Raw genomic sequence first — 144,179 nt, 5'->3', positions numbered from 1 at the left:
GAGGCTGAAAGTGGCTCTGGCTGAGGAAATGAATGAATCACCATTTGGTTTTTTAAATTAGTCTCTAGCTATTTGGAGCAGCACCACTTCACGTAATTAAAGAAATTTGAAGGGAAAATAAAAGTAGTGATTTCCTTCTTTGCTGATCTACCCAGAAGGCATCAGTTTTAGCTAGCCAAAAAAGAGATTAGAAACTTTCAGATGAGGGCTGGAGAGATGGCTTAGCAGTGAAGATGCTTGCCTGTGAAGCCAAAGGACTCAGGTTCAATCCCCCAGGACCCACATAAGCCAGATGCACAAAATGGCGCATGTGTCTGGAGTTCGTTTGCAGTGGGTGAAGGTGCTGGTGCACTCATTCTCTCTCTCTCTCTCTCTCTCAAACAAACAAAAAAATAAATAAATATTTTAAAACACTTTCAGATGAGCCAAGAGTGGTGGTATGTGCCTTTAGTCCCAGCACTCAGGAGGCAGAGGTAGGAGGATCACCATGAGTTCAAGGCCACCCTGAGGCTACACAGTGAATTCCAGGTCACCCTGGACTAGAGTGAGACCCTACCTAGAAAAAAACTTTCAGATGATCCTCCAGTTCTGCTTAATTAAGTGCCCAGCTATTAGGAAATCTGATAGAAAGTTGGAATGAGAGCAGGCTAGGAGAAAATTTTCAGTGTTATTTTGTCCTCTCATCTGCTTTCCATCAAACACAGACAATATACATAAGTACCATTCGTCTACAAATGATTTAACTTTAAATCTCCATCAGCTTTTCTCCTCTACTTAGTTTCCTAAAATGTTATCAGTGCTATTAGTTTTGAGAACATCATCTATGATGACACTGAGTTTCAATTTGTGTCTTATATTTTTTATCACTTCTTAGAAATATCTGCTTGCTTATCCTGTCTCCAGACAAATCAATTATACTTAAAAAAAAACCACAATTTTATTTCCACTGAGGATACAGAAAGCTAGCAAGAATATTACTACTGTCCTACAACAAAGATACAGTAAGAAAGGGGAATGTCTTCTCTGTGCTATGGTCATTGGAAGTATGTAATTAAAAAACAAATTTGTTTTTACAGGGGGTCTCAACTAAGAGATTGCCTTGACCTAATGGGAAGGCTGAGGCAGTTGCTGCATGGTTATAAGTGACTATCTTGAGTGCTGAGTGTAGTGTCTGACGCCTTTAACATCAGCATTCTAGGAAAGAGGAGGATCACCATGAATTCTAGGCCAGCCTGACTACAGATTGAGTTCCAGGTCAACCTATGCTAGAGTGAGACCCTACCTCAAACAAGTAAATAGGCAAGCAAACAGAAGAGACTACCTTGATCGTCAGAAGAGACTGAACTTTGGAACAGCACTCAGACTACTAAAGACTATTGGGACTTTTGATGTTGGAGTGGAAAATACAAAATCCTGTCCACACTATCAGTACCACATGTATATTTATGAAATTAAACTGTAGACGTGGGCTGGGGAGATGGTTCAGTAGTCAAGGTGCTTACCTGCAAAGCCTAACAACCTGAGTTCAATTCCCTGATGCCCACATAAAGCCAGATGAATAAAGTGGCACATGCATCTGGCATTTGTTTGCAGTGGCAGGAGGCCCTGGTATGCCCATGATCTTTCATTCTCTCCCTCTCTCTTTCTCTCTTTCTGCCTTTTTCTCTCTCCCTCCCTCCCTCCTTGAAAAAAAAAAATCTAAATGTTTTACCTAAAATACAGATCATCTGTGTCTTCCCTTGTCTGACTGCTCCATGACCTTTTTTTTTTTTTTTTTTAACCCATTACAGTGATTGGGGACAGGGCACTAAAAAGAGTCCAGAAGAGAATTCCCAGGTGGGCCTTATCTGGCTCATGGCTGTTTCTGAGGATGCTCTTCCTGACACCTGACTCAGGTCTTCCATTTCTGAGATACCAGGTTACATGTGCTACATTCATTCACTTAGAAATCTTATTCCACCACCCAATGCACTTCATTTGAATGAACTTCCAAATCTCTCTCACATGCCAGAATCAATTTTTCGCACCATGCTGGGTAAATTGGCAGCTTTGTTTTTAAAATAAGAAAGCAAACGAGAAATTCCTACCAGATCAAAAACAAAGTAAAACAAACCTCATTTTACAACAGAATGGTTTCTTGAGGTGGGGGTGGGAGAGAGGCTTTCACGAAAATATTTGAAGTTTTATCAAAATCCAAACAAAACATGTTAAAAAACTAACTTCAATCATAAGCTGTCAAAAACACTAATCGCCAAATCTCAACTGTGACATGAGCCTTTCCCTGCAGAGAAGAGTGAAGCAATTGTGTTGGAAGCAGAAAGTATAGAATTTAGCTGTGTGTTTTGTTGATTAAACTCCTCATATAGGAGAAATCTGTTTTGAAGAAAAATGCATTATAAAAGGATATTACTTACGTTTCAGTTATATATTGGTTTTCTGTGTGCAGTTAAAAAAAATCCCTGCCATCAGTTTATTCTCAAGCCCAGACACAGAATGATTTAAAGAGTGATTAAAATTATCCAAAGTCCCCCAAATAATTTCTTACACCTTGGGACAAAAGCTATTAGAATAATCCCCAGAGTCTTCCTTGACTTCCATGACTAGGAATTTTTATTTATTTACTTATTTATTTATTTGACAGATAAAGAGGGAGAGAGAGAGAGAATAAATCGGCGTGCCAGGGCCTCCAGCCACTACAAATGAACTCCAGATGTGGCCTTGTGCATCTGGCTAACGTGGGTCCTGGGGAACTGAACCTGGTCCCTTGGCTTTGCAGGTAAGCGCCTTAGCAGCTCAGCCATCCCTCCAGGCCCATGACTAGGAATTTTGCCACTACTTACCATGTGAATGTTTTTCCTTTTTTTCCTCTTTCTTTTTGCTCTAGTTTCCCTTCCATGTGGTTGGTGTTTTCTCAGCCCCTCATCACTTAGATCGCAGTGCAGCATTGTTCTTCAGGGAGGATATTTCAAGATACACATGGTCAATAGTGACAGGAATACAGTCTTGGCACTTTGCTTCTCCTTATTTCATTAAACTCAGTTTTAACAGATTGTTACTCAAAATTCACTGCCAAGTCATCTGGTAATTAAGCTAGGTACTGTCTGAGGTCCCAACTGAAGAAAGCTTTCCTTCTCCAAAAACTACTTGAGCCATCGTGTTTGTTTTCCATCCCAAGTCTGTGTCACATATGTCATCTCAAAATCCCTCTGGTCCATAGAGAGGCAGTGACTTAATGCCCTGCTGCTTACTCATAACTGACCTGTGAGCAAGCAGGTATCCTCTTCTCACTGGACGCTCCCAACAGTCTTCCCGTGGTGTCTTCTACTCATTTCTCATAGTTATGAGTTCTCCCTGAGTGTTTCTTTAGGTTGCTTCTATGTTTAATTTTATATATCTTTTTCTCTCACAGACATACCTTGGTATTCTCCTTCCAAATTTTCAGAAACTTCATCCTACCTATTCCTTTGAGTACAAGTTAGAAACAATTTGTGTCCAGTTATTTTCCCTTCCAGAGAGAGAACATTTCTATGCTCTTAAGTCTGCCCAGTCACTGGAAAAAGATTATTTTAATGATATGTGGACACATTTATTAGCAAATTTTGTTACATCTTTTTTTTTTTTTTCTTTTTGTTTTTCCGAGGTAGGGTTTCACTCTAGTCCAGGCTGATCTGGAATTCACTATGTAGTCTCAGGGTGGCCTTGAACTCACAGTGATCCTCCCACCTCTGCCTCCCGAGTGCTGGGATTAAAGGTGTGCGCTACCACACCCAGCTTGTTACATCTTATTTAACAAAAGGTATGATCCTGGTGTCACCTTAAAGATGCAGGTCACCCCAGCTTTATGTATCCTTTGGCATGATGAGTGATGTAAAAATTGTGATCAAAATACAGGTATAGCAATAAAGCAAGAAAAATGAAATTTACATAAGGAAAATTATACCATTAGTTGTAGTAAATCCATGATGATAATGACTCTCCACATCAGATTTACAGTTATGGCAGTGTGTGATCCTGATGTAATCATGACTGTGATGGGAGATTGCAGATACCTTCTCAGTAAATGCAAACAAACAAACAAACAAAAAAAAACAAAAAAAAATGTGTTCACATGCAAGTTGGCTGAAACAGTTAAATCTTTCTTCAAAAAGCACAGAAATGTGCCAGGTCTGGTGGTGCATGCCTTTAATCCCAGTACTTGGGAGGCAGAGGTAGGAGGATCACTGTGAGTTTGAGGCCACCCTGAGACTACAGAGTAAATTCTAGGTCAGCACGGGCTAGAATGAGACCCTACCTCAAAAAAAATAAAAATAAAAAAGCATAAATTGACCCAGGTGTAGTGGTGCACACCTTTGATCCCAGCACTCTGGAGGCAGAGGTAGGAGGATCCCAGTGCATTCGAGGCCACCCTGAAACTACATAGTGAATTCCAAGGCAGCCTGGGCTAGAGAAAGATCCTACCTCAAAAAAAAAAAAAAAAAAAAAAAAAAAAAGGTAGAAAAAGTACAGAAATCTTGTTTTGAAGAAAATATACATTAAAAAGTAAAAAAAAAAAAAAAAGCTCAACCATGTTTATTACCACTCTATTCTACTCACAATAGCTAGGAAATTATGGAAACAGCCTAGATGTCTCCTCAACTGATGATGAGTGGGTAATGAAGATGTGGCACATTTACACAATGGGGTTTTACTCAGTGGTAAAGAAAAATGAAGTTATGAAATTTGCAGGAAAATAGATGGATCTGGAAAGGATTATACTAAGTGAGGTAACCCAGGCCCAGAAAGCCAAACATCACATGTTCTTTCTCATATGTGGATGCTAGCTACAGATGACTGGACTTTTGTGTGAGTAGGAAGAAAACTCAGTAGCAGAGGCCAGTAAGCGAGAAAGGAGATATAAAGGGAAGATAAAGGAAGGGCGGGGGGGACTTAAGAGGATGGTATTGTATATATGTAAGTAGAACATTAGATTAATGGGAGTTAAAAGGCCTAAGTGAGGTCAGGGGAAGAGATTGAGTGAAGGAAAGGTGGAGGGAGGGCTAATCAAAATCTAAGAGGATATAAATAAGTCATATGGAAGCCTACTTTTTTGGACAGTGGAACACACAGGAGCCATAGATCATTACTAGAAAATTTTCAGTGTCAGGAATGGGATACCTTCCAGTGAGTTGTTGGCCAGGGATGCCTCCAAAACATTACAGGACATTGCTGAGGCCCTTGGTTTTCCACCAGGAATAGGTGGTAAGACCCTATTGCTGAAGACTCCACATACTTGGGCTGCAAGGCCACTGAGAAACCCTGCTGGAGCTGAGCTGGAAGCTTCCTCCATGTAGACCAGCTGAGAGAAAGCTGGAAAAAGCCACGTTGCATGCAGTTCAATGGGAAAGAGAGAAATCACCAATGTAGATACCCAACAGTGGACACTGCAAGCCTTATATTTGGCCAGCCAGGCCAAATGAGCCAACAGGTGCAATAGTGACATGACTGTTATGGGGGAAACTAATGGCCCTCTAATTGGACTGGAGGCCTGCTCCATGGGAAGGAATACATCCCTGATACTGAAAACCTACAACAGGGGTAGTCATGAGCCCTAGGGGTGTGTAACATCTGCTGCTGTCTGGCTAAATGTGTATACCGTGCTCACCAAAATGCCCAGTAAGCACTTCTCTTAATGTTCATACTCATATATTAATGCTACTCTCACTTTTGGTTAGAGAACCTTCTCTTTTCACATGGCAGTGACCTTGGGGTGACTCAGAAGGCACCATGGTGTTGAGAAGAAGTGACAGAGGAGTGCTCAGCACTGAAATATCTCAATCACACTTTCCATGGCTCAGGGTCCATTGTGGAAGAGGTGGCGGAAAGCATGTAAGAGGAAAAGGAAGGGTAGGACTCCTTACAACATGCTCCTCCATACACAAAATGGCCTGGATATCCATGACTTCACAGTGCCTGACACTACCTACACAAGACATCATAATAGGAAGAAACGATCATGACATCAAAATAAAAGAGAGACTGATTGAGGGGGGAGAGGATATGATGAAGAGTGGAGTTTCAAATGGGAAAGTAAGGGGAGGGAGGGAATTACTATGGGATATTGTTTACAATTATGGAAGTTGTCAATAAAAAAAAAAAAAACTGGGTGTGGTGGCACATGCCTTTAAACCCAGCACTTGGGAGACAGAGGTAGGAGGATCACCATGAGTTCGAGGCCACCCTGACACTACATAATGAATTCCAGGTCAGCCTGGGCTAGTGAGACCCTGCCTCAAAAACAAACAAAAAAAAAAAAAGTAAAAAAATATAGTCAGGTATTGTGGAATACATCTTTAATCCCAACAATCTGGGGACCAAAGTAGGAGGACTGCTGTGAGTTTGAGGCTAGCCTGGAACTAAAAGTGAGTTCTAGGTCAGCCTATGCTAGAGTGAGACCCTACCTTGAAAAACAAAAAAACAACAAAAAAAAAAATAGTGAAATCTACCTCAAGAATGTCATGTTCCACAAAAAGAACCCGATGTAAGAATCCAGTAACAAAATCTCGGCAATTGACAAAATTCATTTTCCAGGGCCCTTCTAACCATAATTGAATTAAAAATATATAACAACAAAGCCAAATGGCACATTCAAAATACACTGTGATTCACTCATGGGTCCAACATGGTTCAAAATGAGAAAGAAATAAAAGCATTAATTGACTTGGTTTATAAGGACTTTACCTAGTAAACTATACTTGCTGGATGTGGTATCATGCCTGTAGACCCAAAGTATAAAGCCTGAGGTAGGAGGATGGTAGTGAGTTTGAGGCTAGCTTGGGCTACAGAGCAAGTTCTAGGTCAGCCCTCAGTCAAAGTGAGACCCTACTTAAAAAAGCAATAAAAATTTTAAAAAAGACTACCATGCACAACAAAACTTATAGAAATTCTGTTTATCTTAACACTTATTTCCAAAAGGGAAAATTAATAATTCAAAGGCCTACTATAATAATGATAAATACATAACACTCATAACTTTTAAATTTCTTTAGGCTATGGGGTGTTTTGTTGTTTTTTGATTTTCTTTTTTTATTATTTAATTGAGAGAAAGAAAGAGCCAGAGCGAGAGCGAGAGAGAGAGAGAGAGAGAGAGAGAGAGAGAGAGAATGGGTGTGCCTGGGCATCCAGCCACTGCAAACAATCTCCAGAAGCATGAACCCCCTTGTGCATCTGGCTTAGGTGGTCCTGGGTAATTGAACCTGGGCTCTTTGGCTTTGAAGTCAAATGCCTTAACCACTAAGCCAACTCTCCAGCCTGTTTACTTGTTTTTGAAGTAGTCTCAGAGTCTCAGGGTGGTCTTGAATTTACTGAGATCGCTGCTATCCTCTTACCTCTGCCTCCCAAGTGCTGAGATTAAAGGCTGCCCCACCAGGTGGGCTCTGCCTACTTTTCATTCCTGCATATAGTTCTGTTTTGTACCTTGGCAAAGGCAGATCAAGACTATCCAGGTGCATGTGTCTCTTAGGAGAACTATTGTACTACCCATACCTGAGCAGATCTTGCTCTTCTGAGACAGGACGGCCCCTGGTGGAAATATGGATCTTAACTGCGTCCACGGAGTAGAGATAAAACATCTCACATTCCCCCGGACCCTGCTGTCTGCAGCATCTGCAGGGTTGGAATGACTCAGATGCTCAGGGTCAGGCAGGCCCCTTCTGACACTGCACCCAGCTGTGTGACCTCTTCTGGATTCAGCCCATACAGAGCCTGGCCATCCGGGAGGCTTTTGGAGGATTTTTTTTTTTTTTCTCTCTCACTCTCTCTCTCTTTGTTCCAGCTCCTGGGCTACTCATTTTTCAGCACTCAGGTTTTCAACACCAGGTTCTATCCTTCCCACGGTGGCGGTTGGCTGCTGCCAGGTGCAAAAGGGTGATGTGTTTTCAACTTATTTTTTTATTCACAAGAGATAAAGAGAAAGAGAAAGAATAGGTGCGCCAGAGCCTCCAACCACTGTGAATGGACTCCAGACACATGTGCCACCTTGTGCGTAAAAGCCTCTCTTTAATATTCTTTTTCACTTTTGTTTTCTAGGCCCATAGACATTTACATGGGCCCTTAGACCACGTGGATGTAACCACTCCTCACCCTTTGTTTTCTGGATTTTATGAAATAAAAATAATAATTCACTAAAATAATCCTTCTCAGTCTCGCTTTATTTCAATTCTTTGGTAAAGTGGACACATTCTTGGGTTTGAGGCTTGTGTTTGAACCCCCAAAAGTAAGTCTTGTCTCCCTTCTGTCACTCTAACCCCCTCTTACCAAATGGCTACTCTTTGGACTTCCACTTCCACACCGTTGTCCACACCGTCATTTCACTGTCTTACAATAGAACCTTGGGCCACCCTAAGTGAGATGATAATGGTGCTTTATTTTCTCTTGCTTCTTTCTCTTAAAAAGCAAGGAGGGAGGGGGGTATGAGCTGGGGGCTGGAGAGATGGCTTAGCGATTAAGCTCTTGCCTGTGAAGCCTAAGGACCCTGGTTTGAGGCTCGATTCCCCAGGACCCACGTTAGCCAGATGCATAACGTGGTACACGCGTCTGGAGTTCCTATGCAGGGGCTGGGGGCCCTGGTGCATCCATTCTCCTTCTCCCTCTCCCTCTCTCTCTCTCTCCCTCTTTCTCTGTCTGTCTGTCTGTCACTCTCAAACAAATAAACAAAAACAATTAAAAAAAAAAAAAAGCAAGAAGGGGGCTGGAGAAATGGCTGAGTGGTTAAGCTACTTGTCTTCTAAGCCTAAGGACCCAGGTTCAATTCCCCAGAACCTATGTAAGGTAGATGCACATTGTGGCGCATGCTTCTGGAGTTTGTTTGCAGTGAATAGAGGCCCTGGCGCACCCATTCTCTCGCCCTCTTTCTCTCCTCTCTCTAATAAATAAATTAATTTTTTTTTTTAAGTATAAAGAAAGCCAGAAGGAATCCAAAGTGAGGCCCAGGTACTTTTAACATGCCCCTTCTTGCACTCCACAACACTGCTGTTATACATATAGATTTCCCCAAAATGAAATCTATACATTAGCAGAAGTATACAAATTGGTTTCAACTGTTCCACAGATGAATTTTTTTTAATTTTGAAAATTATGTATTTCAGTTAATGAATGTTAACAAAAGATGAAATAATCAAATTCATGATGTCATATTACTATTGCTCAAGATAAACATTTTGTGAAGATTTTTAAAACACAATTGTTTGAAAAGTCATATAATAGTATGAGTATTTGGCAAAGATGATGAAAATAGTGCCCAGAGACTAAAATTTGGGAAATAATGAATTTGTCACTCAAATAATGGAGGTTTTAGCAGCACTTTTATAATGTGATACATATTGAATATGAATTTGATGCATTCAACAAGCCATATTCAGTTTCCTCTCTCCTACTCTGTTTATGACTGGTTATCAATGATTGCCCCTCAATGGCCTGACATTACAAACTTCATTTGGAAAATTGCTTAGAGTAGCAGCCTCTACCCAGATATCTTCTCCCAGTCTCCCTCTTCATTCAAGCATTTAGATTCAGCACTTATTTAGAAATGTCCCTCCTTGTGACTGTGCCTCGTCCTAACTTTCTCTTATCAGGAGGTCAGCCTTGCTTCTCCTAGCATTTCTTTCCATTCATCTACTCCTGAACTGCATCTCTCTTGATGCTTCCATTTAGCAATTTATTTTTCCTATCTGGCAGTAAATGTACATTATTTTCCTCATCCATGACATTCCTATCCACACCTCTTCCTACTTCTTTCTGCCTCCTGCAACACTTGATAAAAATAATCACAACAGAAATAGTTAGATGTAATTACTGGCTGTATTTGTAAAATTAAGCGTAGCTTGCTCCAGCTCTATTCTAGGCGTATTCTAAATACACAAATGGCAGTGGTCTTCTAAAGTGGAAGTGTCCTTCCATCGGGGGAGGCTGGATAACACTAACAACAGTTCACTCTCTTGCCTACTTTTGTGTGACAGTAGCTGAAATCTGGCATTCGACGACACCAGTGAGTTTGCTGCCATCTTTTGAGAATCCCAGTGGCAATTTCAGTTGGACTCAGAGGCAATGGCTCCGTTCTAAACTGATTTATAAAGGATTTCATGTGAATTATTTCTGCAGGTTCCATCTTATTCCCTTTCCATTAGTTTCAGTTTCTGAAGGTAACCTTTTGTTGACTTTATCCCCAAATTTTAGAACTATACCCTATTTGGAGCATTATTGAATCATTGATCTCTTGTATACATCTCCTTGGCATCTCAGCATCCAGGCTTATAGTCCATGTCCTATAAGACCTTCCTATCTTTATACCCATTTGTAAATGGGTTTTTGCTAACCAGGGTCTGATATCTTAAAATTTGTGATTAAAACAGAATATAGGAATGAGGCTGCTCAGGTCCCAAATGGTGTCGAACACCAGGGAAACTCTAGATGCATCAAAATGCCAAGAAGTGGCAGCTGAGTGCCTGGCTCAGGATAAGTCATCTCTATCACACCCACCAGGCCCTCAGAAACATTACAGAGGAAGAGGTGAATTAAACATGATGCTACTCTCACTGATGGCCAGAAAACCTTCTCCAGAGAGATGGCAGTAGATGCTGAGGAGACTCAAAACTCATTAAAGCAGAAAATGAGAGACTATGGAGAGCTCAGTACTAAAGGAAACTTCTAACACACCCTCCAAAGCGCCAGGAGCATTGCAGAAGTGGGGAGAGGTGGAAAAATGTAAGAGACACAAAGTAGGAAGGCACACCCTGAGGCACTGTCCTCCTGGAGGAACTGACTGGTGCATTCATGTCCCGCTGTGACTACTAATATCCTCACTGAAGAGGACCCTGAGAGGAGTTGATGTAGGGGAGAGACGACAAAAGAAGATAACCTGATGATGGGAAGACAACCAATTTGCAGTATGTTCTTTTTTTTCTATAGTATATGGACCCATTATAAACACTTCTGAATTTCTCTCTTTTTCTCTATCTCTCTCTCATTCTCTCCCTCTGTGAGTGTGTGTGTGCCATGCATGCATGTTGTTGAAGATTGATCCAAGGGCCTCACACATGCTAGGAAAGTACTCTACCACTGAGCTACACCCCAGCCCATCTATTCAATTCATGTCATTTTGCGGCAACAATGTCTTTTACCACAGAGTGTGACTACTAAGAGATTAAGTGAAAGGGAATAGCCTTCTGGGCAGGTATAAATATAATCTTTTTTCCACATAGGGTTTCACTGTAGTCCAGGCTGACCTAGAATTCACTATGTAGTCTCCAGGTGGCCTCAAACTCACAGCGATCCTCCTACCTCAGCCTCCCGAGTGCTGGGATTAAAGGCTTGCGCCACCACCCCCAACTGGCAGCTGTAGATTCTAAGTGTGACCTTCTGACTTATAAAGTAGCCACTGTGGTGGATAAATCTCCTTTGAACAATTTTGAAAGAAGGGGAAAAAAAAGTTTTGTTAATTTGCAAAGCTAAAACCCTATAGATATTCTACCAAGAAAAGTACTCCTGTTTGGGGCTCAGCTTGGTCAGAAGGTAGTCCTTTCTTTGAGACTGCAACAGGTACAAGTGACACCAAAGCTAAGTTAATTTCTATTTGCTCTTCAGATGCTAGCTTCATTTGCTGTATGGAATTTTGAGAGAATCCTACTGCTTGTTTCAAGGTTTGGTCTTAACGTTTTACTAGTGAGGTTCTGCCTTTGTAGTCACTTGGAGTGTTTAAGATCCCTGAAACTAGTCTATGCAATCATCTGTTGGCTTAGTGTTGCTACAAAACTACCTTAGGTCATCAACTTATGAAAAGATGTATCTTGGTTTACAGTTCTGGAGGTCCAGTCGTAATTGATTGGTCCCGTTGTTTTAGGGCCTGTAGTGAAATGGCACATCACAATGGGTAATATAGCAGAAAAAAAAAATTCACATCATATCCAGGAAGTAAAACAAAAGGAACTAGTGGATGCCAGGGTCCCACAATCACTGATGAGGGAACACTCATTAATGACCAAAAGACCTCCCATTAGATCCTATTTCTTCAAGGTTCCAGAGCATCTCAATAGTGTTACCCCGGGATCCAAGCCTTTAACACACAGGCTTGTGGGGCAATTTCAAGATTCAAACTATAATGGGTACAAAGAATATTTCCCGGGAGGCAGAGGTGGGAAGATCACTGTGAGTTCAAGGCCACCCTGGAGCTACAGAGTGAGTTCCAGGTCAGCCTGGACCTGAGTGAGACCCTTCCTCGAAAAACAAACAAACAACAACAACAACAATAATATTTCCAATCAGAGCAAAGACTGGTATGTCCTGCAAACCTTCATCCATAAAGAAGCTTGGCGTCTTGTCACCAAACCACCTGCTTGTCCTCCAAAGACTATGCTGACCTCATTAAATTGTCTCTTTCACACTTAGCTCATCTGTTAGTAATCTCTGCTAATTAGATGTTAAGAGGACAAGAAGGTGTCTAGGAAGTACAAGGGAAGACCAGCTTCTAATTATACAGTACTTTAAAAAAAGGTTTTGGTATTAGGTAAGATAGGCCTGGAGAATATTAGTACACCAATTTTATTTATTTTTCCTTTTCTTTTAAATTAGTCATGCTGTGCTAACTTCATAAAAATCTAAGCTATTAGAATGAAACAGTGATAAGTCTTCATAACCTTGAAATTGGCTATGAAGTCTTAAATATGACACCAAATGTATGAACAAGAGAAAAAATAGGAAAACTGGATTTTATCCAAATGTAAAGCTTATATGCATCAAAAACATTATCTAGAAAGTAAAGGCCTGGAAGACAGTGAACCCATTCTCTTTCTCTCCTCTCTCTCTCTCTCTCTCTCATAAATAAAAATAAAATTTTTTTAAAGAAACTGAAAAGAAAATAAACAGAATGAAGCTTAACCTTAAAACATTTGGCTTTGGCCTGTAACTCCCAGTACCAGAAATAGATTGCTACCCACACTGAGCTGTTGATCAGAGAGACTTGTGAGGTTCCCAAAACAAGACAGGTTTCTGTCAAAGCTCTCGGTTACCCACCTGAGGTAAAAGGTAAAGCCTTTTGCTGAAGAAACCGCATGTGCTGACACAGAACACCTAGTGACCCGGATGGGATGCGGAAGGGAGATGGTTAGCCCAAATACTGCTAGAAAGCACCACATGAGCTACTAGAAGAAAAGTGACCAACAAAATTGTGAGCAAGCAAGGGACACTGCTATTCAAAAGCAACCAGCCTGACACCCTTGACACACCTGTGCAGCGGTGACACCCAGCCTTGGTGAGTAACCAATGGCTCTCTAACTGGCTAAGAGATCCACTCACTGGAAAGGAACCCACAGCTGGAAATGGAAACCAGGACAGAATCCTATGCAGACCAAGATCGTGGACTCCAAGGAGAAGCTCCCATTAGTCTTTGGCCAAAAGAGGGGACTACATCCATCAAAAGCTCTCTAAATTAACAATACTTATCCGTTTAACCTCTGCTGAACTTACTCTCCATTGGTGAATCTGTTCTTCTTTTTCAAAAGGTAGTGAACCGTCATCCCTTGCACATCATCCAGGGCCCAGGTGAAGCCACAGAAAAATTGGTGAGATGAGCAAGAGCGCTGCTTCTGTGGCCTGACAACCTGCGCCAGGGTGAAGGAGACAGACGCTGAGGGTAGTCAACACCTATCAAAACAGAAATTCAGAAGCTCCTGAGAGCTCAACATTGAAGGAGACTTAAAACACAGCCACCAAGGCTCGGGGAATATTGCAGAAGAGGGGGCGGAAAGATGGAAAGAGCCACAGGTTGTCAGGGCATATACTGAAGCACTGCCCTCCCCCTCCACACACACACACACACACACACACACAATGACTGCTGCTCTCACAACTCATAACCCACAACCCCATGGGAACACCAGCATTCCCACTGAAGAGGGCCCTCAGTGGAATGGGGCCAGAGAGAAAGGAAATGATGGAACTAACATATGATGGGTCCAGACAAAATATATTCTTAATTTAAAAGAAAAAGAAGGAGGAGGAGGAGAAGAAGAAGGAGAAGAAGAAGAAGAAGAAGAAGAAGGAGAAGGAGAAGGAGAAGGAGAAGGAGAAGGAGAAGGAGAAGGAGAAGGAGAAGGAGAAGGAGAAGGAGAAGAAGAAGAAGAAACTGAAGTCAGGGGCCAGGTGTGATGGCACATGCCTTTAATCTCAGCACCTGGGAGGCAGAGGTAGGAGGATCACCATGAGTTCAAGGCCATCCTGAGACTACACAGTGAATTGCAGGTCAGCCTGAGCTAGAATGAGACCCTCTCTCGAAAAAACAGACACAAACAAACAAAAAAAGCAACTTAAAAGACAATAAACATGGAAGGAAAATATTTGCAAAGCATGTATCTAAGAAGGGACTTGTACCGAAATATATATATAAAGAATTGAACAACAGAAAGATAAACAGCTCAACTTAATAAATAAGCAGAAAAGTGGTGTAGACATTTCTCCAAGGCAGATAGGCAAGTGACCAACAAACATGTGACAAGATGCTTATTTCACTTGCCACTAGGAAAGTGAACATAAGAGCTCGCTGATATACCGCTTCATGCCCATCGTGATGGCATCCACGGGTACATCTTCCCTGGATGGTGGATTGTGTACCTTGCAGGATCCACTGCTTGTTAAGACTATCGATGACTTTTCTCCCTTAGTATGCTTTCCAGCACTATGCTTTCCAGCACTATGACAACTAGGTGTCATCCCATTTCTAGCTTGATTTCTCAATATTCCGTAACCTCAGCCTAGAGTCTACGAAGTCCACTGTTGGGTAGATTGCCAAGAGAACTTAAAATATGTGCTTAAGTAAATACGGCTGCATAAATACCCACAGTGGCACTGTTCACAATTGTCATCAAAGGGAGAAACCCTATCAATATGGTGGAATATTATTCAGCCATAAAAAGAAATGAAGCACTAATCCATGCTAGGAAGAAGGGAACCTCAAAAAATTATTACACTTGGCTCCTTGTAAGAAAACAACACACAAACAAACTGGGGGCTGAGATACAGTTCAGCAGTTAAAGTGCTTGCCTGCAAAGTCTAATGACCTAAGTTCCATTCCCCTATGCCCACATAATAAGGCTAGATGCACAAAAGTGGCTCATGTGTCTGGAGTTTGTTTGCAGTGGCTGGAAGCCCTGGCACCCTCATTCTCTCCTTCTCTCCCTCCCTCCCCCCCCCCTCCTTGCAAATAAATAAATAAAATATTTAAAAAGAAACTGATGTAAAAGTTCATACATTGTAGGACTCCATTTATAAGAGACATCAGAATGGGTAAACCATACAGATCAAAAGCAGGTTAGGGGGTTCCCCAGGTTGGGGAGAGAGAGAGGGAGAGAGAGGAGAATGGCAAGTGATTACTTAATAGGCACAGAGCTTTCTTCTCAGGTGATGAAAATGTGATGGTTACTGAACAGTGTGGATAGACTAAATGCCATTGGAATGAATACATGAAAATAGTTGGGCCAGAGAGATGGCTTGGCAGTTAAGGCGTTTGCCTGCAAAGCCAAAGGATCCCAGTTCGACATTCCAGGACCCACATAAGCCAGATACACGAGGGGGGCGCATGCATCTGGAGTTAGGCATGCCCATTCTCCCCCCACCCCACCTCTTTCTCTCTCTCTCCTTCTTTCCCTCTCTCAAATAAATAAATAAAATATATTTTTAAAAAAGAAAAAGAAAATAGTTAATTATATGTTATGTGAATTTAACCCTGATTTAAACAAAATTCAGTAGATATTGGTTAGTGAATTACCTGACAAATTTCAAGTTAGAATCAATGGACAATTGATAAATAGTAGATTCAGACTGGCTCTCCAAAGGGATTGCAAGATCATGAGTAACTTGATAGTGTTAGATGTTGAAGCTGATAGATACTCTGCATTGCAGCTGACAGCTTAGAAACTATCAAAAGAGCTGCTACTAATCAGAGGGAGTCCAGGAGAGGTGCATTAGAAAAATTGGACATCATTTCACTAAAAGCTGGCATCTGCCAAAACAGCAAGTTCTATTCCCACAGGTATAGAAATGGGGGTTGAAGAGCCAGGAATCCTTACCAGAAAGTTAACTTTCCATATTATGCAAGTCAATCATTAACTTCTAAAGAAAATGCTTGGATATGTTAAGTGGGTGGACTACTTGAACCCCTAATTAAAAGGGATTGAATTTAAATTTGCTTTCCCTCCCCCCCCGACCCCCCGTCTGAGACTGGCCTTATTTCTAAGCTGGTTAAAAGTTATTATTACCCTAGGGATGGTTTTTTAGCTGTGTCCCATGTGTCCCTGGATATACTGCTAATATTCACACAACAAACTATTGCTTCTCTTCTCTTCCACCCCCGCATGTTGAATCAGAAAAACAAAGGATTTTGTTGTTGTTATTGTTGCTATTTTTTTTTTCTTCGCTTTTTGGAGGTTGGGTCTCACTTTAGCCCAGAATGACCTGGAATTCACTATGTGGTCTCAGGGTGGCCTAGAACATAGTGATCCTCCTATCTCTACCTCCCAAGTGCTAGGATTAAAAGCATGCACCACCACGCCCAGCAAAAAACAAAATGTTTAATGATTATAACATATGGGACTCTTCCACCTAAAATAAGTAAGAAATAAAATGGGAAGTACTCTTATAGTCTGAGGGGTGGGAAAAGGGTTCTCAGATTTAAACTCAAACTAAGTCATATATCCACTAGGATTTTTCTTGCCTCGAAGTATTTGAAACAAAATCTAACAGTAGATTAAACTAATAGGGATTTATTTGTCTCATATAATTTGAAGAGAGCAGACAGGAAGTTAGATCACCTGATGAATAATGCCATAAATGCCCTGACATCTTCTTTTTCTGTTCTTCCATCCTTAGCCTCATGTTTTGGGACCCATGATTACAACACGCCTCCAGAGTGGCCAACATCGGGTTCACATTAAGGCAAAAGAAGGGTTGGCAGTGGCATGGGTACATAGCCATCTTACCTATCAGACATGAAAGTTCTCCAAGAGACGTTACCTTAGATGTTTGTTTATGCCTTATTGACAACACCAAGGTCACATGCCCATACCCAGTTACAGAAGAGGTAGAAACTATTTACCATTTTATTTTATTTTTATTTACTTATTTGTTGCTTCTTTTTTTTTCCGAGGTAGGGTCTCAATCTAGCCCAGGCTGACCTATTATTCACTATGTACCCTCAGGGTGACCTCAAACTCACAGCGATCCTGCTACCTCTGCCTCCCAAGTGCTGGGATTAAAGGTGTGTGCCACCAAGCCCGGCTCTGTTTACCATTTTATACTCTGAGAATAGAGAAAAGGATTATGACTGGACTTATGTTTATTTATGTATACATTTGCAGGGAGAAAGAAAGAGAAAAAAAGTGTATGGGAACATCAGGGTCTCTTGCCTATGAGCACTAGATGCATGCACCACTTTGCATATCTGGCTTTATGTGGGCATTTGAACCTAGGCTGACAGGCTTTGCAAACGAGCACCTTTAACAGCTGAGCCATTTCCCTAGCCCTGTGAATGGGTTTTAAATTAGCCAACTTTAGTTGTACTTTGGCTGTTTACCACTTTTCCTTGTACAAGTATTAAACATATCCTTTTTTCACCTCAGATGAGAGCACAAAGAAAGTCCCCCACTACTGCAAATTATGCAGTCAAGGTTCCTACATTTGGGGAAATCACAGGGGTCAGCACATCCGGAGAGCAATGGATAAGCCTCACCCTGGGAAAACCAACTTCGTGATCATGGCATCCCCCCTGCTGGGGTAAATGTATTAAATATACTCCTAGATGAGCTATTCCTGGCTATTAAGCAGAACTGAGTTTATGCTCACAAACAAGATCATTATCAATAAACGACTTCTATATCAACTCTCCTTCATTTTTCACATCATCTCAGGAAGAAAGAAGCTGATGTTTTGTCCTTAATGATTTATGACCTGTTTAGATCCTATACGAACTTCATGCATATTGACTCATTTTGTCTTGATTAACTTAAAAGAAAAACTTTGAGGGTGAGGGCTGTAGGAGAGATGTGAAATTAACTACAAGATCATTTCCTCACCAAATTTAGAACTGTAAGGGGACTGGTTTGGAGCTCAGAATTTTCAATAATAACCTTTTTTCCATATTTTTGTCCATTTATTTATTTATTTGAGAGTGACAGACAGAGAGGGAAATGCAGATATAGAGAAAGAATGGGTGTGCCAGGGCCCCAGCCACTGCCAACGAACTCCAGATGAATGCGCCCCTTGTGCATCTGGCTAATGTGGGTCCTGGGGAATAGAGCCTCGAACCAGGCTCCTTAGGCTTCACAGGCAAGCACTTAACTGCTAAATTATCTCTCCAGCCCTCTTTTTGTTTGTTGAGGTAGGGTTTCACTAGCTCAGGCTGACCTGGCATTCACTCTGTAGTCTCAGGGTGGCCTCGAACTCACAGCGATCCTCCTACCTCAGCCTCCCAAGTGCTAGGATTAAGGGCATGCACCACCACACTCGGCAATAATATATTTTTTTTATTTTAAATGTTTTCTAAGTAATTTACCTTCCCCTCCCTCCCTCCCTCTCTCTCTCTCTCTCTCTCTCTCTCTCTCTCTCTCTCTCTCTCTCTCTCTGTGTGTGTGTGTGTGTGTGTGTGTGTGTGTGTGTGTGTGTGTGCACACCAGAGCCTCTTGCCACTGCAAAGGAACACGACTTGTACTGCTTTTTGCATCCGGTTTATATAGGCAGCTTGGGAATTGAACCCAGGAGAGCAGACTTTGCAAGCAAACACCTTTAACTGCTGAACTGTCTTCCCAGGCCCCCAAAATAACTTTTTTTTTTTTTTGAGGTAGGGTGTCACTGTAGCCCAGGCTGACCTGGAACTCACTCTGGGGTTCCAGGTCAGCCTCAAATTCACAGTGACCCTCCTACTTCTGTCTCCCTAGAGCTGGGATTAAAGGCATAAGCCATCATGCCTGGCCTGACAATAACTTTTAAATTTAATTACAAGTTTTTTCTACTATTCTTTTCTTTACACACTCAATTAAACAGGTACACTTACACACATATACATACATAAAGTGGCGTAAATATACTCAGCCTGAGAATAGGGACCTGGAGAGGGTAACATAACGATCAACTCTTGAAAGAAACTGATTACACGGAAAGATTGGAGACCTTCCCAATGCTGGCTGTATATAACAATACAGCATGTGTAAGAAAAGCCCACAAGGGTGCTATTTATACATGACTTATAAAAGGGCGTCAGATTTACAGTCCAGCACTTTTCCCAGCTCATTCTTGGGATTGCCTTTCCTCAATCTCTCTCTCTCTGTTTGTCAAGGTAGGATCTTGCTCTAGTCCAGGCTAACGTGGAAATCAGTATGTAGTCTCAGGTCTTAGGGTGGCCTCAAACTCAGAGTGATCCTCTCACCTCTTCCTCCGGAGTGCTGGGATTAAAGGTGTGTGCCACCGTGCCCAGTGCCTTTCTCTTTCTGTCTCTATTCCAATTATGTTACTATATGTCTAATGAAATTCCTTGTTCTGGGACACAAGAACCTGTAAAACCAGTCCCCCAGGACTCAAGCCTGTGTTTACAACACCATCATAGCAGAAGTAAGAAAATATTTAAACTTTGGCCTGGGCAAAGAAAGGTCATAACTAGATTCTCAAAAGCTGGGGAAAAAGAACAAATTATTATTTTCCTAGGAAATACAAAGCACAAAGTTGTTATACCTTAAAATAGATTTATGCAGCAATATTTTAGGGAAGAGTGATCAGATTTACAAATGACATAAATTTAATTCAATTTACATATATATATATCCAGCTTCCTCTGTTATCAACAGAACCTTTCTTACCCAACCAGAAAAAAAGAAGCTTAACCTTGACAAATTTTCTTCCTGTAGCAAATGCTTGCATTGACTGGCCAATTTTCCCAGCTGTGGATTTGTAATTACTTTCTGAATTTTGAAGAACAGACTAAATGACTACATAAGGATCTGATCATTACCATCTACAAATCTTTCTGCTAACTGATTACTATGAATTATTATTAAATGAATTTTGCATGTTTCATAGCATTTCCTGTGTTGGCACATCTTTTGTAACACTATATGTTGCCTCTGCCAAATTATTCAAAAAGTAAAATGTGAGCTCCAATGAACATGAAGCCAAGTGTGTGGCCGAGTAGATTTGAAGAAAGGTTTTTATAATATCTTCTGGGGAGGAGCTTTAAAAAGTATATTTTCCAAGGCAAAAAACACAGTTTTTAAGGTTCATATATAAATATTAAAGTTCATTTTATCAAAGGAACAAAAGTCTCCATAAAGTACAATGTCTATAGGTTTAACATTGAGCTTTAATAACTTGGGTGACCACTGTGATAGAAGGAATCAGTAAATACCACTTACTGGCAAAATACATTCTCTTTTATTAGGTTGAAATGGACTGCTAATCTGCTAAACCAAAGGGCAGAGTTTAACTATCTCTATGGCAACCATCTTTTTCATTTATTGCAGCATCTGGAGAAGGGACATGCTGTGTACTACAGGATAAAGCAGTTGTCCTAGACTTTAATAACTTTTTTTATGTGCTATTTACAGATTGCCATCCTATCTACAATCATATTCATTAAGAGGACAAGATACACTGGGTCTTCATAAAGTCCTTCCACAGATGTCTGGTTATATTAATCCCCTTTGGAAGACTCCTAGAATACAATATTTTGTTTGAAAAGTGTATTCTAATCATTTCCTTTCATCTTCTCAATATCCGTAAGGGTGGAGTAACCTCTGGACAGGGAAAGTGCTAGCTGATGGGAAAGGCAGAGGATTCTGCAAGCCTGTCATAGAGACTTACAACAACAATCTGGGCTTAAAAAGACAGATCATTTTGTAGCAAATGCCTTAATGAACAGGGCAAGAGGGAGAACTGAGAACCTAGTATTCAGAACCCAAGAAATGAGATACATTAATGCTTCTGAATTTGGAGAGTAATAATAGCCTGCAACTTGGTAAGCTGGGTGTCTGGGGACTGAGATAGTCTTTCACATACTTTATTGTGACTGAACTCTTACAGTCATCCTATTCTTCAATTATCCCCATTTTCAGATTATGACAAGAGATATTCTTATAGAAATTTCTCAATAAATCTATAAGAACCATCTGTACTATTTTTCACTAGAGGATTGTTCAACAAAGTATGACTAGTCACTGGGTAATTCTTGTATTCACTGTTAAGAAACATTTAATGTACAACTACTTAATGCTAGGCACTGGGTAAACTTAAGTAAACAACACTAATATAATCCCTACTCTCACAGGTTACCTTCACTACTCATTGTGGACTATGGTTTCAATCTGGAAAATCCCGCACGGGCAAGTGGTGCTATTTTGAGAGATTCTAGAAACTCTGGGAGGCACAGGCCTTGATGCAGCAGGTGTTTAGCTACATCCAGTCCCTGGCTTCTGCTCTGCCCTCTGCTTTTTGGTCTGTAGTGATGTGAAGAACTTTCCTCTGCCCTTTGCTCCCACTGCCATGGGGTTCTGCTCATGGGCACCAGACTGACAACTATGGGTTGAATTTTTCAAAATCATGAGACAAAAATATTTCTGGCAGGACGTGGTGGCACACACCTTTAATTCCAGCACTCAGGAGGCAGAGGTAGGATGACCGCCATGAGTTTGATGCCACCCTCCCTGAGACTACAGAGTGAATTCCAGGTCAGCCTGAGCTAGAGTGAGACCTAAATTTGAAAAACCAAAATAAATAAATAAAAATTAAAAAAAAAAAAACATTTCTTAAGTCAGGTTATTTTGGTCAACACAAATGTAGCTAGTATAATGTGGCATAGAGTCTATGTTCAAGGAATCATAATATCAAATACTTGCCTCATATGGGTTTAATGAGCACTATTCTAAGTGGTTGTCACATAATAATTCATTTAACTTGCCTAACAATCCTAGAAGGAAGGTGATGCTACCTTGATACAAATGAGAAAACTCAGCCATAAGTAGAGGTTGAGAATTTATTCAAGGTTACAGTTCTAATGATTAACAAAGCCAGGATTTGAACCCAAGCAGTCTAAATTGTGGGACTAGCCAGCCATGGTGGTGCACACCTCTAATCCCAGCACTTGGGAGGCAGAGGTATGAGGATCACCCAGAGTTCAAGACCATCCTGAGACTACATAGTGAATTCCAGATCAGCCTGGACTAGAGTGAGACCCTACCTTGAAAAACCAAAATAATAATAAAAAAATAAATTAATTAATTAATAAAATAAATTGGACTAATTTTAACTCATACCATTCTATCTCTAAAATGATCTGTTGACATAGGTTGAAACTAGACTAGTCCTGTGGCACCCTGTTTTTAGGATGTTAAATATGAGGAACATTTCCCTAAGATAGAATGTGAAATGAGAAAAGAATAATATAGATACAAGGAAAAGGGAAGTTTTTGGCTCATAACCTGTTAGAATTTGCATCTATCATAGAAATGCTGTGAGAAGGGACCTTCCTGCTTGGAAGGTCAGTTTCCTTTGCGGAAATGATATTTAAATAAAAATGAAAAATGTGGGACAAGCCCTGAACACAGAGAAGACAGTTTATGGTAGTTCTCAAGAAGAAAATGCAACATGATCAAAGAACTGAGAAATGTGCCATTAGCTCTTTAGAAATAGAGGAGTGAAGCAATAGGTGGAACGCGTGGTGTGGAAAAGGCAGAGCAAGGTAAGACATGCTCATTCGCATGTCCACAGCAAGCCACTAAAAAGTTTGTAAGCACAGAAAAATTATGGTGAAATATGCTTTTTGATTTTTTTATTTATTACAGACAGAGAAAGGGAGAGAGAGAGAGAGAGAGAATGGGCATGCCAGGGCCCACCATCTGTAGCTTGCTTACGTGGGATCTGGAGAATCAAACCTGAGTCCTTAGGCTTCGCAGGTATGCACCTTAGCCGCTAAGGCATCTCTCCAGCCCAAAATATGCTTTTTGAAAAGATATCATTTGAAGGCTGGGGATATGATCCAGTGGTTAAATGCACTTGCTTGCAAAGCATGCTGGCCCGGACTCAATTCCCTAGTACCGACATAAAGCCAGACGTACAAAGTGGTGCAAGTGTTTGGTGTTCCTTCACAGTGGAAAGAGCCATGGTATATTCTCCCCTCTCTTTCTTTCTCCCCCATTTCTTGCAAATAAATCAATAAATAATTTTTTTAAATCATTTGATTCTGAGGCATTCTTTCCCTCACCCTGCCCTGCTCCACAGAAACTGACTGGTACATTCATGATCCCACAATGAATATCAATAACCCCACTGAGGAGGGCCTTCAATAGTAAGGGGAAGAGAGAGAAAAAATATAAAAGGGCATAACCTGATGGAAATATGACCAAGGCAATAGGTTCATACAATAAAGTTCTCAATTAAATATCATTTGAAGGGGCTGGAGAGATGGCTTAGCGGTTAAGGCACTTGCCGGCAAAGCCAAAGGATCCTAGTTTGATTCTCCAAGGCCCACATAAGCCAGATGCACAAGGTGGTGCATGTAACTGGAATTCATTTGCAGTGGCTGGAGGCCCTGGTTCATCCAGTCTCTCTCTCTCCCTCAAATAAATAAATAAATAGGCAAAATAAATCATTTCAGGTAAAGGGTGAAAAACACATTAAAAGCAGGGACATTTACATGAGGAATAAAAAAAGAAACATTTGGAGGCCACTGCTGTAGTCTGAGAGATGATGATGGGCTGGATTGGGTCTTGAGAGAAGACAGCATAGTAAAAGAAGGTAAGTGCATAGCCCTAATGGAAGAAAAAATATCCCATCCAAACCAGAGAGAAGGCAGTTCATATACAAAGTATTCAGGCCAATAGATTTTAGAGTTTACCTTTCTTGTAGGGTTCCCTACCGATTATTTTTTAAAAGAAAAATATTGGCAATAGCAATGAAGAGAGAAAAAATATTGAAAGATAATTAGGAAAGATATCTAGGACTTTACAACTGATGAAAAGACAGGAGGACCCAGTGACATTCAAAGGTAGAAATTCAGTGCTGGGTCATTATCAGACTAATTAGTGAAGCAATGCCATTCTGTTGCAGGAGCTGAACAGGAGAAAGGATACCGGGTGATGGGAGAGGAAGGCAGGGATGGCTGTCAGGGGATGACAGTGGAGGAGAAATTTGCAGGGCAGAGTCTGCAAGTCTCCTGAAGCTTCCAAAAATACTTCTTATGCATTTACCAAGTTTCAAGTAGCTACCTTGTGGCTTACTGTTCCAAACAGAAATTGAGAAAATAGTTGGCTTTCCACGCCCATGGTTTCTCCATCTGTGAGCTCAACCAAATGTGGATTGAAAACATTTATTTTCAAACACACACACATACACACACACACACACCTGCGGGCTGGAGATATTGCTCAGTGGTTAAGGTGTTTGCCTGAAAAGCCTAATGACCTAGGTTCAATTCCCTAGTACCCATGTAAAGCCAGATGCACAAGGAATCTGGAGTCTGTTTGCAGTAGATAGAGGCCCTGGCGTGCCCATTCTCTTCTACTCTCTCTCTCTCTCTGCTTGCAAATAAATAAATAAAAAGATTTTTTTAAAAAGCATCTGTGGCCAGGCGTGGTGGCACACGCCTTTAATCCCAGCACTTGGGAGGCAGAGGTAGTAGGATCACAGTGAGTTCGAGGCCACCCTGAGATTACACAGTGAGTTCCAGGTCAGCCTGAGCTAGAGTAAAACCCTACCTCGAAAAACAAAAACGAAAACAAACAAACAAAAAAAAAGCATCTGTGCAGAATGTGTACAAATTTTTCTCGCCATTTCCTAAACAACATAGTATTATAGTAACTGTTCTACAGTACTTACATTTTATTTCAAGTACACAGGAAGATGTGCACAGATTAGATGCAAATCCTATGCTCTTTAAAATAGAGGACAAGAATATCCATGGATTTTGGTATCTATAGGGAACCAATCCTTTGTAAATACTGAGGGATGATTGCATTTTTAAAAAATTTTTTATTTATTTATTTGAGAGCGACAGACACAGGGAGAAAGACAGATAGAGGGAGAGAGAGAGAATGGGTGCACCAGGGCTTCCAGCCTCTGCAAACAAACTCCAGACGTGTGCGCCCCCTTGTGCATCTGGCTAATGTGGGACCTGGGGAACCGAGCCTCGAACCAGGGTCCTTAGGCTTCACAGGCAAGCGCTTAACCGCTAAGCCATCTCTCCAGCCCATGTGGAGAGATGGCTTAGCAGTTAAGGTGCTTGCCTGCAAAGCCAAAGGATCCCAGTTCAATTCTCCAGGACCCACGTAAGCCAGCTGCACAAGGTGGAGCATGCATCTGGAGTTTGTTTGGCATGCCCATTCTCTCTCTCTCTGCCTTCTCTCTCTCAAATAAATAAATAAAAAAATATATATTTTAAAAATATAAGAACAGTAATTGGTAAACTTATATGTGAAAGACATACAAGCCAGATGTGATGGGGCATGCCTTTAATCCCAGCACTCAGGATGCAGAGGTAGGAAGACTGCCATAAGTTCAAGGCCGTCTTGAGACTACATAGTGAATTCCAGGTCAGCCGGGGCTAGATTGAGACCCTACCTCGAGAAAACAAATGAGAGACATATAATTAATATTTCCCTCATTAACTCAATTCACCTTTGAGCTGAACCCTCTTACTTCAGTCATCATTGATGACATGAGTGCTCACTTGACTTCCTCTGGCAGAGCAGCCCCCAGCCCGCCTGAGGCTGCATGAGAGAAGTTTGTTTGTAAGACCACTATTTGACTTCTGGAGCCTATGTTCTAATGGAACAAGTTATACATTTTGGATGGCACTCCCAAAGCAGCTCATGAGAACTTATTTTAGATCTTAATGTTGCTAGGATAGGAATCCGTGCAAGTCACATTGAAGAGACCCATCATAATTCTTCCACAAACTCAACTGACAACCTACAATAAGGCAGGTGCTGTTTGTACGCTGAGAAACCAGCGATAAGAACATGAAGTCCTTTGCAGTCTATTTAGAAATAAGGACTGGGGCCAGGAAATTGTGTCAAGAAGGTCTTCTGTGCTTGTCTGCTGTTCCTCCCCTTATTTCTTGGTCCCAAAGAGTGGGGAGCAGAAGCTGGGCAGGGAATGAAAGAGAGTGAAAGTTACTACAATAGAAATACATGAGGGACAGGGGGAGGGCAGGCATCATGTATGAGGCCCTGGATTCCATCCCCCACACTGCAAATATTAGCTGAAATAAAATACAAATGTGACAGACTTACCTTCTCCCCCTTCTTTGCTTCTCAGATGTTGCCGAAGTGTTCCACGTTCTTTTTAAAAATTTTTCCAACCCCTAATTTTTATTTATTTATTTGAGAGAGAGAAAGAAACAGAGAGATAATGGGCATGCCAGGGCCTCCAGCCACTGCAAACGATCTCCAGACACATGTGCCACCTTGTGCATCTGGCTTTATGTGGGCACTGGACAATCATACCTTGGCCCTTTGGCTTTGCAGGCAAGCGCCTTAACCACTGAGCCATCTCTCCAGCCTTATTCCATCTTTCTGTGCTCCTTTTCCCTACTGACGCCCATCTTTGATCAGCTGAGTATTAATAAGTGCATCAGTGACAAGAATATGGAGTGGGGGTTGGGAAATGAGAAAAAAAAATGGTCTGACCAGAAGTTAGCCAACTGCCCACTATGAGACGTGCCATCTCCACCACGCATGCCAGGGCCCAGGGGAAATTGCAGGGTAAAGTGGTGAGATGAATACTGCTCATACTGCTGGCCTGGCAACCAGACCCATGTTGATAATGACAAAAACATGGAGATCAATCAAAACCTATCAAAACAGAAATTCAGAGTCTACAGAGAATACAACACTAAATGAGACTCCCCATGCATCTGCCATGGCTCAGGGAACATTGCAGAGGAGGCAGAAGAAAGTTTGTAGGAGCCACAGGAGTAGGTATGAGTATCCTGAGGCATGGTTCCCCCATTACCCCACAGGGACTGACTAAGGGCCTCATGACTCTTCAGTGAATACCATAACCCAACTGAGGAGGGCCTCCAGGGTAATGGGAGCTGGGACAAGAGGATAAAAGAGAATTATTTGTTACAATTTATATAAAATTAAAAAAAATTCAAATGGTCTTAGGGCTGGGCATGCTTTTAATCTTACCAGCACTGGGGAGGCAGAGGTAGGAGGTTCGCTGTGAGTTCAAGGCCACCCTGAAACTACATAGTGAATTCCAGGTCAGCCTGGGCTACAGTGAGAGCCTACCTCAGGAAAAAAAATAACTCTTGAGAAGAGCAACACAGGGTTGTAAAAGAAGGGATGTGCATAACCTTAACAGAAGGAAACAAAATCTCATGCAAACCAGAGAGGAGGTAGTTCATATATGATACTCACATCAGTAGATTTTAGTTTCCCTTTCTTGTAGGGTTCCCTCTCAGTTATTTTTAATTTTTTTTTGTTCATTTTTTATTTATTTATTTGAGAGCGACAGACACAGGGAGAAAGACAGATAGAGGGAGAGAGATAGGATGGGCGCGCCAGGGCTTCCAGCCACTGCAAACGAACTCCAGACGCGTGCGCCCCCTTGTGCATCTGGCTAACGTGGGACCTGGGGAACCGAGCCTCGAACCGGGGTCCTTAGGCTTCACAGGCAAGCCATCTCTCCAGCCCCCTCTCAGTTATTTTTAAAGAAAAATGTTACTCTGGAAGGCATCCTTTACTTAAGAAAAGCTAGTAAGGGCTAGGGATATACCTCAATGTTAGAGTGCTTACCTATGAATATGCACAACGCCTCGGATTGGACCCTCAACACAGAAAAAAGAACAAAAGGTGAAAAACTAATAAAATAGAATCCTTTCTTGTGTAATTAACTAATAAATTGGCCACAGGCCATTTAGAGCAACAGAATTTAACCTTTTGTAACTTCAGCAGAAAAATTATTTTGCTGGAAAGGTATAGAAAAGCTCACAAATTGAATAGAAGGACTGGATTCCAAGGCTAAAACTGGATAAGAGACAGATAGGTAAGGGAACAAGAACTAAGCCAAAGTCCCACTGTATAAATGGTGTGTTTGGGATATCTTGATGGACACAACTGCCCACATGTCTACTAGGAGAGGCTCTTCTATGTGTTGCTTTGAAACTGTCCCTACACAATCACTTCACTAACCCAAATTCATGTTCCTGGGTAGGAATATACATTTGTTTTGGCCCAGAGGAGTCTCTTGCTCCACCTCTCCCAAGAATCACACAGTATGGATTCCATCAAAATAGATGTTAATGGCTGGAAAGATTGCTTAGTGGTTAAGGTGCTTGCCTGTGAAGCCTAAGGACCCAGGTTTGATTCCCCAGTACCCACATAAGCCAGATGCACAAGGTAGCGCATGCTTCTGGAGTTTCTTTGCAATGGCTAGACATCCTGACATGCCCATTCTCTCCCTCTCTCTCTCTCTCTCTGTATCTGTCTGTCTATCTATCTATCTATCTATCTATCTATCTATCTATCTATCTATCACCTATCTATCCATCATCTAATCTGCCTATTTCTTTCTCAAATAAATAAATAAAATATTAAAGAAAAGAACAAATGTCCACTGCACACTGCTTATGACAATTAAAAAAATTAAATATTTATTTATTTGCAAGCAGAGTGGAGATAGAAGAGAGCCAGACAGAATGGGTGCACCAGGGTCTCCAGCCACTGTAAACAAACTCTGGATACATGCATCACGTTATGCATCTGGCTTTACATGGGCACTGAGGAATCAAACTCAGGTTATCAGGCTTTGCAGGCAAGCGCCTTAACCACTAAGCCATCTCTCCAGCCCTGCTTATAACAATTTATTGAGTATTAGTATAATGAAGAGATAGGATCTCAGCCAAAGATTTCAGAAATGTTTGCAAGGGCAAAAAAGAAACTACTTGAATTACCTCCAGTGACTAACTCCAACACCACCCTGGCTTAGATCTTGAAGCAAACATCTTCATTGGATTGTTGCTTGCCTAGAGTGTGGCATTGTCTCATTAGAACCTTTGTCTCTGTGTGAAGTAGATAGATGTGTGGATATAACCATATTGTAGCTATCACCACACTGATACACCCATTTCAGATACGATATGACTGAATCATGGAGAAGGAATGCTGCATACTGCTGGCATAACTAGTTGTTACAGACTATCAATAGATTTGGAATAATTAATTTCTTTTACATTAGTTACTCCAATTTAAACAAAACATAATTGGTAAAATTATTTTAAAATATAATTTCCTGAAGGAAATACTTGACATTTCTTCCATATAAAAAGAATGATAGTGACTTGAAAGACCCAGATGGACAAATAGGAATTTATTACAATTGAAATTGAATTCATTTGTTATAAATCAGATTGGATAATGCTATTCAAAGCTTCATATTTCACCTGGAAAGAAAACTAATTAACAAGATGGCTTTTTACAAATTAATCTTCTGGTCTATTTCCTTATAGAATTGAATCTAGTCTTGAAGATATTTGTTCTAACTTAGTTATATTTGAGCTAGAAACTTTTATATTTGGAATTCTACATACTTTCATAATATATGTAAATCCAAATGAATTTTTAAATTAAAATTACATGAGGCTGGGGAGATGGCTCAGAGGCTAAAGGCATTTGTTTTCAAAGCCTGCCAGTCAGGGTTCAATTCCCCAGCCACCCACATAAGGTTGGATGAACATTCATTTGAAGCAGCAAGAGACCTTAGTGTGCACCCCCACATACAAATAAAATTTAAAAATAAATTAAAAGTATAATTAAAAATTTTTTTTGTTTATCCACTAAGCCATCTCTCCAGCCCTAAAAGTATAATTTTTGAGAACAACTATCATCATTCCAGACTCAGTGCTTAAGCTTATATTCCCTGTCTTTTTTTTTTTAAACTTTTATTTATTTATTTGAGAACAACAGACACAGAGAGAAAGACAGAGGGAGAGAGAGAGAGAGAATGGGCGCGCCAGGGCTTCCAGCCTCTGCAAACGAACTCCAGACGCGTGCGCCCCTTGTGCATCTGGCTAACGTGGGACCTGGGGAACCGAGCCTCGAACCGGGGTCCTTAGGCTTCACAGGCAAGCGCTTAACCACTAAGCCATGTCTCCAGCCCATTCCCTGTCAATTCTAATGGTTTAAGGGAACTTTTTACATACCTAATGTTTTGATTAAAGAATCCTTGGGAAGAGAGGGTTTTTGTGTGCTGCACTCACAAAAATATTCATAAAATGTGCAAAGTGAGGCTTCCTGAATGTGCTAGCTGGACAACACGACTACAGAGCTTGTTTTATCCTTGCTAAGGTGAAGATGGCCTTCACCTTGAGGAATTCTGAAGTCTGGGTGCACGCTAAGACCTCAGCTTTGGTCTGGCACCACAGGGACTGCAGGGGTCAGCAGTGTAGAGCTTTAGCAAGTTTGGTCAGAATTCAAGGGGCTCATTAGTGAAAGGGTAGATGGCACAAGAAAGGGTTTCTGTGTGGTGGTTCAGTCTGGTAGTCAGGCAGGTACCAGAGTCCACTATGCCATGGAGCAAGGCACGGTAAGGAAGACTTAGCAAGGAGGTAATTGGGTGCCATGATCTACTCAGTTTGGGGAAAAGGGATGGAACCAAGGTCTACGTGCAGGCCTGGAAGACACTGAGGGTCTGGAGGATTTAATTCCACGCCTTTACTATTTTGCCCAACTGTCAGGAGGAAGAGGCCAGACAGCCTCACAGTATCCCATCAGGTAACAGGACAAAGAGCTATGAAACCAGATAGTCAAAATGAGTGAAAATTTGACAACTGGGCTGGAGGGATGGCTTAGCGGTTAAGATGCTTGTCTGCCAAGCCAAAGGATCCAAATTCAATTCCCCAGAACCCACATAAGCCAGTGCACAAGGTGGCACGTGCATCTGGAGTTCGTTTGTGGTCACTAAAGGCCCTGGTGCGCCCATTCTATCTGTCTGTCTTTCTCAAATAAAATAAAATAATTTAAAACGTTGACAAGTAATCTTTTTGCAATGTCCTTTCATCAATTCTGTGATGATCTATCCCAAGTTCTTCTTGGTATCTTTTCCTTCTTCATTTATATGACAGGATTGCAAACAGGTCTACAGGGCCCAGCTCCACAGCCCAATGACTGTCTTAGCTGTACTGAGATCCTGTCTCGGGGTTTCTATCACTGCTTCCCACAAATTTCTTGAACTGCCTTGAGGAAAATATTGTTCACTGTAACAAAACAATCACAAACATAGTGTTTTTAAACCCAGCCATTAATCAACTATTGTTTTTAATCTGTGTCTAACTACATAAAGCGATGTCTTATTTAATGGGGCCAGAAGACAAAGCTAATAATACACATTTTTGTTTTGTTTGCTGTTTGTTTTTGAGATAGGGTATGTATCCCAAACTGTCCCAATCCTTTTGCATCATGCTCCTTCCAGCTGAGTGAGCTGAGATGTAAGGTGTACACCACACACCCTTCAAACTTTCTTTTTGTAGTATTTTTGAGGCACTGTAGGAATAACAGGCCTTCTCCCTCCCTCAAAGTGAAAGTGAGAAATGTCCCTGTGCCTGTAAGGGAAAAATCTGTTTTTTTCTCTCTTCTTCCCTAAAGGAGTTGCCCCTTTCCTAGAAGAGATAATCACCCCTTCAGAGGATACACCCTTCCTTAGGACTGATTCCTGGGAAGATTGTCCTTTCCCAGAAAACCTGACCCCAGACACTCAAGAGTCAAGACTGAGCTTGTCACTCCCATAGAAAACCTCAACCTGGGTCGTAGGTGGGCCTTCCCATTTTCCAGTCACCTTGCTCCTGCCCAGTTTTGCAGGAATTGTACTCTTTCTTTCTCCTTGGCCCTAAGTTCTCCCTATAATAAAAATCTTTCTAAACCTCATCCTCTTGTCTGTGGGGCTTATTCATTGAAATTCATAAGATGAGCATTCAGAGGCTACTGACTCAGTCAGAGCTTTGTGTGACCACTGAGCTTCAGCAGCTCTAGCTCCCGAGTTATTGCCCATCCAAGAACTGGGATGAAGAAAGCTCTGATGCTCCCAAAGACACTCCAAATTCCCTCATCACTTACTTTTTGAGTCAGGTTCTCATGTAGTCTAGGTTGGCCTTGAACTTTTTATATAGCTGAGGATGACTTTGAACTTCTTTTTAAAAAATTATTTATTTGAGAGAGGCAGGTAGAGAGAGAAAGGGGGACAGATAGGGAGAGAGAATGGGCACGCCCGTGGCCTATAGCTGCTGCTAACAAACTCCAAACACGTGCGCCACCTTGTGCATCTGCCTTTTACATGAGTCCTGAGGAATCAAACTTGGGTACTTTGGCTTTGAAGGCAAAAGCCTTAACTTCTAAGCCAACTCTCCAGCCTGACTTTTAATTTCTGATCCTTCTGCCTCTACTTCTTGAGTACTGGGACTACAGGCTTCTTCCTTTCCCAGCAGACAAGGTTTGCTTCTGTAGTCTGTTACTAAGACACCATAATGTTTTGAAATTACTTGCTTCCATTTTTTATCTCACTTTGAGACTGAGCTCCTTTCAGAATTTTGTAAATTAAATACAAAGCATGGATTATAATATGGCCTTCCTTTTGGGGGATACTTATGAGAATTCAAGGTAATTTCAATTAAGGGCGTGCAAAACATTTAAACTGTTGTGTGTGGAGCTGGAGAGATGGCTTAGTGATTAGGTACTTGCCTGTGAAGTCTTAGGACCCAAGTTCGATTCCTCAGGACCCATGTAAGCGACATAAACAAGGTAGCTCATGCATTTGGAGTTGCTTGCATTGGCTGGAGGCCCTGACACACCCAATCTCTCTTTCTCTCTCACAAATAAGTAAACAAATAAATAAAAGCTTAAAAAATGAACCTGTAATCTTTTAAAAAAAATCTATAAACTGTTATGTGTTTAATAAATAGTAAGTCCAACTGTTGCTAGTATTAACAAACTGTGTTCTTATGAAGACATGTATCTGGTAGTGAAGGAGAAATAGGAGAAAGCTAGCTTCTTTCCGGCAGTTAGTTAGGTACCATTCTGTCATCTCGGCAAAACTGAAACTTGGGTCGTGTTTCTCCAAGATGGCTGCCAGTGACATGCCCATCAGGAACTTCCTGCTTCTTCAGCTCCGCCTCTCAGGGGCAGCGCTAGTCCACAAACCAATTAGATTTTAGCTCCTCTTCCTGAGCCTGATGACAAGGCTCACCCTCATTGGATGATCCATACCAGGAGGTTGACCACATAGCCCAGTCTATTCTTTCCCAGCTCTACCACCCGCCCTTCACTTCCTTTGGCCCTGTGACCAAACAAACTTGTGGAAGGGGAGGCACAAAGGATGCTGAGCTGAAGGATGGGGAGGGGTGCTGTAAAATGCTGACTTCTGCATGTGATAAGGCTACAAAGCTTACACATTCCCAGATGGGGTGGCCTGTTGGCACTGTGTCATGGTCAGGGGAGAGGCTCATGAGACCCCAGCCCTAAGGAGCTACTAGCAATTAATGACTGCTGAGAAGAGTACCATTCTTCAATGAACAGCCGTGGGTTAAATTGCCCATGCTTTAGTAAATATAAATAACCCATCTCTCCAGCTCATGGAAAAAAAAAAAAAAAAAGCATGAATGTAGGAGGGAAACTCAGGAAGAAGGGGTTCAGCAGGAGTGAGAATGGAATTAAGAGAATGTAATGGGAGTGAATATGATCAAAATAAATGAAATCCAAAACATTAAAACACAGAGCTGGGACTCAAAAAATATTGACTAAATCAAAGAATACTTTGATAATCATTCATTTATCCATTCACTCAAGAGTTCCTGGTCCTCGTTTGATCCTAGCTGTTGAATAACTTCAAGGAATGAAAACAATGTTCTTACTTTAATGTACAGGCACCATAAATACTATTAAGATTGCTATCATATACCAAGTTACTAGGAAACTCAGACTTACTAGGCTTCAAAATCCCTACCATCAAATACTTGGTACTTTAAAAAAATTTTTCATTTTTATTTATATATTTGAGAAAGAGGTAGAGAGAAAGGCAGATAGAAAGAGATAATGGGTGTGCCAGGGCCTCCAGCCATTTGCAAATGAACTCCAGATGCATGTGCCAACATGGGCATCTGGCTTATGTGAGTACTGGGGAATTGAACCTGGGCCCTTAGGCTTTGTACGTAAGCACCTTAACCATTAAGCCATCTCCCCAGCACCTGAATACTTAGTACTTTCTTCCTGGGCTTTAGGCTTTGTGAAAAGCATCTTGTTCACTGGGTTGCAACCAATTTTGAATTCACAACTCAAATACCCAAGCTAACCACAGATGTTGTTCACTTGACTATTCTCTATTGTCTATGAGGCAGTCATTTCCCAAGATTTTGTTTTCCCTTTTCTTTCTGAAAACTCTAGATTAAAAGAATGGGCTGAAAAGTAGTTTTTTTTTTTTTTCCCCATCAAAGAAGAGGTACAGTGGTAAGCCTTCCCCCACCCCCCGCAAGACTTAGAAACAAGGCACTTGATCTAACTTTGCCTCCTTGAGGGGCTATATGCCTTTTCCATTATTTATCATTCTCTCTCCTTATGTAGTCTTTTTGCAGTGCTGCCATCCTTCATTCTCACTCTAACAACCTCATTTGTGAAGAGATATCTATGCACTTTATTCCAAGATTGTGATCTTGTAAAGTGACATTTCAAAATGGTCAGAATCAAGCTCTCTTATCTAGATTAGTAAAAAGGCTAAAATTACAGGAAATTGCTCATGTCTTTAAGCAGTCAGGTTCTGTTATGTGCAAGACACTGAATCATCACTATGGAAACCACAGGTTGCATTGGGAGGTACTGCTAGTGACTCAGCAGGTGGCACCTCTCTTTGTAGCAGCAACAAAAATGCTCTGGCAAGACATGAGGCAAACACATTATGATTGTTTCATTGGTTATGCAGCATATAAATTGACAGTTGTCTTTGCTATGGTGTAACTACATTTCAGATCTGCCAAAACATGGGCAAGAGAAGCAGAAAGAGAGTCAAGTGGTAGACAGGAAAGAAAAAACACACGAGTGACATGTTTACTATTAAACTAGAGCTGGTACTTTTATTTATAGAATTCCCAAATCAAAAGTAATAAATAATTACATATCAGGTAAGAATACTAAGTATTACTTCACAACTGCCAGTACGTGTTTCTTCCTCTCTGACACAATTGGCACAGATCCAGGCTTGCTATGTTTACGGCGATTCATTTCCCTAGAAATAAACAAGATATATAAAATATAAGCAAACTGATGAGAAACCATTTTAATTAAAGAAAACTTTTTCAAAAGATATCATAAAACATGTTCCTTCACTAGAAAAACCTCTGAAAGGGCTGGAGAGATGGCTCAGTGGTTAAGGCTCTTGCTACAGGCCTAAGGTCTCAGTCTCAATTCCCCAGTACCCATGTAAGCCAGATGTACAAGGTGTAACATGCATCTGGAGTTCATTTGCAGTGGCTGGAGGCACTCATCTTCCTCTTTGTCTCTCTCTCTCAATTGAAAAAGAAAAGCCACTGAAAATTTCCCAATGAGAAAAAGTAAAAGGTAACTAATAGTTACACTAACTACAAATGCAACTTTTGGTTGCTTATGACTGACCAGTATCCTTTCTTTAAAAAAAGAAAACCAACAAAATATGTGTGTATAGATGAGTACCCGTGTATGCAATATGAAGAGTGTGCGCAAATGAAGGCAAAGGACAACCTTGGGTGTCATTCCTCAGGAATGCCATCCCGCCCTTTTTAAGACAGGGTTTCTCATTGGTCTGAAGCTCACCAATTAGATCACACTCACAAAGAAATGAGTTAAACATTATCATTTACAATAGTCTGTCCCTTCTCCATCCTCATGCTCCCTTTCTCCCCATGATCCTTCTATCTACACTAGCGATGGATCCAGGGTCTTGTGTCCCAGGCACACAATCTAGCACGAGCTGTCCCTTTTATTAAGGTATTTTTATTTTGATAATTTATTTTCCTCACCCGTATTTTAAACATATTCTCGAAAATAACTAATGGATATACTCTTACGTCTAGGTAAGTTCCCCCCCTTAACTGACACAAGGCCCACAGAACCCTTTACAGGTAGGTCAAATATACACTAGCACTGTGGTGGTTTGAGTCAGGAGTCCCCCATAAGCTGAGCTGACCTGAATGCTAGGTCTCAAGTTGACAGTAATTTGGGAATTGAAGCCTCCTAGTGGTAGTGTATTGTTGGGGGTGGGCTTATGGGTGTTTTATAGCCAGCTTCCTCTTGCCAGTGCTTGGCACACTCTCCTGTTGCTGTTGTCCACCTGATGTTGGCCAGGGGGTGATGTCCACCCTCTGCTCATGCCATCATTTTCCCTGCCATCATGGAGCTTCCCCTTGAGTCTGTAAGCCAAAATATCTACCCCCCCCCCCCTTTCTTCACAAGCTGCTCTGGGTATTTTCTGCTGGCAATGAGAACCTGACTACAAGCAGCACATAACTATTCCTTTGAAAGACAGTTTTTGTCCGATTCCGGTGAGGTTAGCGGGGGAAGACATTAAAGGGTACTGAGATAGAGTGGGATGCCTCAGCACATACTTTCGGCGGCGGGCTTCTTTCATGATGCGCTGCTCCTGAATCTGGCTGTAGATAGATTTTGGTAGATGTCGATGACGAGCAATACGTTTTACATGAGGATGATGCTGAAACTTCTCCTTTAACTTCTGGTTATAGTCATTGGCTGCTTTTTCTCTTGAAGTAAGCTAAAAACAAAACACATTTTGATACCTTCTATGTTGTTTTATTTCAATAAAACAAAGGTAGAAGGTGCCCTACTCCCATTACCACCCCTAAATAAAACTTATTTTAAATATGATGTAATCACATGTACACACCCTGTGGTCCTCCATAGCTCTTCTGCCTGACCTTTTTTCCAGCTGATGTCTTTTTAGTAATTCCAGAGCTTGCGGCTGGCCCAACAATTCCCTGGAGTCTGAGGTTACAGGAGGGCATGGCCATGCCCAGCTATTTTATGTGGGATCTGGAGATCTGAACTCAAGCAATCTCTACATCCTCAGGCCCCTATGCTTGTACAGGAAGCACATTTAACTGCTGAACCATCTCTTCAGCCCAACATTTAAAAAAAAATTTTCATTGAATAGAGTTTTAGGTATCACTATGGCATTTTCATACACAACTTCTTTTTTTTTTTTGAGGTAGAGTCTTGCTCTAGCGCAGGCTGACCTGGAATTTCACTATGTAGTCTCAGGGTGGCCTCAAACTTGTGGCGATCCTCTCATCTCTGCCTCCCAAGTGCTGAGACTAAAGGGATGTACCACCTCCACACTTGGCTTACAACCTGTTCTAGTTGAATCTCCTCCCATAACAAACAACCCAAATTCCCAAAGAGCAATTTGGGCAGCCTTTGCAAGCAAGCATCTTTAACTACTGAGTCATCTTCCCAGCTGACCAGGAACTCAGTCCATAGTCCCAGGCTGTCTTTGAACTCAAGAGTGATCCTCCTATCTCAGCCTCCTGAGTGCTGGCATTAAAGGCAAGCACCACCACACTCAGCTCAGTCAGTTTTTGAAAATAAATAATTATAGAAAAGTAAAAGATTTTGTCCCATAATAACTTCTATTTAACAAATGTCAACAATGGGTCTAGGGAGATGGCTCAGCAGTTAAAGGCACTTGCTTACAAAGCCTGCAGACACAGGTTTGATTCCCTGGTACCCACATAAAGCCAAATGCACAAAGTGGAGTATGCATTTGTTTGCTGTGGCAAGAGGTCCTGGCATGCCTATGCTCTCACGTTCAAACAAATAAAAGTATTTTAAAAAATGTTAAAGGACTAAAAGAGATGGCTTAGAGGTTAAGGCACTTGCCTGCAAAGCCTAAGAACTCATGCTCTAATCTCCAGGTCCCACATAGCCAGACGACAGTGACACAAAATCATGCAATGTTGTACATGTGCACAAGAGGGCACACACATCTGGAGTTTGTTCACAGTGGATGAAGGCTCTGGTATGCCCATTCTCTCTCTCTCTCTCTCAAAATAAATTTTAAAAAAAGTTAAGGAGGCTGGGAAGATGGCTCCGTGGTTAAGGCACTTGCCGTAAGGCCTAACAACCAGAGTTAAATTCCCCAGTACCTGTGTAAAACCATATACACAAAGTGGTGTATGCATCTGAAGTTTTGTTTGCAGTGGTTAAAGATCCTGGTGGTGGATGCCTTTAATCTCAGCACGGGGGAGGCTGAGGAAGGAGGATTGCTGTGAGCTTGAGGCCTGCCTGAGACTACACAGTGAATTCTAGGTCAGCCTGGGCTAGAGTGAGACCCTACCTTGAAAAATAAAATAATAAATAAAAATAAAAGTTAAAGAAACAATTAATGATCTATGCTCCATGCATAATACAATACTTAACCAATCATTAAAATAGAATTGTTATTCACTACCACTTAGTATACCTTGATTTTCCTACCAAGGTTAAGTATAAAAAGTCCCCACTTTTCCTTTCCTTTTGATATAAACATTTTGTATATTCCTTATATAAAAGTGGAACATTAAGAAAGACAATGAAACAAAAACTGATCACTATTTCTATCACTCAGGGTAGCAAGCCAATAGCAATTATTTGTTGCATTTCTCACTCAATCTGTTTGAAAATCTAAGCTGTATTTATTGTGTATTGGTATTTCAGAGTCTTTAATACTAAAAGATCTTTCAGGAACTTGTAGCCTTTGATTTACCCAATTATTATTCCTGTAGTAAAAGAGAGCAGTATTCTTCTAAATCCCAAGTTTCTAGTTCCTACATCTCTCCCTGCTCAAAGGAAAACAAAGAACCAAGACAGCTCAAATATTATCAAATACTTGAACTAATGAAAGGCACTCTGAAGGTGTCCCTAACATGAAAAAGTATCAATAAAATGCTGTTTGTTTTATGGCTAATTGATATATTTTGTCAGTGTGGTCACTCTGATCAAAATGTGCTTCAAACACAGTGCTTCACAGTAATAGCCATAAGACCAGATGCTAATTCTATGGAAATGAAACAAATAGTCTCTTACCACACCCAGTTTTTCAGAAGCATTAGCTTTCCACAGACGAATGTTCATTTCATCAGATCCACACATAATATACTTGCTGTCAGAAGTCCACTTTACACAAATAACGTGCTGCATTCGTTTTGTGTGATAGACTTCCCTACAAGGGAAAAAAAAAAAAATTAAGTTAAAGCCCTTAGGACTTCTGGTAAAGATTTCCTTGACCATTGTCTATCAAGTAATAGGATACCAGTTTTGAGCCTTAAGAGAATCTAAAAGGAAAATTCAAATTCATTTCAATGTATTTTACTGAGCTCAATTAACAAATAAGGTTCTGTGCTAAGTGCTGTAGGAATTTAAAAAATAATGTTTTCCCTAAGAGAATTTATAATTCAGTAAGAGAAATAAATATAAGCCTATTAAGCAAAACTAGATGTGCAAACATTTTCACAAAATACTTCAAAGAATAATTGCATCTGCTTGGGAAAAAAAAAAAAAAACCAGGGGAGAAGGGAGGGAGGAAGATTGTATCTGCTTGAGAGAGAAAGAGAGAGAGACAGAGAAAGAAAGAGAGAGAGAGAGAGAAAGAGAAAGAGAGGGAGGCTCTTGCCACTGCAAAGGAACTCCAGACACTTGAGCCACTTGGTGCATCTGGCTTTATGTGGAAGGTATTTTGCTTCTCAAGCAAAATATAATTTTAATGCAGGGCTAATTTTGTAGCCTTAAGAAATAGCTGGAGAAATGGCTCAGTGGTTAAGGTCACATGTTTGCAAGGTCTGGTAACTTGGGTTCAATTTCTCAACACCCATGTAAAGCCAGATACACTGAGTGCATATGGAGTTTGATTGCAGTTGCAGGAGGCCTTGTTATGCCCATTTTTCTCCCTCTCCTTGTAAATAATTTTTTTTTTTGAAGAAAACAATAGTTTGTTCTTAATAGGTCCTTAACCTATTTTCCAGTTCAATTCAGACCGACAATCACCTTTATTACCCCATTTTACTGGAAAATAATGAATGTAATGGTCTCCAGAAAGCACATTCTAGCATGATAAACTGGATATCTGACTTTTTGCTTTGGGCACATTGTTTTTAAAAAGCATAATTTAAGTGAGAGTTGATTTACATGTGTGAAAACAAAGGGAGGGTTCAAAAGTGTCTAAGTTGAGGTAAGAATCACTTTAATAAATGAAGATGTCAATTATCATACCTATTTGGAAAGGCTGTGAAATATGCTAAGTGAATTCACAGACAGTACTATATTGGGAGGTGTTAAGAAGAGCATTAAAATCTGAGTAAAAGCTCAGAGAAATTAGAGGAAGCTTCTGGAGAAATTTCCAAATAGAAAAATGATTCAAAATGCAGACTACATGAGAAAAAGGAACTAAGTCAACAAATTATGCACAGTATGAAATACCTACAAAGCACATTCACAAACTAGCCATAACTTCTAAAGAAATGTTTGGTCTCAATAGACAGCTCAGTGGTTAGACACTTGCTTGCAAAATCTGCTATTACATGTTCAACTCTCCAGTACCCACATAAAACCAGATGCACAAGGTGGCGCAAACATCTGGGGTTTGTTTGTGAGCAATGACCTTTAGCTCTCTCTGTCTCTTCCCTCAAATAAAGATTAAATAAAAATATTTTAAAAAGAATTACAACACAAATATGATATGGTATATAACATGAATGGATAAAAAGATACTATATTTAATTCCAAAAAGAGTCAACCTGTACAAAACAATACAAAATGTAACCACTGAACTCACACTCTATGTGCTTTACAACATGAGACAAACAAATGTGACTATGGGACAGCTGAGTATTTAAATCTCCCACCTTTCAATACTTTCAGAGAAAGCAAGCAAGAATGAGTAAAAAGTATCTATTAAACTGAAAAGGAAAGAGATTGGTCTAGGCAATTTAAACTACTTTTTCTTCTTTTTAATTGTTTTTAATTTTATTTTTATTTATTTATTTGAGAGCGACAGAGAGAAAGAGGCAGAGAGAGAGAGAGATGAATGGGCACGCCAGGGCTTCTAGCCACTGCTAATGAACTCCAGACGCATGCGTCCTCTTGTGCATCTGGCTAACGTGGATCCTGAGGAATCGAGCCTCGAACCGGGGTCCTTAGGCTTCACAGGCAAGCGCTTAACCACTAAGCCATCTCTCCAGCCCTTCTTTTTAATTTTTACGTTAGCCGACTGAATTGAATGCACCCAAGAACATAAGGCAGTATTAGTAACTGCTCTTAAATTCTGAATTCTTCACTAGCAAAATAAAAATTTCAGAAGGCTTCCCAATCATATAAAGATAATATCCTCTTCAATGAAAGAAATCCCTTAGTTTGCCCACAGATACAGAGCAAGTCTGTACTCCAAGTCACAATGCCTGAGAGTGAGTCCCATCCTCGGGTCACCTTCTCAGAAAAGATAAATGATTATCAGGACTTGATAAACAAACACCACACTAAAATAAGTAGCTTACTGGTAGTCAACATACCTGCTTTGACTTTTGTCCACAGGAAAGATTCGGACAGACTTATCAAAACTAGCAGACACAAACTCTTTCCCAGTAGGAGAGTAGTCCACATCCAGCACTGCAGACACATGGTCCAAGTGCACCATGACAGGAGTGTCCAGTGCACGCATATCAAAAGTATATAAGCTGTAAAATATTGTTAAATATTTAATTCATATTACTAGCAGAAGCTATATGCAGTAAATAAAAGATGTATTAGCAAAAAATGTACCTTTAAACAGCATAAGCAGCTGAAGCAGAGAAAAATAGCATAGCAACAATTTTTATTATTACTTCTTAAGATTACACTTATACACAGGCATACTTTCCCTCTTAAAAATCTAATTGGAGAAAATTTTAAAACAAGTACATAGAAGACAAAATTAATTACCAACCAAAAAAGTTAGTAAAATGAATTTTTAAAAGTATTTTTCAACTGTGCTATTTAAATACAAATTTTTTCTCTGTGAGTGTGAGTGTGTGTGTGTGTGTGCATGTGTGATGGCCAAAAGTTGATGTCAATGTCAAGTGTCTTTTTTGTTCACCCTCCACTTTATGTATTGAGACAGACTCTCACTTGAACCCATAGCTTGCTAATTCAGTGAGGCTAGCTAGTCACCTTGCCAAGCGATCTTTTGTGTCTGCCTCCTAAGCACTGGGTTAACAGGGGAACTGCCATGCCCACCCAGCATTTATGTGGGTGTTGGGGATTTAAACTCTGGTCTTCATGTTTATGTGGCAAGCACTTTATTCAGTGTTCTCTCTCTAGTCCCTAAATATACACTTCTAATAAAATGGAAATAAAAGTGTATAAAACTTTGTATTCTGGTATCTCATGTAGCATTTACTTGCGTTTACTTGTATCACTAAATAATTTTTGAAACAGTTTTAATGGTTATATATATGTAAATGAGTTAAAATAACATTTCATTGTAAGTAATACATAAGTGATATTTGAATTTTTGGCAATTAGTTTTTAATTGAATAGGGCATCTTCAATGAAATCTAGAGACAAGCAGGACTACTACATACAAATACATGACTATTTATTTATTATTTATTTGAGAGAGTCAGAGAGGGACAGAGAGAGCATGAGCATGCCAGATCTTCTAGCCACTGCAAATGAACTCCACATGCATGTGCCACCTTGTGCATCTGACTTACATGGGCACTGAGGTATCAAACCTAGGTCCTTAGACTTCACAGGCAAGCATCTTAACCACTAAGCCATCTCTCCAGGCCTGCATGACTACTTTTAAAGCCTGACTTGATCTGGCAAGTGGCTTCCAGCAAAGTTGCATTAATTTATACTCCTACCCATGACATACAAAAGTTCAGGGCTAAAAGGATGGCTCAGCAGTTAAAGGTGCTTGCTTGCAAAGTCTGCTGGCCCAGATTCAACTCCCCAGTATCCACATAAAGCCAGATGTACAACATAGCACATGCATCTGGAATTCCTTTGCAGTGACAAGAGGCCATGGTGTGCCCATTCTTTCTTTCTTTTTCCCTTCCTCCTCTCTCTCTAATGAATAAAATATTTTTTAAGTGAGTACAACTTCTGAAAAGAGTACCAAAATGAGAAAGCCATACTTTATGAAGTGGTAAACAACTGCAAGACTTTATAGTTTAAAAGTAAAAGTAACAGGGCTCCCAATAAGCCAGAAAATGTTAAGAGCAATATAACATTATTTTATGACCAAGCTCCTGACATCAACCTATTTCAAAACGCTAAGATTACCCACTTAAAGTTTTAAGGAGAAAGAAGGGACCAACATAGTTTTGAAGTACCTTCTTCTCAAAGTGACACAATAATTACAAAAGGAAAACATAGTTAACTATTCACTAGAAAAACCTGGGAGACACTTCCTTAATCAAGGATAATATTCAGTAATAAGCATATCAGCATCAAGTAACATACCATGACCACATATGATACACTAGTAACACATCCTTTACAAAACCCATATAATCTCAATCCAATAATAAGAAAACATTAGTTAAAACCAAATTAAGGAACTCTATAAAATATCTGATAATTCAATTCTCTTCAAAAGCACTAAGATGTTGTGGACTCAATAAAGTTTGTATCCTCTCAAAATTCCTCTATTGAAATCTATCTCAATGTGATAGTGATTGGAAGCAGAGCCTTTGGTGGCTACTATGGACCAAAGGTTGGAGCCCTCATGATGAAAGATGAGGTCAGAGCTGGCCTGCCCTGTGAGCACAGAAGCTGCTTTTCTGCAACTTAACAAAACCTGGCATTGCTGGCACCTCCAAACTGAAATAAAGTGTTGCTTAAGACACTAACCTCTGGCAATTTGTTAATCCTGATTAAGATACAAGGTGACTGAACACAAGAGACTAAGGGCCCAGTCAATGACTGAGAAATCACGCGAGAGAAGACAAATGCATCCCAGAATCATATATCAGACCCTCTCCAGGGAAACAATACTGCTGGAACACTGGTTCTGGTGATGGAACGAAAGCTGTTATTAGATTAGTAGGACTGTATTAATGTTAATATCTTAATTTGCTATTTGAATTGTGGCTATATGACATTAATTTTACGGGAAGTCTGTGACAGTATTTCTGCAGCTTTTCAATACACATGTTCTAACTATCTAATGCTTCAGAAGAATAGTAAAAGTCATTGATGCTAATGATAAAATGTCCCGAACAGCATGACGATCTTATTAAAAAAAAAAAATGCAGGTGTGATGACTCATGTCTGTAATTCCATCAATCGTAAGACTAAGGCAAGAGGCTTGCAAATTTGAGGAAAGACAGCCTGGATTAAGTAGAGATTCTAGGCTAACCTGAGCTATATGAGACTCTCTCAAAAATAAACAAACAAACAGAAAAAGAAAAAAAAAAACATTTTTCTTGTTTGATTTTTCCAGGTAGGATCTCATTCTAAGGCTGACCTGGAACTCACTCTGTTGTCTCATGCTGGGCTTAAACTCATAGTGATCCTCCTACCTCAGCCTCCCGAGTGCTGGGATTAAGGGTGTGTGGCACCACTTCCTGCCTAAACCAATGCTCTTAAATAAATAAATAAATAAATAAAAACTTCCAATGTACTATAGGACTGTCAGCCAAGGTGATGATTTTTTAAAAATTTTTTATCTATTTATTTGACAGAGAGAAAGAGGAAGAAAGGGAGGAGAGAATGGGCACACCAGGACACCAGCCATTGCAAATGAACCCCAGATGCATGCGTCCCCTTGTGCATCTGGCTTACATGGGTACTGCGGATTTTAACCTGGGTCTTTTGGCTTTGCAGACAAATGCATTAACTACTAAGCCATTCCTCCAGCCCGGTAATAATGTTTTTTTAAGGTTGAATCTGAGTTGACAACCACTATATAGCACCTGCCTAACACAGTGTTCTCAAATATAATCAGCTTTCTTTTAACAAGTTGCTTTTCTAGTAAATCATTTTATTGTTAGATGGGGGAAAAGATATAAATTTGGTTTAAGCATATCAATTCACTTGGGTAGAAAAATGCTTCAATAAAGTCCAAGTTATAAGATCCTTTGGGGATCATCCATTCCAAACCTCTTTTTACAGATGATAAAACTATACCATCAGGTTAGTTTAAATGACTGTCCAACTTTCTACAGTAAATATAGCTGGCCATTATATGACCTTGGGTTTCAAATTCTCAATGATAAATATTAAAAAAAAATAATAAGGGCTGGAGAGATGGCTTAGCGGTTAAGGCCCTTGCCTGCAAAGCCAAAGGACCCAGGTTTGATTCCCCAGGATCCACCTAAGCCAGATGCACAAAGTGAAACATGCACCTGGAGTTCATTTGCAGTGGCTAGAAGCCCTGACACACCCATTCTCTCCCTCCCTCTCCCACTTGAAAAAATACATAAAAATAAATTGCTAAAAAAGAAAACAGATTAGTTATAAATAGAAGAATAATTTTAAAACAGCATAAATTAACAGGAGACCCTGCAAGCCACACAATCCATCAGCTGGACAAGAACTACATACATGTGCAATAGTGGCACACAGCCTTTGTGGGGAAGCAACTGCCCTCCAATTGGACATGAGGCCTACTCAGTGGGAGAGAAGTCGTAACTGGTACTGGGAACCAAGTCAGCACCCCACGGCCAGGACAATTACAATACCCAGAGAGAAGCCTCCAGTTCCTGGTTCCCTGTACAAACTGAATGAATAGCCTCATCAAAATATTTCTCAAGCTCCTAGGCATATACCCTTTAGTCAAAGCTTCTCTCACCCTTGGTCAGAGAATAATACTGGGAAGACTCAAGATTCAACAATACAAAAAAGGCAGTCAATGCTCACATGTACCAGGCTACAGAAGAAAGTGCGAGGCAAGCAGTGAAAATAGTATTGCTTCCAGTGCTAGCCTGACACCCAGACTCAGGAAAATAGCAAAAAACACTGTTGATGTGAAATGCATCATAACAGAAATACAGAGGCTGCAGAGACATCAACACCCCAAGACAGGTAGAAACAGCCTGAAGCATAGCTCCTCTCAGACACACAGGCCTAATCACCCCACAGTGACTCAATAACCCTACTGAAGTGGGCCCTCAGAGAAAGGGAGAGGGAAGAGGGAGGAGACATACTACAGACTACGTTAAAAATTAACAGAAATAGCGGACTGGAGAGATGGCTTAGTGGTTAAGCGCTTGCCTATGAAGCCTAAGGACCTCGGTTTGAGGCTCAATTCCCCAGGACCCACGTAAGCCAAATGCACAAGGTGACACATGCATCTGGAGCACCCATTCTCTCTCTATCTATCTGCCTCTTTCTCTGTGTCTGTCGCTCTCAAATAAATAATTTAAAAAAATTTTAAAAGAGCCATTTAAAAAAAAACATTAAAACTTAATAGAAATAAAAAATATATATGTAAGTAGGAGAATAGATTAACAGGGTTGAAAAGGCCCAAAGTGAGGTCAGGGGACAAGATTGAGTAAAGGAAAGGTGGAGGGAGGGCTAATCAAAATCTAAGAGGATGCAAATAAATCATATGTAATCCTCTGGTTTCGGTCAATGGAACACTCAGGAGCCATAGATTGTTGTTAAAAAATTTTCAGTGCCAGGGATGGGATACCTCCAGTGAGTTATTGGCCAGGGAGGTCCCTGATGCTCCCAAAACATTATAGGCCATTACGGAGGCCCTTGGTTTCCCACCAGGAATAGATAGTAAGACCCCACTGCTGAAGACTCCACATACTTGGGCTGCAAGGCCACTGAGAAATCCTATTGGAACTGAGCTGATGACCTCCTCCATGTAGACCAGCTGACAGAAAGCTGGAAAAAGCCATTCTACATGTAGTTCAATGGGAGAAAGAGATACCACCTGTGAAGATACTCAACAGTGGATACTGCAAGCCTTATAATTGGCCAGCCAGCCCAAATGAGCCAATGGGTGCAATAGTGGCACGTCTCTCATGTTGGAAACTGACTGCCCTTCAACTGGACTGGAGGCCCACTCCATGGGGCCAAACACATCCCTGATACTGAAAACTTAAAACAGGGGTAGTCATGAGCCCTAGGGGTGTAACATCTGCTGATGTCTGGAAAAAATGTACATACTATGCTTATCAAACTGCCCAGTAAGCACTTCTCTTAATATTTATACCCTTATATTAATGCTACTCTCACTTTGGGTAGAGAATCTTCTCTTTTCAGATGGCAGTGACTGTGGGATGACTCAGAAGGTATCACAGTGCTGGAAAGAAGTGACTGGAGTACTGAGTAACATCTCGATCACACCTTCCAAGGCTCAGGGTCTAATGCGGAAGAGATGGTGGAAAGAATGTAATAGCCAAAGGAAGGATAGGACTCCTTACAACATGTTCCCTCCAGACATAAAGTGGCCTGGATATCCATGACCTCATAGAGCCTGACACTACCTACACAAGACCATTATAAGAGGAGGAAAAGATCATGACAGCAAAATAAAAGACTGATTGAGATGAGGAGGGGATATGATGGAGAATGGAATTTCAAAGGGGAAAGTGGGGGGTATTACCATGGGATACTTTTTTTTAAAACATTTTTTTTTTAATTTTATTTATTTGAGAGCGACAAACACAGAGAGAAAGACAGGTAGAGGGAGAGAGAGAGAGAATGGGTGCCAGGGCTTCCAGCCTCTGCAAACGAACTCCAGACGCGTGCGCCCCCTTGTGCATCTGGCTAACGTGGGACCTGGGGAACCGAGCCTTGAACCGGGGTCCTTAGGCTTCACAGGCAAGCGCTTAACCGCTACGCCATCTCTCCAGCCCACCATGGGATACTTTTAATAATCATGGAAAATGCTAATAAAAATTGAGAATAAAAGAAAAAAACTTGTTTTTGTGAGACATGAGATCCCTTGTTTTTGTGAGACATGAGATCCTATCTCAAAAACTAAAAAAGAAAACATATATAATTTTGCCTATCTTACAATACTGAAAAAAGGAGATATATGTAAAATGTAAATCTCATGTAAAATGTCTTGCTATATAACCCAAGCTTACCTCAAATTTAGTATCTACCCCTGCATGGCCTCAAATGTGATCATCCTGCCTCAGCTCTGGAATGGTAGGACTACTGGCATTTACCACCATAACCCGCTGGTTCAGTCATTATTTAAATGATACATCAGAAATCACCTACTCCTTCTGTAAAAGACCAAGCAGTAAATATTTTTGGCAAATTGGGTCACAGATCTCTGATGCAACTAACCAACTCAGATATTACAACATAACCGATGCATAAACAAGCAAGCATGGCCACATTCCAACAAAACTATACCAACAGGCAGCAGACAGGGTGTGGTCCATAGATGGACCTTATTGTCTTTTGTCTGTATTATTCTGAAAACTGAGAAAATGCTTTTCTAAGGAGTGCTTCTATGATTAAGGAAACTATTCTTAACAAGACAAATGACAGCTTTCAGATTTGTTTGCGAAGTCGTTCTTACCTTATGAGCCATACTATATTAGTAAGATACAGTGCAATTGAGCCATGTTTGACTAGGAACAAGTTTCTACAAAGAAACTTACTTGTAATCTTCATTTGCTGCAGTAAAAATGAAAGCTTCCATTGGGTTCCAACAGATTGTATTTGTTCTCATATCCAAGATAACCTGGGGATGGAAGTATATAGCCATTAACATAAAATTAACACCTTCAAAAGGGAGTATTTTCTACTTTTTTTCTTTTTATCACTAATTTAAGCAAATATTTAGTAAACATGTGCATAACACATAGTTCAGAGCACTAAGAAAAGAAGTCACTAATTTGTTCCCAGAGAACAGAGTGGTTAAAGTGAAAAACAGAAAAATAATTAATAGCTGGCCCTTGGTCTTCAAATAACTTATTTAGTCAGGAAATTGAGGTATACATGAAAAAGTTTAAAAAACAAATACTAGAGCAATAAATGACTATCAAGCTAGGAACAAAATTAATGGTAAACTTAGGGTTAAAGTACAGGAGAAACATTTCAAAAGAGAAGCATGATCTGAAGTGACCTCTCATGATAAAATTAACATTGGTTCTCACTGCAATGCTATTGGTATGTGGGAAGTAGGGGAAATAATTTTTTGCTATGTGGGATTTTTATTTTATTTATTTGTAGAATGCTTAGCTCTCAGGTACTTTTCCAGTAAGTCCCTCTCACTTTCCAAAACTATACCTTACGTGTGGGGACTGTCATATCTCCTGATTTAAGAACTATTATTTTTAGAAAAGACGAGAAAAACACTGATTGTCCAGCTGATTAGGAAAAAAAGAAGAAGAAAGAAAAAGTAGCAGTGCCCATTCATACCTTCATGTGACAAACTCCAATTAAATTTTGCCTTAATGGTTGAAATAAATAAATGCAGTATAGGCTAGGCTGAGATTTGGAAGGGTGATGAATGCCAACTACGGTTATTTTCTTCAACTTACAGAGGGGGAAGGGAAAGAGAGGAACAGCGTGTGCATGCACTAAAGATTACTGTTTAGTAATCAGAACATCATGACCACATCCAGCTAAGCACAAAGTCCACTGTCTCACTCTTTTGTTAAAAAAGTATTTATTTATTTATTTGAAAGAGAGGGAGAGAGAGGGAGAGAGAGAGAGATAAATGAAGAGAGAATGGGTGCACCAGAGCATCTACACATTGCAAAATGAACTCCAGACACATTTGCCACTTTGTGTATCTGGCTTACGTGGGCACTGGGGAATCGAACCTGGGTCCTTGTGCTTTGCAGGAAAATACCTTAACCACTAAATCATCTTTCCAGCCCATAAAAATTATCATTTATTTGCACTCTGGAGGCACAGGTAGGAGGATTGCCATGAGTTCGAGGTCACCCAGAGAATACATACTGAATTCCAGGTCAGCCTGGACTAGAGTGAAACCCTACCTCAAAAAAACCAAAGAAATAAACAAACAAAATTATCATTTATTTGCAAGCAGAGACATGGCAATGTACTGCAAGCTAGTGGTTAATACCACCAGTTCTTATAAAGAAATACAAACACAAAAGTTCATACATCAACATGGATGAGTAAAATTATTCAAGTGGCACTGTGGGGCTGGAGAGATGGTTTAGCACTTAAGCCATTTGCCTGCAAAGCCAAAAGACCCAGGTTCAATTCCCTAGGACCTACATAAGCTAGACGCACAAGATAGTGCATGTGTCTAGAGTTCGTTTACAATAGCTGAAGGCCCTAGTGCACTCATTCTCTCTCTCAAAAAAAAAAAAGGACAGACCCACTTTTAAGGGGACAAACACCCTGAGGTTGTTCTCAGACTTCCACGCCATGGCACACATGTGCACATAAATAAATAAAATAAATAAATAAATAAATAAAGTGGCACTTTGGAAAGATTAATGAATGTATTAATCACTAACACATTAATGCATGCACTCTATTTATAATATATTTCTAAGTTTACCAAACATAATAAAAATGATTTAGGAACATAAGTTTTTGTTTTGGTTTTACCTCCCAATGCTGATATTAAGCCTGTCTGAAGAAAAGTGCTAAAAGTATTTTGAGGGGCCTGGGGAGATGCACCATGCTCTATCTGCCTCTTTCTCTCCTTCTCAAATAAATAAACAAAATATTTTTTTAAAAAGTGAGGGGGGGGGCCCTGGAGAGATGGCTTAGCAGTTAAGCACTTGCTTGTGAAGCCTAAGGACCCTGGTTCAAGGCTCAAGTCCCCAGTACCCACATAAGCCAGATGCACAAGGTGGTGCATGCATTTGGAGTTCGTTTGCAGTGGCTTGAGACCCTGGTGTGCCCATTCTCTGTTTTTCTGCCTCTTTCTCTCTCTGTTGCTCTCAATTTTTTTTTTTTTTAAAAAAAAAGCTTTCTTGTAGACTGCTGGTCTGTTGTTCAATTCCTCAGCTACCTATGTAAAGCCGTATGGGCATTTGTATGGAGTACTAAGAGACTTTGGTGCATACACTCAGTATGTGTGTACGTGCACACACACGTGGCATGCATGCATATCCATGTAAATATTTTCATTTACAGTGAACTATGACAGTGGATTCATGATACATGAATGACATATGGTCTTTCTTGTGTCCTCAAAAATCTGAGTACTTGAGATCTACTTTATATTCTTCAACCTGAAATTGTAGTCCACAGTATCTATGGACAATATTTCCTTCCTTCTTGAAAGTCAACTTAAGGTTGTATTAAATTTGTTATCCAAGTCCTAGAATGACCATTTTGGAACTATTACAAAGTTTGTCATTTTCAAAAGCCTGCCTAAGTAAAATGTCAAGCTAGTACCCACTAGCATACAACTAAAATGGAGATACTTTCGTGAATTAGTTCTAAAACGTTCTGGAATAAAATACTATACATATCATACGATAATTAACAAGCCCAACATATAGTCCATGTTAAGTAATGGAATGAAATGCTTTCATTTAATAAGTTCCAATTTAATAAGTACTATTAAGTCCTAAATTTACTAGTACCATGGAAGGAATAAAAAAAAAAAAAAAACAGATAAAAGCAATGGTGAGCTGAGAGAATGCCATTATTATCACTCTGGGTTTGCCAAAGAGCATGTCTATGAAAAAAATACTGAGAAAACATTTGTTCCATATTTGAATTCACTTGACTTACAGAATACAGTAATAACTGTATAAAGCAAAAGACAAAACCAAGCTTACCTTTTTCAAAGGAGTAGCTTGCCTCATATCATACAGTACTATATTCCTGTCAGAAGCACAACTTCCCAAGAGAAATGTCTAAAAATAATCACAATAATCACCAGTTAAAAGCCAGGCTTGGAAGCAAACCATGCACTAATTATTTAATTATCCTTACTACTTATGTTAAAACAGCAAGCTGTAACATAACCTATTTTATGGGGTATAATAAATCACCCCTAATCTCAGCAACATACTCAAGCATTTTGTTTGTTCTTCAAACCAAGGCTTAGTTTATATTTTTCACTATTATAAGTCATACTTCATGGGCTGGAGACATGGCTTAGTGGTTAAGGCATTTGCCTGCAAAACCAAAGGATCTCGGTTTGATTCCCCAGGACCCACGTAAACCAGATGCACAAGAGGGCACATGTATCTGGAGTTCATTTGTACTGGCTGGAGGCCCTAGTTTGCCCTTTTTTTTTTTTTTTTTACTCTCTTTCAAATAAATAAATATATTTAACAAATAATACTTCAGGCTGGAGAGATGGCTTAGCAGTTAAACGCTTGCTTGTTAAGCCTAAGGACCCCAGTTTGAGGCTCGATTCCCCAAGACCCACTTAAGCCAGATGCACAAGGGGGCACACACGTCTGGAGTTTGCAGTAGCTGGAAGCCCTGGCATACCCATTCTCTCCCTCTCTCTTTCCCTCTCTCTCTCTCTCCACCTCCCTCCCCCCCTCCTTCTCTCTGTCACTCTCAAATAAATAAGTAAAAATAAAAAATTAATTCTTCAATATTTCATACAACTTTTCTTCTGAATTATTTCTTAGTATAAAATTTTAATAATGGCATTGCTGAATTAAAAGTATAAACAATTTAATGACTTTTGATATTTAGGGTAATTATTTCCCAAAGAACTGTGCCAATATAACCACAATGTGAGAATATGCTAATTTTAAGTAGGCAGAGTATCATGTAGTCATTTAAACATTCTATATGACAATATTTCCTAAACACATACATTTGATACTTTATTAGACATTGGGCATTTCCACACATTTGTGAATTTTCTGTATAAATTTGATCTGCCTTTGTCCAAGTATGTATATAAGATAGGAATCTGTCTCTCTATCCAGTCTAAACTGGGCTTGAACTCATGATCCTCCTACCTCAGCCTCCCAAGTAAGCACCATCACACCTTGCTTCTAAGTTAGTTTTTTAAAAACATTTTATTTTTTATTTGCAAGCAGAGAAGGAGGGAGGAGAGGAAGACTATGGGCATGCCAGGGTCTCTTGCCACTGCAAATAAACTTCAGAAACATGTGTAACTTTATCTGGCTTCATGGGAGACTGAGGATTTGAACACAGGCTGTCAGGCTTTGCAACCAAATGCTTTTAACCACTGAGCAATCTCCCTGAGTCAGTTTTAAGCATGAATTAAGTTACATAACCCTTGCCATTAAGTGAAAATAAGCCCTCTACCACTCAGGAGAGCCCTGATGCCACTCTACGTAATACTATTCATTCTCACTTATGGCTTCAGAAACAATTCCTGGCTTCTGCCTTCTGTCATTTCCAATTTCAAGTACAGCAGTACAGAGGTTATTTACATAGCCAGCTAACTCCTACTGTGTGCACACAATTTTAAAAAAAAATCATAAAGCTAATGTTAAAACCAGCCTGCTCAGTCCTTTTCAAAAGCCTCCTGTCTCAGTTGCTGTGTCTGAGACCTCCCTTAGCGCCCCCTCAGCCTATCTTGGCTTTTCTTTATGTCACATAAGGGTAAAACAGGTTACATTTCTGAAAACCGAGACACCGATTTGAGCATAGCGAAAAAGAAAAAGAGAAAAAGAAAAAGAAAAAAAATCCATCTAAACGGAAAGTCAACTTTCACACTGCAAAAAGTGGCAACATGCAGCATTAGCTTCTTTACCAAAATTTTAGGCTTCAATATTTTAATAGATAATTAATTATTAATGATTAGGAGATAAATAACACTCCATTTGTTCTCAGCTACTTGCCCTTTCCATTAACTTTAATAAAGCATAAGAGATATGTACACCATTTGCTTTCACCACTAAGTCACAGTTCATAAGGCTTAAAAAAAAAACTCACAGCTGAACAAATAAAACTATTATATAGGCAAGTTTGGGGAAAAAATAACATGGTCACTAGGTCATGATTAATTATGATTTTGTAACTAGAAATCAGCTCTTCTGACATAGATGTCCACTAAAATGGAAAAGCAAAATAATTTTTCTGCTCCTTTAAAAGAAAGAATCACTGACTGGGTTTCTTATTACTCTAATAGTAGGAACAACACCATCTTGAACTTACATAGAACTTAAAAAATGTTAGTATCAAAATGTTAGTAGCCAGGAGTGGTGGCGCACGCCTTTAATCCCAGCACTTGGGAGGCAGAAGTAGGAGGATCACCATGAGTTCAAGGTCACCCTGAGACTACATAGTGAATTCCAGGTCAGCCTGGACTACAGTGAAACCCTACCTCAAAAAAACAAACAAAAAAAGAGTATCACAATGTATGCTTACAACAAATCTCTGAAGTACCAACAGAGATACAACTACTATTATTTTAAAATAAATATAGGGAAGAACCTTGACGTGGAGAAGGTCAATGTAAAGGTAGGCTGTCAGAAAAAGTTTCAATTTAGCCCTACCCATATAGGATCTAACACATTCGTGGCTAATTCCTTGTATCTGCAGTCTGCAAAGCTGGCTTGCCCTTCAAGGACAAACCTCACTTTACAACCAAGAAGAACAAAAGGGAAGGAAGACAGAAGATGTACTGAGGAACATGAAGTACAGACAAAAACTCTAGACTAAGAATCAGGAAACTCCTTGAAACGCCAGAAAATATTTCAGGCTTTGTGTGTTATATGGTTTCTATGTAATTATTCAATTTTCCATTATGGTACAAAAGCAACTACAAAATATAGCAAGAAGTCTGCCTAATGTTCCAGTAGGGCTATAACAAGCAGCTCTGGGTCACATCCAGCTCATAGACTGTAGCCTGGCCCCTAAGTGTACATATATAGGACATGCTGGTGGCAGGGCATCCTCATCAGCCTGCTTCTTCTTTTTTTTTTTTTTTTCGAGGTAGGGTCTCACTCTGGTCCAGGCTGACCTGGAATTAACTCTAGTCTCAGGGTGGCCTTGAACTCACAGCGATCCTCCTACCTCTGCCTCCTGAGTGCTGGGATTAAAGGTGTGCGCCACCACACCTGGCTTCAGCCTGCTTCTTTTGCAATACCTCAAGGCCAAGCTCACATAGTACACAGCACATCATGTTCCAATATACCACACAAATAATCTTCCTATCTTGCTACTTTGACTTAACCTTCCTCTCTTTACGAGTGTGGGTCTCTGAGAGGATTTTCTCTTATAGCACCCAACATGGTAGCCTCCTGTTAAGTTCGAAAATCAGTTTATGGACGCAGTGACTTTCTTTTCCTTCTTAATAAAAAAGCATCTTGAGGACTTCTGGGTAAGATGGCAGCATAGCAATCATACCAAACCAGCCTAGGGAGGGATTTAAGCAAAACCCCAGCAAAATACACTCTTCTTTTGGGAAGTAAAGGAGTAAAGGTTATTCTTAGACACAGCGGAAAAGCAAGAGAGACCAAGATACCCAAAAAGGTGGAAAAAAGCCAGAGTCCCACTGAGGTGCTCACGCACCTGGCAAGCACCGCGCCACCAGGCACCGCAGCAGCAGACTTTTGAACATTTTCAGCCTTCTTGCAAAGTTAAGAAATCTGAAGGAAAGACAGCTGAGATCAACTAAAGAGTAACAAAGTGCGAGCAACTCCAGAAATTTGAACTCTCCCATCCCCCACCATCAAAACCATGAACCTCCAGCACTCAGCACCAGTGGCAGCACAGCCAGCAGAGTTCATCAGAACTCCAGCTCCATACCACAACACAGAGGGACCAAGGTGGGCACTCAGCATTGGTTGAGATTGGAAGCCACCCCAAAAGGTAAAGAGGCTGACTGACAAACAAAAACAAACACAAAACAACAAAAAATAGGTACATAGGCCTGCAATGGAAGAGCTCATCTCTCTTTTCTAGTCAGGGAAGGTTATGGGGTGTATATACTTGGTTGGTTTTACCATTTTCAAATAGCCTGCATTGGGGGTTGAATATTGTTGCATTTGATGCTTTCATATTTAAAGTGCCTTTATGCTTTGCTTCTGTCATTATTGGGGGCAAGGTCTGATCCAGATCCAGGTTGACCTGGAACCCAATTCAGAACAGAAATCTCTACCTTCCAGCTGACAAGATTAAGGGTGTAGAACAACACACACCCTTGGGGATTTTGGCTTTATATGACTGTTTTAATCACCACAATTGGATACTTGGTGCTGGTTTTTATTGATTGTGTATGTTCTCGGTTGAAGTTTAGAATTTGCCAGTTAATTATTCCACCCAGTCCACTAGAATACTTGCTTAGCAAGCAAACTCAACACCTAGGATTACTTCTGTGGCTTGAGTGGGGGACAAGAGCTACACCTGGCACCTTGAACTCATATACTAAGAGTATATAGAGATGGCCACATCTGGGAACTGCAGGTAAGTAGAAAATCCAAGCATTAAATCAATTTAGGATGCAAAAGTTGCAACAATATACTACGAGAGACTCAAAAAAAATCAAGACAATACAGACTTATCAAAAACTATAATTCCATCAGAAATGATCACCAATGAGACTGTTTTAGATGAAATGCCTGACAAAAATTTCAAGAAAATGATGGTATCTATGCTCAAAGAAATCAAAGAAATGAGGGGAATCAAAGAAGAAAACACACTTCTGAAAGACAACACAGGAAAGCAGCTTAATGAAATAAAGAGGTCATTACAAGACATGAGTAAGAAAATAGCAATACTAAAGAAAAACCAGGCTGAAATCTTAGCTCTGAAGAATACAATAGTGAAATTAAAAACTCTGGAAAGTCCCACCAGTAGAATGGATGAAGGAGAGAACAGAATATCTAAGCTAGAAGGCCAGGTGGCAGACCTAATACAGTCCAGCAAAGAGAAAGACAAGCTAATAGGAAGGTATGAAGGGGAATTTCAAGATAACCAGGACACAATGAAAACATCAAACATAAGGACTAGAGGTATAACAGAAGGAGAATTTCAATCCAGAGGCTTAGTAGATGCTTTCAACAAAATCATAAAAGAAAATTTTCCCTAAGTTGGGAAAGAAATGCCAATGCAGATACAAAAAGCTTTTAGAGCACCAAACAGACAAAACCTGGAAAGAACCTCTCCTTGACATGTGATAAGTAAACTACTAAACACACAAATCAAAGAGAATATAATGAAAGCAGTTAGAAAAAGCAAATCAGCTACAAAGGCAAGCGTATCAGAGTAACTGCAGATTACTCAACACAAATTTTAAAAGCCAGGAGGGCTTGGAATGATGTATTCAGTTTCTGAAAGATAACAACTGTCAACCAAGATTACTTTATCCAGCAAAGCTATCTATCCAAATTGATGGAGAAATAAGGACAATCCACAACAAAAACAGACTAAAGGAATTTATGACAATTAAACCAGCTTTACAGAAAATACTCAAAGGAATCCGTCACTCTGAAGAGAAAGCAAAACACACACAGGAGGAAACAGGAAAAAAATAAACCATACTTGAGTAACAGTTTAAACGAACCAGTAAAGGGAAAACAGGAAAAAACATTACAAAATAAGAAGAATGGCAAGAATAAATGCATAACTTTCAATAATAACTCTTAATATCAATGACCTCAATGCACCAACCCAAAGACAAAGGATTGCAGACTGGATTAAAAGGCAGGATCCTGCCATTTGTTGCCTCTAGGAAACTCATCTCTCAAAAATAGATACTGCCTCAGGGTAAAAGGATGGAAACAAGCAGGGGTTACTATCCTAATATACTAATATCTGACAGGATAGACTTCCAACCATTATTAGTGAGGAAAGATAAAAAAGGTCATTTTATAACGAACAAAGGAACTCTCCAGCAGGAGGATATTACAATTCTAAACATTTATGTACCTAACATGGGGGCTCCCAATTTCATCAAACACTATTAGACTTAAGGTCATAGATAACCTCAAAAACAATTGTAATGGGTGACTTCAATACCCCACTCTCATCAATTGTCAGGTCATCCTGGCAAAAAATATACATAGAGACATTGAAATTAAATGATGTCATGAAACAAATGGTCCTAACAGATTCCATCCAAATGCTGCAGAATATATATTTTTCTCAGCAGCACATGGAACATTCTCTAAAACAAACCACATATTAGGACACAAAGCAAATCTCCACAAATACAGGAAAACTGAAATAATCCCTTGTACCCTATGTGACCACAACGGGATTAAACTGCAAATCAGCAACAAGAAAAGCTACAGAGCACACAGAAATCCAGGGAGACTCAACAGTACACTATTGAATGATCAATGGGTCACTGAAGAAATCAAAAAGGAAATCAATTAAATTCATAGAATCAAATGACGAATGCAACATACCAAAACCCTTGGGACACAATGAAGGCAGTCCTAATAGAAAAATTTATAGCTCTAAGTCTCTATACTAATATAAACAATTTAATGCTTCACTTTATGGCCTTGGAAAAAGAACAAGGCAAAAAAAAAAAAAAAGATTCAGTAGATGAGAAGCTATCATAAAGATTAGGGCAGAAATTAATGAAATAGAAACCAAAAGAAAAAAGAAAAAAAAAACCAGCCCAAAGAATCAACGAAACAAAGAGTTGGTTCTTTGAAAGGATAAACAAGATTGATAAACCCTTAGCAAATTTGACCAGAAGAAAGAGACAAAAGTTAATAAAATTAGAGATGAAAAAGGCACCATTACAACAGATAACAAAGAAATTCAGACAATTATAAGGACATACTTTAAGAATACATATGCCTAAGTTTGAAAATCTGAAAAAAGTACATGATTTTCTTGATTCATGACCTACCGAAATTAAATCAAGATGAGATAAATCATTTAAATAGACCTATAGCAAGTACAGAGATCTAAGCAGTTATAAAAAGTCTCCCAACTAAAAAAAGCACAGGACCAGATGGATTCACTCGTGAATTTTACCAGACCTTCATGGAAGAACTAACACCAATGATTCTCAAACTTTTCCCATAAAGTAGAAAAAGGAGGAATTCTACCAAACTCATTCTATGAAGCCACATCACCCACATAACAAAACCAGGCAAAGACAGAACAAAAAAAGAAAATCACAGAGCAATTGCCCTCATGAACATAGATGCAAAAATTCTGAACAAAATATTGGCACACAAAATACAAGAATATATCAAAAAGATTATTTACCATGACCAAGTTGGCTTTATCCCAGGGATGCAGGGATGGTTCAACATGTGCAAATCAATAAATGCAAAACATCATATAAATGGTCTGAAGGACAAAAATCACATGATCATCTCAATAGGTACAGAAAAGGCATTCAACAAAATCCAACATCCTTTCATGATAAAAGCATTACAGAAACTGCGAATAGAAGGAACAGGTCTCAACATAATAAAAGCTACTTATGACAAACCTATAGCCATCATAATACTAAATGGTAAAAAACTTGAAGCTTTTCCACTAAATTCAGGAATAGGACAAGGGTGTCCACTGGACCCACTTTTATGTAACATAGTACTTGGAAGTCTTAGCTATAGTAACAAGATAAGAGACACACATAAAAGGGATACAAATTGGAAAGGAAGAGACCAAGTTATCACTATTTGCAGATGATATAATTCTATATATAAAAGACCCTAAAAACTCTACCAGCAAACTGTTAGAGCTGATAAACACTTTTAGCAATGTAGCAGGATACAAAATAAATACACAGAAATCAGTAGCTTTCCTATATACTAGCAACAAATGTATAGAGAATGAAATCAGTGTATCTCTTCCATTCACAATTGCCTCAAAAAAAAAAAAAAAAAAAAAGTACCTTGGAATAAACTTAACTGAGGAGGTGAAGGATCTCTACAATGAGAACTTCAAAGCACTCAGGTGAAAAATTGCAGAAGACACAAGGAAATGAAAAGATATCCCATGATTATTCCAATCTTGGCTTGGAAGAATCAGTATTGTGAAAATGTTAATCTTACCAAAAGCAATCTACACATTTAATGCAATCCCATTAAAATTCCAATGACTAAGGGCTGGAGAGATGGCTTAGCAGTTAAGCGCTTGCCTGTGAAGCCTAAGGACCCCGGTTCAAGGCTCGATTCCCCAGGACCCACGTCAGCCAGATGCACAAGAGGGCGCACACGTCTGGAGTTCGTTTGCAGTGGCTGGAAGCCCTGGCACGCCCATTCTCACTCTCACTCTCTCTATCTGCCTCTTTCTCTCTGTCACTCTCATATAAATAAATAAAAATGAACAAAAAAAAAATTCCAATGACTAAGATTCATTTGGAAGCACAAAAAAACCTTGAGTAGGGTATAGAGGGATAGCTTAGCAGTTGAGGCGTTTGCCTGCAAGGACCAAAGACCCAGGTTCAATTCCCCAGGACCCACGTTAGCCAGATACACAATAGGGCACACATGTCTTGAGTTCTTTTACAGTGGCTGGAGGCCCTGGGGCACCCATTCATATTCTCTCTATATATATATATTCCTCCCTCCCCCTCTTTCTCTGTCAAATAAATAAATAAAAATAAAATACTAAAAAAAAAACCCCTCAAGTAGCCAAAATGATTTTGAGCAACAAAAATAAGGCTGGTGGTATCATCAAATCCAATTTTAAGCTACATTGCAAAGCCATAGTAATAAAAACAGCATGATATTGGCACAAAGACAGACACGTAGATCAATGGAACAGAAAGAGGATCCAGATATTAATCCAGGCAGCTACCACCATCTGATTTTTGACAAAAATGCCAAAAATATTCCTTGCAGAAAAGACAACCTCTTCAACAAGTGGTGCTGGGAAAACTGGACATTTGTATGTAGAAAGATGAAAATAGATCCTTGTCTTTCTCCATGCTTGAGAATCAAATCCAAGTGGATTAGAGAACTTAATATCAGACCTGAGACTCTGAAATTGCTAGAGGAAAGGTAGTGCAAACCCCAGTTGTTCAGAAAATATAACCACTAATCAACCACTGGGATCTCATGAAATGACAAAGCTTTTGTACATCAAAGGACACTGTGAATAGAGCAAAGAGACAACCTACAGAATGGGAGAAAATCTTTGCCAGCTACACATCTGACATAGGATTAATATCCAGAATATACAAAGAACTCAAAAAACAGAACAGTAAGAAGTCAAACAAACCGGGCATGGGGGCACATGCCTTTAATCCCAGCACTCGGGAGGCAGAGGTAGGAGGATCGCTGTGAGTTCGAGGCTACCCTGAGACTACATAGTGAATTCCAGGTCAGCCTGGACTACAGTGAAACCCTACCTCAAAAAAACAAACAAAAAAAAAAAAAAAAAAAAGAAAGAAAGAAAGAAACAAAGAAAAAAGAAATCAAACAACCCACTTAAAAAACAGACTATGGAACCAAATAGAGTTCTCATCAGAGGAAATACAGGTGGCATATAAGCATCTAAAAAGGTGTTCTACAACCTTAGACATCAGGAAAATGCAAATTAAAACTACTTTGAGATTCCATGTCTCTTCCATCAGAATGGCTACCATCATGAAAACAAATGACAATAAATGCTGGCAAGGATGTGGTAACAGGGGAACCATTCTACACTGTTGGTGGGAATATAACAGCCATTGTTCAGTGTGGAGGTTTTTGAGACAGCTAGAAATAGATTTGCCGTATGATCCAGCTACAGCACTCCTAGGCTTATGTCCTAATGACTCTTCTCACTACCTTAGAGATACTTGCACGACTATGTTTATTGCTGCTCCATTCACAATAGCTAGGAAATGGAACCAGCCTAGATGTCCCTCAACTAATGAATGGATAATGAAGATATGGCATATTTTAGAATGGAGTTCAACTCAGCGGCAAAGAAAAATGAAATCATGAAATTTGCAGGGAAATGGATGGATCTGGAAAGGATTATAGTAAGTGAGGTAACTCAGGCCCAGAAAGCCAAATGTCACATGTTCTCTCTTTTATGTGGGTCCTAGCTACAAATGTATAAACTTGTGTGTGATCTGAAACCAAAAATCAGTAGCAGATGCCAGTAAGCTAGAAAAAGGCTATAAGGGAGGGAGGAGAGGGAAGGTCTTAAGGGGATGGTATTCTATATATGTAAGCAGAAGAAGAGATTACAGGGAGGGAAAAGGCCTAAGCGAGGTCAGGGAAAGAAACTTATATGAAAGAAAGGCCGGAGGGGGAGAGGGTCAATCAAAATTCAAGATATTCCGAATAAGACATGAAAATCTACTTTCTTGAATATGGCACATCCAGAAGCCATAGATTGTTACTAGAAAATTTTCAGTGCCTGGGATGGGATACCTTCCAGTGAGTTGTTGGCCAGGGAGGTCCCTGTTGCCTCCAAAACATTATAGGCTATTGCCAAGGGCCTTGGTTCACCATGAGAAAGAGATGGTAAGACCCTATTGCTGAAGACTTCAAATGCCTGAGCAGCAGAGTCACTGAGAAATCAAGCTGATGTTGAACAGAAAACCTTCTCCCTGTAGACTAGGCAACTGAAAGATGGAAAAAGCTATACTGTATGCAGCCTTATTATTGGAGACAAAAGTCATCAGCAGTGAAAAAGTGAACACTGGAAGCCTGAAGTTTGGCCAGATAGGCCAAATGACTGAACGAGTGCAATAGTGGCATGCCTGCTCTGGGGGAAACCAATTGCTCTCTAATTGGACTGAAGGCCCACTCTATGGGAAGGAATACGTGCCTGGTACTGAAAACGTAATCAAAAGCCTATGGCAGGGGAGGTCATGATCCTTAGGGGTATAAAGCCTGCTCTAATCTGGATAAATGCATATATTACTGTAACCAAATTGCCCTGAAAGCATTACACTTAACATTCATATTTATATATTTCTCTCACTTCTGGTTAGTGAAGCTTCTCTTTTCAGATGGTGATGACCAATGGGATGACCCAAAAGGCAAAATAGTGCTGAGAAGAAGGGATGGAGGAGTGTCCAACAATGAAACATCTCACACCCTCCAAGGCTCAGGGTCCATTGTGCAAGAGGTGGCAGAAAGAATGTAAGAGCCAAAGGAAGGGTACCACTCCTTACATACAGCTGTCCAGATAGAATTTGGTCTCAATATCCAAGACCTCATAGTGTCTAGCAATACCTACACAAGACCCTCAGAATATGTGAAAATCCTGGTAACATTAAATTGAAAGAGACTAATGGAGAGAGGGAGGGGATATGATGGAGAGCAGAGCTATGAAGGGGAAAGTGAGGTATGGGAGGGAAATACCATGGCTTATTGTCTGTAATTATATAAGTTGTCAATAAAAACACACATTAAAAAAAAAGCATCTTAACTTAGTCTTGTGCACACTGAGGTTCAGGTATTGTTACATATTTAGAAACAGCTCAAGGAAAGGTCTGGAATCCAAGTGCTAAATTAGCCTTCAGGTCTGTCTGCATTCCTAAATTCACACAGGGACTGATAACATGTAGTTCTTTCCTTCCTTTATTTGTTTTTGGTTTTTTGAGGAAGGATCTCACTCTAGCTGAGGCTGAGCTGGAATTCACTATATAGTCACTCTCAGGCTGGCCCCAAACTCACAAAGATCTTTCCTACCTCAGCCTCCCAAGTGCTGGGATTAAAGGAACGCATCACCATGACTAGCTCAGTCTTATAAGGCTAGGAAGGAACAAGGAATCAACTCTGACTTCAAAGCATAAAATATAGTTATTACTAGTTTTCATATACTTTAATAATGACCATGCATATTTATGAAGCATCCATAACTTTATCATTTACAAGCAGAGAAAACAATGCCCAAGTCTCCTTATGTTAAGAAAAAATAACACCTTCCTTTTGTCCAATATAACTGCATGGAACATGAGTATGGAAAGCATCAGTAAACACAAAGTTAGAAAGTCCAAATTCTGGGCATGTTAGTACTCATAAGACTGAGGAGGAGGGTTGTGAGTTCAAGGCCAGTCTGTGGTACAAAACAAAACCCTGGCTCAAAACAAAACAAAGGATTGAGAGATGGCTCAGCAGTTAAAGGTGCTTGCTTTCAAAGCCTGCTGGCCAGGACCCATATAAAGCCAAATGCAAAGTGGTGTATACATCTGGAGTTTGTCTGTAGTGACAAGAGGCCCTAATGTGCTCATGCTCTCTCTTGAACAAACAAGCAAGTGAATAAATTTATTTGTGCAAAACCCTGCCTCCCCCACCTTGAATGTTAGCTAGCACTGGTATCTAGACAAAGCTTCAGGCAAACATGTTAAGGTTTGATGGAGTCAGATATAATCTAGAAAATTGACCAAATCACAGAAAAATGATAAATTCCAAGAATCTTTTTATCACAATTCAAAAGTTGTCTAAACAACTTTTCATGCTGAAAGTTCATATTCAACAAAATACAACATTTTTGTTAGAAGAATATTACCTCAATGGGGTTAAATTTAACACTACTTATACTGTCAAATCCCCAGGTCATGGAGCACACAGGACTGGTTCTCTGTTCATCCCAAATGTCTACTTGCTGTCCACAAGTGGCAAAAGCAGCATCTTTCCAGTGATGATCAATGCCAGTATACACAGTCTAAAAATAAAAGGTTATTAGAGCTGCCTCTCCTCACCACTACTTCAAATCAAATATATTTATTCACACTCACATTTGTTTTATGAAATCCCTTCTCACAAAGAAATTTCTTTGAAGCCCTTCCTTAAATCATGAAAAATTATCATAAAGCTGTATTTTATGTTAAAAATCAATTTTGTTTTAGAAATTGCTAATTTGTTACCATCTGGCAATTATTTTCATCTTACACCCCATACTCCCATCTCCATTTAAGAATATTTAAGGGGCTGAAGAGATGGCTTAGTGGTTAAGGTCCATGCCTGCAAAGCCTAAGGACCCAGGTTTGATTCTCCAGGCCCCACATAAGCCTGATGAACATGGTGCATGCATCTGGAGTTCGTTTACAGTGGCTAGAGGCCCTGATGTGCCCATTCTCACTCTCTCTCTCTCCCTCTGTCTCTAATAAATAAATAAAATACATCTTAAAAAAAAAAGAATATTTAAAACTGCTTAATACTTGAAACAAACCTAAACATATACTATAATGCTATAACTATAATGCTAAAAGAAAATGGTGGTTTTAAAAATACATATAATTAAAGATTAAATCTAAGTTTTAGAATTTTATCTGCTTCATGTTAAAATGTTAGCATTACAAAATGTAAGTACACTAAATGTCCCAAATTATACTTAGAATATAATTAAACAACATCTTGTTTGCATAACAATTTCTAAGAATTATAAATAGGACTTATACAATAAGCATATATTATATTTCTTCATATCCTAATGGAGTCTTTCAATGACAAATTTAAAATTTTTTTAAGATCTATGATATAAACAAGACAGAAACTGAAGCACTATTTTGTAACATTTAGCGCATACATTTTCTTCAAATTGCTTTCTCATAAGAAATGTAAGGGAGAAAAAAGTGTGTCATTGCATCCTCTAAAAGCTATAAAGCTAAGAGAAATCAACCCCTGCTTCAATGAACACTAAGGAACTTTTCAAATATTTTAGCTCAAAGAACCTTAATTGCATCAAATGTTGTTTAAAGTATGAATATTCTTATAGAACAAAGCCTTTCAGTTCATATTTATATTTTACTTGAAATTATGAAATATAAATAATTTAACAGGCAGAGTATCAATCAAGTTATTTCTGCACCTTTCCCAATATGGTATGCAGTGGCTCTTCTTCTTCTCCATAGCCTGGTCCATCCATTTTCCACTGCTTCACAGTTTTGTCATCACCAACCTAGATATATTAAGATGATAGTTTTAATGAACAATAGCTACACATTAAAAGTTGGTGCATATGTCAAATTGTAAGCATCTCATGTTAAAAAGTAGCACATACCTTATCCTTCCATTGTCATATTTATTAATACTGATGGATGCATTTATTTCCTATTTTATCACAGAAAAAATTTGTGACAAATACATAAAGCACATAAAGTTAAAAATAAAATAGTATAGGTAAAGAAAAAGTAGAACAAGATGAGGATCAAGTTAGGTAATAAATATGGCAAAACTGCACAGTAACAAGAATGGCATTTCAAAATGGGGAGAAAATAAGGTTATAATAAAATGGGTACTAGGTTAATCATTTAGAGGTGGGCACAGAAGCACAAACCTACAATCCTAGAATTCAGGAGATTAAGGCCAGAAGTTGGCAAGTTTAAGGGCAGCCTAGAGTACATAGCAAGACCTTGTCACCATAAAACAAAACAGTAACAAAAAAGAGAGAAACAAGATGAAAAGCTTGAGCCAATATGATGCCAAACACAACAATAAAATTCCAGATAGTTTCAAATGCAAAAACTGAGATAAAAGATGTATGTACTTGAGGAAAGACATTTTTATAATCTAAAAGTAGACAGAGCATGATCTAGGACTCCAGAAACTATTCTTAGTAGTTTTCAAACTGAAATATAGACCCCCTGGAGAAGTTCTCAGAGTCCCGCAAGATTAACAGTAATTCCTGTTAGTAAAGCATCATTTTCTTTTCACTGTGCTGACGCTTACACAAATAGGGGAAGTTATGACACCTTACACCAAATCAGGGTGAGGCTAATTTAGACTTGGGTATTTGGAAGACATGTTGGAGATTAGGTGAAAGAAGAACTCAAACCATAATATAAAGCAGCTTGTAGTTAATGGCATAAAGAAAAAGCCAGACAAGGTAGTGCATACATTTAATCCTAGACTTGGGAAGCAAGGGTAGGGGCATCACTGCAAGTTCAAGGTAGCCTGGGCCTACAGAATTCCAGGTCAACCTGGGCTAGAGTGAGAACCTACCATGAAAAAAATAAATAAAATAAAGCAATCATATATGTGGTACTGCTTATATGCTTATCTGAAATACTTGGGACCAGAAGTGTTTCAGATTTTGGAACATTTGTAGATACCTAATGTGACTATCTTGGAGAAGGGACCCAAGCTTAAACATAAAATTCATTTACATTTTATACATACTTTACACACATTGCCTGAAATTTATACATTTTTTATAATTTTGCATATGAAGCAGTTTTATAGTATGAGATTTTCCACTTTTGGCATCATGCAGATGTTCAAACAATTTGCAATGTTTGAGCATTTTGAATTTCACATTATATATACAAGATTTCTAGCTTTAACTTAAAGTTTACATTTCTAGGACCTGGGGTGGCAGCTCACACCTTTAATCCCAGCACTAAGGAGGCTGAGGTAGGACTGCCACGTTCAAGCTCAGTCTAGTCTACAGTGAGTTCTAGGTCAGCCTGGATTAGAGAGAGACCAGGCCTCAAAGAAAAAAAAAAATAAAGTTTACATTTGTATATTACATATAAAATCTATATTGACTTCTAAAACTAAATTAGTAATCTATGAGAAAAATATCAATTTAACTGCTTCATGGAGCAAATTAAAACAGGGAAACATTTCTGCAAACACCACACAGTGTATATGTGGCAAAACTAGAAAGCTGATTAGAGGTTTTGGTACTAGACTCAAGAAATTTCTTTTATTGAAGATGCTAATGAGCAGTATCCTTTATAAGGGTAGTGGATAAAAATAGTGCTACATACCTATGTTTTATACATTTTATAACACATACAAGCCCCTTCAGTGATTCCTTACAGCAAACTACAAACTAGTCATCACAGAAAAAAATCTTCCAGAGTTAAGTCACAATTTCAGACTAGCCTTAACTTCCATTAATCCCACTACAGTCTAGTAGCAGCATTTGCCTGCAAAGCCAAAGGAGCCAGGTTCAACTCCCCAGAACCCACATAAGCCAGATGCACAAGGCGGTGCATGCATCTGGAGTTCATTCTGGCTGGAGGCCCTGGCATGCCCATTCTCCGCCCCCCCATTTCTGTATCTCTCTCTCAAATAAATAAATAAAAATAAAATAAACTATTTTTTAAAAAAAGCAAAAGGAAGCTGGGCATGGTGGCATACACCTTTAATCCCAGCACTCAGGAGGCAGACGTAGGAGAATCGCCGTGAGTTCAAGGCCACCCTGAGACTACATAGTTAATTCCAGGAGAGCCTGAGCTAGTGAAACTCTACCTCGAAAAACAAACACCAAAAAAAAACCAAACAACAACAACAAAAAAAGCAAAAAGTATAGGTTGGGCACGTACTTTAAAAAAAATATATAGCTGGATTGATGGCTGAGCAGTAAAGACACTTCCTTGTGAAGCCTGAGGACCAGGGTTCAATTCCAGGTCCCATGTAAACCAGATGCACAAGGTGGTACATGTGTCTGAAGTTTGTGTGCAGTGGCTGGAGGCCCTTGTGCACCCATTCTCCCAACACCACGGTCTCTGTCTCTAAGAATAATAGTAATAATAAAAACCCTATAAACTTTCAAGTTTTGACAAACCTTGAAAAGTTAATTAAAATTAAACTTTAAAAAATGAAATTAAAGAGTTTTAAAACCTCAGTAAGGCCTTGAAGGCTGGGCATGGTGGCACATGCCTTTAATCCCAGCACTCAGGAAGGCAGAGGTAGGAGGACCACCTTGAGTTCTAGGCTACCTTGAGACTACACAGTGAATTCCAGGTTAGCCTGGACTAGAATGAAACCCAACCTGGGAAAACCAAAATAAATAATAATAATAAAGGCCTTAAAATAAGTTATTTAATTGCATCATGGTCATATGTATAAATATTATACTTACAGTAAAAAAAGAGGTCCCACAAAAGCGAGTACATATTCCTCGTACAAAACCTTCATGTGCTTGTATTGTACGGGTACATTTTCGTGTAGTCAGGTTCCAAATTTTAACCTACAATAAGACATGCCAGAGAATTTCAGTGAGTTACAAATGTAAAATGTTCAGCATAAGAGTACTACATTTGAAGAAAAAAGAAATTCAAAGGTGAAAAGGCTAGGAATCATTCGATTAGATAGCTAAAACCACCATTTTCTGGGTGAAAATAACGTGCTGCATATGGATAAACATATCAAGCAGAAAACTCAACCTGACAATTATTCTATTTATTTATTTATTTGCAGATGTGTATGGGAGTGTGCTGCCATGTTGCAGTGTGGAGGTCAGAGGACAACCTCGAGGTGTCTGTGCCCTTCTTCTACCTTGAAACAGGGTCTCCTGCACTCAAAGGACTAACAGTCTAGCTAGTCCAGGAGCATCAGGACTCTCCTGGCTCTGCCTCCCATCTTCTTAGGGTGTTGAGATCACAGATGCAAGAGACACTTTATGTTCAGCTTTACATGGGTGCTGGGGAATCAAATTTGGGTCAGCAGGCTTTGCAAGCAAGTATCTTGAGCTGCCATGTCATCTTCCTAGCCCTTCTAAAACATTTTAAAGCCTTTTTTCTCACCAAAGTGAGAAATTTAGTGTTCTTTCAGTAATAGCATCTGTGCCCCCCCCAAAGAGCTCAAATATCTTTTATTATAAACACAAATAATTTGCTTACTGTGAAATTAGGCCTCACGACACTGCACTGGTAATATAAGATCAGATAATGAATTACTACACATTATTTTAAACAGAGCTTCACCTTGAGAATTAAGACTAAAGAAAAAAAACTAAAGCTGATAGTAACTAAATACTAAAAGAAAAACATTTGTAATATAAAATGTTTGATTTAAAATACCAAGGTTTAGCCAGGATGGTGGCGCACGCCTTTAATCCCAGCACTCGGGAGGCAGAGGTAGGAGGATTGCCGTGAGTCTGAGGCCATCCTGAGACTACATAGTGAAAACAGGTGAGCCTGAGCCAGAGCGAGACCCTACCTTGGAAAATAAATAAAATAAAATAAAATAAAATAAAATAAAATAAAATAAAATACCAAGGTTTAGACAGAATGACACTTGCCTCTCCATCACATGCACCAGAAAGGACAGTAGACAGGCTCTTTGGATGCTTCGCCAGGCAATTGACTCCATCTCGGTGACCATCCAGGGAAGCAAGGAATGGTTTTGCAAACACACGCTCCAGTTTGGTAGCATTTAAGGCTCTTACGTACTCTCGTGGGACCTCAAAAGGATGTAAGGCAGGATCATAGTTTCTTGGAACTGGAATAAGAACAATCTCTCTTAATAAGTCATTTAATATTTCCTGTGGAAATCTCAGCCACTCACTCAATTGGTTATTTAACAAGCCTTCAGTCAGGGATACTGTCTTGTGCCCAGCACTATGAAGAATACAAAAATAGATCTGTTGTCCACAAACTTTTTCAAACTACAGGAAAATTGGGATTAAAGATATAGCTGGGTATGATGGTGCACCTCTTTAATCCCAGCACTGGGAAGGATGAAGTAGGATGATCACCGAGAGTTTGAGGCCAGTCTGAGACTACAGAGTTCGTTCTAGGTTGGCCTGGGCAAGAGTGAGACCCTACCCTGAAAATACAAAACCACCACCACCACTACCCAATAAAATGATCAAGAACATGTATAATCTTGCATTGGCTATGTATGTACATACACACACAGCTTTTCTTTCTATATGTCCTATTTCATTCTTCAACTGGGTTATCACCGTTTGTAAGTAGGGCTTTCAACACATTATTCATTTGTATTCTATAAGCCTTAAGCAAGTTCATGAACAGTGTTTATTCAACTAAACTCTCTGCTACTTGTAAAGCAGGCAACACCATCTCCGGTGCTCAACACTGCACTGACAAGCATGCAAGACTGACTATATCTTACATAGCCACTATGTATTGGACACTTTCCAAAATTATTTACTTACATAAAAAAAAAAACCCTGACACACCAGGTTTCAGGCACTACTCCAAACACCTTGTATTATCACATTTAATCTCCATAGTACCTTAGATTAGGTTCTGTTACTATCTTCCATTCTAGAAATAGGAAAAGTGAGGCATGGAAAGGTTAAATAACTTGCCTATTAAGTGATAGAGTCATGATTCAAACTAATGCAGTCTGGCTTCATAAGTCATGTTCTTTTATTTTTATTGTTTTATAACTTTTTCTTGACAGCCTCTATACATACAGACATTATGCCATGATCATAATCCCCTCCTACCATGCTTACCACCCTTCCTTTCCTGCCTCCTGAGCCCATACTCCACTGAATCCCTTCTTTACAATTACTCTCTCTTCTATTTTCATAAACCATATTCTTTTTTTTTTTTTTTTTTTTTTTTAGTTTTTTGAGGTAGGTTCTCACTCTAGCTCAGGCTGACCTGGAATTCACTATGGAGTCTCAGGGTGGTCTCGAACTCACGGCCTTCCTTCCTGGGATTAAAGGTGTGCGCCACTACGCCCAGCAAGTTATATTTTTTTTTAATTTTTTATGTTTATTTATTTATTTGAAAGTGACAGAGAGAGAGAGAGAGAGAGAATATGGGCACGCCAGGGCCTCCAGCCACTGCAAACGAACTCCAGACACGTGTGCCCCTTGTACATCTGGCTAATGTGAGTCCTGGGGAATCGAGCCTTGAACTGGGGTCCTTCGGCTACACAGGCAAGCACTTAACTGCTAAGCCATCTCTCCACCCGCAAGTCATATTCTTATCTAGTCTGCCAAACACATTGTCTAAACAAATAATAATGCTTAAAAACATAAGTACATGTATCTAAAAAAGTTAAATGGGGGGACTTCTGGTTAAAATGGCAGCGTAGTAATCACCCCAAAGCAGCCTAGGGGAGAAAAAGGCAAAAAAAAAAAAAAAAACCAGCAAATTGCCTCTTCTACTAACAAGTGAGGGGTATAGGAAATTACCAAAGGCACCAGAGAAGTAGGAGAGATCCAGAGCATCCAGAGCCCACACAGGCAGGGAGATGCGGCTCTAGCAGCTGTGGCACCAGGTCTGCAAGACCACAGCTGCAAGTCTTGGCTTGAGCTGCAGGAAAAGCCAGGTGAGGGGATTTTCCACTCACACTGGAGCTCTTCGCAAACTCAAGAAAGGTGAAGGGAGGACTGCAACAAACTACAGAGGAGCAGATCACGAGGTAGAGGATCACGTGAACCAGCAGGAGAACTGGAGCCACCATCCACAGCCTCCCCTCCCCCACCACCAGTGCAAGCACCAGCAAGCACCAGAGAGACCTGGGGAAGGGAGCTCACAGCATCCAGCACCGGAAATCAGAGCAACGATCCAGCAACCCAGCCAGCCTACCTGAACCCACAGTGTACCAAAGAGGGACCCAAGCAGGAGTACAGCATAACTGAGACCAAAATCATCCCAAAAGGTAACTGGGATTATACCCACAAATAAGCCTGGTATATAGGCTGAACCGGGAGTGCTGATTGCACCTTCCATATCAGGATAAATTATATGTTAAATCTGATGGATAGTTGGATTTGCCATTCTTAAATAAGCTATATTTTGGGCTTGTTATTTGTTGTTTCTTGACTTATAGTGGCTTTGTTTCCTCTTCTGTTGTTCATTAGGGAAGGGTCTCACTTGGTCACAAGCTGACTCGAAACCCTCAACAGAACAGAAATCTTAACCTCCTAGTTGACAGGATTAAGGGTGTGGGACACCACACACCCTAAGGGACAGTGACTTTGTTAGAGGATCTGGTGTCATAATACCTACTCTTGCATAAATACTCTGTGCTGTTTTTCATTGAATATGTACACTGTTTAAATTTTAGAATCTACCTATATTTTGTTCCACTCAGCCTACTTGAATACTCCCATATCAGGGAAACCCAACATCAAGGGTTATTTTTGTAGATACTCTGAGAATCTTAAGAGCCACACCCAGCCCCTTAAGCTCCTACCCTGAAGATATATAACATCAGATTGATTGATACATCTAATAATACTGTAGCTAACTAGAAAATCCAAGCATTAAATTAATACAAGATGCAAAAATATATACATTTTAACACAAGAAACACCAAAAATCAAGACAATATAAATCCTCCAAAAAGTATTAATGCATCAGAAATGACCTTCAGTGAGAATGAGTTAAAAGAGGAAATGCCTGAGAAAGATTTCAAAAGAATGATTATAAATATGCTCAAAGAAGTCAAAGAAGACACAAGAAACCAATTTAATGAAATAAAGAGGTCAATTCAAGACATAAATAAGGAAATAGAAATAATTAAAAAAAAAACAGAATTACTAGCAATGAAGAACACAGTTAATGAAATAAAAAACTGTAGGAAATCTCACCAGTAGAATGGATAAAGGACAGGACAGAATATCTAAGCTAGAAGACCAAGTGGCAGATCTAATACAGTCCAACAAAGAGAAAAACAAACTAATAGGAAATTATGATAATCAAGATATTCGGGATACTATGAAAAGATAAAACATAAGAATTCAGGGTATAGTAAGAGGAGAAAAATTTCACTTCAAAGGCAGAGTAGGCTTTTTCAACAAAATCACAGAAGAAACTTCGCCCAAATTGGGAAAGAGGTGCCAATGCAGATACAGGAATCCTTTAGAACACCAACCAGGCAAAGCCTGGAAAGAACCTCTCCTTGCCATAGAAAAAAACAAAGAAAAAACATTGAAAACAGTTAGAGAGAAAAATCAAATTACCTACAAAGGCAAGCCTATCAGGATCACAGAAGATTACTTAACACAAACTTCAAAAGCCAGAAGGGCTTGGAGTGATATATTCCAAGTTCTGAAAGATAACAACTGTCAACAAAGGTTACTTTATCCTGCAAAGCTATCCGTTCAAATAGAAGGAGAAATAAGGACATTCCATGACAAAAGCAGGATAAAGGAATATTTAAAGACAAAACCAACTCTACAGAAAATACTTGAAAGAATCCTCCATGCTGAAGAGAAAGAAAAGCACACATATAAGGAATATGGAAAAAACAAACCATACTCAAATACTAGTTAATACAAAACAGCAAAGGTAAAACTGGAAGAACTACAAAAAAAAAAAAAAAAAAAAAAAAAGGCAAAAGTAAGCCAGGCTTGGTGGCGCACGCCTTTAATCCCAGCACTAGGGAGGCAGAGGCAGGAGGATTGCTTTGAGTTCAACGCCATCCTGAGACTACATAGTGAATTCCAGGTCACCCTGGGCCAGTGTGAGACCCAACTTTGAAAAATCATAAAAAAGTTCAATGCTTTCTTTGCTTTCTGACATGAGAAAAACTTCAAACTTTGGTTATTGTTATAAATTCCACTGTCCCCATTTGTATTACAAAACTAAAATACTCTCTTTGAAATGCTTATTCGTCCTTTCATTTCTTCCCTATATCTAATAACTTAGTGTTGGCCCTATTACTATATATGTGGACTACTGTAATATTATCTCTACTTGATCTGGTGGTAAACTGTGATCAGATTCATCATTCTAAAGCACATGCCATTTTCATAATCAAAAATTTCTCAAGGCTACTTGCAGTAGTCTTCAAACATGTTACACTATGTGTACCTCTGTAACAGTTTTGTGAGCTGATCTCGTCCTTTATTGTATGTATACTTACAAAGAACATATATTAAAGATGCTTGACTTTTATAATCATGGAAAATGTTAATAAAAATTAAAAAATTTAAAAAAAAAAGATGCTTGACTTAATTCAAATAATATTCTATTAACCTGGTGATAAGGGCTGCGGAGTAGCTCAGTTGGTAAAGTTCTTCTTGCCTTGCAAAGATGAGGACCTGAATGAACCCCAAAACCCACATAAAAATGCCAGGTGTGGTGGCATAAGTGTGTAGTCCCATATGCAGAGGAGGCAGAGAAGGGAGGATTCCTGAACTCACTGGCACAATCGGTGAGTTCTAGGCCTAACCTTATCTCAAAGGAGGTAGAAGGTGTTCCTCAGGACTGATACTTTAAACTATCCTTTGGCCTCTACACACACACACAAGTATCCTCACGCATAAGTGCATCTAGAACACACACACGCAAAAAATATTTTAAATCCATGACAGTTTCAATATCTGATTTTAATAGATGCTGTAGCTAAAAAAAATTCAAGCAGTACTGGCTTTTCCATAGTACCATGCTAATGTTAATATATGTATACCAATTTCTTGCTGTGCATATTTCTGTGGAGATACACATGACTTTAGTCAAGGTGAACCTCTCAAAATGCAGAACTGGTTCAGTAAAGAGTACTACTGTGCAAAGTGAGAAATGATTATACTTCACAAAGAGAAGATAGTTTGCAATATTCACTTGGCATAATTTTCAGTCCCATTTACCAGTTTTGCAACGATTATTTTTGAAGTACATTTAAAATTGTTCTTACTCTGTCACACAGCTGCTCCTACAACCAATCTGATATTTTAATAATTTGAATCATTAAAATGAAAATAAAGTAGATCATTCTGCTTCTAAGTACTTCTCAGTAGGCAAAATAAATCTTTACAAATAACAGAAGACACTTTCATCATTTTCATTACAAAAATTTTTTTTTCCCTCAAGGTGGGGTTTCACCCTAGCCCAGGCTGACCTTAAACTCACACCAATCCCACCACTGCTTCCACATGCTGGGATTAAAGGCATGTGTCACCACACCAGGCTCAATACAAAAACTTTTAAATAGTAAAAATATTTCTAATATTTTATTTATTTGAGAGAGAGCAAGAAAAAGTGAGAGGAAGAAGCAGATAGAAAAGAATGGGCATGCCAGGACCTCCACCCACTGCAAATGAACTCCAGACACATGTGCCCCTTGTGCAGCTGGCTTACGTGGGTCCTGGGGAATTAAACCGGGGTTCTTAGGCTTCGCAGGCAAACGCCTTAACCACTAAGCCATTTCCCCAGCCCTGGTGAAAACATTTCTAAGAATATATTTTCAAAATAATCTCTGAACAGCACTTTTTTTTTTTTTGAGGTAGGGTTTCACTCTAGCCCAGGCTGACCTGGAGTTCACTACATAGTCTCAGGGTGGCCTCCAACTCACAGCGATCCTTTTGCCTCTGCCTCCTGAGTGCTGGTATTAAAGGCATGCACCACCACACCTGCAGCTGAGTTTTTTTTTAAAGTAATAATTCCCTCACTCATTAAAATTAACAACTTGGAAGGAACAGATTCTACCACATATTTTCTTTAAAAAGTTAAAAAGTCAGCTGTGGTTTGATTCAGATGTCCCCCATAAACTTAGGTGACCTGAATATTGTCCCCAGCTGATGGCAATTTGGGAATTAAAACCTCCTGGAGGCAGTGTATTGTTGGGGGCGGGCTTATGGGTGTTATAGCCAGCTTCCTCTTGCTAGTATTTGGCACATTCTCCTGTTGCTGTTGTCCATTTGATGTTGGCCAGGTGATGTCCACTTTCTGTTCATGTCATCATTTCCCCCTGCCATCATGGAGCTTCCCTTCAAGTCTGTAAACCATAATAAACCCTTTTTTCCCACAAGTTGCTCTTGGTGGGGTGTTTTCTGCCAGCACTGTGAACCAGACTGCAACAAAATAAAGTTGGTACTGAGAAGTGGGATCACTGCTGCTAGACACCTGTGTGGCTTTTGGCCTTTTGGAACTGTCGTGGAAGAATCTGAAATCTTGGCCTACGAGACACCTTGCAGTACTATAAGTACAGCTTGCTGGACTATTCTGGTCAGAGTTGAAGGACCTGAATGCAGAACTATGAACTGTGCAATTTGGCTTATGAGGGTAAAAAAGAGAGGCTTACTGTTATGCCCATGTCCTGAGAACTTGTGCAGGGTTGCATTGCATAGAAATGGACTGATGTGAGCAGAAGGATATGGCACGGAAATAAAATCTTTGGGTCCAAACTTTTGCCCATTCAGCTGCAATTCAAAGAGAGATTACAACTTTTGAGATTGGGCCAGCTGACCTGCATTGGGACAAGAGGAAGAATGCAGACTCTTTTGAAGCGGCCTGAATACTAAAGGAGTGTCCTATTATTCAAAGGCTGCTTTATTTCCCTCTGAATTAACAAGTTGGTAGCCTACCTGGTATTATGGAATATAACAAATGCAGGAAAGAGGATCACTGAATTTACATGCTTTTTTTTTTTTTAATTTTGGAAATGGCCATGGGCAGTGTGAGGCAGGCTTGTTGGATTTCCTGTATGGAGAACCAATGGAGCCATGAGAATGAACTGTGAGTTGCAGTAGAAACCAAGTGGAGATGCAGGACTATGGAATGGCAGTCAAGGAGAGCTGCCGGCACCAGATGAAGTTTTCTGGGACTGTGAGTAGCATAGGTGGAGGGACAGAATTGGAACTCCAGAAACTCATCACTGGATTAGAACTATCAGATATGGAGACTTGTCACTGGTTAGAGTTGTTGGACTTAGAGCTACAGAGCTTGATGTCTACCCTGTTTAAATCTTGTACTGATTGAATATTTCTTTGCTATACCCAGTGCCACCTTTTGCAGTGTGAATGTTTATTCTGTGCCATTATGGCGTTGTTTTAGTTTTATGGCTCAGTTAAAAAACCTTGGACTATGGGGATGTTTTATCAATCACTGGGATTGATAAAAATTATGGGGGCTTTTAAAGCTACAGGAATGCATTGCATTTTACATTATGTATGGTTACCAGTTTATGGGGGCCAGGGGTGGAATGTGGCAGGTTTGATTCAAGTGGTCCCCATAAACTTAGGTGTTCTGAAAGCTAGATCCCCAACTGATGGCAATTTGGGAATTAAAGACTGGAAGCAGTGTCTTGTTGGAGGCAGGATTATGGGTGTTATGACCAGTTTCCTCTTGCCAGTGTTTGGCACACTATCCTGCTGCTGTTGTCCAACTGATGTCAGTTAGGAGGTGATGTCCACCCTCTGCTCATGCCATGGTTTTCCTCTGTCATCATGGAGCTTCCCCTCCAGTCTGTAAGCCAAAATAAACCTTTTTCCCTCACAAGCTGCTCTTGGTTGAGTGCTTTCTGCCAGCAATGTGAACGTGACTCCAACACTAGCTGTGGCAGCTCACACATTTAATACCAGCACTGGGGAGACTGACAAAGAAGGATAATCACATGCTTGAGGCCAACGTGGGCTATAGAGTGAGTTCTATGTCAGCCTGGGCTAGAGTGAGGTCCTGCCTCAAAAGAAATACAAACTGATGTTCTAATTATTTTCTCCATACAATGATGGGTAGTCCCAAACACCCATTTCAGAGACCTATTATATATGGAATTAAGTTCAAACCCCTTTCTGGTCTTCCATAACTTGGCTCCAGCTTAATGTCACTTCTGAAGCTCAACTCCAGTAAAATATGTTCTCTATATCATGTAAAACTGTATTGCACTTTCTACTTTTAAGTCCTCTACACACATCAAAGGACTTACATTAACTTCCATCTAACTTTCTGAACCTCAGGCACCCATTAAAAATACTCACTTTACCACAAAGCATGGCAGTGCACGACTTCAATCCCATCACTCAGGAGACAGAGGTAGGAGGCTCACTGTGAGTTCAAGGCCAGCCGGAGACTACATTGTAAGTTCCAGGTCAGTATGGACTACAGTGAGACCCTATCTCAACAAACAAATGAAAACTCACTTTAAATCTCACATATTCTAGCTGGGTGTGGTCGTGATGGTACATGCCTTTAGTCCCAGCACTTAGAAGGCAGAGGTGAGAGGATTGCCATGAGTTTGAGGCCACCCTGAGACTACACAGTGAATTCCACGTCAGCCTGGGCTCAAGCAAGACTCTACCTTGAAAAATCAAAAAAAAAAAAAAAAAAGAGAAGAGAAGCCTGACGTGGTGGCGCACACCTTTAATCCCAGCACTCAGGAGGCAGAGGTAGAAGGATCACCTTGAGTTCAAGGTTACCCTGAGACTACAGAGCAAATTCCAGGTCAGACTGGACTAGACTGAGACCCAACCTTGAAAAAAAAAAAAAACAACAACTTCTATAATGTTTTTCAAATCGTAACGATTGTGACCATCTCTAGACCATCTCTAAATTCATACTCATTATAAACTGATAGCATAGAAACCTTTATCCTTGGAGATACCCTAAAAGATATAACCCTCTAAAGGAGTAAGGGAGGAGCACCTAAAAAGTAGGGCACTGGTGAGGGTGGGATGAGGACTAAGATTTACGGAAAATGTTTTTTCTGTCTCTGGTCTATAACTCCCAGTACCAGAGACTGTCTCACACTGAGCTGTTGTTTGGGAACCTATGAGGTTCCCAAATCAAGACAGCTTTCTGTCAAAGCACTTGATTACCACCTGAGGCTAAAGCTAAGACCCTAGTGCTGAAGACACCATATGCTAGTGACCTGGCTGGAATTCAGAAGAAAGCCAGTCCCCAGACAGCTTGTCCAGTGTTGGAAAGCACTACATGAGCTACTGGGGGAAACTGGCCAACAGTCTGAGCAAATAAACATATAAGCTACTCAGAAGCAGACACCCTGACAGGATGTACATGCCAGTGCAACAGTGGCACACAGCCTCAATAGGTAACCAATAGCTTTCTGATTGGCTAAAAGATTCGCTCAGTGTAAAGGAACTCATATCTGGAACTGGGAACCAGATCAGAATCCTATGGAGACAAAGATTATGTTCTCCATTGTCAAGCTCTCACTACTCTTTGGCTAAAAGAGGGGGTACAAACATCAAATTCTCCCTAAATTAATGTTCATCCCATTTAAACTATGCTGACTTCACTCTCCGTTGGAGAATCAGTTCTTAAAAGGTAGCAAGACTAGAGGAGATAAAGTACCCCTTGCGCTTCAGCCAAGGCAGAGCTGAAACCACAGAGGAATTGGGGAGACAAGCATGAGTGCTGCTTCCATGCTGAACCTGATAATCAGCGCCAGGATGAGGAGACAGACCCTGAGGATACTCAATACCTACCAGAAGAAGAAATCCAGAGGCTCCTAAGAGTTCATCACTGAAGTAGACGTAAAACTCACCCAACATGGCTTAGGGAAATTTGTAGATTCCCCAGACACAGCACTTGAATACTGCATAACATTTATAAGGTAACATTTACAAGGTATTACAAGATAACAAGAAAAAATGAAAAGAAAGGTAACAAATGTCTTCCTTATTTTATATTATACAGCCCTCTAAAAACGCTATTTTCCCACTGCTATCTATTAACACTTCCATCAAAAAGTATAAATATACTATAGAAAAAGACTTTTTTTGTGGTCTTTTTGAGGTAGTGTTTCACTCTAGTCCAGGCAGACCTGGAATTCACTATGCTCTCATGGTGGCTTCGAACTCAAGGCAATCCTCCTATCTCTGCCTCCTGAGTGCTGGGATTAAAGGAGTATGCCACCATGCCCGGCCTAGAAAAAGACTTTTCGGTAACAAAATCAAATGACTATCTCTTAACATAAAACCCTATGATCAGCATGTCGCCCACTGATTCACTCACTTATAAAGCAGCTATATGGTAGTCACTGTCTAAATACGGTTCACACACAAAGACAATTCCATTTTTTTGAGCTCAGTCTGATGAGAAAGACAGTTAACCATAATAATAATGCTGTAATAAACACTGACCAAATTCTAAAACTAAGTAATGGAAGCACAGAAGAGGGGTCCTGAGATGGAGGGGGACAGGTGCAGGGATAAGTTTGAAAAGATTACTGCCAGAGAAAGCAGCTAATTGGGTAAATGTGTTTGCCACAAGGAGTCTCAAAGAGAATGCTTGAAATGCACCAATATTGGCAAAGGTCAATTACCAATATTATGGGCCAAGCATAAGCAAAATAGTAACTGATGAAAGTAGGGATGAAGAAAGGGCCAGAGGTTTAAAGACTACAAATACATCATCCAAATGACACGCTAATTTCGGTTTGAGAAATATTACTGTCTTGAAACTTAACCTTTAAAACATCTTGGGGGAAAAAGGAACCATCCAGTTTACATCTCAACAATGTTCACACGTAAGTTGACAATGCCAAGAGTGAAATAATGTTCCAGCCGCATCTTCTTTTACTCACCCCTCATCCATACTCTTAAGACATGGCCACTCTTTTCTATGCCTTAGGGTTATTTTTGCCCTAAGACATTTGCACCGTTCTTCTCTACACTGGGCATGGCCAGTTCAGACAAGAGACTGGTCCCAAGTCATTTTAGTTGTCAAGAATAATAACTCATCAAGTGTCGGCATGCATTAGACCAGTAAGGATAAACAGAACTCTACATTTTACCCACTCTCCCCTCAAACTTTGCAGAAAAGTTGAGAAAACTGATGGCTTAAATTTTATCTTTGTTCCTTTCCACCTCCAGGAGTCGGTAAGACGACGTATAATGAAGTGACCAGACCTGCAGGAAAGTGTCAACCCATGTGCGCAGCTCAAACTCCACTTGTGGACAACTGGAAAGCGGAAGACAGCCGGAAACAGCAGTAGGAAGTGGAGACCGGAAGCATTTTTCCCCCTAGACGTAACTACTAGAGAAAAGCTTGGGGAGGGGGACTAGAAGCCACGCCTGCAGCTACTCAGTTCCACAACAGCCTTGGGTGAACGAAGTCGCCTGAGCGAACGAGAACGACCGACCCCGGAGCGCGAGCATCCCGCCACTGGGAGCCCGCCAAAGCCCGAGGAGTGTCGGGAAGCGCTCCTCTCTCGGTCCCGACGGTCCTCACCTCTCTGTAAATCCAGCTTGGTTTCGCGGACATAGTCGTCTGGGTTCCGGCTCAGCATTTTCACCTTCATCTTCGCGGTGCTTAATTCTCCCGGGCCCCACGAGCCCTTTCGCTCGGGCTCCGCTCCGGGGACACACAACTTCCGCCTCGTTCCGACGCTTTCCTGTCACGTGACTCGGCGGCGAGGAAGCCGGCTGGCTGTGTTGGACCCCGCGGCGCTCCGTAGTTCCGCCGGTCCAGGTTAGAAGGGGCGGTCCTTCGGCTGTCGCCCACGACCCCGTCCTACCAGCGAGTTTGTGAAGAGGGAGGGCGGGCCCTGCGGGCGGAGGCCACGCCGGCGGCCACCGCTGTCGGCGGGAGGCTCTTGCGGTCAGGCTCCGCTGTCTCGCTCACGCCCTTCTTTTCCCCCGCGTGTCGCCGCTTGGCTTCCGAAGGCCGGGGCGCCGCTTCCGGAAGTGAGCGCTCCGTGCCGGCGCGGTTGTCCTCCACGGTGGCGGCCACTGCATCTCGTCCCACCTCCGCCGCGGCCCTAGGCGCCGTGGTGTCGACGGGCCCCGAGCCCATGACGGGCCAGGGCCAGTCGGCGGCCGGCTCGTCGGCGTGGGGCGCGGTGTTCCGCCACGTCCGCTTCGAGAACCTGGTGGCCGGCGTGAGCGGCGGCGTCTTGTCCAACCTCGCGCTGCACCCGCTCGACCTCGTGAAGATCCGCTTCGCCGGTAAGAGCCTGGGCTCGCTCCTAGCGGCCGGCCCCCCCACGCATCACACTCCCCCGGAGGACGCCCGAAGCTCCCCAGCATCCCGAGCCAGAATCGACGCAGGGGTCCTCACAAACGGGCCCGGCTCTTCTCTTCCCGCACACCCGTGACTTAAGGGGGAAGGGAAATGTAGGTGAAATTCGAGAGTGGTGGGAAGAAACAATAAAAGAATCGTCACATTTGACCCTTCCGCGTGCGAGTCTCGTTCACTCTGGCAGGTGCTTTGAACTCTTAGGGCAGCCACGTGTTTGGCGACACCAACTGAAAGGAAGGTTCTGGTGCTTGGGTTGCGGCGAAGGCTTTCACCGGTAGGGAGGAACGGGTTTGAGGTACAATCTTCTTGACGGCTTATTAGTTTTTGACGTTGATACTGTGGCGTCCAGAGAAAGAAAAAAGCGGTACAAATTAGTATTATAAAAGGGGCCTGGGAAGACGGCTCAGCGGTAACAGGCTTTTGCTTGCAAAGCCTGCCAGCCCAGGTTCAATTCCCAAGCTACTCACGCAAGCCACACTCGAAAATTGAAGCGCGCACGCACTAACACACACGCAAATAAAACTTAAAAAACTAGTGTATGCCATTGAAGGTTCTGAATCTAGGATCACAGATAGTTAATGCTCAGCTCTAAAAAGTGTATCAAGTGTATTAGCGTACAGTAATGGCAATTAGCAAAGTGCTTTAGAAATTGACACCAAATTTTGCAAGAGATTATCAAACTGATTTCTTTTTTTTAAGTTTGTTTGCAAGTATAGAGAACAGAGACTGGGCACACCAGGGCCTCTAGCCCCTTCAAACGAACTCCAGATGGCTCTGCCCATAGGTACCTGCTGGTTAGGCTTTGCAGGCAAGTGCCTTAAGTGCTGAGCCATCTCTCCAGCCCTCAAAGGTGATTTGGAAACCATTTCTGGTATTTCAGTTATTATTACAAAATTAAATTCTTCTTCAAAAATTAATCTGTAGAAGTGATTTTAATAGAGTAATTTATTTACTTGATGTATGTTTCAGTATTTACAGTCTACTGGCTGGGCTACAAGCAGTAGCTAGCAAAGTTCTTACTGCTAGGAAACTTGGAGTCTAAGACTTAATTAAGACAAAATAGGAGTACAGATTATCAAGAAAATTATAGATTGCTGATAGCTGCTTGTAGGTTTCATAGCAGATTAGATCTTTTGATTTTTTCGATCATTTTTTTAAAAATTATTTTTATTAATTGAGAAGTTTATGAATATATTGGTCATATTCCCAGTCTGTTCCTTCTTATACTATGTTCCTTCTCCCCTGACCCCACTCCACTGAGGCCCCTCCTCAATGGGTTTATCTGTATTCAGATGCACCAGTTAGCCCCTGCTGGGGGGTTGGGGGCACTGCCACAGAATACACCTTCCCACCCTGTGACTCCTACATTCCTCTGCCCTTCTTCCATAATGTTCCTTGAACCTTGGAGAGCATGTTATAAGCCTCTTTGAGTGTTGAGCTCACAGCAGCCTCTGATTTGGAGATTAGATTTTCAAGTCCTCAACAGATTAATATTTTGGCAGGCAGAAAGGAGACAAGAACACATTTTATGATAGAAAGTAGGTGACACTTGTGGAGTATTTTTCTAGAAAAGATAATGCAAAGGCATATAATTTCATAGTGTTATTAATGAAGTAGCCATTCTACATTTGCAGGAGCAGTGTAATGAACTAAGAGCTTTAGATGCATTATCTCATTCACTGTCTTTGAGTTTATTGTTACCTCTCTATGCAGATACATGATAACAGAAGTTGACTAATGTGCCCAAGTCACAAGACTATAAAGATGAGACTGGGATCTGAACCCAGGCAATTTAAAACTCTCCACTTACTTGCTCTCCGTGGTACCTCTATGAATCTCAACTACCCAGTGACTTGTATATGAATAAAGAACTCCTGTATCAGCTGTCTTGCTGTCCCTCTTTGGCAGCTTTGTTTAGGAACAGAAGAGATGACAGTTGAGATTGAGTTTAATGCAGTGCTGTGAGGCAAGGCATGCCTGCAAAATGGGATTCTTGGTACCTGAGAAGATTGGTGGTCCTGAAGGGGGAGAGTAACAGGAACTAGTAAGGCTGAGGTGGTGACAGATTAGATGGCTGACTAGATAGATTAAATACCTAGGGCCAAAGCAAGGTTTATAGTAATGAAACCCCAGTATGATTGAAGTGGAGATAAGAGGAAAGCAAATAATGGATATAAAACATCAGTAGCCATTGGCAGCAGGGCTGGATAACTTGTTTTTCTACTTTTCATGTAATTGAGCCCATTGAATAAAATTACTATTCAAAGAGCCAGAAGCCCCCAACACCTCATCACTGAAGCAGACCAAAAATGAACCCAACATGGCTCAGGGAAATTTTGCAGAAGAGGGGGCGGAAAGAATGTCAGAGCCACATGTTGGGTCATGATATACAGAGACATTTATTGTACCAATAACTGTGGGCTAACTCCACAATGCATGACCCGTATACCTCAATAAGGAGGGGTCATAGGGAGGGCGTAGGTCACAGATGAGCCTAATACTGGTACCAGACTGCCTGTACTTGCAGAATAGAAAACTAATTTTAAAAAATTGAAAAAAAATTACTATCATTTATTTTTGCAAGGAGAAAGAATGGAAGCCAGAACATCTTGCCACTGTAGACAAACTCCAGATGCATGTGCCATTTTGTGCATCTGGCTTTATATGGGTACTGCGGAATTGAACCCAGGCTGTCAGCCTTTGCAAACAAGTGCCTTTAACCGCTTGATTAATGAGCCATCTCTTCAGCCCTAAAATTACTACTTAATTATGGAAGTGGAGTGTTAGTCAAAGTGTAAATTGGAGGTCCTGTGTGTCCAGCTTTGTAGAAAGAATAGACAATTTAAAAATATTTTTATTTATTTATGTATTTATTAGAATGGGTATGTCAGAGCATCCAGCCATGGCAAATGAATTCCACACGGACGTGTGCATCTGGCTTACAAGGGTCCTGGGGAATTGAACGTAGGTCCTTTGGCTTTGCAGGCAAGTGCCTTAGTGGCTAAGCCATCTCTCTAGCCCAAGAATAGAAATTTTATAAGAGAAAACTGGAGGAACTAGATTAGGAGGAAGCTTAAAATATTTAGAGAACATTCATGTGGAAAGTGAGCTGTGTATTGTAAGTTGACCCTAAACTAGGATATAAGTTGAGTTGAAATTACAGAGATGCAAAATTCAGCCATGTAAAGAGTGGCTGAGACAAGAGGCTGAATTAGAAGATATTCTTTTGTTGGGCTGATGGTTGAAGCCTGTTGAAACTTTATGAGGTAATTCTCATAAATTTTCCAGAATGTTGAGAAAGCCTGACAAAGAGGGAAAAGTAATAATTTCCTGAAACAACCCCAGCCTAAGAAGTCTGTTGAAAGATACGTGAGTTGTGAAGAATGTGAAAGGAAAAAGAACATGACTAGTCTGTAATATTAAGGAACCAAAATGGAGAGTTCAGTAATAAGACAGCACACATCAAAGTCAGTTATATATTTCAAGACCCCAGGGCATAATGAAACCAATACTTATTGAGGGTCTTGCAGTATTCCAATCATGCTTCTAAGGCCTTTTCAGGTATTGGCTCATTTAGTCCTTGATCATTTCTAAAATTAGGTACTCTTCTCCTGTTTTATAAATAAGAAAACTCAGGTGCAGAATAATCAGATAAGATTAAGACTATACTATACTTGTAAGAATTAGAATTCAAACCCAGGAAGTCTAATATGTAGCATATGCTTTTAATTTGAATCTGTGGGTGGGTAATTTGATAAGTTAAAGGGAAATTTTAAATGTTAGAAGTGAAAATAATGAACAGTTCTAGATGGTTAAGCTGCCAGATTGACATGTCTTTTATGCCCTGTAAAAGCAGTAGTTAGGGTTGGATATTAGGAGGCAGATCAGGACTAGAGATGGAGCAACTGGAGCCCAGAGACCACCCATATTGGGTGGAAAGAGTGCCTTTAAAATCCAACGGTTTGGTTGGAGAGATGGCCCAGAGGTTGAAGGCACTTGCTTGCAAAGTCTGTTGACTTGGGCTCAAATCTCCAGTGTCTACATAAAGCCAGATGCACAAAGTGATGCATACATCTGGAGTTCATATGCAGTGGCAAGAGACCCTTGCGTGTCCATTCTCATTCTCTGTCTCTGTCTGTCGGGTGAATTAATACATGAAATTTTTTTACGAAGTCAGCAGTTAAAGAGGGGCAGAGGGGAAAAGAGACCAAAGAATTTCAGTGTCAATAAAGGTAAAAACTCAAAAGGGTATGGTGGGAAAACAAGTTAAAAAAAAAGTGTTTTAGGAAGTGTTAACAATGTCAGCTGTCACTAAGCAGTCCTTAAGGAAAAGAGGACTCCCAAAGTGCACTTGAAATTCCTTAACCTGAGCATTTGAACTAATGGATAAGGCTCAAACCAAAGTGCAGTGGAGGTGAGAAAATCAGGTGGCTTTTTCATTGTCAGAAACTTAACTAGTGGGGGCAATGCTGGGGTCAAATAGGAGATGCTAAGTAATTATGGTGGGAAAGAACTGAAAGCAAGAAAAATGGAAGAAGGAAGCAGGGAGATCCATAGTGGGGGTTTTTCTCCTTCCTTGCTTTCTTCCTCCCTTAATGTAGCTGAAGCTGGCCTCAAACTCCCGATCCTCCCATCTCCCAGGTGCTGTAATTACAGGCATGACCACCATACCCAGCTAGTAAGTGAGGTTTCTAAACAGGAGTCCTAGGAAACAGGACCTGGGACAAAATTTACCTTTGCTATCCAGTTGCCTATGCACATGTTATTCAACTCAAATTTCATGAAACAATACTTGGCCTTTAATATTTGTGATATCAATTATATTACTCTATTCAGTCTTTGGTTGGTTTTTCTGCATTTGCTTTTGAAAAATGATAAAGTTCTACAGTTTGGCTCATTTGATTTCATGACCCATTTGTGATTTCTAAGTCCTGATATATTCCTGGGAGTGGTGGAACTACTTATTGAGGAAGCAGAGGCAGGAAGATAGTAAGTTCAAGGACTGCAATGTCAATTAACAATAATCTGTCTCAAAATTTAAAGAAAGGTAGGGCCGGAGAGATGGCTTAGTGGTTAATTGCTAGGCTGTGAAACCTAAGGACCTTGGATCGAGGGGTTCCATTCCCCAGTACCCATGTAAGCCAGATGCACAAGGTGGCACATGCATCTAGAGTTGGTTTGTAGTTACTGGAGACCCTGGTGCGCCTATTCTCTCCCTCTCTCCTTCTTTGTTGCTCTCAAATAAATAAATAAAAATACACAATTTAAAAAATATATATGCTTTATTTATTTGACAGAGAAAGAGAGAGAGAGAGAGAGAATGGGTGTGCCAGAGCCACCAGCCACTGCAAACGAACTCCAGATGCACGCGCCCCTTTGTGCAGCTGGCTAACATGAGTCCTGGGGAATTGAACCTGGCTTTGCAAGCAAATGCCTTAATAGCTAAGCCATCCTCCAGCCCTATAATTTTTTTTTAATGAATTTAAAAGTAATGACACCCCCTGTCTTAACTCTTAACTTTTCTCTTCAGCTTGTGTCCTTGGGCATCTTCTGGTTTGTGAGACCAGTGTTGTTAGGATAAACCTGAGGTCATTTAGACTAAAAATTAACCAAATCTTTATAGCAACTTTAATTCAACATTAGGGAGACCCTTGTTCGGGTCCTCTGTATCTCAGTAGTCTCTCTCTTTTTTTTTTTTTTTTTTTTTTGTTTCTTGATTTTCAGCCTTCAAATTCACTCTACTTGTGAACATCACAATTTCTTTTCTAAAGCATATATTTGATTATTTTGAACACAATTGGACACAAATATGAGAAATAGAAGGTGTGGAGATGGGTAGTGTTTATAGTTAAGCCTACTTGCTACATAACAAAATACCACAGGCAGTGTGGCTTAATTTTTTTTCTCACAGATCTGAGGACTGAGAGTCCAAGACCAAGGTGTTAGCAAGGTTGGTTTCTAATGAGGACCCTCTCAGCTTGCAAATGACTTAGCTCTTTGAAGGCCCTGTCTCCAGATGCAGCAATGCTGAAAATTAATCCCTGCTCTTTTGCAAGTCTAATCCCATACCATCTCTTCCTGCTGCCCCGCCAGACCAGCACTTCTGCTGTACCAAATCCCCAGTATTCCTCCCCAAATTGCCTGGTGTCATTATGCTTCCCTGTATTTTCTGCAGCTATAACCTAAGTAGCAATAAACTCTTCTCTCCTGCTCCTAGAAACAAGCTCCTAATTATTATAACCTATTTATATTAGTTGTCACACTAAGGATTAGTAACTTCTCAAAATAATTGAGCATTAGTTTATGCCTGTTGTGGTGGTTTGAATCAGGTGTCCCCCGTAAACTTTGGTGTTCTGAGTGCTAGGTTCCCAGATGATGGAGATTTGGGAATTAATGCCTCCTGGAGGGAGTGTATTGTTGGGGGCAGGCTTATGGGTATTATAGCTGGTTTCCCCATGCCAGTGTTCAGCACACTCTCCTGTTCCTATTGTCCATCTTATGTTGGCCAGGGGGTGATGTCCACCCTCTGCTCATGCCGTCATTTTCCCTTGCCATCATGGAGCTTCCCCTCGAGCCTGTAAGCCAAAATAAACCTCTTTTTCCCACAAGCTGCTATTGGTTAGGTGATTTCTATCAGCAGTGCGAACCTGACTTCAACACCTGTGAAAAACAAAGGTGCTTTATTTTGCCTCCTATCCCACGAGAGAAACCATTGTGAGCTTACTACTGAGAAAACTGAAGGAAGTTTGTATAGCAGAGTAAGAAAAGCATCAGTAATGTAAAATACATTACAAAGCATTTCTCAAAAGACTGTCACTCTGCTACCTAAAACTTACTATTATGCCTGTTTATAAAGGAAGATTCTGAATCTCTGAGAGGCTAAGACCATATACACAGCCGTTTTACAAAGCCCAGTGCACTTTAATCCCATTTTAGAGTGGAACATTGGCAAGTTAATGATGAAAGAAACTGGCTTTTCCACCTTTGCCTGCAAGTGATAAACAGTAACGAATCTTCTGTGCCAGGCGCTATTACACACAGTAACAACAAGGGATTAGTAAACTGGGCATGCTTATACCTTTTGACCCATTAAATTTCATTTATAATACTTAGTGCTTGAGAAATAATGAAAATACACATAAATGGTTCTGCAGGATGTTCTTTGGAAAACTTTATTAGCAAAAAGATGAGAAAACTAATGAGAGGGCAGCGGGGAGGGTGATGAATTAAAATAAGGTATAAATGACATGTATGAAAATGCCACAATGAAACTCATTCCTCACATGATGATTTAAAAACAAAAGTGAGAGGCTAGAGAGGTAACAAGCATGAGGACTTGAATTTGATCCCCCAAACTGGCTTCCTGAAGCTGGCCAGTCATTCTAGTCTGACTAGGTGAGTTCTAGGCCAATGAGAGAGTTTTCTCAAAAAAAAAAAAAAAACCCTGGCATGGTAGCGCATGCCTTTAATTCCAGCACTTGGGAGGTAGAGGTAGGAGAATTGTCATGAGTCCTAGGCTACCCTGAGACCCCAGAGTGAATTCCAGGTCATCCTGAGCTAGAGTGAAATCCTACCTCGACAAAAGTGAACGCAGCTGAATAGATGGCTCAGTGATTAAAGGCTCTTGCTTCCAAAGTCTGCTTGCCCAGGTTCAATTCCACAGCATATAGGTAAAGCTAGACACAAAAAGTGGTGCGTGTCTGGTGGCAAGAGACCTTGGCTTGCCCATGCATGCATATAAATCAATAAATATATTTGAATTTTAAAAATGAAATCTGAGCTGGGTGTGGCTCATGCCTTTAATCCCAGAGGATCACTATGAGTTTGAGGCTACCCTGAGGTCAGCCTGAGCTACAGTGAGATCTTACCTCAAAAAAAAAAAAAAAAAAAGAAAAAGAAAAGAAAGAAATTTGGGGCTGGAGAAATGGCTTACTGATTAAGGCACTTGCCTGTGAAGCATAAGGACCCAGGTTTGATTCCCCAGTACCCACATAAGCCAGGTGCACAAGGTGGTGCATGTGTCTGGAGTTCATTTGCAGTGGCTGGAGGCTGTGGTGTGCTCATCCTCCCCCCACCCTCTCAAATAGATAAAATAATTTTTTCAATGAAAATTGGCAGTTAAAAAAGTAAGCAGCTCCTAAGAAATGACACCTCCTGAGATTGTCTTCTGGTGCACACAAAAGATGAGAAGTAATTCACATATCAAAGAGAGTAATGAATATGTAAATAATAGAATATCTATGAGAGGGCTGGAGAGATGGCTTAGAGGTTTAGGTGTTTGCCTGCAAAGCCAAAGGACCCAGGTTCAAATCCCCAGGACCCACATAAGCCAGGTGCACAAAGTGGTGCATCCATCTGGAGTTCATTTACAGTGGCTTGAGGCCCTAGAATGCCCATTTCTCTCTCTCCCTCTGCCTCTTTCTCTCTGTCTCTCTCAAATAAATGAATAAAAATTTGAAAATTTAGGTTCATTCCCATCGGGTGTAGCTTAAAAAAAAGAAAAGAAGAATATGAGATAGAAAACTAATTTCTTAAATCCTTGGGTTTTTGTTATTTTGGTTTTTCAAGGTAGGGTTTCACTGTAGTCCAGGTTGACTCATTTTTTTAAATCTTATTTTTGAAATCAAATCACAAGGACAATCCTTACAAGCGAGTAAGGAAAGCAACAAGCAAAAGTATATACAGTAAATTTCACTTTTTTGTTATATTCTGGTATAATGTAGAATAAGCAGTATAATAAAGAATATTCCCTATTTTTGAGGTATTTAATATTCTACTTCCAGTGCCAAAGGACTTCTCAATAATAAAGTAGTCATTACTATTGCATTATTCCTTGTAGTTTTCCTATAACCTGATCACAGGCTCTGAAGCATCCCTTATACCCCTAAATTACTCTGTTTTGAATTTGCCTTCCATTTCCTGCAGAGACATGGAAAATAGTCCACATTTAGCCAGATGTGGCACAGGCCTATAATTCCAGCACTGAGGAGGCTGAGGCAGGAGAACTTTGAGTTCCAAGCCAACCTGCTCTGTATATATAGCAAGACCTGCTATTTATATAGCGCGCGCGCACACACACACACACACACACACACATCATCATCATCATCATCATCTTTACTATTATTTTTCAAATTAAATTACTAGCTAGGCATAGGGGAATAAACCTTTAATCCCAGCAGTTGGGAGGCAGAAGTAGGGAGATCAACATGCATTTAAGGCCAGCCTGCAACTACGTAGTAAATTCCAGGTTAGTCTGGGTTAGAGTGAAACCGTACCTTGGAAAAAAAAGAAAAAAAGCAACTACTACTTGAAAACTTACAAGTGTTTTAAAGTAGGATGATGTCAGTGTCAACTGAGAGATACAGCAGATAGGTCCAAGAAAGCTCTTTGCTATAGTATAATATAATATAGTATTGTATTGCATATTAATAAGGGGGTCAGGAAAGGAGGAAGGTTCAAGGATGGTCCCCAGGTGTCTGGCATGAGAATCTATGTAAATGATAGCATTATTTATGGAACTGTAGAATAAGAACAGCTTTGGAAGAAGAGGGAAAACCAGTTCAAGTTTTTAATGTATTTATTTATTTGACAGAGAAGGGGGGGGGCGAAAGAGAGAGAATGGGCGCATCAGGGCCTCCTGCCACTGCAGACAAACTACAGACATGTGTGTCCCCTTGTACATCTGGCCAGTGTGGGTCCTGGGGAATTGAACCTGGGTCCTTTGGCTTTGTAGGCAAACGCATTAACCGCTAAGCCATCATACCAGCCCATAGTTCAGTTTTAGGTATGTTCAAATGAAATACTTTTCTTACTCTATATTCTGATTTGGGTGTGTCTATGTTGGGGAAGGTAGAAGAATTTCCAGGGAAAAAGATCAGCCTGGCCTCCATATTGCTTTCCTGTTACTACTCATATCTTGCTAACGTCTTTGAACGCCTATATAGCTTATTGAGTAATATCTTTGAACATTTAGGGCCAAAATCTCCAATATCTACAATAAAGATTAAAAAGAGTCTTAGGCTGTTTAAGACCTAATCTAGGGCTGGAGAGACTGAGCAGTTAAAGGCACTTGCTTGAGAAGCCTGGTGGCCTGGGTTAAGAACACCAGTACCCACGTTAAAGCCAGATGCACAGTGTCTGGAATTTGTTTGCAGTGGCAGGAGATCCTGTCACATCCATTATCTATGTCTTCTTACAAATAAGTAAATTTAGAAAAAGAGCTAATCTAGTAAATAGAATTTTTGGTATCTTCTTAATACTATGATAAATTTATGAATGTACTAATTTTAAAGTATTGAATATCCTAAAAATAATTTTCGATACCTAAGAAGATTTTTCTTTGGAGGGTGTTTCCTGGATGGACCCAGTGTGTCATATCTGTGATTATATGTCTTTGAGCTAGAGCTTTGTTCTTACCTAACTCTGTCTCCAATGCAGTGAGTGATGGACTGGAAGTAAGACCAAAATATAAAGGAATTTTACATTGCTTGACTACCATTTGGAAAGTTGATGGACTACGGGGACTTTATCAAGGAGTAACCCCAAATGTATGGGGTGCAGGTTTATCCTGGGGACTCTACTTTTTCTTGTGAGTAAATCTGGGAGATCTTATAGTATTAAAAAGAATTTTCTTTAACCCCAGCATTTGGGAGGCAGAAGTAGGAGGATCACTATAAGTTCAAGGCTACCTTGAGATGGCTAGAGTGAGTCCCTACCTCAAAAAACAAAACAAAAAGGAATTTTGTTTTTAGTGATTTTCTCTATAATTTTTTCATGTGTTATATATGACGAGTCATTTACTAAGTTTCTCTAATTTATAAGGATCAGAAAGCAAAATGGCCTGTTTCCTTATCTATCAGCAGTTATTGGAGGCATTTGGTCTGGAAAAAAGTTTGTATTTGGAAGAAGGTGAAGGGATGAGATGGAAAAATAATTGTACAAAAGCCTTTTCTTCAAGGTGAACTTAGAAAGGTTGAAGTGCTCAACCTTTGGGAGCTGAACACCAACTAGAAGAGAGCTTTTAATTTTTGTTAAAGTTATTTGTGAAGAACAACAGCTAACTGCGTCATTCACAGTGAAATTGTAAGGCATCTCTAGGATTGCTTGTGACCATAACTACTGTTTTTGCATTTCTAATAGTCAAAATAAACAAGAAAAAGATGAACAATGATAGTTTATTAATCTTGTTAAGTGCTGCAGAGACAAGGAACATTACACTTTTTTTTAAAATTTTTATTAACATTTTCCATGATTATAAAATATATCCCATGGTAATTCCCTCCCTCCCCACCCCCACACTTTCCCATTTGAAATTCCATTCTCCATCATATTAACTCCCCATTACAATCATTGTAATTACATATATACAATATCAACTTATTAAGGGTCCTCCTCCCTTCCTTTCTCTTCCCTTTAGGAACATTACACTTTTTAAAAATGAATCCATAAATTTTAATATTTTTAATATCAAAAATAAAGGTCATTTAAATAATTTTTTTTCTCCATGATAAGAGATTAGTTCCAAAATACCCCACAAATAAAAAAATTTTACAAATACAGAAGTATCATGACATAGCTACATACTTACCCTCAGCCAGAATACTAAAGATGGCTTATGGAAATATAGTTGATGTAATGAAGTTGGATAGACAAGAGGGACAAACCTTGGAGTACCTTTAAGAACATGTACCACAAATGATCCCTGTTGGGAATAAAAAGTAAAGACCAGCTTGCTGAAAGAGTTTGAGATATAGTCCTCTGGACATCTTACTTGAACTGCCCATCATCTTCCTAGCTTACTCATCTCCTATTCCTTCACTTGTCAGAAGCCATCACTATTTGAAATAACTCCTATTGCATTCCTCTGGAAGAAACCACAGGAAGCTCCTGTAGCAAGCCTATTCAGCTTATTGAGGACATGAGAGTGTAGCACAGAGCATCATTACACTGCAGTGGAGGGAGGAGCATGTGCTGCTACCATGAGTGCGCCCGACACTGGAAACTGAATCCGTGAATGCAGAAGCTTTTCTGTGTTTAACAGACGGTATTTTTAGGAAACATCAGTACCTGGTACATTTGCCTTTTTTCCTTTGTATCGTATTTTGCTTGATCTCATAAAATTTTTAGTAGTGCCCCAGCAAATCTTAAGATTAATTTTGTTTAAAATTCAGTTTTGTACTTTTGTTATTTTTTACTATTAAGACAAATATAGATTAGTGAAATAATGTATATGTACACCCACACATAATACTTTATGAACTTGAGTTGTAAAGGTTCTCCAAGAGAGTTTCTAAAGAGAAGCCATATAATAAAAGGTTTATGTAATAAGAATTTCTATATTAGAACAGTGTGTTTTATGTTAAAATTTATTGATAAAGTTTGAAAAGTTTTATTCAGCTGAAATCTTTCAAGGGGAGAATGGAAATTGGAGTTAAAGAAATTGGGGCATGGTTGTTACATAGCTGTGATCAAGCACTTGGAAGGTAGAAGCAGGAAAACAGGAGTTCTAGGTCATTCCTTAATTGTATGCCACTATAGTCCTTGTTAATCTGTTAGAAATATCCACTGCAGCCCGGCATGGTGGCACATGCCTTTAATCCCAGGCAGAGGTAGGAAGATCACTGTGAGTTCAAGGCTGCCCTGAGACTACATAGTGAATTCCAGGTCAGCCTGGGCTAGAGCAAGACCTTACCTCAAAAAAAAAAAAAAAAAAAGAAATATCCACTGAACATTTATCTTTTATCTGTGAGAAAGCCAAATACCATTCATGAACATGGCATGTATTAACCGGTTGGGTGCCTCTTTGGTCTTGTCTGTCCTTCCCATTTTCTGCATTACTACATATTTCACATCAATTTTCTTGTTATTAAGCTGGATGTGTGATTTAAATATTTTAAAATATTAAATAAGTTTAATATGTAAATAATTTTAAATTATTAAACTATTACTAGACATATTCTTTCATAGGGTTAAGTGTAATCTTACTATAAAACATTTCTAGTATATCCTCCCTTAAATGAGTTTATTTTAATGATTCATTGGGCACTGACTTAAACTTTTGGAATAGTGTTAATAAGTTACACTTTGAAATAGACTTTGTTTTGTTTTGTTTAGATTTTTTTCCATGTAGCTCAGTCTGGCCTTGAACTTGCTATGTAGCCTAGGATAACCTTGAACTCCTGATTCTCCTGTCTCCACCTCTCCAGTGCCAGGGTTACAGATGTGCGTCATCGTGCCTAGCTAAAATGGACTTTATTGCTTTATGACACCTGTTAAGTTAAACTGTGTTTAATTTTTTAGTTACAATGCCATCAAGTCATATAAGACAGAAGGCAGAGCTGAACAGTTACAGCCAACAGAATACCTTGTGTCAGCTGCTGAAGCTGGTAAGCAGTGTGTAAGACATATAAAGCATCTTCCTCTGTGTGACAGCGGTTGAGACATGGCCTTCCGTATGCTACCTACGCTTGCCTTGACCTTCATATGTACACCAGGCTGGCGTTAAACTTGCACTCTTAAAGAAAAAGCCGGGCGTGGTGGTGCACGCCTTTAATTCCAGCACTTGGGAGGCAGAGGTAGGAGGATGACTGTGAGTTTGATGCTTCCCTGAGACTCCATAGTGAATTCCAGGTCAGCCTGGGCTAGAGTGAGACCCTACCTTGAATAAATAAACAAACAAACTTGCAACTCTGCCTCACCAAGCTGGATTACTTTTTATTTGCTTCCCCCATGCCTTAAACACTAGAGATTCAAATGTGCTCATTTGACTATATTAATCAGCCATGGTGTGTAACTTGTAAGCAGGGTTTTTTTTTGTTGTTGTTTTTTTTTTTTTTAGTTTTTCGAGGTAGGGTCTTGCTTTAACCCAGGCTGACCTGGAATTCATCTCAGGGTGGGCTTGAACTAACAGCAATCATCCTACCTCTGCCTTCCAAGTGCTGGGATTAAAGGCGTGCACCACCACACCTGACAGCAGGGTTTTTTTTTTTTTAATTACTCTGTCTACATTAAGAATATTTTGTTTAATCACTAAGGGTGTTAAGGTTTAGAAAAGATAAAAATCCCTCGTAGATTAAGATGATTTGAAGCCAGGTGTGGTGATGCATGCCTTTAATCCCAGCACTTGGGAGGCATAGGTAGGAGGGTCACCCTGAGGCTACATGGTGAGTTCCAGGTCAGCCTGCGCTAAAGTGAAACCTTACCTCGAAAACCACCCCCCCAAAAAGATAATTTGGTATTTTGTTTTTGTTTAGTAGAAACTTTGTATGGATGCATCATGTGTTAGCACCATCATTCCTCTCTTCCCTGCCTCCTCTCCCTTGAGGGCCCTCCTTAGTGGAATTGCTGGTATTCACCATGGAGTATATTATGTATAATTTCAATTTTCAAGTTACATAACTTAGTAGCTTTATTTCTTTACTCTTGTAAGGATACTTGCCAGAAGGAAGAACAAAATAATACCCATAAGTGTTTATAAATCTTATTCTGATACCTTGCACACCTTGGTTTCTTAATGTTTACTGATAACTTTTTAACTCTCTTAATTCTTATGGCAAGCAAGGACCTGAATCATAATAGGTCGTTTTGGCTTTGTTGTTGTTCTTTTGAGGTAGTTTCTCACTCTAAAACAGCCTGGCCTTGAACTCATAGCAGTCCTCCTATCCTAGCCTCCTAGATGCCCAGTTTAAAGGCATGTGCCACCATACCCGGCCCATGATAGGTATTGGAATGTATTTGTTAAGACTCTTTAGGAAAATCAGCAAATGAGAAACTTAACCAGACGAAAATTGGAGGTAGGGAGGCTAGATAGACAGTTTTGAGACAAAGTGTCATATACCCCATGCTGACCTCTAACATCTGATCTTCCTGTTTCCACCTTCCAACTGCTGAGACAATGGGCATGTCAACCATCAGCACATGAAATTGTTACAAAATTGTCACTTTCTGTAAAGATTATAAAATATGATTCATTACATTACATGGTTACATGTTGAGGTATAGTGGCTGCTTTGAATGGATTTGAGGAATATTGTGAAGGAGTGAGGTGGACATATGTGTGCATGCAGAATATTAAATTAAAGCACAGGCCTTATCTCTATCTCTCTCTCTCAAATAATAAAATATTTTAAAATAAATAAATAAATATGGGCTGGAGAGATAGCTTAGTGGTTAAGGGGCTTGCTGGCAAAGCCAAAGGACCCAGGTTCGATACCCTGGTGGTGCATGTGTTTGGAGTTCATTTGCAGTGGCTAGAGGCCCTAGCTTGCCCACTCATTCATTCATTCTCTCTTTCTCAAGTAAATAGATAAATAAGATGTTTAAAAATAAATAAATAGCCGAGTGTGGTGGTGCACGGTACGAGGACCACCATGATTTCAAGGCCACCCTGAGACTACATAGTGAATTCCAGGTCAGCCTGAGCTAGAGTGAGACCCTACCTTGAAGAAAAAACAAGAAAAATAAATAAATAAATAAATAAATAAATAAATAAATAAAGCATGGTTCACTTCCCCAAACCCTCGGCCCTTCTCACTTGTGCTGCTGCTATTAAAATTGTAACTCCTTCCTATTTAGTCCTAGCTAGGTCACAGGAGTGGGTACATCTTTGCTATCTCCCCAAAAGGAAAGTGTTTCACATTTTCATCTCCTTAACTTACCTGTCACTAAACACATAAGCAACGTTTTTGTTTTTAGATTTATTTTATTTATTATTAGAGACAGAGAGGGAGAGAGTGTGCATGAGAATGGGTGCTCCAGGGCTTCTAGCTGCTGCAAACGAACTCCAGATGCATGTGCTATCATGTGCATCTGGCTTATGGGGGACCTGGAGAATCAAACCTGGGTCCTAGACTTCTCAGTCATGCGCCTTAATTGCTAAGCCATCTCTCCAGTCCTTGCGCAACTTTTTGACCACCAAAAGCTAGATCTACCTTTTGTAATCTAGGCTGTGCTCAGAGGCCACAGCTCTCTGTTTAGGTACTGCTCCTGTTCCATATGTAAAACTTCTTGTTTATTCCTTTAGAATGCCTATGTTCAATTAATTGAAATTGCATTAGTCCTAGTTTCTTAACTAAATTTAATCTCATACCTCAGTTTTTGATTAGGTAGGCACTTTTTATATGTAAACTGTTTAAAAACTAGTTTCTGTGTGCTAGACTATTCTCAATTTGGATTAAGTGAGATAGTATCTGTATGCTGAGTAATCCTCTTCAAATTTAATTTTAGGAGCCATGACCTTGTGCATTACAAACCCATTATGGGTGACAAAAACTCGCCTTATGTTACAGTATGGCGGTGTTGCTAGGCTACCACACCAACAGTATAAAGGAATGTTCAATACACTTGTGAAAATATATAAGTATGAAGGTCTACGTGGATTATACAAGGTAACAAATATATTTTGAATAACTGAATATTGTAATTTACATTGGGTCTTGATTTTGCTTTTGTCATGAGGTTGTTCTGTTTGTTTTTTGAAACAAGTTCTTAAATGTAGCTTAAGCTGGCCTTGAATTTTCATTTCAGTCTTCAGAATGCTGGGAATATAGGCATGTATCACCATTCCTGAAGTTTTTGTTTTTAGTATATTGATTTTTGTGTATCCCTCCTGAATGACACATATTTCATTCAAAAAATAAGCCAAAATTATGTAAGAATGGAATCAGTTTATAATACTGAGATTATACTTTTAGCTATGTATATTCATTGTCAAAATGTGTCTTCATGATGCTGATGAGTATGAAACCTAGAATAACACCAAAAGAAAGTATCCCCTTGCCTATTTGTAGTTTGTTATCGTAGTCCTAAGCATTGATTGCAGTATATTTCTTCATAGTGGCAATAAGATGGGTTTACTGGTTTGATAACTCATGATAGTTACTTTTGTGTCACTGTAGTCACAATACCTGACAGAAACAGCTTAAAGAAGAGAGAATTTATTTTGGCTCACAGTTTCAGAGGTGTCATTCAATCGGGGAAGGTGTAGAGCAGCAGCCCAGTGCATAGTATATAGCAGGGCGGGAAACAAGAAGAAATGTTAGTGCATGGCTGGTTTTTTTCCTTTTTCTCTTTTTATTTAGTGCAAGCCCCCAGCTTACAGAATGTGTCATCTGTGTTCAGGTGGTATCTATTCCCTTAGTTAATCCATTCTGGAAATACTTTTACAAACATACCAACAGGTGTACCTCCCAGTTAAGTTGATAGTGAAGATTAGCCAGCACACCCCTTTTTCTTTATCCCCCACCACCTTTTGCTTATTCCCATACAAAAATGTACTGGGTCTGGAGAGATGGCTCAGAGGTCATGGACACCTGTTTCCAAAGCCTGCTATCCTGGGTTTGATTCTCTAGTACCCATGTAATGCCAGATGTACAAAGTGGCATATGCATTTGGAATTCATTTGCAGTGACAAGAGGCCTTTGTGTGCCCAAACACCTTCACTCAGTCTCCCTCTCTCCATCTCTTTCTCTCTCAAATAAATAATTTTAGAAATTATTTAGGCTATACATTGTTTTAAATCCAAATTAAATACCTTGAACTTATTTTGTTTTTTCAAGACTCATGCAATAGCTTAGCAAATCAATGAAACTAGCCAGGCATAGTGGCACATGGCTTTAATTCCAGCACTTGGGAGGCAGAGATAGGAGGATTGCTATGGATTGAGGCTACCCTGAGACTACATAGTGAATTCTGGGTCAGCCTGGGCTAGAATGAGACCCTACCTTGAAAAAAAAATGAAATTAATGTTAAGTTTCTAGAATTACATCATTTATTGAATTTTCAGTTTGTTTGTTTGTTTGTTTTGTTTTTTCTAGGAAGGGTCTTAGCTCTAGCCCAGGCTAACCCAGAATTCACTGTGTAGTTTCAGGATGGCCTTGAACTCATATAATTCTCCTACCTCTGCCTCTTGAGTGTTGGGAAATTCTTGTATTTTCTTTTTTTTTTTTTTTAAATACTTTTTTTGTTCATTTTTTTATTTATTTATTTGAGAGCGACAGACATAGAGAGAAAGACAGATAGAGGGAGAGAGAGAGAATGGACGCGCCAGGGCTTCCAGCCTCTGCAAACAAACTCCAGACGTGTGCGCCCCCTTGTGCATCTGGCTAACGTGGGACCTGGGGAACCGAGCCTCGAACCGGGGTCCTTAGGCTTCACAGGCAAGCGCTTAACCACTAAGCCATTTCTCCAGCCCTCTTGTATTTTCTTTAATCACCTCTTGCTTATTCTTTTTGAATACCAATGTGTCATTCTTTATTTTCTTAACTAAATTTAATCTCTTACATCTTAGTCCTTTTTAAAAAATATTTTTATTTGAGAGAGGATGGATGCACAGCCAAGTCCTTCTACTGCTCCAAAGGTTCTGCAGATGCATGTGTCACTTTGTGTCTGGCTTTGCATGAGTACCAGGGCTGTCAGGCTTTGCAAGCAAGTGCCTTTAACTGGCGTTCCATCTCCCCTGCCAGCGTCCCAGTTCTTGGCAGTGTGGGTTGTCTTCATGTTCATATGCATACTGTTTAAAGGAGAGCTAACATTTGAAAGTCTTAACAACTTAAAAAGTAAAGTAAGAGCTGGAGAGATGGCTTAGCGGTTAAGAGCTTGCCTGTGAAGCCTAAGGACCCTGGTTCAAGGCTTAATTCCCCAGGACCCATGTTAGCCAGATGCACAAGGGGGCGCACGCGTCTGGAGTTCATTTGCAGTGGCTGGAAGCCCTGGCGCGCCCATTCTCTCCCTCTCCCTCTCTCTCTCTCTCTCTCTCTCTCTCTCTTTCTCTTTGCTTCTTTCTCTGTCTGTAGCTCTCAAATAAATAAAATGAACAAAAAAAAATTTTTTAAAGTAAAATAAAAGACTATACTGTTTTTAACCCCACATAAAAATGTGATTTATTAAAAATTTAAATGAATTTGCTTAAAATACTATGCAAAAAGGAGAGAAAAAGATTAAGTATAATATATCTCCCATTAGAAGTTGTTAATTTTGCCTTTGTTAATAATTCTCTTCCAGGGATTTGTTCCTGGGCTGTTTGGCACATCTCATGGTGCCCTTCAGTTTATGGCTTATGAATTGCTGAAGGTGAAGTACAACCAGCATATCAGCAGATTACCTGATGCTCAGCTGGTAAGCTGATGCTTTGAGAAGCAGTGTTTGCTTTCATGGGAATTAATAGGGAGTTTTGTTTTTGTTTTTTTAATATGCTTACTTTGCAATATTGCTGTGATAATGAGTACTCTACCACTAGTTTAACTATGGTTAAATATTTTGTAAGTGCATGACACAGATGTTAAAAATAGGGCCCCATATCAAATAGACCTCATGCTAAAGAGAGGACAGTTATTTCTCAAATGTTCATTTAAATGTGTTTTCTTAAAACTTATTTCTGTATTTTTAAAAAAATCCTGTCTAAAGAAAACCAATGTTGTCATTTTAGAGCACACCTGAATATATCTCTGTTGCAGCACTATCCAAAATATTTGCTGTAGCAGCAACATACCCCTATCAAGTTGTGAGAGCCCGTCTCCAGGATCAGCACGTTATTTACAGTGGTGTAACGGATGTGATCTCAAAGACATGGAGGTGAGACCACGTGAAACATTAGAATTGTTCTGGTGAACTACCTTACATATCTTGGGCTATCTGTTTGCTGTGACTGAAACAGCTAATTGTCCCTTCTTTCCCATTTTAGTGTACATGTGACAATAGCTATGCCCCTGAGCCTTGATATTTTTGTTTTGTATATTAGACTCAGCTAACACAATGTTGGTATAAAAGTGAAATGCTTGAAAATCCTTAAAGAATTAACAGAAAATAACTTAAGTGTCAAAATGTTTGGTTAGCAATGGAATTTGAGAAGTCCGAAACCTATAGTACCTTTGAAGAGGCCCATACCTGCTACTGACCACATACTTCTGCACATGCTTTTCTCTGTGTGTGGAAGAGAAACTTGTTTTCAGGGTAAGATTAAATTATTACAGGTAGACCTCCCATATTTCCCTTTATTTTGAAAGGCCTGATAAGAATGTTTAACTTTAATTTACGGAAATACTGATTACAAATGTACATGATGAATTCTAGGCCTTACTCCATAGTATAGACATTAAGGAAATAAAATTTGATTTTTACGTATGCTATATTTTATGTATCACTTGTATAAGCTATGAAAGTTTTGGTATTGTAAGACAGTGTCTTGCTGTATACCTTGGAAGACCTTATACTTGGTAACTGGTATCTTGCACTGGCCTGTAACTTGTGGCAGTCCTCCTACCTCAGCCTTCTGAGTACTGATATTACAGACCTGAGCCTAGCTTCTATGAGATGTTCAGTGCCTGTCGTTGATTAGTTAAAACTCCTGCATGTTTGTCCGTATAAAAGCATTTGAACAAAGGTTAATTCAAAGTGCTTTTCAGTAAAGTTTTAAGGTGTTCCTACCCATTCTTCCTCAGTTTATAAAAGAAATATAAATGATTCATAAACTATATTATGTCAAAACATTGTACATGAACTTAAATCTATGTTTAACTAGAATAAAGTTGACTGCTTGCTTATTCCATGCCCTGCATTAGTCAAACTTCGATCCTATGTTTGTGCTTGCTATCTAGGAAATTAAGCATGTGTCTCTTTCTCCCTCTAAAGGAAAGAAGGCATCAGTGGATTTTATAAAGGAATTGCCCCCAATCTGATTAGAGTGACTCCAGCCTGCTGTATTACTTTTGTGGTATATGAAAACGTCTCACATTTTTTACTCAACCTTAGAGAAAAGAAAGTAAGCTAAAAGAAGATAAGTCCAGTGTATCTGCCCAAGGCAGCAAGAAGTTCTTTGTGTCTGAGACCCAAAACTCAGAATACTGCACAGCAATGTGGTTCATAATCAAAATTTGTCTTTCATCATCAGAAGTCAATGAACTGCTAAGTCATTGCAACGTTTCATTTGGGCTTCTTCATATATGAGAGCTTGCTTATCTCTGCCTATAATAGCTACTGTCGACATTTTGTTAAAACTGAGAGCAAGTAAATAGATGTGATGTTGTTCATGTTCTGAATTTGTTTGCCTGGATTGGCTTTGAAACTGACCTTTGTGCAATAGGGAAGAAATGGCTTCTCCTCACAAGAATGATATTTTTCCAGAGGCTTTTCTATAATTTGAAATGCAATTCTGGACCCAGGTTTTTGTTTGTTTGTTTTAGGTAGTGTGATTAGAATTTATGAAATCTGAGGGACTTGGGAGATAAATAATGCACTTAACACACAACTCTGAGTACAGATCCCCAGACTCCATAAAAGAAAACTGGAAGTTTTGGCAGGCTTCTGTGATCTCAGTGCACCTAGAGTGTGAGAAGAAAGGTAGAGACGGGAAAATTTCCTGAAATCTCATTAACGGAGCAGTGAACAATGAGAGATCTGTGCTCCTTTAAGGAGGAAGATAAGGACTGATCCAAGTTTATCTTCTGACTCCCACACATTAAATACACAACAAATAAATTAATTAAAAGATAGAATTTAGGGCCTGGGAAGATGACTCAGTGGATAAAGGTACACGTTGCAAAGCTTGCCAGCCTGGATACAATTCCTCAGCACCCATGGAAAGCTGGATGCAAAGGAGTGCATCTATCTGTGATCCTAGCCTACAACAATGGGAGGCAAAGTCAGGAGAATCCATAGCTTGAGTCAGCTTGTCTAATGTTTGTTTGCAGTCTAGCATTGTTTGCAGCTGCAAGAGACCCTGCCTTAAAGAAAGTGGAGCGAAGGCACCTTGAAGTCATCCTCTGATCCACAGGCATATCATGGCATAACTCACAATAAAATTTGTTTAAAGTTACAAAATAGAATTTAGGGCTGGAGGGATGGCTTAGACATTAAGGCATTTCCCTGTAAACCCAAATGACCCAGGTTCCATTCCCCAGGACCCATGTAAGCCAGATGCACAAGGTGCTGTATGCATCTGGAGTTTTGCAGTGGCTAGAGGCCATGACATGTCCATTCTCTCTCTCCCTCCCTCCCTCCCTCTCTCTCTCTCTCTCCCCCCCTTCCCTCTCCCCCTCTCCCTCTTTTTCTCTGTCAAATAAATAATAAAATATTTAAAGAAATTGAGTCTATAAAATCCTAACTTCTAGGATCTGCTTATGGGAGCCTTTAGCACATATGCCTATAAATCATTTATAGATAATGACTATGTTGTGTTTTAAAGATGCTAGAATGTTTGCTCCATGTGTGTAAATAGGAATGAAAAACATTTTATGTCTTAATTTTTAAATTTAGGGATACAGATCCCAAACAAGTGATTAATCTACATTAGATGCTCACATTCATACTAAGAAGCAGATTATATACTAATCTCTTATTATTTATCATAAGCATCTTTGAGGGCCATTGCATTACCCTCTATTTGTTGTAAATAAGTCATGTGATAAAAGCCATATTTAAATGGTTCTTTGAAAATAGGTCTATTTTTTAGATTTTGGAAATGGCATTGTTTTTAAAATAAAAGTAAAATAATTACTAGGTGTACTTACTCCAATATCTTGTGACCTCTATAGGAGTGCTTTTTATAAGTGATGATTTTTTCATACTTCTGGATTATAATTAATAAGAAATTCATCCTATATAGAATGACAGGTTACATTTGATATTTGAGGTTTTAGAGAGAGCACCATTATTTAATCATCCTTTGTGCCCCCAAATTAGTAGAATATAATTCTTACCCTCTAAGAGTTTATAAGCTTGCATAGTAAATAAGCACTGTAAATTACATTTGTAGATTAGGAACATGCAAGGAAATTTCTACAGTTAAGAGCTCTGAGCTGGAGAAATGGTTTAGCAGTTAAGATGCTTGTCTGCAAAGCCTAGGGATCCAGGTTCAATTCCCCAGTACCCACATAAGCCAGGTGCACAAAGTGGTGCATGCATCTGGCATTTGTTTGCAGTGGCTGGAGGCCTTGGCACACCCATTCTTTCTCTCTCTCCCTCTCTCTCAAGTAAATAGTTTAACAACAACAACAAAAAAGCTCTGAGAAAGAACTCATGGCACTCACTCAGCAGCAGTACCTGTTCTGTGTCAGTTAGGTTACCAGGCTTTGAAGGTACAGCAGTAAGCTGGACAGTATTCCAGCCCTCCAATTTTTCTTTACTGTGACAAGTAAATAAAAACACAATATAATTTCAGATATCAAATGGTATAAAGCAAAAACAAAGTTGAGAGTTATGTAGTATAATATGGGGAAGGGTGTTTGGAGGAGCAGTATTTGAGACATTTTCAAAGAAGTAAGAAAAACAAATTACAATGAGATAGAAAATTCCAGGCAGAGAGTAGAAATACAAAGAGCCTAAGGCAGAAATTAAGCTGGCTAGCCGGGTTGAGTGAGGAAACCAGGGGTTGAAAGAATGGCCAATGGAGTGTGGTGGGGAAAGGGCAGGTTGGAGAACCAGACTGGCTTCAAATTTCAGTTCATTTTCTATTTGACCCCTAGGTTAAACAAACCATGTCACCTCCGACTTGAGCTCCTTCATCTATAAAATTATGTCATCTAGCAATACCCAAGATGGGGAGTTTTGATTAAATGACTGGAAACGTATTCTTAGAAATGTATAATGGAAGCCTAGGAGTGGTCTTATATAATCCCAGCACTGGAGGCAGAGATAAGAGGATCAGATCACTGTGATTTCAAGGCCACCCTGGGACCACAGAGTTTTTCTGGTCAGCCTTGGCTAGAGTGACCCTACCTTTAAAAAAATAATGTGTAATGGAGTGAAGAAATCCTTGTGAGGCAGGAGAGAAGAGCAAGGACCACAGAGGTCATCCAGCCCAAAGGAGGTGGGGCTAGGCCATGTGGCTCCCAAAGCAAGCACTTGCCTGCTCACTTACCATAGAGAGAAATGGACTTGGGGCGGGGGGAGGTTGTGGGTAGATGGCTAGGTACTTCTCAGCCAAGGGCAGTCCTTTTCAAATGGATGGAGCTGTAAGCTTGTAGCCAATACCTTGTAGCAGCAGAGGTATGGGTATGCCAGCCCTAAAAAGGATCTGGCTGAATCACTAGCAACATCTGCTATAAGTGAGCATGTTAAAATACTTGGCTTTAAAGTTTGTTGAAAGAATTAAGTGAATCCAAATAAAAAGCTTAAGGCATGTCTGGGGCAATGAACATTAGGAGAAGCCAGATCTTGTCCAGTCTGGTATGGTAGACAGTTTAGACTGTATGGGAGATCATTCTGGACTGGGTAGAGAAACAATTTGTACATGCAAGGAGCAAGGATATTAGATTTACAAGTGCCTAGTCATGAGTGGTGGTAGCTTGGACCTGGTTGATGAAATGAGTAGGAAACAATTACTTATCTGCTTACAGGGAACCAGGACAGGATTCATAAAGGCATGACAGTGACCCTTGAAGGAAGTGGCAGAGGTGGCCTGTCTTGAATAGTAAATTGTCAGCAAGATAAATGGAAGAGCAATCTGAAAGATTGGGACCAGAGCTTGAGAACCCTTGGAGCTTGACTCAACCTATTGTGGTTTTATTGGGCGGGAGAAAGACATCACTACCTCTTGAGGGTGACAGAGACAGAGCCATCAGGAACAAACCCAGAAGTGTCACCACCCATGTAAATACTTCAGTAGGCTGGTGATTGATGCCACCAATTACTAAGAATATTGTAAGTGTAGAGACTGGGTACAGACTGCAAGCAGCTGAGGAGGTGGGGTGAACTGCCCGTACTCATTTCTCTACAAGCTTCTCTTTCTTGGAGTCCAGCAGATAAAAGAAAGATGCAGAACTGCAGCTTGGAAAAGGTGGGAGTTGGAGAGGTTGGCAAAGGGAAAACCAGACATGTCCACACAAGTCAAATAAAATGGAATGTGTGAGTTTGGAGACTCATCAGTTGTTTTTCTTGGAATGTGGTCACTATTCTCAGTAGAAAATAAAATCCTGAAGATAAAATAATACATTACCACTTACATAGCAAGATTTCTTTAGCACTTATGAAATGACTTACAGAAATCAAATACTGTGAAATTACTTGCTTAACCTTTATGCTGTTTTCTAAAAATATGTTAGGTGACATGTAGAAAATACGTGAAGTTTTGTGTTACTTACACTCTAAATTTCTAAAGGAATGAACAGAAAACAGATCTTAAATGTACTTGTCGTGAATATCTGTTATTAGCTGCCAAGCTTCCATTTCTCTTTCAGAAACCTACACTCTCCTTTATCAGTTTTGTGATTTAGCCAGAACCAGCCTTTTTGGCCCCAGAGGTAGGCCCTGATGGGCGGAGCCACTCTAAATGCCCTGTCTCTGTTCACAATGATGAATGGCTTGGAGCTGGTACGGTTAAGTGACTCAAACAGTCTTAAAAGATTTTTTTTCTCAGAATATATCTCTGCTATTTCATGAATGAGGATGTGCATACAGACCTGAAGCCAATTTAGAATCCTGACTTGGAAGTAACTGTCCAAAGGAGTCACAAGAAATGAAAGGGAGGGAGGGAGAGGAAAGGAAAGCAGGTTCTATAGAATTGTGGATCAACTCTTCCTCTTAGCACCTTTAGAGTTTTCACTTGAGTGGACAATAAAGTTATTTTTTACAAAAAAACAAATCCTAGTTGGGTTGTTTTTGTTTGGTCTTTTTTTTTTTTTTTTTTGGTTTTTTGACATCTCACTGTAGCCCAGGCTAACATGGAACTCATTCTGTAGCCCCAGGCTGACCTTGAACTCACAGCAATCCTTCCTCAGCTTCCTGCGGGCTGGGATAAAGGCATACATGACCACACTCAGCTTTTAACTGGGTTTTTCTGTTGCAACTGAAAGCTTTCTAGGTAACACAGAATCTGATATGACAGCTGGCTGGCATGATGTTGGTGGACTCCTAGTTCTCTGGATATTAATGTCTCCTTTACAAAAAGTGCTCTTTGGTACCTTTGTACCTTTGCACAGGGCTTCTCTAAAGTCAAGTGTCTGGCAAGAAAAACTGCCACACATCCACAGCGTGTTATCTTGTCCTCATTAAGAGACGCCACTGCAGTGGGTGATTCAGATAGGCACTGGCATGGGACCCAGATACAAGTTTCAAACCATTAGCAATTGTTAATGAAGCAGTACAGATAAATATTTCTGACCACCCTTCACTCAGCTAGTGAACAAATTGCCTGAAGTACCCAGTGAGAAGACTTTTCCTTCACTGACGTCTTTCAGGTTCACTTTTTTTTTTTTTTTCATGTAGGGTTTGTTTTACTCTAGCTCAGGCTGACTTGGAATTCACTATGTAGTCTCAGGGTGGCCTTAAACTCATGGTGATCCTACTACCTCTGCCTTCCAAGTGCTGGGATTAAAGGCGTGCGCCACCACACCCAGCCAGGTTCACTTTTTTTTTTCAAATTTTTATTAGCATTTTCCATGATTATAAAAATATATCCCATGTTAATTCCCTCCCCCCCCCAACTTTCTCTTTTGCAGGTTCCCTTTTTTTTTTTGCTTTATTTTTATTTTTATTTTTTTATTTGAGAGCGACAGACACAGAGAGAAAGACAGATAGAGGGAGAGAGAGAGAATGGGCACGCCAGGGCTTCCAGTCTCTGCAAACGAACTCCAGACGCATGTGCCCCCTTGTGCATCTGGCTAATGTGGGACCTGGGGAACCGAGCCTCGAACCAGGGTCCTTAGGCTTCACAGGCAAGCGCTTAACCGCTAAGCCATCTCTCCAGCCCAGCAGGTTCACTTTTTATAGGGCTATAATGCTATAGCTTTGGACTTTTCATCAGCATAAACTTTGGGCTTGTGTGCAGATCTGTCATAAACCAGGTTCACGCTTTTTCTGTCCAGTCAATTGTTGTAAGGAACACCCCAGGTATAGGCACAGAAGAGGCAGCAAGGGCTAGAGAGATGGCTTAGCAGATGAGGCACTTGGATGCAAAGCCTAAGGACCTAGGCCTAATTTCCCAGGACCCATGTAAGCTAGATGCACAAGGGGCGCATGTGTCTGGAGTTCATTTGCAGTGGCTGGAGGACCTGGTGTACCCATTCTATCTGCCTCTTTCAAATAAAAGGCAGCAATACTATAGGAGTTGGTCTTAGCCACCTGCTCATGATTTTATTTGTGCCCTCTGGACCTTGCCATGCTTTGTCTTACCTCTTCTGTGATTGTGACTACACACAACCATTATAAATGGGTCAACATGCAGATTGTAACAGGGAAACATGCTATCTTGAAAGTATAGGTGTTGACTGCCCTTCCTGCAATTCTACTTCATAGGCTTTAGTGACATTTCCCTTTTCTTTGAACTCAATTCCTTTAATCTGAAAAGCGTTCATATTCTCTCACTTTTCCCCCACCTTTTAACTTTTCTTCCCAGTGTGATTGTCTTTTCTTTCCTTGCAGTCTAATTTTGTCTCAATAGCTTTAATTATCACATTGGTTTTTATTTCTGTGAGGCCTTGCTATGTAGTCCAGGCTGGCCTTGAACTAGTGATCCTTCTGCCTCAACCACCTGAGTTTTGGCATTACAGGGATGTGCCACCACCTTTTATTACTTTTTTTTTTTTCCAAGATAGGGTCTCACTCTAGCCCAGCCTGACCTGGAATTCACTATGGAGTCTCAAGGTGCCCCTGAACTAGCAACAATCCTCCTACCTCTGCCTCCCAGTGCTGGGATTAAAGGCGTGCACCACCACACCCGGCTTTTTACCACTCTTTTTTTTGAGTGGGTATCATGTAGTCCAGACTGGCCTTTTAACTCACTATGTAGCCAAGGATGACTTTAAACTTCTGGCCCTCCTGAGTGGTAGGATTGCAGGTATGTCCCACTACACGTGACTGTAGTGCTGGAAATCGAACCCAGAGCTACATGCATCCTAGGCACACTCTACCAATTGAATGTTCTTTCTGCATTTTTAAACTAAATCAATATGCAGTATTACATATGTATATATGCACATGTGGCTTGTCTTGTTTTCCAAGGCAAATGTGTTCTAGGTTCATGTATATTCCACCTGAGAACTGAAAATCTTCAGTTCAGGATCCTTACAGTTTGTAGATATCACAATCTGGGGGCGTTTCAGAGCTGGTCAGTGTTGTGAGGTCTTTTCAATAAACGTTTAAGGGTGCTGTTTTCTTGGTGAACCGGGTACCAGCACAAGGGTGAAGGAGATCAACACAGAGAAAAATCAACTCCTACCAAATCAGAGATCCTGAGGCCCCAACACCTCATCACTGAAGCAAACCAAAAATGAGCCCAACATGGCTCAGTGAAATTTTGTGGAAGAGGGGCTGGAAAGAATGTCAGAGCCACATATTGGGTCATGATATGCAGAGATATTTATCCTACTGTGGGCTAACTCCAGAATGGATGACCCATATACCTCAACAAGGTGAGTCTAGGGGGAGGGGGTACAACATGGATGAGCCTAATAATGGTACCAGATCGGCTGTATTTGCTCAGTACAAAACTAATTAATAATTTTTTTTTAAGTTTATGAGTTCATGGTGATACTTCCAATTCAAGCCTAGGGTATACCTAACCCACACCTATCCTGACTTCATGAATTATTTCTGATCACCTTGACCCAAAATAATCACTCCTACCTTGAATCATACCATCTCCTTTAATACTTATTTGTGTGTGTGTGTGTGTGATCCTCACTACAGAATGGTAAGCTGTTGGAGACCAGAGCCCTATCTTTTTACTTTATGTTAAAGAGAAAAATCATAAAGTGCTGGTAATTTCTTGACACATAAACACCTTTTCCCTCAAGATATGGATGCATGTTATACTAAAAAGTCTAATAATTGTTAAATGAATAAATACAAAGTTCAATTATATTCAATTTTCAGATATAAAACCCTAGAATCTCCTAACATGGTAGAAACTCAAAGGTTAAAGTTGTATCAAACATTTTATTTAACAGATAAAAAATAATTCTACACATTTACAGCTTGTACAAAGGTTAATAAATTTTATACGTTTAAAAATGGTATCTTAAGAAAATCAGAACTAAAGACCACAATGACATTCCAAAATACAGGTTCAGGGTATATGAATGTAAAAACAGCATGATCATCATCAACAACAACAAAATACTGAAGCTTTTTGGTGGAAGTAAAATGGATAATACAATTTTAAAAGTGTGAAATCACACTTTGGTCTGTAAACATTTAACTTTGTTTTATCCAGATGTATACATAACATGATTGGTTAAGTGTAATTTAAATGGGCCATCCAAAAGTGTGATTAAAAAGAGGTAGGGAACAAGTCAGAGCATTTTACTTTGGTAGTTCTTCAATAATGATGCGAGATACAGAATTCCATCCAGTAGAAGCATCTCCTTTGGGGTAATCTGAACAAGTACCAACCCAGATTGCAACATCCACCAATCCAGCACCAATCCCTTCACAGAGTCCTTCCACTGTAAAAGAGATACATCTCTCTTTAGAACAAAGAGTAAAACCATTCACCTTAGAAAGCTAGGTTATAATTATGTTTAATGTAAAGCTAGTTAAAAATTCTAATACCTGATAAGGACTTAATACTAAAGTTTTCTTTTTCTTAGTTTGTATGCAATTTTAAAAAAGTGTATGTAATCATTATGATACAAACTTCACAGGCACTTTTAAATCCAAAATTTATTTACCAATAGACTAAAACTAAAGATCAATTTACTTATTTTTTGTTTGTTTGTTTTTCACTTTCAAGGTAGGATCTTGCTCTAGGCCAGGCTGGCCTGGAATTCACTATGTAGTCTCAGGGTGGCCTCAAATTTATGGCAATCCTCCTACCTCTCTCCCGAGTGCTGGGATTAAAGGTGTGCACTGGGCTGGAGAGATGGCTTAGCAGTTAAGAGCTTGCCTATGAAGCCTAAGGACCCTAGTTCGAGGCTCAGCTCCCCAGAACCCACTAGCCAGATGCACAAGGGGGCGCACACATCTGGAGTTCGTCTGCAGTGGCTGGAGGCCCTGGCGTGCCTATTCTCTCTATATATATATCTGTCTCTTTCTCTCTGTTGTTCTCAAATAAATAAAAAATAAACAAAAAAATTTTTAAGGTGTGCACTATCATGGCAGGCATAGAGAGCAATTTATTTATTTATTATTTATTTGTTTATTAGAGACAGTCAGAGACTGGGCACACAGGGGCCTAGCTACTGCAAATGAACTCCAGATGCCTATGCCCCCATGTGCATCTGATTTACATGGGATTTGGAGAATTGAACCTGGGTCCTTAGGCTTCACAGGCAAGTGCCTTAACTGCTAAGCCATCTCTCCAGCCCCAAGAGCAACTTATTTGACCAAAGAAAGGAAGCCTAAACTTTTTAAAAGTCAAGATTTCCTAACTTTGGAAGAGGCCTGAACCAAGATATACAAGACTTTAAAGAAGATATCTTTGGGGCTGGAGAGATGGCTTAGCAGTTAAGCGCTTGCCTGTTAAGCCTAAGGACCCCGGTTCGAGGCTCGGTTCCCCAGGTCCCACGTTAGCCAGATGCACAAGGGGGCGCACGCGTCTGGAGTTCGTTTGCAGAGGCTGGAAGCCCTGGCACGCCCATTCTCCCTCTATCTGTCTTTCTGTCTGTGTCTGTCACTCTTAAATAAATAAATTAATTAATTTAAAAAAAAAAGAAGATATCTTTGGATATGACGCTATTCCAGTATAAGACAGGGCTTCAATACTATTAAAAAAGAAAGACTGCCATAACCATTATAGTTGCTCTTCAATGTGTAAATCCCATTTTACACAAAATTCTTACGAATCATACAAAAATGCTCCTGATTTTTTATTTTGATGCTCTATAATTACAGTATGTGAATATGTACATTCACATACTGACATACAGCTTACATTCCATCTTAACCAAGGGTCTTCACATCTAAGAAAAAAAATGATTGTACCACTGGTCATTATAACAGGCAGAAAGACATGTCACCCTGTGAAGAGGGGAAAGGAACTGTAGGTTAGTAGACTCATACAGCAATGAATCTTGGCATAGAAGCAGCATAGTGACTGTTTCCTACTTAGGCTTCCCACTTAGTGGAGGTTAATGCCATCCTACGGAGCTCCTGGGATGTTGGTCTGAAGTCTTCTGTTTCTGTACACTATGACATCAGTAAATCCAAAGCAACAAATCAGAATCCAGTGACCTGGCACTGGTTTGGCCTTTTCCAAAGATGGGAAGAAGTAGGCAGTGAGCCCGTAATTCATTTACTCTGTTATTCTTAGTACCATACTGGGTGAAAATGCCCAGCAATTTTCATGTTTTTCAAAGGTCTTAGCCTCCATGGCCTAGCAACTTGTTTGTTTCATCCTACAGCTATGGGATTTCAGTTTAAGGTTAGTATTAGCCTCACAGCAAGTCAGATGGTGATATAATGACCTAACAAACAAAATAATGTTTGTTGAACAAATACATTTAAAAGTTCTGCTGTGACAGTGGAGTATGGCACCTTGTCAAGCACATAAAATATGAAGGATTGCGAGGTTCAAACCTGTTTGCCCACTACAGTAAGGGAGCAGCTGATGTTCAAAGGTTGTGCCATTTTGTCTAGCTCATCATTGACTCTCAACTTTTCACAATCACCACGATTCTTAATTATTTGTTTCGTTTTTAAAATACATGTGCTAGATTCTTACCCCAGAGATTTAGAGTACTTTGGTTAGAGATAAAACACAGGCATCCATAAGAAATTCTAAAATGTGGTCTGGAGAGATGGCCTAGCAGTTAAGGCACTTGCCTGCAAAGCCAAAGGATCCCTGTTTGATTCTCCAGGACCCACATAAGCCAGATGCACAAGGGGGAGCATGCATCTGGAGTTCCTTTGCATTCTGTTTCTCTCTCTCTCTCCCTCTTTCTCTTTCACATAAATAAATAAATGAATAAAATACATTTAAAAAAAAAGAAATTCTAAAATGCAAGGCAGGGTAGAGACTCACGCTTGCTAAAGGTCCAGTAATAGAAACGTGACCCAACATTATAGTGGGACTCAAACTAATCTTAGGTAGATCTGAGGCACGTTCTGCAATGCCACTACTGTGTTTTGGGAGTTCTTTGTTGTTTGAGACAGGATCTCACCCCAGGCTGATTTCAAACTCAGTATGTAACTGAGGATGATCCTGAACTCCTGACCCTCCTCCTTACACATCCTAAATGCTGGCATTACAGGCATGGGCCACAACACCCAGTTTATGCAGTGCTGGGGATCAATCTACCCTTGCCCATGCCACTATCATACGTACCAGAAGAAGTACGATGAATATTAATTGTTGAATTTAGTTCAGGGCTTCCTTGGTCCAAGTAGATGATGGCTTCAATGGGGAGAGGTCCAGAACATTCAGCCCCATTGAACGTGAAATACCAGCGCTGGCAGCACGCACTTCTGCATTTCAGCCGCAGTGAGCCGCTGAACAACACGCGCAGGGCACTGTTAGAACGCATCTTTGTAAATGTACACTCCTGCCACAAGCAGAAAAATAGTTTAAAAACAGAGGAGGGCTGAGCTGGAGAGATGGCTCAGCAGTCAAGGCCCTTGTCCATAAAGCCTAACGCCCGAGTCTGATTCCCCAGTACCCATGTGAGACCAGATGCACATAATGGCACTTATGTCTGGAGTTGGTCTGCAGCGACTGGAGTCTCTAGGGTACCCATTCACTCTATCTGCTGGGTGTGGTGGTACACGCCTTTAATCCTAATTAATTAGCACTCCAAAGGCTGAGATAAGAGAATTACTAAGTTCCAGGCCAGCCTGAAACTAAATAGTGAATTCCAGGTCAGCCTGGGTTACAGCAAGAACCTACCTTGAACTCTGCCCTCCTCCCCACCAAAAGAGAAGAGGGCTGGAGGGATGCCTCAGCAGTTAAAGGTACTTGCTTACAATGCCTGGCAGCCTGGGTTTGATTCCCCAATACCCAAATAAAGATAGATGCACAAAGTGCTGCATGTATCTGGAGTTCCTCCTTCCCTCTCTCTCACTTTCTACTTACAAATACATTAAAAATACATTTTTTTTAAAAAGGACAAAGATTATATTGTAAATTTACTTACTATCTTTCTCCTCAATGTATTTACAAAGCATAATTTTCATAGAAGAGATTCTCTACAAGTAAAAACTTTAAGAATGTCAACTTTAGCTTTCTTAGAATTTTTCACTCCATTAAGGATACCTTACAGTTTTATCAAAAGTAGCTAGTTAGTGAAACTTTTGGCCAACCCATCTATATACTTTTTTCCTATAAAAAAGATATTGAGCACCAATTATGTGCAGCAGTTAACAAAACAGCATCTCTGCCCTCATAGTGCTTACATTCTAGATTGCTGTTGTCCATACAGATTTGCTCTTGACCCTTTTCTTCCCACCCTCCTGTTTTTCTCTCCCTCTCTGTAGCCTCTTCTTCACTTTTTAATTTTATGAGACAAGGTCTCATATAGTCAAGGCCTTGAACTCTTGATCCTCCTGCCTTATAGACCTGCAGATTGAGATTACAGATGTGTAACACCATGCCCAGCTTGGCCTCTCTTTTGAGCAATGTCAAGCAATGTAAGGGGTGAAATGAAGGCAAGGTTTCTAGTCTTCATAAAAATCTGTTTGGTGACTAGTTGGAAAGAAGGAATTCAGTGGAGAAGGGATAGGGAGTAGAGACAAAGAAGGTTGTGGGAGGGGATTATGATCATGGCATATTGCATATATATATATGGAGGTTGTCAATAAAAACTTTCTTTAAAAGCTGTTGGCTTATTTCCACAATCTTATTTGTAAAAAGTTCCTACCCTCAGTCAAACTACCAATAAAATGAGTATGAAAACATAATCAATAATGCATCTGAAATGACAGCTTTTAGAAAGAACTAAGCAACTTTGATAATTATAAGTAGGATAGCAACCTAGCAGTGTGGTGTCGGGTATTTAAATAACTAGGCATCATTTTAACAACATACCTTCTAGGAAATCTCATGTAAAGAGAGAAAAAGGTCACAGTTTTTAAGACTATGACTGGGGGCTGGAGAGATAGCTTAGCAGTTAAGCACTTGCCTGTGAAGCCTAAGGACCCCAGTTCGAGGCTTGATTCCCCAGAACCCATGTTAGCCAGACACACAAGGAGGCACAAGCATCTGGAGTTCATTTGCAGTGGCTGGAGGCCCTGGCACGCCCATTCTCTCCCTCTCTCCCTTTCTCTCTGCCTCTTGCTCTATCACTTTCAAATAAATAAATAAAGTAAACAAAAAAAAATTTAAAACTATGACTGGGCTGAGGAGATAGCTCAGCAGGTGGTTAAAGCCACTTGCTTGTAACACCTGATGACCTGGGTTTGATTCCCCAGAACCCATGTGAAGCCAGATACACAAAGTAGCTTATGCATGTATCTGGAGTTCATTTGCAGGTATAGGAGATATTGGCATGTGCTCTCTTTCTCTCTCTCAAATAAATAAAAATAAGGGCTGGAAAGATGTCTTAGTGGTTGAGGCATCTGCCTCCCAAGCCTAAGGATTCAGGTTCTATCACCTAGGACCTATGTAAGCCACATGCATGAGATAGCACATGTGTCTGGTCTCTTTCTCTCCCTCTCCTGTCTCCAGTAAGTAAATATTTTAAAAGAAATAAAATAAAACTTTGGCATCTAGATAGAAAACCTGTCATCTAAAACCAAGACATTCTCAAACTCTTTTAATGCTATATCAGAAGGGCTGAGGTGAGCAATGGGATAATACACAGGAAAATAATGTCTATTTGCCCATAGTAGTGGCCATGAAATCATGAAACTCTATGCTGTGAAAATAGAAGCATGCACAGAAGTGGTCAATGAAAGGAGGTTTACAGAGAGCGCCAGTGTCTCACTCTTTATCCCATCCCCCTGGACTTGCCAATTACTTTTCCTTTTTATGTAGTGCTGCGATCCAACCCAAGGCCTTGCACATGCTAGGCAAACACTCTTCCCCTGAGCCACATCCTGGCTGCTAATTGCTTTTCAGACCAACACTAGTGAAAACAACTGAGTCATTAATCAAAATGCATTTCCAGACATGCTGTTTTGGGTACCTGCTGCTGACACAAAATGTTGCAGAATCACTACAGTGGTTATTCTACATCATTAGAGGTTCATGTCACTCCTCTTAATGTAAGCAACTTTATGCGGAGCACACTGCTTGAAATAAGGATGGATATTAATGGACTTCCCAGTGCCAGATAATTCCAATCATGTGGTAATTCTTGGAACTTTCTTCCACATTTAGGCCTAAAGTCACAGCAGGATTTGTTAGATTTATTTATTTATTTATGAGAGAGAGAGGAGCAACAAAAGAGAATTGGCTTTGCCAGGGCCTCTAGCCACTGCAATCGAACTCCAGAGGTGTGTATCACCTTGTATGAATGCATGACCTTGTGCACATGCGTCACCTTGTGTGCCTGGCTTACGTGGGTTCTAGAGAGTCAAACCTGGGTCCTTAGGCTTTGCTGGCAAGCACCTTAAGTGCTAAGTCATTTTTGCAACCTTTGTTAGACTAATTTAAATTCACTTTATGACAAGATTAGAAAAGTTGCTTGCCTTTTTTTGGTTTGTTCCTTTTTTATGTGTGTTTTTTTGAGGTAGAGTCTCACTCTAGTTCAGGCTGACCTGGAATTCGCCATGCAGTCTCAGGGTGGCCTCCAACTCACAGCAATCCTCCTACACCCCTGCCTCCCGAGTGCTGGGATTAAAGGCATGTGCCACCACGCCTGGCTTTGCTTTACTTTTGTTGTTGTTGTTGTTTGTTTGCAATAAAAAATAATTTATTTTAGAAATACCTGTATGAAATTAACTGGAATATCAACTTTGTGTGTGTGTACAGGCATGCATGTGCAACAGTGTACGTGTTGGGGTCAGAGGACAACCTTAGGGTGTTAGTTTTCTCCTCCCACCTTGTTTGAGCCAGGGTCTCTCTTGTTTTGCAGCCAGAAAGGCCGATCTGCCTAGCTGTCCTGCAAGCTTTGGATTCTCCTGGCACCACTTACCATTGCTGTGGGCATGGTGGGATCTCAGAGGAATGCACCACCTTGCCTCCAGCTCTACAGGGATACCGGGACTGAAATTTCAGTCACCACGCTTGCCTAGTGAGTGTTTTCAACCACTAAACCACCTCGCCAGCCCTGCTATCGGCTTTTCTTATTAGTTCAGGTTAAAAGTCACATGCTACTTATTCCTTGCCTTATTTTCACTTAAAGTCCTTTGTTTAAAAAAAAAAACACTCAAATATAAAAATTCTTAAATTTTGCTTCAACTTAGTATAATTCAGACTTTACTTACCGCAATTTTTCCAAGATCTATGCCATAGTTTAGTGAGCTCCATGAACATTGCTTGTAGTTTGGGGTCCAGGACTCCTCAAAGCTTTCCCTTAAGCATTCTCCCTTTTCTCCTTTGAATCCATCCCGACCTGGGATCCCAGGGGTACCAGGAATGCCATTGGCCCCAGGGTTCCCATCACGGCCAGGTACCCCTGCTGGTCCTTGTAAGCACATTCCATTATACTACAGTGGAAAAGGAGAGGAGAAAACAATTGTCCTTACTTAAAATTCAAAGATTTCATTCATTCGTTAGGGTTGTAGTTCAGTAGTAGAACACTTGCTTAGCATGCACAAGGCCCAGAATTTAATTCTCAGCAAAAAAAAAAAAGAATCAATAAGTAACAATACTCAAATGATCACAGTCACATGTATTTTGAACCCTTCAACAGTCCCTTTAGCCATATGTCCATGTTCTAATGAGAGTTCATTTAAAGTTACTTACAAAATACGATTGCATTCATATTTTTATAAAGTGCTATTGGAACATGGCTGTGGTCTTTCATTATGTCTTGTCTATGGCCTGTGTGTGTGTGTGTGTGCACGTGTACATGTTCCTAAGTGCAGGTGCATGTGAGTCACACCATGCTTGTGTGTTGGGCCTCACCTTATACCTTGGGTTCACCAGACTAGCTGGCCCACAAGTTACTGGGAAGTCTCAAGTTCCTGCCTTCCATCTTGCTTAGACGAGTTGGGATTACAGATGCCCACTACAGCCACTGGCTTTAGGTGGGTTTTGAGGATCCAAACGCAGCTCCTCATGCTTGTATGGCAAGTACTTTACACACTGAGCCACCTCCCAGCCCATCCTTCATATTTTTATTGCACAAACTTTATACACACACATCAAAGAGGACAAAAATGTTTTATTTGTCTTTATTATTTGTCTTTGGTTTTTGAAGGTAGGGTCTCGCTCTAACCCAAGCAGACCTGGGAATTCACAATGTAGTCTTAAGGTGGCCTTGAACTCATCATGATCCTCCTACCTCTGCCTCCCAAGTGCTGGGATTAAAGGCGTGCACCACCACGCCCGGCTCATTTGTCTTTATACATATAACTTTAGCTATAGATACAGCTATGCTATGCTGAGACTCAAACCCAGCGTTCTGTGCATATTAGGCAAGCTCTTTACCAACTACCCTGTAATCCCTACCTTATAAAGGGACTCGATTTCATAAGTGTGCTTTGACAATTTTGAAGTGTACTCTTTCTAGATCCTTATTTCTGTTTTGCTACCATCAATATTATTGTAATGAATATCTTCATCTACATAGTTTTTATTTTTCCTTCTTGAGTGACTCCCATAGGATGACTTGATAGTGATGCAGGTATGAAATAAAATCTTAGCCATCAATATTTATCTTACTTATACTGGCAGTATCTCTAAATTGGATATGCATACCCTCTGCTTCTTCCTGTTTTCTTTTTAATAATTTTTGTTATTTTTATTTATTTATTTGAGAGCAACAGACAGACAGAGAAAGAGGCAGAGAGAGAATGGCCGTGCCAGGGCCTCCAGCCACTGCAAACGAACTCCAGATGCATGTGCCCCCTTGTGCATCTGGCTAACGTGGGTCCTGGAGAATCAAGCCTCGAACTGGGGTCTTTACGCTTCACGGGCAAGCGCTTAACCACTAAGCCATCTCTCCAGCCCATTCTTCCTATTTCTTAATGTGTGTGGTGTGTGTGTGCATGTGGTGTGTGTGTAGTGTTTGTGTGTATGGATGTACATGTCCCGCCACTGCAAATGAACTCCAAATGTGTGCACCCCCTTGTGCATCTGGCTTATGTGGGTCCTGGAGAATTGAGCCTCAAAGCCAGGTCCTTAAACTTCACAGGCAAGAGCTTAACCTCTAAGCCATCTCTCCAGTCCCAGATGCATGTGTCACTTTGTATCTGGCTACAGAGTCAAGCTTAGGATGGCAAGCTTGCAAGCAAACACCTTTAAGTAACTGAACTATCTCCCCAGGCCCTCTTTCCTGTTTTTAAGTGAAGCAAGTGGCACTAAAGTAACACTTCCAAGGCACCCTGCCTCCCCGAAGAAAAGTAAATGGTCTAGTTCCCTGTGACCAATTGTCCTCAATAGGTGGGCAATAATCTACCAAACCATTTGTGAGTGCTAGGATTCTGTGTTGTTGCTTGAAGTGTGTGTGTGGGGGAGGGGGGAGAGGGAATCTTTTGTAGAGCTTAAATGCATGGGTTCTAGAATCATTTTCTTTGGATTTTAATCCTGACTTCACTTTTATGACCTATATGAAACCAGACCAGATACTCAGCATCTCAGTGCCCATTTCCTTAACTATAAAATGAGGATAATGGATAACCATGAGCATTTCTTGCCGTATAGGTAGAGTGTGTATGAGATTAAGTGAATCGTGAGCCAAATGTGCTTGGAAAATGCCTGGAACACAGTAGACACAGCATATGCCTGCCATTATTCTTTTTTAAAAAATCTACATTTCGAAGTCAACATAACTTTATTGGCTTCTGTTCCATAGTTATTACTATGTCTTTCTTTATTCACTTTAAAATACTAGCCCCACTAGTTTAGAATCCTCAAACTTTCTCTCCTCCTCCCCGTTTCTTTCCTTGGCCACCAGGGGGCAGAACTTGGTGGAAGCGTGAAAGAAAAGCTTTGAAAGACCTATACAAAGAAGTTGCTTTATAAATCCGTTGAAACCTTCCTAAAGACCTGGCCGACTTTTTCTGTCACCAAGGCAAAATCTGATCTACAGGATGCACCTGAACCTGGCTGCACAGTAGGCTTTTCCAAGTTGGGCTACAGTTGTGGGAAACCACAGGTACTATAAATTCTTAGAGGGGGTAAAAATTGCTAGCTTTATAAGGGAAAGGGGATATTTTGTGCATCTTAAATACACATTCACAAAATGCAAACTGCCCATGAACTACATTCATTTGGTTCAGTTTTAACAATTTAGGCACTAAAAATAGAACTGAGCCCCAACACATAGTCTGTTTTGTAGAACAAAATTATATACCATAGCACCAAAATGTGCTTTGTGAAACAGCAGTAATTTTTTTTCTTTTTCACCAGAGTTCTCAAACCCAGTTTTACAACTAGTTGCCACAGAGCTTGGCTTATTAGCTCAGTTTAGAATGGCACTTTAACAAGCTTGCCACCACAACTGGTACAAATTCAAAACTTTTCTGCTTTTATTTTTTAAATCAATAAACGTCCCCTGTCTTCTGTTCTGCCCTGCTTGTCAACCATGTAGGATTGACTTAAGGGTTACAGTATTCGTGAAAGGTTTGCTCTTGCGAGGGACGGAGAATCGTTCTGCCCTCCGCTGAGTTTGTTGACTTTTGGAGGGAAAGAATTTCATGCAAACAGACTTTCTCACAGATTAGCCCCTCAGAAAGTACTTGGGGTGTTCGCTGTGCTGGGCACTTTTCCTTTAGCTCCACTGCGATCTTCCTGCTTGGTGGCCTCAGGCTGAAGACCTGACATTCCATTTGGTTTAAACAAGAGTTGAAATGGGCCCTTGGGAAAGCTCGAGCTAGTTCGTTTTCCCCTTCCAGCCTCGGGATCGTTCCTGGCCTCAGCCTCGGTCGTCCAGGGAAGTAAATTGCAGTCCATGCTCCCCAGAAAGATGACCCAACGTGACTCACAGTCTTTCAAGTTACAAAGAGTTGGACGGATGGCTTGTGGGGGTTGTTATCCTCTCCTCTGGGCCGACGTGGCCACCACCCCCAACAAAGGACACGTTGCACAGCCTTGGCCCAGGCCCAGGACATCAGCTGGCCCAGGCTCTTCTAGGCCCACGTTGTAACACACCCAAGCTTCTCATCCTACTCCCATCACAGCCCCAATCCCCTCCACCCCTCCCAAAGGTGGCCTCCCCTGTGGCCAAAAATTATTGGGCCACTCCCTAGACTTGAGAGCATCCTACCTGACCCACGTCTACTAACTCTCCACCCTTCGATGACCTCTCCGAGCTCCAATACTCCACTGCATTCTCCCCCTTTGTAGACTCAAAGACAGTCAGACAACCAGGTGCATGTAAGACACCTACCACACAGCCCTACAGTGGAGCACCCCAACCGTGACCACCAACGGCTGGATGGACGCCCTCCCAGTGTGGCCCATGGCTTAGTCCCCTCCTCCTGCACCGAGGTTGGGAACCAGCCTCCCCGGACTCACCAAGTCCACCACCTCCCTCTGCCGGATCAGTGCCTTTTGCTTCACCTTGGGGGTGTCGGAGGCGTCCGACGGCGCGGGCAGCAGCAGCAGCAGCAGCAGGAGGAGCGGGAGGAGGCCGAGCGGCCGCGGCCAGCAGGCGGCCCCGGCCTGGGAGCGCATGGCGCGGGCGGCCGCGAAGCAGCGAGCCGGAGGCGGAGAGGACGGAGGAGACCCCGGGAATCCGGAGCTGGTCAGCGTCTGGCCCCGCCGCGCTCCGAGGCCGCCGCCCGCTGCATCAATGCGCCTTTCACCGCGAGCCGCCAGCCTGCCCGCCCCTCCGCCGGGCTCCGCCCCGGGACCCTCTGAGCCGACGGGGCGGGGGGTGGGGGTGGGGGGACGGGGGAGACCGCCTGCAGAGACGGGGCGGGGTGGTGGGGTCAGGAGCCACGGTGATGATGGATTGACGTGGGGAGAAGTGGAGGTACCACCTCCTGAAAGAATTTGCTAGCGGTGGTGCACACCTTTAATCCCAGCAAAGGTAGGAGGATCGCCATGAGTTCGAGGTCACCCTGAAGACTTAAGAGTTAATTCCAGGTCCGCCTGAGCTAGAGTGAGACCCTACCTCTAAAAACCGAAAAAAAACAGGCCAGAATTAAGAATGGCAGTTTAACAAACTTGAGGCCCCTGTTCTTAATCAGCCTTTTAAGGGATGTCACTTTTTTTTGGAGGAGGGGAGTAAGAAGGGAGGAAAACCATAGCTTGAAAGCTGATGCTGTGTTCTTTAAGAATCCCAAGACTCAATAGCCAGGCATGGTGGTGCATGCTTTTAATCCCAGCACTTGGGAAGCAAATGTAGGAAGATCATTGTGAGTTCAAGACCACGCTGAGACTACATGACTACATAGTGAATTACAGGTCACCTTGGGGGAGGCCCTACCTCAAAAAAAAAAAAAAAAAAAAAAGCCGGGTGTGCTGGCTGAAGCCTTTAATCCCAGCACTCTGGGAGGCAGAGGTAGGAGGATCGCTATGAGTTCAAGGCCACACTGAGACTACATAGTAAATTCCAGGTCAACCTGAGCTAAAGTGAGACCCTACCTAGGAAAAAAAAAAAAAAAATCCCAAGACCCAAATGATTGATCACTGCTGTTTGGTAAATTCTATTTCCTCCTAAACTCTGGGCCTGGGATGGTTTGTACTGACTGACAACTTGACAGGATCTACAATCCTGTGAGGGACTGTGAGGAGTAAGTCAGCTCTGTGCATTTCTGTGACAGTTTTTCTTGATTGGGTTAACTTGGTTAGAGGAAAATCCATTCCATGGGCTGGGTTCCTGAAGTAGGTAAAAAAAAAAAAAAAAGGAGAGAGCAGGCTGAATTCTGCTTCCTCTCTTTTGGACTGAATGGGACCAGTTCCTGCCACCATGCCTTACTGGCCATGCTGGACCATGATCATGAAACCTGGAACTGTGAACTGTTCCTTCCTTAAACTGATTTCTGTCAGGCGCTTTGTCTCAGCAAGGAGAAGCTAACTGATACAGGGCCATGCAAAGCTTTGCAACTTGGCTTCTTATCAGTCCTGTGAGGATCTCATCCTATTCACCAGTGCAGAGCTGAGGCTCATGGAAATTAGTCATCACTCAGTGGCAAAATCTCACTTTTGAATGCCGACCCTCCCTTTGTTTAATATCATAGTTTTTCCCGGGTGTGGTGGCTCATGCCTTTAAATCCAGCACTTGGGAGGCTGAGGTAGGTGGATCACCATGAGTTCAAGGCCACCCTGAGACTACAGAGTGAATTCCAGGTCAGCCTCAGTTAGAGTGAGACCTTACCTCAAAAGAAAAAATAAAACAAAAAACAATATTATGTTTTCCTACATTCCATCCACTTGACCTTTGTTTCTGATGGAAGAAAGCATCCTCATAGACCAGACCACCTCCCAGATTTTTTATTCCCAACAGGCAGAAGGAAGGTCTTGCCACAGCTGTTGCAATGCCAGGATGCTGTTGTATATTATAAGGAGACATCAACTTCAACGTAGGAGTTCCTTTTGGAATTTCAGGTAGGTACTCCAGTGTGAGCGGGAGCCAAGCTGATGGTATTAAAGAGAGGAAACAGTGGCTGGAGAGCTGGCCAGGGGTTTTAGAACGCTCAGCATTCCTGGGCTAGAGTCTGGTTGTGAGTAAATGTCATTCCTGATCGGCAGAAGCAGCAAAAATCTAAAGCTACATGATTTGCTCACCCAGGACAAAATGAAGATGCAGGGTCTTTTGTGTAAAATGTATATTATATTAAGAATTTCGGAGCCAGATATGATAGCTACCTGCAATTCCAGCATTTATGAGGCTGAGGCAAGAGGATTGGCTCCAGTTTGAGGTCATCTTGGACTACACAGTGAGACTATTTCAACCAAACAAACAAGAATTTCAGTTTTAAAATGGTGTCAACACGCTAGATGTGGTGGTGCACGCCTTTAATCTCAGCACTTGGGAAGCAGAGGTAGAGGTAGGAGGATCGCTGTGAGTTCGAGGCCACCCTGAGACTACATAGTGAATTCCAGGTCAGCCTAAGCTGGCATGAGACCCTACCTTGGAAAAGCCAAAAAAAAAAAAAAAAAAAAAAAAGGTGTCAACAAAATAAATGTGGGATCCTTTTAAGTGCCCCACCCTGTGTGACTGACTACACGGGTCACATGCCCACCAACCCCCGCCCCTCAGAAGCTGAATGAGATCCTCACTGATGCCCTTTGGCAGCCCAACCGCTGCTGTCCTAGCAGTCCAGAGGCAGGAAGGGAGAACCAGCAGAGTCTGTCCTCTGGCCACTTCCAGCTTCTGCTTGTGTCGGTTACTTTCTCACTGCTATAGCAAAATACCAAGCAAAAGTCAGTCTAGGGAAGGAAGGCTTTATTTCAGGTTATGGTCCATCATGGAGGGGAAGGCGAGACCGCCGGAGTGTGAGGCAGAGGCTCACACTCAGCCTGCAGTGAAAAGGCTGAAAACAGTGAATGCTGCTGTCCAGCCTGCTGCCTCCTTTTTCCAGTCCAAGAGCCCAGCCTATGGAGCGGTGCTTCCCACGGGTAAACTGGGTCTTCCTGCTTTAATTAACCTAATCAAGATAACCCCTCACAGACTAGCACAGAGGCTAACCTAATCTACATAATCCTGCACTGTGAGTCTAGGTCCTGCCTAGTTGAAAATCGATAAAAGCCATGGCATTGCTGCTGGAATCTTCCCGTGTAAAACCGGGCTTGTATGGGTGCTTCAGCAAAGAGCCAACCCTGGATTAACATTCCGTCATTTTTAAACTTCACATTCACAGGCTCGGCCCAATTACATTGTTAGGTAAGTGAGCTGGAAATCAATATTTATATTTAATGAGATATATAATAACGTGTAAGTGCTTTGCCTTGTCCAAAGGACTTGTACACATCCTGCTCCCTGGGTCTGTCACTTACCCAGAGGACTACCAATTCAAAGCTTCACTTAAATTCACTGCACTTACTTCTATACATCTGTTGGTTTGCAAAGACATTGATCCCATGCTCTCTGGAAGTTTCTCTCTCCTGCAGCTGAGTTGCTGTGGTCTAGTCTCAGGCCTTCTCTGCATCCTAAGCTTCCATCCCAGCTAGAGGTTACAAATCAGTTCAGGATCCTGAGTTATTTCTGGAGTGATGCTTTCCCAGCCACTGAGACAAGGTGAGTTTCTTGCAGATTCTAATGATGAAGTACAATTTTAAGAATAATTGCAATGATATGTTTTAGTTAATTTGAAGTAACATGACACATTTAAGAAAATTTAACACAGTAGATTTGTAATATTAATTCTGAATAGTCTCATTTAATCAACATTGTAAGAGTCTTAAATGTTTTAATAAGACCTAGTCATTACAATTATAAGCTTGATTTATTAGATCCTTTTTTCTTTTGGTGCTGGGAATTGAACCCAAAGCCTTTAGCATGCTAAGCATCCTGTCTGCCTCTGAGCCACAGACTAGACTCAGCCCTTTGATTTATTAAATTTAAAAAAGAGTTAGGGGCTGGAGAGATGGCTCTGCAGTTAAAGGCACTTGCTTGCAAAGCCTGATGGCCAGGATTTTATTCCCTAGTATGCACATAAAGCCAGATGCAGAGTGGTGCATGTATCTGGAGTTCATTTGCAGTGGCAGAAGCCCAAGCATGCTAATCCACCCATTCTCTCTGTCTCTCTCTCTTTGATGGCAAATAAATAAATAAAAATATTTTTTAAAGTAATGGGATATTATTTTTTTAGTTCTACTTGTTATATTTTTAAGTTTGCCCTAACAGAAATTTAGTGTGAGAACTTATAAGTACTAAATTTGTATGCGGAGCTTAAAATGTGTAGGATTGTTTATTTGATCAGTCTCTAAATAGCTAAATTTTAGAATAATTAAACATTTTAAAGTTATGAGCAGCTGAACCTAAGTCTTCTATATTGAGCCTAAAAGCTTAAGAGAGGGCTGGAGAGATGGTCTAGCATGGCTGTGAAGCCTAAGGACCCTGGTTTGATTCTCCCAGTCACATGTAAACCACATGTAAACCACATGGCGGCACATGTGTCTGGAGTTCGTTTGCAGTGGCTAGAAGCCCGGGCATGCCTATTCTCACTCTCTGTCTCTAGTAAATAAATAAACAAAAATAAAATCTTGAAAAAAATATTTTTAAAAAAGCCTAAGAGAAACTTTACTTAGAAATTTAAATATTGAGAGACTAGGGATGTAACTAAGTAGTAGATCTCTACTAGCATATGTGAAGCCCTGGATCAACTCTCAGTATTGGGGTGGGGGAGGAAGAATATGTAGGTAGTTAATAATTCAGAGTAGCTGAAAATAGCATTTTCGATGCACATTAGCATCAATGCCCAAACAAAAAGAAATTAGGGAAGGAAGTGAATGGGCTAATGTTGTTGGGTATAATTGATCTATGGCTCAAGTTCTAACAAAACGCCACTGATCTCTTCACTAAAGAATCAAAGACTTCCAGAGTTGGCAAGAAGTTTAGAAACCATCCAATGAAATCTGTATACGTGATGATTGAGGAGCATAATTCAAAGCAATTCAGAGAGTGTTCAAGGAACTTGCCACAGGTCACATAGCAAGTAAATATCAAAGTAGGGCATGGTAGTTTAGGTGTGAAATGTCCCCCATAGCTTCATGTGTTTGTGATTAAGCCTCATACTCAACCCTCAGCTAGTGGTAATTTGGGGGGTGCAGCCTTGTTAGATGGGATGTGTCATTTGGGGCAGACCCTGGGGTGTTATGACCCAAGCCCCTGTTGCCAGAATTTTATCTCTCTTGCTGCTACCTTTCACCTGCTGTGGGAAGATATGATGTCCAGCTTCTGTGCTGACATCCTTTTCTTACCATGATGAAACTTCTCCTTGCAACTGTAAGCTAAAACAGAACTGTTGCAGTCCAGTTCACATTGCTGGTAGAAATCACCCAACCAAGAGCAGCTTCTGGGAAAAAAGAGGATTATTTTGCCTTACAGGCTTGAGGGGAAGCTCCATGATAGCAGGAGAAAACGATGGCATGAGCAGAGGGTGGACATCACCCCTTGGCCAACATAAGATGGACCACAGCAACAGGAGGGTGTGCCAAACACTGGCAAGGGGAAACTGGCTATAACATCCATAAGCCCGCCCCCAACAATACACTCCCTCCAGGAGGTGTTAATTCCCAAATCTCCATCATCTGGGAACTTATCATTCAGAACACCTAAGTTTATGGGGGACACTTGAATCAAACCACCACAAGAACCTTTCCTCCCATAAACTGCTTTGGTTGGGTGTTTTGTTCCAGTAACAAGAAGGTAACTACAATATAGGATTGTACTAAAGTCAGAGGATTCTTAGCTCAGGTTTAATATTTAGTAACATTCTTTTTGAGAAGACTGCTCAAAAGGCTATAATAGCCTCCTACAGCCTAGCTAGTGGAAATTGAGGAAAGAAATGATCCAGAGGTTTAAAATCAAAGAAGTAGCTTTATAGTCAATCAGGTATCATAAGAACAAAACAGATCAAAGTAATGGGACCCCAAGGGAAAGAGAAAGCCAGAGTCAGGATGCTCTGCCAGAGTGCTTCTCTTGGGAGGATGCTGTGCTGGGTTTAACTAAGAAAACTGCTCCTTTACAGAGTACTTAAGGGGCTGGAGAGATGGCTTAGTGGTTAAAGGCACTTGTTTGCAAAGCCTGATGGCCTAGATTTAACTCCCCAGAACTCATGTAAAGCCAGATGGACAAAGTGGTGCAATCATCTGGAGTTCATTTGAAGTGGCAAAAGGCCCTGGCATATTCATCCCCCCTTCTCTCTCTCTCTGAATGTATGTCTCTATTTCTCTATCTCATTGCAAATAAATAAAAACAGTTCTTCAAAAAGTGTACTTATGCTGGGTCTGGTGGCACACACATTTAATCCCAAGTCAGAGGTAGGAGGATCACCATGAGTTTGAGGCCACCCTGAGACCACATAGTGAATTCCAGGTTAGCCTGGCCACAGTGAGACCCTACCTTGAAAAACCAAAAAAAAAAAAAAAAAAAAGAGTACTTATGTAGCAGACAGCTTCAGGATCACTGAGATGAACTTCCAGACCAGGCACAGTTATGGAGGAAGGGATTTATTTAAACTTACAGATCCAGGGGAAGTTCCATAATGGCAGCAGAAGCTGGCCTGCCTTCACAGAACCAAGCAGAGAGAGAGAGAAGCACAAGTCTAAAAGCCAAAAGCCACACAGCACAGCACACTTCAGGAACTCCAGCTAGCACACATATCTTTAGATTGAAATCTCAAAACCATCACCACACCTTAAGATCCACCCAGTGACACCACCTCCATCAAGGTGGCTGCAGATGCAAACTACAAAGTCATAAAACACTGAATATGTTGGAGGCCATCTATTCAAGCTACCACATTCCACCCCTGGTCCCCAATAGATTCATAACCACCACACATTGTAAATTTTACTCAGTCCAGTTTCAAATGTTCCCACAGGCTTGACCAATTTAAGATAGTAAGTCCTGTAAAATCAAACAAGTTAAATACTTCTAACATATCAAGGCACAGTGTAAACATTTTCAACTGGTATAAGGCACAGCAAGGAGAGACTAAAACAATGCAAACTCAACCACTATCAAACAAACATCAAACTTCTGCAGTTTAAGCCCAATACAACCAGAGGCTGACAGTCTCCAGATTTTCCAGTTCTGCTCTTCCAGTTGGGCAGAGTAGCCAGGGAACACTTCCATCTCAGGCCAACAGTGCGCTCTGTGGTAGTACTTGCACAGTCCTGGTATATCCAAAACATCTTCAGGTCTTCATGCAAACCATGGTCCATCTTCCAAAGGCTTTTTCAGCCTATCAGGGCATCAGGGCCTGCCTCATGCTGAATCTCAGTAGTGGCTTCTGGAACTGTGTGCAATTCATGACCACTCCTTGCATTTTTCATGCTTCTGAAACCAACACCAGTTGTTCAGGACACAGCTGTATTCTTAATTCAGGGACAAAATAAATCATAATCTTAAAAAGCAGGTTCCTTCTCCAGTCAGCTCTTTCAAAAGAGTTTGCATTTCTGTGATAGTCCTTCCTCAGGCATCTTTCCCATTGTTTTAATGTAAAGCAGTTGGACCATCTTCCTTAAGATTGCTAATGTGTTTGACAATAGCAGGTTCAGTAACCTAAAACTAGTCTCAATGCTTTTAATTTTAACTTGGTTGAGGTTTTCAAGCTTTAATATCTTGAATCTCTCAGTCCAATTATCTTTAGGCAAACACATCACTCCATTACAAATTTAACCCTGATCAAGTTCTCTGGGCCTGGGCAGCAGGACACAGCCAACGCTCATGCCAGTAGCCCAGTTCCAACAAAGTCCTCTCAGTCTTTCCTTCCCCTTAGAAAGCTCATAATCCAAGCTGCAAAATTCAATACCATCTGCACTTAGCATTCTCAGACTCTCATCAGAATAGTCCATAAAACTTGGTTTACCACTCCAGAAGGCATATTCAGTTGCAAGCACCAAGTCCATGCCCATTCCTCCAAAACAAAAGTTCCAAAAGATCAACATCCACATGGCCAGGTTCATCTCAACCCACTCCTCAGTACCAACTTCTGGAGCAGATAGCTTCAGGTTCACTGAGATGAACTTCCAGACCAGGCATAGTTATGGACGAAGGGATTTATTGAAGCTTACAGATCCAAGGGTAATGACAGAAGAAGCTGGCCTACCTTCATAGGACCAAGCAGAGAGAGAGAGAAACACAAGCCAAAAAAGCCAAAAGCCACACAGCACAGCACACTTCAGGAACTCCTGGTAGGCATATTTTGCATATCTTTAGATTGGAATATCAAACCCACCACCACACCTTAAGATCCGCCCAGTGAAGCCACCTCTAGCCAGGTGGCTGCAGATGCAAACTACAAAGTAATAAAACACTGAATATATTGGGGGCCATCTATTCAAACTACCACTTATGTTCATCATAATTATTTTTATTAGATAAGTCGAGAATTCCACACAAAATGAAAAGAAGTTACCATTCAAGGATGGCATCTAGTCACTTACATCCTTTAAGGCTCAACAGGGGGAAAAAAAAACACGAGTATTTTAAGGGTTAGATTGAGAAATTTGCCATCTAGGGGCTGGAGAGATGGTTTAGCGGTTAAGCGCTTGTCTGCAAAGTCTAAGGACCCCGGTTCGAGGCTCGATTCCCCAGGACCCCAGTTAGCCAGATGCACAAGGGAGCGCACGCATCTGGAGTTCGTTTGCAGTGGCTGGAAGCCCTGGCGCGCCCATCCTCTCTCTCTCTCTCTCCCCTGTCTTTCTCTCTATGTCTGTCACTCTCAAATAAATAAACAACAACAACAAAATAAAAAATTAATTAAAAAAAAAGAAATTGGCCATCTACACAGAGCATAAACTAAATCAAAGACAGTAAGGCAATGCTGACATTGGCAATCACTTCAAACTGCCACAATCTCCAGGCCAGAGACTTAAGGAGTCCAGTCAAAGGTGGAGCTTGTCTACTGGAAGCAGAAAACACACAAGACATAAGCCACCATCAGAAAAGCCACCTGCCTCAGAGAAGGGAGATGAGCAATGCCCTCCCGTCTCCCTCATCCAGCTCTGAGGGCAAACAGCACCCATGAGTCCTGGAATGAAACACTGATACTGAGTTCCTCCATCTCACAAGTGCTATTCACATGGGTACACACAGTCAGGCTTAAAATCCAGCAGAGTGGTGGCGCCTTCACCCACAGTCCTCAATATCTAGGTTGCCAGGCTGTTTGATCTACCCACACCGTGGCCTGATAGACAGGGCCCTTAGTAAGCCCACAGTGGTTAGAATTTTTATAATCTTTAGAGAATACAAGTAGATGGAAAATTATAGAATGCAAATGATTGGTGAAAGATGACCAGCAGTCCCTGACCTGCAATTGTGGTAAGTATAATTCTACAGGCATCCCTTTTGATTTCTGGGTGTTTATACAACTGGAAGCTGACAAGTTCTACAGTGCTTTGGGGCAAATGCTGGTCACTGGTCTGTTCAACCTGGAAAAAAAAAAAAATGCATTTCATTCATTCATCCGGAATCATAGCATGTGGCCTGCTTTCAATGTGGGTAGTCTTTCATTTCCTGTCAAAATTTCTTCCTTTTTATTAGGTTACCCAAAGCCATGCACATTTCCCCCTTCCTCATTATTCTCTGTGTACAGTTTTTTGTTTTTTTTTTTTTTTTTAAATCAGCATCCTCTGAACAGACTGTGCATTGTAAGAATTCCTTGGGAAAATAGTTCACCACGGAGAGCTCGGTTTGAAAATGATCAAGATTAAAGGCATTTCTGGTCAGTTCAGATGACTCTACAGCCTGTGTGTCTCTCAAGGTACAAAGAGCAGCCTGTTTGGTGATAAAAGGAAGCCAAAGTAAGCAAGAATTTTGGGATCACATCCTCAAATATGTAGGTTTACAAAATACATCCTGTTCTCCAGTTTACCCATACAGATCCCAGGGCCATCCGCTGAACCATGGTATTTTTGTTACTCTAACTCCAGTTCCCTGAGTGTGGTAGATGTAATTGCTTTGCTGATATAAAGTTAAGGTAGCGTAATGGAAACTATAACAAACCAATCATATTAATTGCCCTCACCTTACAAGATTCTTAGCACATGCCAGAGCAAACTGAATACAGTTCCACCTTTTTCCAAACTACCACAGAATAGTAAAAAAGTAGCAAGCAGGAAATGGTGACCTGAAGGAGAAAGAGCAAGAGGCTTCGATACAAAACAAGAAATAAGTGTCCAGCCGGGCGTAGTGGCGCATGCCTTTAATCCCAGCACCCCGGAGGCAGAGGTAGGTGGATTGCTGGGAGCTGGAGGCCAGCCTGAGACTACATAGTGAATTCCAGGTTAGCCTGAGCTAGAGTGAGACCCTACCTCAGAAACCCCCCCCAAAAAAAGAAAGAAAGAAAGAAATAGGTGTCTTTAGATAAAAAAAAAAAAGATGAAATGATTCATTGTCAATTATGTCACAAAAGTTCCAGTTATCAGATTTGCTAAACACTATAGAAAATTAAGTGTAGACAGGTTCTTCCCTATGTTGCTGACAAGGATTCCACCACAACGCTTGTCAGTACTTTGTCAGTGTTGTTGGAATTACCAGCCATTCTTTTACTGACTCTGTCTTCTAGATCTTAGCTATGTTGCTGATTCCATTCTTGTGGACACCAATAACTGCCTAAGTTAAGGGTTCAATGGAAAGAATACTTTGAAATACATAGCTGGCCCAGAGCTGGGAGAGATGGCAAATGCAGGGCACAGGCTGCTTGCACCAAAGCCAGGAAAAGATGAGGGGGCGGGTGCGTAGGGGATGGGGAGGGGGGAGCAGGGAGGATATTGACTTAATCCTATGCTAATTGAAAACCACGGAATTGTTAGCCACCTGAGAGAGCATGCAGGCAGGGACGCCCCCCTTCCTCCTCCTCCCGGATCCCCTCCCGCCCCCTCCGCTCCTCCATGGGCACCCCTGACCATCAGTATACTACCTCTTCAAAGTTGTCCTGATTGGAGATTCTGGTGTTGGGAAGAGTAATCTGCTGTCTCGATTCACTCGGAATGAGTTTAATATGGAGAGCAAGAGCACCACTGGAGTGGAGTTTGCCGCCAGAAGCATCCAGGTGGATGGGAAGACAACCAAGGCCCAGATACGGACACATACTGGGCCATCACGTCAGCGTACTACCGTCAGCATACTATCCTGGAGCTATGGGTGCCTTATTGGTTTGTGACATTGCTAAGCACTTCACATATGAAAATGTGGAGCGATGGCTGAAAGAACTGAGAGATCACGCTGATAGTAACATTGTTATCAGGCTTGTAGGCAATGAGAGTGACTTCCCTCACCTCAGGGCAATTCCTACAGATGAAGCAAGAGCAGCTTTTGCCGAAAAGAATAACTTGTGGCCAGGCGTGGTGGCGCATGCCTTTAATCCCAGCACTTGGGAGGCAGAGGTAGGAGGATCGCCATGAGTTCGAGGCCACCCTGAGACTCCATAGTGAATTCTATGTCAGCCTGAGCAAGAGTGAGGCCCTACGTCGGAAAAAAAAAAAAAAAAAAAGAAAAGAAAAGAAAAAGAATAGCTTGTTATTCATTGCAACATCTGCAAACTCTACACACGTAGAAGTGGCTTTTCAGACAATTTTAACAGAGATCTACCACATTGTTTCTCAGAAGCAAATATCAGACAGAGCTGAAAATGACATGTCTCTTCTAAGCAACAACGTGGTTCCTATTCATGTGCCACCAACCACTGAAAACAAGCCAAAGGTGCAGTGCAGTGAGAACATCTAAGGTGTTGCTCTGTCCCCTAGAAGCCTGGGTATAGTCCATTTCCCAGGTCTGAGATTTAAAAATATTTGTAATTCTGTGGTCACTTCTGTGTTTTATTACTTCCTCATACTTATTATGACTTTCCCCATGTCTTCAGTCTTGATTTTAGCTTTATCAAATCATCTACTTTGTCCCAAATGACTGCAGCTCCTTTTCATGCTACGGCTTCAATGGCCTTAGTTTAATAAACTGAATGTTTGAGTTCCTAAAAAAAAAAAGAAAGAAAGAAAAGGAAAAAAAAGAAAGGAAATCACCTGAGATTGAATAAACAGAGCTAATAAAAATTCTTGCATCTCCATGAAGCAGCTTCAAGCATGTGCAGGTTCCTACCACATACAAGTTTTCTTTGGGTTGTGAAGTGCACCAGGTTAGATGCTGTCACTAGCTATTTGTGACTCTAATTCTAGTCTTGGTAAGGGGTGACATAGACCTCGACTCTTGGATAGCTTCATCGTGAAAGCTCTTTGTCAGTCATCCTTGGCACGCGCCTTACATTTATTTATTTATTTATTTATTTATTTATTTGAGAGCAACAGACACAGAGAGAAAGACAGATAGAGGAAGAGAGAGAGAATGGGCGCGCCAGGGCTTCCAGCCTCTGCAAACAAACTCCAGACACGTGTGCCCCCTTGTGCATCTGGCTAACGTGGGACCTGGGGAACCGAGCCTCGAACCGGGGTCCTTAGGCTTCACAGGCAAGCGCTTAACTGCTAAGCCATCTCTCCAGCCCGCGCCTTACTTTTTAGGTGGCTGCCCCCTGGCCTCCCAGGAAATGAACATCCGGCCCTGGGCCTTGCTGCCCTTTCTCTCAGAGTTCCTCCAAGACCAGCCTACAGTCTCAGCATCTGCTGAACATGTCTTAAGGAAGTATTGCTTCTCAGTTCACCTTTATTAAGGGCCTTTTATTAAGTGACATTTCAGGGTGATTGCTGAAGTGCTACACTCCTGGGCTAGCCATTTTAACCCGTCTCTCTCCTAGATAGTCCCTATATTCCTGCACACAGACAAAAGCAAAGTCCTGCCCTTCTAATAGTAATTGTATTGTTTCAAATTTCATAATTATGAAGGCTGGTATAATATGGCTACTAAAAACCAAGGTGATGTTAATGGAATTATAACCTCTAAAGAAAACGAAAAAATGCGTTTACAGACTTAAACTGAACTGCAGTTTCAAAACACTTCTCAAGGACTGGATTCCCGGATTCCATTCTGGGCAACAAGGTTTAAGAGGACCACAGGTGAATATAGTACAGGAATATTCTAAGTAAAGTGAGTATGATTGTGAAGAAGTTTGAAACTTTCAAAAGAAGAACAGAGGGCTGGAGAGATGACTCAGTGGTTTGCCTGCAAAACCTAAGGACCCAGGTTTGATGCTCCAGGACCCATCTAAGCCAGATAGATGCACATGTATCTGCGGTCCATTTGCAGTGGCTAGAGGCCCTGGTATGCCCATTCTGTCTCTCTCTCTTTTTCAAATAAAGAAATAAATAGACTCTTTTTGTTGTTTGTTTTTGTTTTTGTAAGGCAGAGTCTCACTCTAGTCCAGGCTGACCTTGACCTGGAATTCATTCTGTAGTCTCAGGGTGGCCTTGAACTCATGGCAATCCTCCTACCTCTGCCTCCCGAGAGCTGAAAAAGGTGTGTGCCATCACTCCCAGCTATAAATATGCTGTTCTTTAAAAAGAAAGAAAGAAAGAAAGAAAGAAAGAAAGAAAGAAAGAAAGAAAGAAAGAAAGAAAGAAGGAAGGAAAGAAAGAAAGAAAGAAAAGAACAGGGCTGGAGAGATGGCTCAATGGGTAAAACTGCTCGCTTGCAAAGCCTCCCAGCCTGGTGTTTGATTCCCCAGTACCCATGTACAACCAGATGCACAAAGTGGAGCATGCATCTGGAGTTCCTTTGCAGTGGCAGGAGGCCCTGGCAAACACATTCTCTCCCTCTCTCTCTCAAATAAATGGATAAAAATTTTTAGAAAAGAACAGCTGGCCAATGAGAGAAGAGTAGATAAGGGGAGACAAGATGCAACACTCTGCAGGAGAAAAAACAATGCTGCCTTTCTCCTCTGGTCTCCTCATGCAAGCGGGTATCACATACCACACCAGAATACTACAGATGCAGAATGGACAGACCCTGTCTCCTCTCAACTTTTTCTCTAGGCTTTTCATTGTGAGGATATTCCTCCCATCTAACAATTCTGCGAACCACCTCCAGCACTTCAGCTTCTCTCTGGTTCTCGCATCCACTTCTGCCCTTCTGTCAGCTGTGCGATGCTCATCAGGTGCCTGTTCTCACTCTTCTTTTGCAGAAACAACTGGAAAATCCAGTCAACCACTTCCCCCATTGTCCCCCTTCCTCCTGCTCCACAGTCACACAAAGCAATGAACCCCACGGTCACCCTGTAGTTTCAAAAGGGTTTGATCCTGCCCCAGGACTCCTCATCCTAAGCATCTGAATAGTCTCTGCACCTTCTCCCCAAACTTCCACCACAGACCTTGTTCTACTTTGCTGCTGGCATCTGGTGATCATCCCTAATCCCATCCAGCAAGATCATAACATCATGCAAGGGAAGAAATCAGCCAGTGCTCCAGCTGATCCTTCTGAAGAATATTTGCACCTCAGCAGCAAACTGTAAATCTGAGTACTCTGTGAGTAGAGATGAGAGAGATTTGAGCAGGATATTTCTGGAACCTTAGTTTCTCAGACCCACACAGTTTTCCATGGAAACTCCTTCAAGAATGAAGAAATGGCCTTCTAGGGCTGGAGAGATGGCTCAGCAGTTAAGGTGCTTACTTGCAAAGCCTAATGACCAGAGTTCGATTCCCCACATAAAGCCATATGCATAAAGTGGTGCATGTATCGAGAGTCCATTTGCAGCAGCCTGAGGCCCTGACACCCTCTCTTCCTGCCAGTCATGGTGGTGCACGTTTCTAATCCCAATACTTGGGAGGCAGAGGTAGGAGGATCACTGTGAGTTCGAGGCCACCCTGAGACTAACATAGTGAATTCCAGGTCAGCCTGGGCTAGAGTGAGACCCTACCTCAAAAATAAACAATAAATGTGGCTTGGATATCCATGACCTCACAGTGCCTGACACTACCTACACAAGATGATCATGATAGGAGAAAAAGATGATGACATCAAAATGAAAGAGAGACTGATTAAGAGGGGGAGGGGATAAGATAGAAAATGAAGTTGAAAGGGAAAGTGGGAGGGGAATTGCCAGGGTTTATTGTCTATAATTATGGAAGCTTTCAATTAAAAAAAGAAATAAAAACTAGTAAGTGAATAAATAAATAAATAAAATAAAAAGGCTTTCTCAACTGGGTGTGGCTATGAGCTGTGGTCTTTCCTCCCTCCCGAACTTCTTTTTTTTTTAATTTTTTTTGTTCATTTTTATTTATTTGAGAGTGACAGAGAGAGAGAGAGAGAGAGAGAGAGAGAGAGAGAGAGAGAGGCAAATAGACACAAAGAGAGAGAATGGGCACGCCAGGGCCTCCAGCCACTGCAAACGAACTCCAGATGCGTGCGCCCCCTTATGCATCTGGCTAACGTGGGTCCTGGGGAATCGAGCCTCGAACTGGGGTCCTCAGGCTTCACAGGCAAGCACTTAACTGCTAAGCCATCTCTCCAGCCCCCTCCCGAACTTTTATTGAAGCCCTAGCCCATGGCCTTTCAGCACATGACTGACTGGAGATTGAGCCTTTAAAGAAGTAATTAAGGGGCTGGAGAGATGGCTTAGTGGTTAAGCACTTGCCTGTGAAGCCTAAGAACCCCAGTTCGAGACTCAATTCCCCAGGACCCACGTTAGCCATATGTACAAGGGGGCACATGGATCTGGAGTTCGTTTGCAGTGGCTGGAAGCCCTGGTGCACCCATTCTCTCTCTATATATATCTGCCTCTCTCTCTCTGTCACTCTCAAATAAATAAATAAAAAATGAAAAAAAAAAGAAGTGATTAAGTTAAAGTAGACACTTCAGGGTGGACTCATCAACCTGGTGTGACTGGTGTCTCCAACTCCCCGCTGGCCGCGGCACACAGACACCAGGGACGCGGGTGCACAGAGGAGAGAGCACAGGAGGACACCAGCAAGAGGTGCCCATCACAGCAGACAGCAGGGAACGAGGCCTCAGAAGACCTCATAGTTCCAGCAGCCAGACTGCGTGGACATGTGTCTCTGTGGTCTGAGTCACCCAGGCAGTGGTGTTTTGTTATGGCAGCTCTTGTGTTCTAACAAAGCACCGAGGACTGGGGTACGGCATCCCTTATTCTCAATCCTTCCTGACCCTGTGGGCTTTGGAGTGAGATGATTTTCATAAAACCCTGGTGCTGTTCTCCTATGCCCTCATTTTATCCTTTGTCCAAAACTCACATTTCCTCCTTGGTGGCCAGGCCCACACATGAAAGGGCCCTGTCATGTGTTCCTTCCCAGAATCACAGACTTCCCTTCTGTCTCATTGATCAAGATTGTCTCAGGTAAACCAATCACTGGCAAGAGACAATGTGTGTCCTGAAGGACATGGCTGCTTGGAAAATGTCCAATGTTTGGGGATTTCTACCAAGGAAGGAGGGCAGGTCTGGTGGGTGAGTGTTGAGGAAAAAATTACAGTATCTGTCATAGAATACAGTCTTAGTAGTGATTTTATCTTCCTGATTTGTTTATATAACCTGCCACCAGTTACTTCAGCCTAGGTGTCCTGTGGAAATGGGAGACCTCTAGGGGGCAGGATAAAACACCATTGGAACTGAGTCCCTAAGTTTAAAATGTCACAAAGCATCCAGGTTAACCCATGATATCTGTCTTTTCTCCTTTTTTTTTTGTCTTTTTATTTATTTATTTTTTATTAACAACTTCCATGATGGTAAACAATATCCCATTGTAATGCCCTCTCTCCCCCCCTTCCCACTTTGAAACTCCATTCTCCATCATATCCCCTCCCTTTCTCAATCAGTCTCTGTTATTTTGATGTCATGATCTTTTACCTCCTACTATGAGGGTCTTGTGTAGGTAGTGTCAGGCACTGTGAGGTCATGGATATCCAGGCCATTTTGTGTCTGGAGAAGCATGTTGTAAGGAGTCCTATCTTTCCTTTGGCTCTTACATTCTTTCCACCACCTCTTCCACAATGGATCCTGAGCCTTGGAGGTGTGATAGAGATATTACAGTACTGAGCACTCCTCTGTCACTTTTTTCTAGCACCGTGATGCCTTCTGAGTCATCCCAAAGTCACTGCCATCTGAAAAGCTAAGGTTCTCTACCAAAAGTGAGAGTAGCATAAGGGTATGAACATTAAGAGAAGTGCTTGCTGGGCAGTTTGATGACCATAGTATATACATTTAGCCAGACAACAGCAGACGTTACACCTCTAGGGCTCATGACTACCCCTGTTGTAGGTTTTCAGTATCAGGGATGTATTCCCTCCCATGGAGTAGGCCTCCAGTCTAAATTAGAGGGCAGTTGGTTTTCCCCATAAAAGACATGACACTATTGCACCCATTGGCTTAGTTGGCCTGGCTGGCCAAATATAAGATTTGCAGTGTCCACTGTTGATTCCTCTCTCCCATTGAACTTAATTCCTCCCCTGGTGATTCTTCTCTCCCATTGAACTTAATTTTCTTTGTTTTTAATATTTTTAATTTTCATTTATTTATTTAGTTTGGTTTTTCATGGTAGGGTCTCATTCTAGCCCAGACTGACCTGGAATTCACTATGTAGTCTCAGGCTGGCCTTGAACTCACGGTGATTCTCCTACCTCTGCCTTCCTAGTGCTGGGATTAAAGCCATGCACCACCACACCTGCCTTATTTATTTATTTGAAAGAATGAGGCAGAGAAGAGAGAGAGAGAATGAATGAATGAATGAATGAATGAATGAATGCACAGGGTCTCTATCCACTGCAAACAAACTCCAGATGCATGTGCCACCTTGTGCATCTAGTTTATGTGGGTCCTGGGGACTCGAACCAAAGTCCTTTAGCTTTACAGGTAAGCACCTTAACACTAAGGCATCTCTCCAGCCTGATATCTGTCTTTTCTTGTACTGGTACTTTTCTATAACACGAAAGCCAGCCAAAGACAGTTCTGTTTTTAGAAAAGCTAGCTTATGTCTGGTCACAATGGAATGTTCCAAAGAAGACCTTTTGTGTGTGTGTGAGAATGTTTAATGCAAAGTCCAAAAAGCTTGCCCAGATTCCTTTGCTTAAGGAGGGTCTTATCTATAATGTTTCCTTCCTGCCTCCCAGGGGAATCTAGTCTCCACAGAATGAGTGCTTCTCCTTCTGGGATGATCATTTTGAGGCCCCACTTACTCAGAAGTCTTGAGTAAGTCTGGAAAATGTCACCGACATGCTAGGTTTTTCTGGTCAGTGGCTTTTCTATAAGGATTTTGTTATTGCTTGATAATTCTTCAGGTAAAACTTAGGCTTTCTCTCAGTGCTCATATTATTTCCCATGGAACTAGTCCATTGGCGGAAACTCAATTAACAGTCATTTGTTTCCAAACTGCTATTAATGACTGCTACCATATTGCTATAAAACTAACATTAATGGACTTTTGTTCAGTAGTTGCTTGGATTTCCTGCTGTGTGGTGTCTATTTCCACACTGAAGAAAAAGTAATAGTTCTTTTCATAACCCTCTCCACTTGCACAGTCCTGCTCCAGTTTCTTCACTGGAAAGCAGCATAAGAGCATTTCTCCAGTCGTGCTTCTGTTTAGCACACTAGCAAAAATGAAATGAGTAAGCAGCTTATAAGTCTGCCATTGATTTTTCTTCAAGAACATCTTAGTGCCTTATCTGCCTAATTCTTTATCACCTTTTATAAAAGTAACTTTTGAAAACATATGCACAGAAGAACAGATCTACTAACCTAACCAGCTGCGCTGAGTCCACAGTGAAACAAAGAGGGAACCAGCTTTACACTTAGCATAGGTCCTTACACTTAGCATAGGTGAGACTGAAAGCCACCCCAAAAGGTAACAGGGCCACTCTCGTAGTCAGCTTCACAATGCTGGGATGAACCTCCAAACCAGACACAGTTTATGGGAGGAAGGGGTTTATTTGACATTTACAGATCCAGGGGAAGCTTCATAATAGTGGAAGAAGCTGGCCCCCTTTCATAGGTCCCTGCAGAGAGAACAAATTATGGAGGTTAAAATAAGATATTAGAGAGTAAACAGAAATACTCAAGAAGTACATGCCTTTAATCCCAGCACTTGGGAGGCAGAGGTAGGAGGATCTCCAAGAGTTCCAGGTCATCCTGAGACTACATAGTTAATTCCAGGTGAGCCTGGACCAGAGAGAGACCCTACCTCAAAAAAAAAAAAAAAAAAAGAAAAAGAAAAAGAAAAAGAAAAAAAGCCAGGCATGGTGGCACACACCTTTAATCCCAGCACTCAGGAGGCAGAGATAGGAGGATTTCCCTGAGTTCGAGGCCACCCTGAGACTCCATAGTGAATTCCAGGTCAGCCTGGGCTAGAGTGAGACCCTACCTCAAAATAAAAAAGAAAAGAAAAGAAATGCCAATCAGAAATACTAGAATTAAAAAACACAGTCAAATAAAAACTCTGTAGTAAGTCTCACCAATAAATGGGTCAAGAAAAGGACAGAATATTTGAGCTACAACACAAGGTGGCAGATATAGAACATTCCAACAAAAAGGAAGACAAACTAATAGGAAGGTATGAGTGGGATTTCAAGACATTTGAGGTACTGTGAAGAGATTAAACTTAAGAATTCAGGGTATAGTAGAAGGAGAAGGAAGCTAGAAATGGCCTATAAGGCAGGGAGCAGAGGGAAGGGCTTAACGAGAGAATTCTAGATATGTAAGCAGAGGAACAGTTTACTGGGATTGGAATGCCTGAGTAGGGTCAGGGGAAGGAAGGATAGGAGGAGGGTTAATAAAAATTTAAGATGTTATGAATAAGCCATATAAAAACCTACTTCTTGGAGCTGAGCTGGAAACCTCTGTGCTGACTAGCTGTCAGAATGCTGGAAAGAGCTATGCAGCATGCAGCCTTTCTGGAGAGAGACATCATGAACAGTGTTAAACAGCAGTGGATCCTGCAAAGGTTACAGCTGCCGGCCACGCCAAATGTGCCCACTGGTGCAATAGTGGCATGTCTGTGATGGGGAAAAAACAATTGCTCTCTATTTAGGGTGGAGGCCTAATCCATGAGAGGAAATACATGCCTGGTACTGAAAACCTAGTCAAAACCCTATGGCCGGGGATGTATAATCCCTAGGGGAGTAACGCCTCTTGCTGTGGGCCTAAATATATGTATTATGCCCACCAAACTGCCCTCTAAGCATTTTTTTATGTTTGTACTCATATATTAATGCTACCCTCACTTTTGGTTAGAGAAACCCCTCTTTTGAGATGGCAGTGACCACTGAAGTGACTCAAAAGTGGAGTGTTCAGAGCTAAGACACCTCTATCACACCTTCCAAGGCTCACAAACATTCTGAAGAGGGGACAGAAAGAGTGTAAGAACCAGGGAATAAGGTGGCATGCTTTAGAATACTGTCTTCCAAACATGAAATAGTAATTGCATTTATGACGTCACAGCAATCATAATGACCTACACAAGACCCGCACAGTATTAGGTCCATCGACATTTCATCACAGATGATGGAGGAGGGCCAAAAAACCCCACAAAAACAAAGACATAAAAATAGAAAAGGGTGGGCTGGAGAGATGGCTTAGCGGTTAAGCGCTTGCCTGTGAAGCCTAAGGACCCCGGTTCGAGGCTCGCTTCCCCAGGTCCCACGTTAGCCAGATGCACAAGGGGGCGCACGCGTCTGGAGTTCGTTTGCAGAGGCTGGAAGCCCTGGCGCGCCCATTCTCTCTCTCTCCCTCTACCTGTCTTTCTCTCTGTGTCTGTCGCTCTCAAATAAATAAATAATTAATTAAAAAAAAATAGAAAAGGGATTAGTAGGAAAGAAAAAAGGGTTCGGGGCTGGAGAGTTGGCTTCGCATGTAAGTAGTTTGCCTGAGCAGCCTAAGGACCCAGGTTCGATTCCCTAGAACCCATGTAAGCCAGATGTAGTTGGTGGCATATGCATCTGGAGTTTGCTTGCAGTGGCTGGAAGCTCTGGCATGCCCATTCTCTCTTTCTCTTTCTCTCTCATAAATAAATAAAGAAAAAATAAAATATTTAAAAAAATAAATAAGGGTTCAGTTGAAAGAGGATGAGGAAGGATAAAATAAGGGAATGTGGTAGGGTACTATAATCAAAATACATTTGTACATGTATGAAAATTGACAATAAAAAAGTTTAAAAAGCCAGGCATAGTGACACGCCTTTAATCCCAGCACTCAGGGGCAGGAGTAGGAAGATCGCTATGAGTTTGAGGCCAGCCTGCGACTACAGAGTGAGTTCCAGATCAGTTTGGGCTAGAGTGAGACCCTATCTTGAAAAACAAACAAACAAAGTAAGAGTTAAAAAAAAATAGACTGTGGGGACTATATCTGAACTTTCTTTATATTGTCCAAAATACGTAAAGCAATGAGCTGGGTACTTGTGAGATGTTAAACAATGTGTATGCACTGAACTGAAACCCCAGAGCACTATCTTCTTGTAAATTTCAGAGTGTCTGGAACAGACGGACACAATCAAGTTGAGAAGGGGCCAGACTTGAACTCTGTCACCAAGATGAAGTTAAATGTTAGACTCAACATTAAGAAATACAAACTACCTAACTGAAAAATAGGCAAAAGATCTGAAAAGATACTGTACCAAAATGACACAC

General features: G+C 40.8%; 3 protein-coding genes, 1 non-coding gene and 1 pseudogene across 5 annotated transcripts; 2 read left to right on the top strand and 3 right to left on the bottom strand.

Annotated features, from left to right (window-relative positions):
* Positions 1 to 17,640: 17,640 nt before the first annotated feature.
* LOC123459203 lies at positions 17,641 to 17,801 on the bottom strand. Its single transcript, XR_006636101.1, has one exon. It is a non-coding gene; the product is annotated as a U1 spliceosomal RNA (small nuclear RNA).
* Positions 17,802 to 35,089: 17,288 nt separating this feature from the next.
* On the bottom strand, positions 35,090 to 81,508 carry Dcaf13 (DDB1 and CUL4 associated factor 13). Its single transcript, XM_045143960.1, has 11 exons — positions 81,346 to 81,508; positions 69,744 to 69,943; positions 68,583 to 68,690; positions 65,580 to 65,669; positions 64,278 to 64,433; positions 51,743 to 51,820; positions 48,623 to 48,705; positions 41,573 to 41,737; positions 39,096 to 39,231; positions 36,623 to 36,786; positions 35,090 to 35,268 (listed from the first exon to the last, which is right to left on the bottom strand). Exons 1-11 carry the CDS (start codon positions 81,413 to 81,415, stop codon positions 35,181 to 35,183), a joined length of 1,338 nt encoding a protein of 445 aa, XP_044999895.1. The 5' UTR covers positions 81,416 to 81,508; the 3' UTR covers positions 35,090 to 35,180.
* A 100-nt stretch (positions 81,509 to 81,608) lies between these two features.
* Positions 81,609 to 103,169, top strand: Slc25a32 (solute carrier family 25 member 32). The gene is made up of 7 exons (XM_004663021.2): positions 81,609 to 82,061; positions 92,575 to 92,725; positions 95,437 to 95,522; positions 98,362 to 98,522; positions 101,137 to 101,250; positions 101,561 to 101,706; positions 102,763 to 103,169. The coding sequence occupies exons 1-7, from the start codon at positions 81,908 to 81,910 to the stop codon at positions 102,899 to 102,901; spliced, it is 951 nt and encodes a 316-aa protein (XP_004663078.1). The 5' UTR covers positions 81,609 to 81,907; the 3' UTR covers positions 102,902 to 103,169.
* A 7,814-nt stretch (positions 103,170 to 110,983) lies between these two features.
* Positions 110,984 to 122,839, bottom strand: Cthrc1 (collagen triple helix repeat containing 1). 2 transcript variants are annotated; one of them, XM_004662965.2, is made up of 4 exons: positions 122,567 to 122,839; positions 118,369 to 118,590; positions 114,332 to 114,548; positions 110,984 to 111,512 (listed from the first exon to the last, which is right to left on the bottom strand). In XM_004662965.2, the coding sequence occupies exons 1-4, from the start codon at positions 122,723 to 122,725 to the stop codon at positions 111,370 to 111,372; spliced, it is 741 nt and encodes a 246-aa protein (XP_004663022.2). In that variant the 5' UTR covers positions 122,726 to 122,839; the 3' UTR covers positions 110,984 to 111,369. The 2 variants fall into 2 exon arrangements, with proteins under 2 accessions (XP_004663022.2, XP_044999697.1); XM_045143762.1 differs by having other exon boundaries at positions 122,612 to 122,839.
* A 10,722-nt stretch (positions 122,840 to 133,561) lies between these two features.
* LOC101602325 lies at positions 133,562 to 134,471 on the top strand (annotated as a pseudogene).
* Positions 134,472 to 144,179: the final 9,708 nt, after the last annotated feature.

The sequence above is a fragment of the Jaculus jaculus genome, chromosome 2 (assembly GCF_020740685.1).
Source record: "Jaculus jaculus isolate mJacJac1 chromosome 2, mJacJac1.mat.Y.cur, whole genome shotgun sequence".
Taxonomy (NCBI): domain Eukaryota; kingdom Metazoa; phylum Chordata; class Mammalia; order Rodentia; family Dipodidae; genus Jaculus; species Jaculus jaculus.
Note: the sequence above shows the minus strand (reverse complement) of the source record. Positions and strands in the feature narration are given on the sequence as shown.

What these genes read in the sequence shown, in the direction of transcription:
- Cthrc1 (XM_004662965.2), bottom strand. Translation starts at nt 122,725, where the DNA reads ATGCGCTCCCAGGCCGGGGCCGCCTGCTGGCCGCGGCCGCTCGGCCTC. An exon ending in AGAGGGAGGTGGTGGACTTG is followed by an intron (nt 118,591 to 122,566) that starts GTGAGTCCGGGG and finishes TTTCCACTGTAG; the next exon opens with TATAATGGAATGTGCTTACA. An exon ending in TATTCATCGTACTTCTTCTG is followed by an intron (nt 111,513 to 114,331) that starts GTACGTATGATA and finishes TCTCTTTTACAG; the next exon opens with TGGAAGGACTCTGTGAAGGG.
- Dcaf13 (XM_045143960.1), bottom strand. Translation starts at nt 81,415, where the DNA reads ATGAAGGTGAAAATGCTGAGCCGGAACCCAGACGACTATGTCCGCGAA. An exon ending in TTAAATTTAACCCCATTGAG is followed by an intron (nt 51,821 to 64,277) that starts GTAATATTCTTC and finishes GATTATTTTTAG; the next exon opens with ACATTTCTCTTGGGAAGTTG. An exon ending in AAAGAAGCCCGCCGCCGAAA is followed by an intron (nt 35,269 to 36,622) that starts GTATGTGCTGAG and finishes GTTTATTTCTAG; the next exon opens with GGAAATGAATCGCCGTAAAC.
- Slc25a32 (XM_004663021.2), top strand. Translation starts at nt 81,908, where the DNA reads ATGACGGGCCAGGGCCAGTCGGCGGCCGGCTCGTCGGCGTGGGGCGCG. An exon ending in CGTGAAGATCCGCTTCGCCG is followed by an intron (nt 82,062 to 92,574) that starts GTAAGAGCCTGG and finishes TCTCCAATGCAG; the next exon opens with TGAGTGATGGACTGGAAGTA. An exon ending in GATTACCTGATGCTCAGCTG is followed by an intron (nt 101,251 to 101,560) that starts GTAAGCTGATGC and finishes TTGTCATTTTAG; the next exon opens with AGCACACCTGAATATATCTC.